Source organism: Euprymna scolopes, chromosome 15, assembly GCF_053919585.1.
Source record: "Euprymna scolopes isolate OS-2025 chromosome 15, ASM5391958v1, whole genome shotgun sequence".
Taxonomy (NCBI): Eukaryota; Metazoa; Mollusca; class Cephalopoda; order Sepiida; family Sepiolidae; genus Euprymna; species Euprymna scolopes.
In genome coordinates this window covers 5,809,080-5,953,258 of record NC_136496.1, presented here as the reverse complement: position 1 = coordinate 5,953,258, position 144,179 = coordinate 5,809,080, and the positions used below count along the sequence as shown (strand labels likewise).

At 35.1% G+C, this 144,179-nt stretch overlaps 2 protein-coding genes across 8 annotated transcripts in view; both read right to left on the bottom strand.

Moving 5' to 3' along the window:
• Positions 1-20,130, bottom strand: part of LOC145293712 (1-deoxyxylulose-5-phosphate synthase YajO-like) — a 62,288-nt gene extending 42,158 nt beyond the window's left edge. Inside the window, exons 1-4 of one of the 5 annotated variants that reach the window (XM_080140147.1) lie at positions 19,979-20,128; positions 18,327-18,376; positions 12,246-12,398; positions 6,531-6,679 (exon numbers count right to left, since the gene is read on the bottom strand). In XM_080140147.1, the coding sequence (XP_079996273.1) occupies positions 6,531-6,679; positions 12,246-12,368 (272 nt within the window). In that variant the 5' untranslated portion in view covers positions 12,369-12,398; positions 18,327-18,376; positions 19,979-20,128. Of the gene's footprint in view, positions 1-6,530; positions 6,680-12,245; positions 12,497-18,326; positions 18,377-19,978 lie in introns of those variants that run through there. The other 4 variants (XM_080140149.1, XM_080140148.1, XM_080140150.1 and 1 more) reach the window with 4 other exon arrangements.
• Positions 20,131-49,891: 29,761 nt separating this feature from the next.
• On the bottom strand, positions 49,892-133,202 carry LOC145293711 (1-deoxyxylulose-5-phosphate synthase YajO-like). Of its 3 annotated transcripts, none has more exons than XM_080140142.1 (9): positions 132,944-133,202; positions 91,357-91,505; positions 88,633-88,647; positions 86,109-86,271; positions 82,397-82,570; positions 79,774-79,871; positions 60,461-60,639; positions 56,626-56,765; positions 49,892-50,770 (listed from the first exon to the last, which is right to left on the bottom strand). In XM_080140142.1, exons 1-9 carry the CDS (start codon positions 133,064-133,066, stop codon positions 50,690-50,692), a joined length of 1,122 nt encoding a protein of 373 aa, XP_079996268.1. In that variant the 5' UTR covers positions 133,067-133,202; the 3' UTR covers positions 49,892-50,689. The 3 variants fall into 3 exon arrangements, with proteins under 3 accessions (XP_079996268.1, XP_079996270.1, XP_079996269.1); XM_080140144.1 differs by lacking the exon at positions 132,944-133,202 and adding an exon at positions 101,519-101,667; XM_080140143.1 differs by lacking the exon at positions 88,633-88,647 and having other exon boundaries at positions 132,944-133,199.
• Positions 133,203-144,179: the final 10,977 nt, after the last annotated feature.

Here is a 144,179-nt window from a genome sequence, read left to right as displayed (position 1 = left end):
AAAGGAAAGGTTCATAATTTTTTCAGAGTCTCTAAAAAAAAACAAAGGGCCAGACTGTTGTATCATTCTCTATTTACGACATGTTTAACAAATACCAGATAAACCAACCTGGCGTGTGTGGCAGAAACCCAATGTAATAATATTCAGACATGTACGTTGAGGGGGTACAAGAGCTATGAGTTCATCAGAGCACAGTCTATTAAAGTACTTGTAAAACAGACACAGTGATGCGACATTACAGTGATGGGGCAGAGATTTGAGCCTGGCTGGTAGTGTGGGACCTAATAGATTTGATGCTCTTTCTTGAATTCTGTCTAAGAGTAAGAGACCAGATGTGGCAACAGTATTCCATGCATGGGCAAATTGTGATTTTGGGTACTCTTGCATAATTTGACCTGAATTCTCGTGAATTCCCGTCAATCATGGATCGGGTGAGTCCGGTGCAATCATCAGTATCAGCTGAGCGTTGTTCAAATGTTGAAACGCTAACTCGACTTTTTATTTTATTTAATTTTTTTTTTTGTTATGTTTTTAGTAATTTTTAAAGTGATATTAAGGGGGCGGGGGTGACTTTTTATTTTTCTGATTAGTTACTTATTTATTTTTTATTTATTATTTTTTTTAATTGAATTTTTGGGAGTTTGATTAGCCAAAGAAAAAGCGCTTGAATTTGAATTTCTTTTTTTTTTAATACAGCATTCACCCTAGAACCAACTTTCTTTGATTGAGGAAATTTCTAAGGAATATCAAATTCACAAGCCATCCCCAGTCGCATATATATCTCAGTCAAGGGAGATGTTAACGTTAGGTTTTTGCAGTTCTTACAGGGAGGTGTGGAAGCCCTCCTACATACAGCGCCTGGTATTCTCAAATGGTCACTTATCTGGTACTGACCAGACTCAACGTTGTTTAACTTAGCAAGAAGATTATTCTGCCGTATGTGAGAGGAGTAGCTTCAACAAAAGGATTACTTAAATATGTTCATTACATTCAATTTTCACATGCAGAGCTAGAAAAGGCGTTCAAAGGACAGGTTCATAATTTTTTCAGAGTCTCTAAAAAAAAAAGCAAAGGGCCAGACTGTTGTATCATTCTCTATTTACGACATGCTTAACAAAAACCGGATAAACCAACTTGACGTGTGTGGCAGAAACCCAATGTAATAATATTTAGACATGGGTGTGTAAAAATGAATTGGAATCATAAATTTTCCACATGTTTAAAATTAAGTAAAACAATGAAAAATTCCACAATGGCAACAATATTCCATGCATGGGCGAATTGTGATTTTGTATTATAGTTTTTTTTGTTTTTTTGAAGAAATACAAATATTTTCTAAACTAAATATGCAAATACATTAGCTTTACAAACTTCTATATTCCTTTTACTATAAGACTTGTTTTGGACAAATATATCTTAGTATCACACGCATAAAAGGGTAATTCGAAACACCAACGAATTTTGTAGAGAAAGAAAAATGAATGAGGTGGGGGGGGGGGACATTGGGTTAAAGAAGCCACACATTTTTTTTAAGAAATACAAATATTTTCCAAAATACAAATTCTTTAGCTTTACAAGACTCATGATAGTACTTGCCGTGTTGTCGTTGTTGTTGTTGACGACAATGACACAGATAGGTCTGTACCTCTGACGATGACTTACCTAAGGTGTCACCGCTACCATGTAGTTGCCCATGAGGAAGTTTCTTGTCACACAGAGTAGCGTACTTTTGAGAGGCACAGGCCTATAAGACATTCCTCTGAAAAGGGCACTTTTAAAACGGGAGTAAAAGGGGCAGGTGCTACCTCCGCACATCCCTGGATAGATACACCAGCCTTGATGTGGCAACAATACTCCATGCATGGACGAATTGTGGTTTTGTATTATAGTTGGACTTTAAAAAAATCTTTGTAATTATTGTTTAATTTAAAACATATTTTATTCTTTATCTCTGCTTTGTACGTCTTTTATTTGCCTTCTTTTCAGCATTTTTCTAACTTTAGTAATAAACAACTGAACCAGTCCTTTTCCAAATTTCTTTAAGTTATTGATAGAAATTTTAATATAAAGATGTTACACACACATTTTCACCTCTTCTATTTTTTATAACCCCCGGGTAACGCTTGGTAACCTTGCTTATAGAAAATTTATCAGCATTAGTAGTCAGATCTCTCTTGGTACGTTTATATTTTTATGTAATAATTGGTTTCTATCTTTAACCTACATTTACTGCTGAAAGAAGAGATTTGTTTCCCTGAAGAAAAAATTCCTAGCAGGATAAGTTATATTTGCAAAGAAATTAAATCTAATTAAAAGCTAGAGTTTATAATAACATGTATTAACATTAAGCAAAAGAAAAATGGCTTGGCTAGATAGAATTAAAGATTTGTTTCCCTGGGGAAAAAAATCCGAGCAAAATAAGGTATATTTGCAAAGAAATCAATATAATTAAAATTTATTGTTTATAATAACATGTACCAACATTCAATGAAAGAAAAATGGCTAGGTAGAATTAAATATCGATGTTTTAAAAGCAGTGCTTATTTAGGTTTGTCATAGAAAAGTCACTTCGTTTTATTTACTAGAAGATATGAATTTTGATTAACACTATTTCTGAATTTTTGAGATGAGGATTGATAATTTGGATTATTTGGATTTTTCGAACTACTGTTTTCATCTTGATTGCTATTCTTATAACATTTCGGCCGATACAACCTCCAACCTTCTTCAGGTGCAGGTGTGTCTTGTCAAACTCAGGGATCTTTCTGTCAAACTCAGGAATCTCTAGACCCATGGCGTAATGGATAAAGTACTAGGTGAAAATTCAGTTCTAAGTGAGACTGTTCTGGAGATTAAACGTTCAATACTCAATGCACGTAATATTAAGAATACAATTTGCGAATTACTTAAGACTTCTATCTGATCATGGCTGATGGAATTGTTACAAGAACAAGTCCCCTGTTCTTGTAAGTGAGTAAATACGAGATAGGATAGCCGAGGATTTGAACTTGCGAAGCTAGATTTGGAATTGAGTATTCTGATCAAAAATTTAAAATAATACAGAATGTTATTGAAAATGGAATGTAGAATTACCATTGTTTAGTTCACATAAAATAGTTAGATATCTGTTTATTGAAAAAGGAATTTAATGATGAATTTTGTTTCTGTTGAAGAAATGAAATTAAAATAAGGAATTTAAAAACGGACAATGGAAAATGTTATTTGTAAAGTGGGTTATAAAATTAGTTTAGAGAAATCAGGTTGAAACATGTGAGTAACAATGCATGCTTAAACATGGAAGCATGTCAGGCCATGTGTCTGATAAGAATGTGTTGGTCATGCAATGACGTCATGAGTTTTCAATATAGTTGGAGCTTGGCAAAGGGTAAGTCAGTCAGTCAGTCAGTCAGGGGAGAAGAGAGGAGTCAGAGACAGAGCTGACATGCAACCTTGGAAGCGAAGGGGAGAAGAAAGAATCATGTAAAGGCTTGAATTCCTTGATGCAAAGCCATTGACCGGTCGAAATGGAATAAACGAACAACTTCATCTTTTTATATCTGCATCTTCGTGTTATGTTATTCTACAGAAAGGTATTGTGAATTTATATTATAAGAACTTTGTGAAAATCATCATCTCAAAAATAGGTAAAGAAATATATGTGCCAATGTTATAGAAACACTCCCATTCACAGAACTGTCAAAAGTATAAATGTCAAACTCTCGGCCTATCTATCTATATATCAAATCTCCTCTCATTGTGTATTACATGCCGTTGGCTATTATATATATAAGAACTGTCATCTCTCTTAATATATACCTGTCTATATCTCACCAATGTCTCCATCTCCAAACAATATGAACACTCCTAAGACTGTCTCTAGATCTCTTCAATGTCAAACTCTCGGTCTATCTATCTATATATCAAAGCTCCTCTCATTGTGTATTACAAGCTGTCGGTTTTCCTGTATTATATGTACCCTGTCGTAATATATAAGAACTGTCTCTCTCTTTATATATACCCTGTTTATGTCCCCCAATATCACAACAAACATGAACATCTTAAGACATGTGAACATTCAACAACACATGAACACTCCTAACACTAATCTCTCGCTAAGACTCTTCCTAAGACGAACAACAACAACAACCACACCAACAACAACAACAGCAACAACAACAACAACACAGATTATACGTCATCTTAATACCACCAGTATATAACAGTATTACTGATGAGACAATTCCAATATTTTTCTCAATTCCAATGCAGTTACTGATTCTGTTCAAAATTACTTGTTTCGGATAAAATTATCGATTCCAAATCAAAAAATGCATAAAAATGAAGAATTATTTGGAGAGGGAGAGAGAGAGAGAGAGAGAGAGAGAGGGGGGGCATCAAAAGTATAAATGTCAAACTCTCGTTCTATCTATCAAATCTCCTCTCATTGTGTATTACATGCCGTTGGCTCTCTTGTAGTAACATGTACACTGTCTATTATATATATACAAAACTGTCTCTCTCACACACAATATGATCTCTCACTCATATGAACACACAACGAATATATACCACATCCCTTCTAAAATAACACCCAGTATGCAACAGAATGAGAGCATGCTACCCCTGTGGATGAAATAAAGGGTTCCGTTCAAAAGCTCATAGAGATTAAGCAGAAATATTCCCAAGTTCGACTAGATATGCTTGATGAAAGCTGGAGGTTACATTGGCCGAAACGTTGTGCAAATAACACTCAAGATAGGAACAGTAGTCCGAATAATCCAAATAAATCAAATTCAAAATGGTAGTTGGATTTCTGAAACCCATGATTGAATATTCTTGGAAATCAAATCTCGATTGGTAATCTTATCTTGTGATGAATGACTTGCAATCGTTGAATATTTATTTTTATTCAGAACATGACTTGCACACGACATTGTTTCTGCCCTTCTTTTCTAGCACATGTAATATATACCTACAGAAATTCTTATGTAGATTTTTAACATTCAAATTCAGTGGAGGATGACCTTTTCCCTTCTATAAAGTTACTTTCCCACAGAAGAAATGTTGCTCTCTCTCTCTCTCTCTCTCTCTCTCTCTCTCTCTCTCTCACTCTTTCTCCTATTGTTATTTTCATGATAGACACTCGATTAATTTCCAATCTATGTTCCCCCGCCCCTTATAAAATATGACTAAAAAAAATTCCACAATTATTATTTCTGTAGAACTTTTTTTTTTATTTATTTCTAATTTTTATTCATTTCCATCCCAAACAAGTCATATTGACACTTGGAACATAATGGACTACTATTCGAAATCGTGTCTAAAGGGACTCAAGGGAGTTGAGCAGCGAGATCTTTGTTTACTTTACATTTAAAAGTCTATAGATTAGTACAGACATGGAAGAAAGAAAAGGAGAAAATTCGAAAATCTAGCAGTCCGAGGGGGAAAAAATATTAGAGTAGAGATGTTGCTAGTCTCTCTCTCTGGTATTTTTATTTTCAAGGTAGATGCTCGACTGAGCTCCAACCTATATTCCTCAACTCCTTATAAAATATGACTCCAAAAAATTCCACGATTATTATTTCTTTATGTGTTTTTGTACATCTAATATTTGACACATTTTTCAACTATCCACGTGGATTAAATAATAGGTTCCGCTCGAAATTCTGTGCAGATCCCTGAATTTGACATAAAGATTCCCGATTCTGAATTTTTGAGATGAGAGTTGATTATTCATATTATTTGGATTCTTCGGACTATTGTTCTCATCTTGAGTGACATTTTCACGTTTTGATCGATGTAACCTCCGACCTTCTTAAGGTGTATCTTGTCGAACTCAGGAATTTGGACGGAATTTCAAATGGAACCCTTTATTTACTTCATGGGGGTTTGTGCTAGAACTGTCTGCAAGGATCCGTATCGTACTGGTTAGAATACTTGGAAAAATCAATTGTAAATGTGATATTCTCCTGAAGGTTGAAGGTTCAATCCTCAGTGTGGGCGATCAAAAAATACAATTGCGAATTACTTAGAATTTCTATACAGTCATGGCTGATGGAACAAGAACATGCTACCCCCGTGAAGTAAATAAAGAGTCCTGTTCGAAATTCTGTCCAGATTCCCGAGTTTGACAGAAACATTCCAGAATTCAACAAGATACACCTGAAGAAGGTCGGAGGTTACATCAATCGAAACGTTGTGAAACTGACACTCAAGATGAGAGTATGAAGAATCCAAATAAAAGTGAATAAAGATTCCCGAGGTTGACAGACAGATTCCCAAGTTCGACAAAATACATCTGAAGAAGGTCGAAGATTGCATCGACCAAAACGTTGTGCAAATGATACTTAAAACAAGAACTGTAGTTCGAAGAATCCAAACAAAACGAATTCAAGATTAAATATTTTAATTTTAAAGCATTCCAATGTACCCCCTCCCCATTTACATAAAAGGGTTAAACGTATACTTACTTTGCTAACCAAGTAACTAATGTATCCCCCTTCATATAAAAGATTTAAACGTGAACTTACTTTGCCAACCAAGTACCAATTATCTTTTCTGATGCTCCATTGCCGTAAACATCTGCCGTGTCAAAGAAATTCCCTCCAGCCTCCGCAAAAACATCCAACATTTCATGTGAATCTTCCTCATTTGTGCAACCAGGAAACTTGAACTGATTCTGCATGGCAAGGAAAATAATAAAAATATATTAAAAAAAAACAAAAAAACTAAGACTCAGCTTCCAGAATATTCATCATCTATTTTTTTTTTTTTTACAAATGATTCAGCAAAGATCACTAGAGGGGATTTGTAATGATGGTTGTAACTAGTAAAGATATTTATTAATCAAGATGATGGCTCAACAAGAATTTGTTTACATTAGACTTGAAAATGATAATATCAGCCAGAAAGCAGCCTCATGGCAAGAAACTTTGCTAATGGAAGTTTCGTTTAGTTCTTTTTTTTTTCTTTGGGAGTCATCACTTATCAAAGTCCAAAGGCTACTCGAGGATAAGAGTTAAAGAATGTAAGGTGGTAGTTTAGTAATCGTTAATTGTATAAATTTGGCAGAATTTGATTATTAATGGGGACAGCTCAACAAGAACTTGTTTACATTGGATTTGAAAGCTACCATGTTGTATTAAACCAGAAAGCAGACCAGTGGAATAGTGTTCCACAAGCAGGCAGTTCTGGGAAAGAAGCTCTGTTCATGAAATCTATATTTAGATTTAGGCACAGATAGAGAGTGGGGGAAATCGTTTATAGTGGTTGTAGCTAGTCGAGTGTTTTTTGTGAAAGTTTGGCTGGGGGGACTATAGATTGGAGCTCACAACATCTCTTCTGTTGGAAAAAGATTGCAGGGAAGAGAAAAAAAAACATCATTTACTAGGTTTCGAAGCCAGTTTTGAACTCTATCAAGGCAGGACAGGGCACGTCAAGCAGCTCCTGCTCAGATGTGGAAACAGTACTCCATTTCATAGAGGACTCGGCCCTGTCAGTGGGGCATTAGAATACGCCGACTGCCCCCTTGCAGAGGGTAAAAGTCCCTCAATGGGGGTCCTGGATATGACCTTAAACTATATCCAGTGGTGAGGCCCCAGCTTGTGGGCTTTGGGGAGTGTGGAGCCACCCTTTAATTACCATTGTTCCCAGGTCCACTCTGACCCAGAGTGGTAGTACCTGTTAGGGTCCCAACTATGGGTTGAATAGAAACCAACGTGAAAACAACAAATATATTCTATTAAAAAAATCTTTGGATTCGGCATTAAATAACCCGAAAAGGGTTGATATGCCGTAAAACAAAAACAACCAATCAACCAACCATTCTCAATAGACAGAAGGATGCAACGTTTCGTCGATGGGACAGAGGCTGAAGCTTAGATGACAGTTCAGGGCCTATCAGATTGGTGACTCTCTTTTGAACCTTGTCTAGGAGAGAGAGACTAGCAGCAGATGCTACAGCCCAAACATGACAGCAATACTCCATATATGGGCGAATGGTGGCCAACCTTCTTCACAGCGGCCCTCACAATGTTTTCAATGTAATTGTTCCAACTCATGTTTCCTGTGAACGTTAGGCCAAGCAGTTTGAAAGATGTACCCTCAGACAGGGAATCACTGGCCATTGCTATTGGTGGCAGAGAAGGTTTCTTGTAATTATTGAAGGAAACCAGTTTAGTCTTGGCAGCATTGAATGTGACCATCCATTTTTGTCCTTATTCCACTACAGATTGGAGGTCATCCTCTAGTGTTTTTGCCATTTCTTTAGATATGTGTTCATTTGTTTTCTTGTCATGCCTGTTATAGAGTGTAGTGTCATCAGCATATATACCCATCTCAGAGGCAGTTTTGTCGGGGAGGTCATTAATAAATATTAGGAACAATAGAGGTCCAAGGATAGACCCCCCCTGAGGCACTCCCGCATGTATATCATATTGTTTAGATGTACGACTATTAAGGACAACCTGGATTTTTCTCTTATCTAAGGAGGATTTAATTATGTTAAGTATTCTACCAGTGATACCGTGAGATTTAATTTTCCTGAGGAGATGCTCATGCCATACCCTGTCAAAAGCCTTATATATATCTAGAACTACCTCCCCCGCTTTGTCCAGTGAATAGTATATACGTTCAGAGATTACAGTGAGGATGTCTACTGTGGAATGGGCTTGTCTAAATCCATATTGTTTGTGAGTCAGAAGTTTAGCATCTGTAAGGTGACGGACTAGAGCATGGTTAATTGTGGTCTCAAATATTTTGGCGAAAAATGGGAGGAGGCTAATTGGGCGATAATTTGATGGGTCAGTTCTTTCGCCAGAATTCTTGAATACTGGTACCACAGAAGCAGTTTTCCAACAACCCGGAAAGCATAATTTATTAAGGCATTTGTTGCAGAGTTTGGAGAGAACTGGAGCTACTTCGGCTGAGCACTTTTTTAATAGCACAGCTGGGATGAGATCAGGTCCACATGCTTTTGAAGTGTCAAGGTTTTTTATGATAGCATGCACCTGAGCAGGGGTGATTTTCAGATCATCTAGCGTGGCGTCTGTCCGCAAAGGAAAGTCAGGTAGGGGGTGGTTGGAAGGGTCCAGTGTGGAGTTTGAGGCAAACCGGCTGGCAAGCATATTAGCCTTGTCGGTTGCTGAGCAAACAACCTCGTGGTTGCTGGTTAGTGGGGGAATTGTTGACTGCCCATTATTCACTACACTGTTGTAGATTTTCCAGAAGTCACGAGTTCCTAATTTTTGTGCTTCGATGCGTTTTTTAGTGGTTTCAGTAAATTCTCTCTTAGCTGTCGCTATTTCTTTCTTAACGTTACTTCTAGCTTCTATATACTTCTGTCTGTTTGAACTGGACTTATGTCAGTTAAATCTGCGGTATGCATGCTGCCTTTGAGCAATGGCAGTTGCGCAAGTAGAGTTAACCATTGGGGCGAGTGGGGCTTGCTATAAAATTTCCGCATGGGAACATGTGCTTCAATTGCTGTTTTGAACCATTCAGTGGTCTCATTTGCGCACTGTTCAGCAGGAAGAGAAAAAATATTTCCCCATGGGGCATCTCTGATAAGATCTCTAATGGCTTCCCAGTCAGTCTTTTTATAATATCTCATTGTTTTGGGCACTGGCTCTTCAGTTTTGGCACTAGAGTTTAGGGCGATTTCGACCATTATCACTGCATGATCAGCGTTCCCGAGTGGGCTGTCAGCATTTGTTATACAATCCTCGGAACTGTGGTCAGAAACAGATCTAGAAGTGATGTGTGTTGTTCTTGCTGGTCAGGGAAACGGGTTGGAAATGTAACTATTTGTGATAGGGAGTGAGATATAGTGAAGCTATGTGTTGTGCTGCCCGCTGCATCTATGTGAGTAGAGAATCCAAGCCAGTTTTTGTGGTGAACATTAAAGTCACCAAATACATGTACTTGTGCGCTAGTGTCGAGGGAGAGTGCTGTGTCTATGCTGTCAGAGACTTTGTTTATTATGGTGCAGACCTGGGTCAAGGGAGAGCGGTAGAGAAAATAAAAGTAGCTAATGTTATGTTGTATGTTTTGTCTAAAGCACATAAAGGCTTGATTGTCCGTTTCTAGGTTTTTTTCTCTAGTCAGGGGAAGGGTGTTACGAATGTAGACTCAAGTCCGTGCATATGTCTGTCAGAGTCCTTACGGCAGAGTGGGAGATAGCCAGGCATATTAAAGTAGTTAGGGGGGATGGAGGAGTGTAGGTTAGTCTTGCTTAGTGCTAAGATATCCAGGGTATTTGTTAGGAGAAATGCTTCAACATCAGCTAAATTAGTTCTAAGCCCACGGATGTTAGTGAATGCAAGCATCAAGGGATTTGTTTGTCCCTAGGCCTGGTTTAAGCTTATTTTTTTATTGTACTGTCATCATGTTTTTAAAGAGTTTCAGTTAGGTAAGGGGGGAGCTGAACAAGAGGTTATGCAGAGTATCAGACATGCAACACAAGTAGACCATTAGCTGACCTTTCTTCAACTAGAACTGGGGCCTCAGGAAAGCCCATCAGGGATGAGTGCAAGGTCCCTTTCCATGCGCGACATGGCACTACAAACATTCCGATATTATACAACTGTTGATGGAGCAGCCGCTCTAAGCGCTACCAAAGAGTTAGGGCACCTGTACTACCAGTCGGAAACAGCAGCCAGGAACTGTCAATCCGGTACCGTCAACTCATCAGAAGAAGGTGACCCCAATCTAATTGCACAGGCATGTGTGGTACTCAAGCACTCCCAAGTGCCCAGTTTTGAGGGATGGGATGTGTCGGGAGTGAGGAAACGGCATTTATTGCCCTAGACAAAAAACAAGATCTACCACTAAGTGTTTTGTCGATTCACTGTGATAGTGTCTCTGCGCTTGACTAATAGGCAAAGAAGGAGTATGGAAGCCGGGCGATAGACAGAGCCTATCTACTCCTTAAGCAATTTAGGTTTGCAGGCCGGTAATTTGTTTGAGTTACCAGCTCTAGGAAGGGCGTCATCCAAGACTAGAGAGGCCTCCCTCCACTTTAGTTTAGTTTCAGAGCTTTCCTTCTCCTAGACGGGTGATCTGGGAAAATCTACTGGGTCCATCAGCCCTGAGAGGGTTTGCTCCGTGCCTGGGTCCTAATCCAGGTATTTCTGCGACCCCACATGGTTAGTTAATGTTACAGGGTTAGTTTGTTGAGGTTATATATCTAATGAATAGTTACACTCCTCAAAGTGATTTAGGGACATGCAGTTATGTGAGCAGGCTTGTTAGAAAGGCGTTAGTGTGGATTAAGAATTTTACCTTTAGATTTTTCCATTTGTATCATTTTTCCATGTTGTATCAGTGATCGCCTTACACTTATTAACCCTTATTCTCGAATGGCCTTTGGGCCTTGATAAGTCGTGACTCCCTTGTGAAAAAAGGTCACCTCCTCATTTTTACATGAACCTGGCAGTGGAAGTAGGAAAAAGGTGCTGTTTGTAAACTCACCACTGCCATTTCTAACATTACAGTGTAATAAAAATTACTATTTTAAATTGCAGTTAGATTATTTTAAATTGTAGCTAAAACCCCATCTTAGACGTTGGAAATGAACAGTGAGATGTTATATATTTTGAGGGGAAACAATATCGTATAAACATATTCAAAAAGAAAATATATTTGCCTTCATCTTTTAAAATTAATTTAAGTGATTTAAAAATAATAAACAAAAAGTAATGAAAAAACACTCTAGAGGAAAACCGGGTTGGGACATCTAGTTATATATTTGGAGGGAGAAAAATACTGTACAAATTGACATGAAATTAAAATTATTTGTGTTCATTTTTTTTTTTAAATAAAATATTTAAAACAAATATTTAAAACAAATATTTAACAAATATTTAAAACAAATATTTAACAAATATTTAAAACAAATAATAAACAAATTTATAGAAACAAATTTTCAATCAATCAATTAAAAGATAAAATGACATTTTTAGGTATAATTTTCAACATTTAGTAAGACGTTAGAATGACTTACCATTACTGGATTTATTTCTTATGTGCAATGCAAAGTAATAGTTAATTAAAAACACTCCTAGGAAACGGCAGGTTGGGGTAGCTAATTATATATTTTCAAGGAGAAAAATGGTGTACAAATTTACATAAAACAAAATTAAATATCTGTCTTCATTTAAAAAAAAAATAATTAATAAAAAGAAATAAACAAACTTATATAAAAAATATTTCAATCAATCAAAATAAAAAATAATAAACAAGCTTACGTCACCAAAAATCATGGTTCCAAGACAAATATTTGAGACCTTGAGTCCCGAATTTCCCAGGTTTTTGTAACGTAGCGTTTCTTTTTTCTCGTTTGATTCATTATCTTCAGATTCGTGTGACATGTTTCAAAGTTGCTTCTCGTTGGACCTCAACTGGGAAAATAAAAATCTTTTCAGTTTAGTGTTATGCCACCACGACCGTAGTTATGTTCGTTTGTCCACTGCACAGTAATAAAACCCACCGATGCATGCGAGGGTAGATAAAAAAAAAACAATCGTATCATGTATCTTGCTTGTCTACATGATATGCAATCTGATTAAATGTAAGAAATTTATAGAATTTTACAAAATCATCATCATCATCATCATCATCATCATCATTTTTTAAACATCTATTTCATGAAAATGTCTCTAGACAACGCATGAAGCCACTTGCTGTAAGGAGCAAACAAGAACAAAATGTGATTATTGCAAAGACATAAGGATATAAATAGGAGGAAAAAAGTCAGCAGGAAAACTGTTCCATAACCTTGTAGGGTACTTGCGCAGTTTAATCAAGACATTAAAAAACAAAAATATAAAAAAAAAGGATTATATTGTACGTATCCATTATGGAATGAAGTTCTCCGGAAAAACATTTCACTTAATTTGATCAAGTAGTTTGTAGCAGCCAACACCTGCTACATCACAAGCAGGAGCTACTTCTCTCGATGAGATTTGAACTCCATTTTCTCCTGGCTTGTCCAATCATAAGCCAGCTCTTTATTACGTGAGAGAGTATATAAAAGGCAAAATCTGAAACCATTTACCCTTTTTGATCCTGACCCTGCCTGGAAGTACAACAAGCTAGCTATGACTTTCTTCAAACTCACCTACTCACCTGTATTTCCATGTGCTGTACTCACACAAACTTTATTCATCATTCTACAGGACTACCCTCGTCAATACAACTCACATTCATCACAACAACACGTCAACACACTGAAGACTTTGCTCTTTCTTTCCCTGCCCCGGCAACTACTAGCTATAAACATGGTGAACTGAACTATTTTCGCTTTCAACCAGCCGGCATGATATTAATTCTATCTCTACACAAGAACACTTCAACCTACTAACCCGTTTCTCTCTTGTAACTCTACTAACGAGGATAGCAAAGTTGTTTATTAATATAGAATGAAACTCCATTTCATTGTTTTTCATTTCTATATTTGGTGACCCCGACGTGATATGAACACGCAACCCCATTCCGTTTTCTATACGATATTTGCTGACCCCAGAACATGTAACTTTATGATGGCTTTATTTGTCATTTTCGTTAGTGGCGTTGGTAGAAGAGTACAAAAAGAGAAACAGGTTTGTAGGTTGAAATGTTCTTGTGTAGAGATAGAATTAATATCATGCTGGCTGGTTGAAGGAGAAATTAGTTTTTAGGCGAACATTTTTATATTAAACAATTATGAAAACAACTTAAATAAAAACAGACTCAGAAATATATATATATAATATATATATATATATATATATATATATATATATATATATATATGTATTTGTATATATGTTATGTTTATTTTGTTGTTTGTTTTGTTATTATGTGTAAGTCATTAAACATTTAGAGTTACTTCCTTTGTTTATAGTTTCCTTTTGATTTATTTTATAAAAACAAGATGGCTGCAATTTTTCATCTGCTAACACGATTAAAATTGCTTTTTTTAATAATTCAGTAATATTCATGTAATTTCGCCTGCATAATTTTTAAGCTAACATTGTAATTTATTAGAATTGACAAAAATATCAGTAGAAACCATTGTTTTTATCTGAAAACTCCATTTATCGACTACAATATTTTGTTCTGATAGTGTAGAAGCGCTCAATAAGGTGTCAAAACAAATCATCATCATCGTTGTCGTCATCATCATCACCATCGTCATCATCATCATCATCATCATGGTAGTCGTTATTGCCGTCATCATCATTATCATCATCATCACCATCATCATTATCATCATCAGCAGCAACAACAGTTTAACGTCTGTAGTTTAACAAGTCAGCTTTGTTTGGCAAGTTTTAGATATTGTTTTATAAGGTGGGCTCTCTCTACCATGCTAGAAAATTACTTACACCTGAAAGTATCCTGTACCTCTATAAGGCAACCATTTGCCCATGTATGGAGTACTGTTGTCACATTTGGGCTAGTGCATCTGCTGCTTGTCTCTCGCTCCTGGACAGGGTTCAAAAGAGAGTCGCCAACCTGATAGGTCCTGAACTGTCATCTAAGCTTCAGCCTCTGTCCCATCCACGAGATGTTGCATCCTCTTCCTTTTCTACAAATACTTTAATGGTGAATGCTCTGACGAACTGCAAGCACTTGTACCTCCTCGACGTTATTACCCACGACAAACCCGACAATCAACTAAGTCCCACCCCTTTACAGTAGCGATCCCTAGGTGTAAGAAAGCCTTTTACTCCAATAGTTTCTTCCTCAGAACTGCAAGTCTTTAGAACTCCCTTCCGGGATTCTGCTTTCCCAACTATACTGATATGCAGAAGTTCAAGTGTAATGTGAACAAACATCTTCCTACTCATCTCCCTTCATAATGTCCCTGCAACTTATGTCCCTGATAGTAGCCCCTACTTCAAAGTGGAACTGTGCCTTGTTTGGGGTGAAAATTGAATAAAAAAAAAATATTGCTAAGACTGCTGCGAGAGGATCCTCTATCATTCATCCATGCATGGAGTATTGTTGCCACATCTGGGCTGGTGCATCTACCACTAGTCTCTCCCTCTTTGAGAATGAGTCTCAAATGTAATAGGCCCTGCACTATCGACCAAGATCCCCCCTTGTCTCATCGCTTCAATGTTGCATCTCTGTTTTATAAGTATTTTAATACTTTATTTTAAAACTTTTATTCAAAACATTAATTCAGGTAACTTGATTCTGTCACAGAACTGACATCTATTCAATGTAACCACCTTCAGCCTCAATCACCGCCTTGCCATAGGTCTGAAACTGGGAGTATGCCTTTTCTACAAGTGCCGACAGAAGCTCACCAGATTGCAGATAGTGGTGATTGAACTGGCTTTGGTGTTGTGGAAGGTCATGTTGGTGATGTTCTTGATGTATAATCAAACGAAATATTCCAGTGGTTTCAGGTTGGGGGAGGAGGAGAAATGCCAGTGAGAGAAGGGTACTAAGTTGAAGCAGTGGCCACAGTCATTGCATCAAGGAATCACTCTTCAGCACATTCAGGTACACCTTGGTGTTGACTTTAAAGCTGACTTTGAGGATGTGAGGTGGCATGATTTGGCCCTCACTTGAAACCACACCAAAGACAATAATCGTGACCGGAAACTTTATTTTCATCATATTGGATACATCTCTGTTATTCGTGGCAATCTAGTGATGCATTTTGAGGGTGCTGGCAATCATCCTGTTGTTATAACTTTGATCGGTAGAGAGCATGAGTTGTACAACGGCACATCTCTGGTCTCGTTCACTTGTGTCACTTTCAGGCATGATAGAAAGCTCCTATTGCTACTGAGATTTGTACACAACCGGCCAAGTAGTCTGTACAGAGGTCTGCAACAAAAAAGAAAACCGGTTTTCATCAAATGGAAATGGAATCATGTTTTCTTTTCTAAGGCGACAATTTTATTGTTCTACCTGTAGAATGTGTTTTGATGAACTCCTAGCATTTGACTAATACAACAAGCAGCAAAATCTCACCCCTTCACTGCTGAGGTCTCTTGATACCAAAATCCTTTTACTGTAATAGGTTTCACTCGGACTGCTAGACTTCGGAATTCAGTCTCTGCTTCTTGCCTCCCTGACTGTACTAATCTGCAGAATTTAAATGTAATGTGAACAGACATCTTGCTGCTCAACTCCCTACATAGTCCCTGTTGACATTATTCCAGTTATTAGCTGCTCATGCATAAGTAGCAATTAGTAAAAAGAAATAAACAAGCTTATATGAAAAATATTTCAATGAATTACATTAAAGAATAATAAACAAACCTCACCAAAAGTTAGCGTTCCGAGACAAATATTTGACACCTTGAGTCCCAATTTTCCAGTTTTTGTAGCTCACCGGGGGGGGGGATAAAGGTCTTTTCAGTTTTGGGTTATACTCGTTTGTCCACTACGCAGTAATAAATTAACTGATGCATGCAAGGGAAGACTAAAAAAAGACATATCGTATATCTCGTTTATGCGATCTGCATGAATGTAAGGAATTTATATAATTTTACAAGTCACCATTACAATCATCATCATCACCATCATCATCACCGTCGTCATTATCAGCAGCAGCATCATTGTTGTTGGTATCATGATCATCACTGTCATTGTCATCATTGTCATTATCATCATCATAATCATTGACCGGCATCATCATCATCATCATTGTCTTTATCATGATAATTATCAGCATTGTCATCATCATCATTATCATCACTTGTAAAAACTCCCGCTGCAGGTTAGCAGATGTGGACTCTGATCTCGTCAAAACTGCAATGACCATGATCGTCCTCTCCGGGAGTTCTTTACAAGATTCTTTCGTGTCGCAGGCATCGTCGTCAGCTACCGATGGCGGCGTCTGCTGAAAATTAATTAGCTTCTCATGCAGATCAAAAGAAAACAAACACAGAGGTTTCTAGTCTACAAAAAGTTAATTCACAAATTTACAGGTGTTTTACATATATGCAATTGTTCAGTTCGATTACACCAGAAAACAGTTCGAAATCTTATTCTTTGTTCTCCACGATGGCGATGATGGCGGAAGGAGGTGAGTGGTGTTCTCTTGAGTGAGTGTTCTTGCCTCGAGATTGGCTCCAATCTGCTGTCCTCTGGCCCGGGCATTTGCTTATATTGGAAGGTGACAGGGTAGAGTAAGCTGTTCCCCAGACCAATCAGAACTCAACACATTATTCGAGGAAGTCCCGAATCCTTGCATGTGTGCAAACCTGCAAACCTGCAAACCTTCATAGGCTTGCGAATCTGGGATCAGAACTCAAATTCATTCACATGCCTCAAAAGGTTGACATTTTAATCTCACGTACTCAGAAAGCCAGACATCCGCGAGCCGGGGTTGGTCAGGCCAAGAACGAAATCATATTTCGTTCTAACTTTCCAAATGATATCTCTTGTCATTTTTTTTCTCAAACAATAAAATTATGTCTGCTTTACAAAAACACAATAAATCCAATAATGTTTAACAGACAATATCAGCATAATTATCTGGCCTTACTTAGTGTTTAGGGGGTCTCAATCTCCCCCAATGGGGAGCGGTCCGCTCCCTGAGGTGGTCATGCCACATCTCTGCCCCCCCCCTTACACGCATTGGTTTCCATGCAAACGAATGAATCTAAGTCATGTGCCACTCTCCCTCATTCCTGCTGTTTCTCATTTCTGTTGTTGGTTTACCTGTTAGGAAAGATAGCATATACATAGTCTGACAACATTCCTACAGATGAGGGTTCTCCACCCCAGCTTGTCACGCGAGCTATTCTCCTTTTTAGTTACACAAAAGTTGAAAAAGTCAAAAATAAAAAAATTCAAAGTTAAAAGTCCCAAGAAAGTTCAAAATTGACAGTCCTTCCCTCACAATTATTCAAAATCATTAAAAAAAAACAGTTTTTGTTTAATGCACTATTTTTGCTTTTACAATTTACAATAACTTAAGAATTTTCCCAATCAAAATATCACTCAGTTTTTTTTTCAGTTCGCGAAGGTTACCCAAAAATTATTAATTACAATTCACAAGAGTTATTAAAAAAATTTTTTTTCTCAATTAAAATTTCTAAAGATTACTCAAAATTTTTTCACAAGGTTACTCGGATTTTTTTTTTTTTTCAATCAAAAGCTCACAAAAGTTGTCCCCCTTTTTTCCCAATATTTTTCACAGAATTATCCTTTTTTTCCCAAAACATTTTTTTTTCAATTCAACAGTTCACAAAGTTACTCAGATTTCTCCTTTATTTTTCCTAATTAACAAGTACAGCTTCACAATAGAAGGTGTACAGCCCTAATCTGGGTAACTGAGTACCCGCTTTTTATTGAACTAATCGAGTTCCTCTCACCTTGATTGGTTACGGCTGGGATTTTCCTTGGTAATTCACAGATCAGCACCCTGCAAGAATTTCAATAAAACAGAAAGAAAAAGAAAAGAGAAAAAAACAAACAAAAGAACATTTTAAATCGTTCTTAGTGCATTTTTGGAATTGGAAAGAATCTTAACATTGACCCAATAATTAATTAAAAACACTCCCGGAAAACGCCAGGTTGGAGCAGGCAATTATATATTTGGAGAGAGAAAAATGGTGCATTAATTTACATAAAACAAAACTAAATATCTGTCTTCATTTAAAAAAAAAATGAATAAATAAAAAGAAATAAACAAGCTTATATAAAAAGTATTTCAATCAAATTAAAAAGGGTTTGTTTTACAATTCACAGAGGTACAAAAAGTTATCAAAAAACATATGTATAACAAATAATTACAATCGAGGGCATTGCCAGGGCCGCTGCGAGGAAGGTGGCTCCCTCTACCGTGCTAGAAAACTACTAACACCCGCAAGTATCCTGTACCTCTATAAGGCCACCATTCGCCCATGTATGGAGTATTGCTGTCATATTTGGGCTGGTGCATCGACTACTAGTCTCTCGCTCCTTGACAGGGTTCAAAAGAGAGTCGCAAATCTGATAGGCCCTAAACTGGCATCTAAGCTTCAGCCTCTGTCCCATCGACGAAACGTTGCATCCCTCTGCCTGTTCTACAAGTATTTTAATGGTGAATGCTCTGATGAACTGCAAGCATTGTGCCCCCACGACGTGAACACCCTCGACAGACCCGACAAGCTGCGAAATCCTACCCCTACACTGTAGAGATCCCTAGATGTAAAAGATCTTTCTACTCCAGTAGTTTCTTCCCCAGAACTGCTAGACTTTGGAATTCCATTCCAGGTCATTGCTTCCCCAACTGTACTGACATGCATAAGTTCAAGTGCAACGTGAACCAACATCTTGCTGCCCAAATCCCTACATAGTACCCCAGTAGATGTTTCCCCTGATAGTAGCCCCCTACACCAAAGTGGCAATGTGCCTTGTTTGGGGTGAAAATGTAATAAAAAATAAATAAATAAATAAAAAAATAAATGTTATCAAAGGCATACAAACATATATATAACAAATAAATGTTATCAAAGGCAAGATAAGTTACTTTTTTACCCAACTGAATTAGTTTTAGTGTTTTTATTTAATGAAAAATGTTTATTTGGTTTGAAAAGCAAGTAACATTGAACGCTACCAAAAAACAAGAAAAAATGACCGTGATGTCTTTGAATTCTCGACAAAAGCTTCAGAACAAGAAATAAAACCAAATGGTGGTCGAAACCGATCCAATAAATGTTGCCATGACATTTATTGGGTTGATTTCTACCGCCATTTTGTTTTATTTCCTATTTTGTAGTGATTATCGAGACTTCAAAGATGTAAAGAAACATTTTTTTTTCTTCGGTAACGTTCAATGTTACTTGTTTTTCAAACCGAATAAACATTTAACATTAAATAAAAAATAATTTAGTTAGGTAGAAAAGTAACATATCTTGCCTTTGAAAACATTTATTTGTTATATATTTGTTTTTGTTTTTTTTGGGGGGGGGGGCAATTTTTTTTGTACCTCAGTGGATTGTAATACAACAATCAAATTAAAAAAATAAATAAACAAGCTTACCTCACCAAAAGTTAGAGTTCCAAGACAAATATTTGACACCTTGAGTCCCGATTTTCCCAGGTTTTTGTCGCAAAACGTTTCTTTTTTTTCTCGTTTGATTCAGATTCGAGTGACATATTTCAAAGTTATTTCTCGTTGGAGCTCAACTGGGAAAATAAAAATCTGTTCAGTTTTGTTAAGATAAATAAAAAAAGCAAAACTTGATTGACCACGTGGTATGCGATCTGAGTGAATGTAAGGAATTTATAGAATTTTACAAATCATCATCATCGTCATCTGTTAGATATTTATCTGCTTTTTACTCCAAGACATATTTTACAAATCATCATCATCGTCATCTGTTAGATATTTATCTGCTTTTTACTCCAAGACATATTTTACAAATCATCATCATCGTCATCTGTTAGATATTTATCTGCTTTTTACTCCAAGACATATTTTACAAATCATCATCATCGTAATCTGTTAGATATTTATCTGCTTTTTACTCCAAGACATATTTTACAAATCATCATCATCGTCATCTGTTAGATATTTATCTGCTTTTTACTCCAAGACATATTTTACAAATCATCATCATCGTAATCTGTTAGATATTTATCTGCTTTTTACTCCAAGACATATTTTACAAATCATCATCATCGTCATCTGTTAGATATTTATCTGCTTTTTACTCCAAGACATATTTTACAAATCATCATCATCGTCATCTGTTAGATATTTATCTGCTTTTTACTCCAAGACATATTTTACAAATCATCATCATCGTCATCTGTTAGATATTTATCTGCTTTTTACTCCAAGACATATTTTACAAATCATCATCATCGTCATCTGTTAGATATTTATCTGCTTTTTACTCCAAGACATATTTTACAAATCATCATCATCGTCATCTGTTAGATATTTATCTGCTTTTTACTCCAAGACATATTTTACAAATCATCATCATCGTCATCTGTTAGATATTTATCTGCTTTTTACTCCAAGACATATTTTACAAATCATCATCATCGTAATCTGTTAGATATTTATCTGCTTTTTACTTCAAGACATATTTTACAAATCATCATCATCGTAATCTGTTAGATATTTATCTGCTTTTTACTCCAAGACATATTTTACAAATCATCATCATCGTCATCTGTTAGATATTTATCTGCTTTTTACTCCAAGACATATTTTACAAATCATCATCATCGTAATCTGTTAGATATTTATCTGCTTTTTACTCCAAGACATATTTTACAAATCATCATCATCGTCATCTGTTAGATATTTATCTGCTTTTTACTCCAAGACATATTTTACAAATCATCATCATCGTCATCTGTTAGATATTTATCTGCTTTTTACTCCAAGACATATTTTACAAATCATCATCATCGTCATCTGTTAGATATTTATCTGCTTTTTACTCCAAGACATATTTTACAAATCATCATCATCGTCATCTGTTAGATATTTATCTGCTTTTTACTCCAAGACATATTTTACAAATCATCATCATCGTCATCTGTTAGATATTTATCTGCTTTTTACTCCAAGACATATTTTACAAATCATCATCATCGTAATCTGTTAGATATTTATCTGCTTTTTACTTCAAGACATATTTTACAAATCATCATCATCGTAATCTGTTAGATATTTATCTGCTTTTTACTCCAAGACATATTTTACAAATCATCATCATCGTCATCTGTTAGATATTTATCTGCTTTTTACTCCAAGACATATTTTACAAATCATCATCATCGTAATCTGTTAGATATTTATCTGCTTTTTACTCCAAGACATATTTTACAAATCATCATCATCGTCATCTGTTAGATATTTATCTGCTTTTTACTCCAAGACATATTTTACAAATCATCATCATCGTCATCTGTTAGATATTTATCTGCTTTTTACTCCAAGACATATTTTACAAATCATCATCATCGTCATCTGTTAGATATTTATCTGCTTTTTACTCCAAGACATATTTTACAAATCATCATCATCGTAATCTGTTAGATATTTATCTGCTTTTTACTCCAAGACATATTTTACAAATCATCATCATCGTCATCTGTTAGATATTTATCTGCTTTTTACTCCAAGACATATTTTACAAATCATCATCATCGTCATCTGTTAGATATTTATCTGCTTTTTACTCCAAGACATATTTTACAAATCATCATCATCGTCATCTGTTAGATATTTATCTGCTTTTTACTCCAAGACATATTTTACAAATCATCATCATCGTCATCTGTTAGATATTTATCTGCTTTTTACTCCAAGACATATTTTACAAATCATCATCATCGTCATCTGTTAGATATTTATCTGCTTTTTACTCCAAGACATATTTTACAAATCATCATCATCGTCATCTGTTAGATATTTATCTGCTTTTTACTCCAAGACATATTTTACAAATCATCATCATCGTCATCTGTTAGATATTTATCTGCTTTTTACTCCAAGACATATTTTACAAATCATCATCATCGTCATCTGTTAGATATTTATCTGCTTTTTACTCCAAGACATATTTTACAAATCATCATCATCGTCATCTGTTAGATATTTATCTGCTTTTTACTCCAAGACATATTTTACAAATCATCATCATCGTCATCTGTTAGATATTTATCTGCTTTTTACTCCAAGACATATTTTACAAATCATCATCATCGTCATCTGTTAGATATTTATCTGCTTTTTACTCCAAGACATATTTTACAAATCATCATCATCGTCATCTGTTAGATATTTATCTGCTTTTTACTCCAAGACATATTTTACAAATCATCATCATCGTCATCTGTTAGATATTTATCTGCTTTTTACTCCAAGACATATTTTACAAATCATCATCATCGTCATCTGTTAGATATTTATCTGCTTTTTACTCCAAGACATATTTTACAAATCATCATCATCGTCATCTGTTAGATATTTATCTGCTTTTTACTCCAAGACATATTTTACAAATCATCATCATTGTCATCTGTTAGATATTTATCTGCTTTTTACTCCAAGACATATTTTACAAATCATCATCATCGTCATCTGTTAGATATTTATCTGCTTTTTACTCCAAGACATATTTTACAAATCATCATCATCGTAATCTGTTAGATATTTATCTGCTTTTTACTCCAAGACATATTTTACAAATCATCATCATTGTCATCTGTTAGATATTTATCTGCTTTTTACTCCAAGACATATTTTACAAATCATCATCATCGTCATCTGTTAGATATTTATCTGCTTTTTACTCCAAGACATATTTTACAAATCATCATCATCGTCATCTGTTAGATATTTATCTGCTTTTTACTCCAAGACATATTTTACAAATCATCATCATCGTCATCTGTTAGATATTTATCTGCTTTTTACTCCAAGACATATTTTACAAATCATCATCATCGTAATCTGTTAGATATTTATCTGCTTTTTACTCCAAGACATATTTTACAAATCATCATCATCGTCATCTGTTAGATATTTATCTGCTTTTTACTCCAAGACATATTTTACAAATCATCATCATCGTCATCTGTTAGATATTTATCTGCTTTTTACTCCAAGACATATTTTACAAATCATCATCATCGTCATCTGTTAGATATTTATCTGCTTTTTACTCCAAGACATATTTTACAAATCATCATCATCGTCATCTGTTAGATATTTATCTGCTTTTTACTCCAAGACATATTTTACAAATCATCATCATCGTCATCTGTTAGATATTTATCTGCTTTTTACTCCAAGACATATTTTACAAATCATCATCATCGTCATCTGTTAGATATTTATCTGCTTTTTACTCCAAGACATATTTTACAAATCATCATCATCGTCATCTGTTAGATATTTATCTGCTTTTTACTCCAAGACATATTTTACAAATCATCATCATCGTCATCTGTTAGATATTTATCTGCTTTTTACTCCAAGACATATTTTACAAATCATCATCATCGTCATCTGTTAGATATTTATCTGCTTTTTACTCCAAGACATATTTTACAAATCATCATCATCGTCATCTGTTAGATATTTATCTGCTTTTTACTCCAAGACATATTTTACAAATCATCATCATCGTCATCTGTTAGATATTTATCTGCTTTTTACTCCAAGACATATTTTACAAATCATCATCATCGTCATCTGTTAGATATTTATCTGCTTTTTACTCCAAGACATATTTTACAAATCATCATCATCGTCATCTGTTAGATATTTATCTGCTTTTTACTCCAAGACATATTTTACAAATCATCATCATCGTCATCTGTTAGATATTTATCTGCTTTTTACTCCAAGACATATTTTACAAATCATCATCATCGTCATCTGTTAGATATTTATCTGCTTTTTACTCCAAGACATATTTTACAAATCATCATCATCGTCATCTGTTATATATTTATCTGCTTTTTACTCCAAGACATATTTTACAAATCATCATCATCGTAATCTGTTAGATATTTATCTGCTTTTTACTCCAAGACATATTTTACAAATCATCATCATCGTCATCTGTTAGATATTTATCTGCTTTTTACTCCAAGACATATTTTACAAATCATCATCATCGTCATCTGTTAGATATTTATCTGCTTTTTACTCCAAGACATATTTTACAAATCATCATCATCGTCATCTGTTAGATATTTATCTGCTTTTTACTCCAAGACATATTTTACAAATCATCATCATCGTCATCTGTTAGATATTTATCTGCTTTTTACTCCAAGACATATTTTACAAATCATCATCATCGTCATCTGTTAGATATTTATCTGCATTTTACTCCAAGACATAGTTTACAAATCATCATCATCGTCATCTGTTAGATATTTATCTGCTTTTTACTCCAAGACATATTTTACAAATCATCACCATCGTCATCTGTTAGATATTTATCTGCTTTTTACTCCAAGACATATTTTACAAATCACCATCATCGTAATCTGTTAGATATTTATCTGCTTTTTACTCCAAGACATATTTTACAAATCATCATCATCGTCATCTGTTAGATATTTATCTGCTTTTTACTCCAAGACATATTTTACAAATCATCATCATCGTCATCTGTTAGATATTTATCTGCTTTTTACTCCAAGACATATTTTACAAATCATCATCATTGTCATCTGTTAGATATTTATCTGCTTTTTACTCCAAGACATATTTTACAAATCATCATCATCGTCATCTGTTAGATATTTATCTGCATTTTACTCCAAGACATAGTTTACAAATCATCATCATCGTCATCTGTTAGATATTTATCTGCTTTTTACTCCAAGACATATTTTACAAATCATCATCATCGTCATCTGTTAGATATTTATCTGCTTTTTACTCCAAGACATATTTTACAAATCATCATCATCGTCATCTGTTAGATATTTATCTGCTTTTTACTCCAAGACATATTTTACAAATCATCATCATTGTCATCTGTTAGATATTTATCTGCTTTTTACTCCAAGACATATTTTACAAATCATCATCATCGTCATCTGTTAGATATTTATCTGCTTTTTACTCCAAGACATATTTTACAAATCATCATCATCGTCATCTGTTAGATATTTATCTGCTTTTTACTCCAAGACATATTTACAAATCACCATCATCGTCATCTGTTAGATATTTATCTGCTTTTTACTCCACGACATATTTTACAAATCATCATCATCGTCATCTGTTAGATATTTATCTGCTTTTTACTCCAAGACATATTTTACAAATCATCATCATCGTCATCTGTTAGATATTTATCTGCTTTTTACTCCACGACATATTTTACAAATCATCATCATCGTCATCTGTTAGATATTTATCTGCTTTTTACTCCAAGACATATTTTACAAATCATCATCATCGTCATCTGTTAGATATTTATCTGCTTTTTACTCCAAGACATATTTTACAAATCATCATCATCGTCATCTGTTAGATATTTATCTGCTTTTTACTCCAAGACATATTTTACAAATCATCATCATCGTCATCTGTTAGATATTTATCTGCTTTTTACTCCAAGACATATTTACAAATCACCATCATCGTCATCTGTTAGATATTTATCTGCTTTTTACTCCAAGACATATTTTACAAATCATCATCATCGTCATCTGTTAGATATTTATCTGCTTTTTCCTCCAAGACATATTTTACAAATCATCATCATCGTCATCTGTTAGATATTTATCTGCTTTTTACTCCAAGACATATTTTATAAATCATCATCATCGTCATCTGTTAGATATTTATCTGCTTTTTACTCCAAGACATATTTTACAAATCATCATCATCGTCATCTGTTAGATATTTATCTGCTTTTTACTCCAAGACATATTTTATAAATCATCATCATCGTCATCTGTTAGATATTTATCTGCTTTTTACTCCAAGACATATTTTACAAATCATCATCATCGTCATCTGTTAGATATTTATCTGCTTTTTACTCCAAGACATATTTTACAAATCATCATCATCGTCATCTGTTAGATATTTATCTGCTTTTTACTCCAAGACATATTTTACAAATCATCATCATCGTCATCTGTTAGATATTTATCTGCTTTTTACTCCAAGACATATTTTACAAATCATCATCATCGTCATCTGTTAGATATTTATCTGCTTTTTACTCCAAGACATATTTTACAAATCATCATCATCGTCATCTGTTAGATATTTATCTGCTTTTTACTCCAAGACATATTTACAAATCACCATCATCGTCATCTGTTAGATATTTATCTGCTTTTTACTCCAAGACATATTTTACAAATCATCATCATCGTCATCTGTTAGATATTTATCTGCTTTTTACTCCAAGACATATTTTACAAATCATCATCATCGTCATCTGTTAGATATTTATCTGCTTTTTACTCCAAGACATATTTTACAAATCATCATCATCGTCATCTGTTAGATATTTATCTGCTTTTTACTCCAAGACATATTTTACAAATCATCATCATCGTCATCTGTTAGATATTTATCTGCTTTTTACTCCAAGACATATTTTACAAATCATCATCATCGTCATCTGTTAGATATTTATCTGCTTTTTACTCCAAGACATAGTTTACAAATCATCATCATCGTCATCTGTTAGATATTTATCTGCTTTTTCCTCCAAGACATATTTTACAAATCATCATCATCGTCATCTGTTAGATATTTATCTGCTTTTTACTCCAAGACATATTTTACAAATCATCATCATCGTCATCTGTTAGATATTTATCTGCTTTTTACTCCAAGACATATTTTACAAATCATCATCATCGTCATCTGTTAGATATTAATCTGCTTTTTACTCCAAGACATATTTTACAAATCATCATCATCGTCATCTGTTAGATATTTATCTGCTTTTTCCTCCAAGACATAGTTTACAAATCATCATCATCGTCATCTGTTAGATATTTATCTGCTTTTTACTCCAAGACATATTTTACAAATCATCATCATCGTCATCTGTTAGATATTTATCTGCTTTTTACTCCAAGACATATTTTATAAATCATCATCATCGTCATCTGTTAGATATTTATCTGCTTTTTACTCCAAGACATATTTTACAAATCATCATCATCGTCATCTGTTAGATATTTATCTGCTTTTTACTCCACGACATATTTTACAAATCATCATCATCGTCATCTGTTAGATATTTATCTGCTTTTTACTCCAAGACATATTTTACAAATCATCATCATCGTCATCTGTTAGATATTTATCTGCTTTTTCCTCCAAGACATATTTTACAAATCATCATCATCGTCATCTGTTAGATATTTATCTGCTTTTTACTCCAAGACATTATTTACAAATCATCATCATCGTCATCTGTTAGATATTTATCTGCTTTTTACTCCAAGACATATTTTACAAATCATCATCATCGTAATCTGTTAGATATTTATCTGCTTTTTACTCCAAGACATATTTTACAAATCATCATCATCGTCATCTGTTAGATATTTATCTGCTTTTTACTCCAAGACATATTTTACAAATCATCATCATCGTAATCTGTTAGATATTTATCTGCTTTTTACTCCAAGACATATTTTACAAATCATCATAATCGTCATCTGTTAGATATTTATCTGCTTTTTACTCCAAGACATATTTTACAAATCATCATCATCGTCATCTGTTAGATATTTATCTGCTTTTTACTCCAAGACATATTTTACAAATCATCATCATCGTCATCTGTTAGATATTTATCTGCTTTTTACTCCAAGACATATTTTACAAATCATCATCATCGTCATCTGTTAGATATTTATCTGCTTTTTACTCCAAGACATATTTACAAATCACCATCATCGTCATCTGTTAGATATTTATCTGCTTTTTACTCCAAGACATATTTTACAAATCATCATCATCGTCATCTGTTAGATATTTATCTGCTTTTTCCTCCAAGACATATTTTACAAATCATCATCATCGTCATCTGTTAGATATTTATCTGCTTTTTACTCCAAGACATATTTTATAAATCATCATCATCGTCATCTGTTAGATATTTATCTGCTTTTTACTCCAAGACATATTTTACAAATCATCATCATCGTCATCTGTTAGATATTTATCTGCTTTTTACTCCAAGAAATATTTTACAAATCATCATCATCGTCATCTGTTAGATATTTATCTGCTTTTTACTCCAAGACATATTTTACAAATCATCATCATCGTCATCTGTTAGATATTTATCTGCTTTTTCCTCCAAGACATATTTTACAAATCATCATCATCGTCATCTGTTAGATATTTATCTGCTTTTTACTCCAAGACATATTTTACAAATCATCATCATCGTCATCTGTTAGATATTTATCTGCTTTTTACTCCAAGACATATTTTACAAATCATCATCATCGTCATCTGTTAGATATTTATCTGCTTTTTACTCCAAGACATAGTTTACAAATCATCATCATCGTCATCTGTTAGATATTTATCTGCTTTTTACTCCAAGACATATTTTACAAATCATCATCATCGTCATCTGTTAGATATTTATCTGCTTTTTCCTCCAAGACATATTTTACAAATCATCATCATCGTCATCTGTTAGATATTTATCTGCTTTTTACTCCAAGACATAGTTTACAAATCATCATCATCGTCATCTGTTAGATATTTATCTGCTTTTTACTCCAAGACATATTTTACAAATCATCATCATCGTCATCTGTTAGATATTTATCTGCTTTTTACTCCAAGACATATTTTACAAATCATCATCATCGTCATCTGTTAGATATTTATCTGCTTTTTACTCCAAGACATATTTTACAAATCATCATCATCGTCATCTGTTAGATATTTATCTGCTTTTTACTCCAAGACATAGTTTACAAATCATCATCATCGTCATCTGTTAGATATTTATCTGCTTTTTCCTCCAAGACATATTTTACAAATCATCATCATCGTCATCTGTTAGATATTTATCTGCTTTTTACTCCAAGACATATTTTACAAATCATCATCATCGTCATCTGTTAGATATTTATCTGCTTTTTACTCCAAGACATATTTTACAAATCATCATCATCGTCATCTGTTAGATATTAATCTGCTTTTTACTCCAAGACATATTTTACAAATCATCATCATCGTCATCTGTTAGATATTTATCTGCTTTTTCCTCCAAGACATAGTTTACAAATCATCATCATCGTCATCTGTTAGATATTTATCTGCTTTTTACTCCAAGACATATTTTACAAATCATCATCATCGTCATCTGTTAGATATTTATCTGCTTTTTACTCCAAGACATATTTTACAAATCATCATCATCGTCATCTGTTAGATATTTATCTGCTTTTTCCTCCAAGACATATTTTACAAATCATCATCATCGTCATCTGTTAGATATTTATCTGCTTTTTACTCCACGACATATTTTACAAATCATCATCATCGTCATCTGTTAGATATTTATCTGCTTTTTACTCCAAGACATATTTTACAAATCATCATCATCGTCATCTGTTAGATATTTATCTGCTTTTTCCTCCAAGACATATTTTACAAATCATCATCATCGTCATCTGTTAGATATTTATCTGCTTTTTACTCCAAGACATATTTTACAAATCATCATCATCGTCATCTGTTAGATATTTATCTGCTTTTTACTCCACGACATATTTTACAAATCATCATCATCGTCATCTGTTAGATATTTATCTGCTTTTTCCTCCAAGACATATTTTACAAATCATCATCATCGTCATCTGTTAGATATTTATCTGCTTTTTCCTCCAAGACATATTTTACAAATCATCATCATCGTCATCTGTTAGATATTTATCTGCTTTTTCCTCCAAGACATATTTTACAAATCATCATCATCGTCATCTGTTAGATATTTATCTGCTTTTTACTCCAAGACATATTTTACAAATCATCATCATCGTCATCTGTTAGATATTTATCTGCTTTTTACTCCACGACATATTTTACAAATCATCATCATCGTCATCTGTTAGATATTTATCTGCTTTTTACTCCAAGACATATTTTACAAATCATCATCATCGTCATCTGTTAGATATTTATCTGCTTTTTACTCCAAGACATATTTTACAAATCATCATCATCGTCATCTGTTAGATATTTATCTGCTTTTTACTCCAAGACATATTTTACAAATCATCATCATCGTCATCTGTTAGATATTTATCTGCTTTTTACTCCACGACATATTTTACAAATCATCATCATCGTCATCTGTTAGATATTTATCTGCTTTTTACTCCAAGACATATTTTACAAATCATCATCATCGTCATCTGTTAGATATTTATCTGCTTTTTACTCCACGACATATTTTACAAATCATCATCATCGTCATCTGTTAGATATTTATCTGCTTTTTACTCCAAGACATATTTTACAAATCATCATCATCGTCATCTGTTAGATATTTATCTGCTTTTTACTCCAAGACATATTTTACAAATCATCATCATCGTCATCTGTTAGATATTTATCTGCTTTTTCCTCCAAGACATAGTTTACAAATCATCATCATCGTCATCTGTTAGATATTTATCTGCTTTTTACTCCAAGACATATTTTACAAATCATCATCATCGTCATCTGTTAGATATTTATCTGCTTTTTACTCCAAGACATATTTTACAAATCATCATCATCGTCATCTGTTAGATATTTATCTGCTTTTTACTCCAAGACATATTTTACAAATCATCATCATCGTCATCTGTTAGATATTTATCTGCTTTTTACTCCAAGACATATTTTACAAATCATCATCATCGTCATCTGTTAGATATTTATCTGCTTTTTACTCCAAGACATATTTTACAAATCATCATCATCGTCATCTGTTAGATATTTATCTGCTTTTTACTCCAAGACATATTTTACAAATCATCATCATCGTAATCTGTTAGATATTTATCTGCTTTTTACTCCAAGACATATTTTACAAATCATCATCATCGTCATCTGTTAGATATTTATCTGCTTTTTACTCCAAGACATATTTTACAAATCATCATCATCGTCATCTGTTAGATATTTATCTGCTTTTTACTCCAAGACATATTTTACAAATCATCATCATCGTCATCTGTTAGATATTTATCTGCTTTTTACTCCAAGACATATTTTACAAATCATCATCATCGTAATCTGTTAGATATTTATCTGCTTTTTACTCCAAGACATATTTTACAAATCATCATCATCGTAATCTGTTAGATATTTATCTGCTTTTTACTCCAAGACATATTTTACAAATCATCATCATCGTCATCTGTTAGATATTTATCTGCTTTTTACTCCAAGACATATTTTACAAATCATCATCATCGTCATCTGTTAGATATTTATCTGCTTTTTACTCCAAGACATATTTTACAAATCATCATCATCGTCATCTGTTAGATATTTATCTGCTTTTTACTCCAAGACATATTTTACAAATCATCATCATCGTCATCTGTTAGATATTTATCTGCTTTTTACTCCAAGACATATTTTACAAATCATCATCATCGTCATCTGTTAGATATTTATCTGCTTTTTACTCCAAGACATATTTTACAAATCATCATCATCGTAATCTGTTAGATATTTATCTGCTTTTTACTCCAAGACATATTTTACAAATCATCATCATCGTCATCTGTTAGATATTTATCTGCTTTTTACTCCAAGACATATTTTACAAATCATCATCATCGTCATCTGTTAGATATTTATCTGCTTTTTACTCCAAGACATATTTTACAAATCATCATCATCGTCATCTGTTAGATATTTATCTGCTTTTTACTCCAAGACATATTTTACAAATCATCATCATCGTAATCTGTTAGATATTTATCTGCTTTTTACTCCAAGACATATTTTACAAATCATCATCATCGTCATCTGTTAGATATTTATCTGCTTTTTACTCCAAGACATATTTTACAAATCATCATCATCGTCATCTGTTAGATATTTATCTGCTTTTTACTCCAAGACATATTTTACAAATCATCATCATCGTCATCTGTTAGATATTTATCTGCTTTTTACTCCAAGACATATTTTACAAATCATCATCATCGTCATCTGTTAGATATTTATCTGCTTTTTACTCCAAGACATATTTTACAAATCATCATCATCGTCATCTGTTAGATATTTATCTGCTTTTTACTCCAAGACATATTTTACAAATCATCATCATCGTCATCTGTTAGATATTTATCTGCTTTTTACTCCAAGACATATTTTACAAATCATCATCATCGTCATCTGTTAGATATTTATCTGCTTTTTACTCCAAGACATATTTTACAAATCATCATCATCGTCATCTGTTAGATATTTATCTGCTTTTTACTCCAAGACATATTTTACAAATCATCATCATCGTCATCTGTTAGATATTTATCTGCTTTTTACTCCAAGACATATGTTACAAATCATCATCATCGTCATCTGTTAGATATTTATCTTCTTTTTACTCCAAGACATATTTTACAAATCATCATCATCGTCATCTGTTAGATATTTATCTGCTTTTTACTCCAAGACATATTTTACAAATCATCATCATCGTCATCTGTTAGATATTTATCTGCTTTTTACTCCAAGACATATTTTACAAATCATCATCATCGTAATCTGTTAGATATTTATCTGCTTTTTACTCCAAGACATATTTTACAAATCATCATCATCGTAATCTGTTAGATATTTATCTGCTTTTTACTCCAAGACATATTTTACAAATCATCATCATCGTCATCTGTTAGATATTTATCTGCTTTTTACTCCAAGACATATTTTACAAATCATCATCATCGTCATCTGTTAGATATTTATCTGCTTTTTACTCCAAGACATATTTTACAAATCATCATCATCGTCATCTGTTATATATTTATCTGCTTTTTACTCCAAGACATATTTTACAAATCATCATCATCGTCATCTGTTAGATATTTATCTGCTTTTTACTCCAAGACATATTTTACAAATCATCATCATCGTCATCTGTTAGATATTTATCTGCTTTTTACTCCAAGACATATTTTACAAATCATCATCATCGTCATCTGTTAGATATTTATCTGCTTTTTACTCCAAGACATAGTTTACAAATCATCATCATCGTCATCTGTTAGATATTTATCTGCTTTTTACTCCAAGACATATTTTACAAATCATCATCATCGTCATCTGTTAGATATTTATCTGCTTTTTACTCCAAGACATATTTTACAAATCATCATCATCGTCATCTGTTAGATATTTATCTGCTTTTTACTCCAAGACATATTTTACAAATCATCATCATCGTCATCTGTTAGATATTTATCTGCTTTTTACTCCAAGACATATTTTACAAATCATCATCATCGTCATCTGTTAGATATTTATCTGCTTTTTCCTCCAAGACATATTTTACAAATCATCATCATCGTCATCTGTTAGATATTTATCTGCTTTTTACTCCAAGACATATTTTACAAATCATCATCATCGTCATCTGTTAGATATTTATCTGCTTTTTACTCCAAGACATATTTTACAAATCATCATCATCGTCATCTGTTAGATATTTATCTGCTTTTTACTCCAAGACATATTTTACAAATCATCATCATCGTCATCTGTTAGATATTTATCTGCTTTTTACTCCAAGACATATTTTACAAATCATCATCATCGTCATCTGTTAGATATTTATCTGCTTTTTACTCCAAGACATATTTTACAAATCATCACCATCGTCATCTGTTAGATATTTATCTGCTTTTTACTCCAAGACATATTTTACAAATCACCATCATCGTAATCTGTTAGATATTTATCTGCTTTTTACTCCAAGACATATTTTACAAATCATCATCATCGTCATCTGTTAGATATTTATCTGCTTTTTACTCCAAGACATATTTTACAAATCATCATCATCGTCATCTGTTAGATATTTATCTGCTTTTTACTCCAAGACATATTTTACAAATCATCATCATTGTCATCTGTTAGATATTTATCTGCTTTTTACTCCAAGACATATTTTACAAATCATCATCATCGTCATCTGTTAGATATTTATCTGCATTTTACTCCAAGACATAGTTTACAAATCATCATCATCGTCATCTGTTAGATATTTATCTGCTTTTTACTCCAAGACATATTTTACAAATCATCATCATCGTCATCTGTTAGATATTTATCTGCTTTTTACTCCAAGACATATTTTACAAATCATCATCATCGTCATCTGTTAGATATTTATCTGCTTTTTACTCCAAGACATATTTTACAAATCATCATCATTGTCATCTGTTAGATATTTATCTGCTTTTTACTCCAAGACATATTTTACAAATCATCATCATCGTCATCTGTTAGATATTTATCTGCTTTTTACTCCAAGACATATTTTACAAATCATCATCATCGTCATCTGTTAGATATTTATCTGCTTTTTACTCCAAGACATATTTACAAATCACCATCATCGTCATCTGTTAGATATTTATCTGCTTTTTACTCCACGACATATTTTACAAATCATCATCATCGTCATCTGTTAGATATTTATCTGCTTTTTACTCCAAGACATATTTTACAAATCATCATCATCGTCATCTGTTAGATATTTATCTGCTTTTTACTCCACGACATATTTTACAAATCATCATCATCGTCATCTGTTAGATATTTATCTGCTTTTTACTCCAAGACATATTTTACAAATCATCATCATCGTCATCTGTTAGATATTTATCTGCTTTTTACTCCAAGACATATTTTACAAATCATCATCATCGTCATCTGTTAGATATTTATCTGCTTTTTACTCCAAGACATATTTTACAAATCATCATCATCGTCATCTGTTAGATATTTATCTGCTTTTTACTCCAAGACATATTTACAAATCACCATCATCGTCATCTGTTAGATATTTATCTGCTTTTTACTCCAAGACATATTTTACAAATCATCATCATCGTCATCTGTTAGATATTTATCTGCTTTTTCCTCCAAGACATATTTTACAAATCATCATCATCGTCATCTGTTAGATATTTATCTGCTTTTTACTCCAAGACATATTTTATAAATCATCATCATCGTCATCTGTTAGATATTTATCTGCTTTTTACTCCAAGACATATTTTACAAATCATCATCATCGTCATCTGTTAGATATTTATCTGCTTTTTACTCCAAGACATATTTTATAAATCATCATCATCGTCATCTGTTAGATATTTATCTGCTTTTTACTCCAAGACATATTTTACAAATCATCATCATCGTCATCTGTTAGATATTTATCTGCTTTTTACTCCAAGACATATTTTACAAATCATCATCATCGTCATCTGTTAGATATTTATCTGCTTTTTACTCCAAGACATATTTTACAAATCATCATCATCGTCATCTGTTAGATATTTATCTGCTTTTTACTCCAAGACATATTTTACAAATCATCATCATCGTCATCTGTTAGATATTTATCTGCTTTTTACTCCAAGACATATTTTACAAATCATCATCATCGTCATCTGTTAGATATTTATCTGCTTTTTACTCCAAGACATATTTACAAATCACCATCATCGTCATCTGTTAGATATTTATCTGCTTTTTACTCCAAGACATATTTTACAAATCATCATCATCGTCATCTGTTAGATATTTATCTGCTTTTTACTCCAAGACATATTTTACAAATCATCATCATCGTCATCTGTTAGATATTTATCTGCTTTTTACTCCAAGACATATTTTACAAATCATCATCATCGTCATCTGTTAGATATTTATCTGCTTTTTACTCCAAGACATATTTTACAAATCATCATCATCGTCATCTGTTAGATATTTATCTGCTTTTTACTCCAAGACATATTTTACAAATCATCATCATCGTCATCTGTTAGATATTTATCTGCTTTTTACTCCAAGACATAGTTTACAAATCATCATCATCGTCATCTGTTAGATATTTATCTGCTTTTTCCTCCAAGACATATTTTACAAATCATCATCATCGTCATCTGTTAGATATTTATCTGCTTTTTACTCCAAGACATATTTTACAAATCATCATCATCGTCATCTGTTAGATATTTATCTGCTTTTTACTCCAAGACATATTTTACAAATCATCATCATCGTCATCTGTTAGATATTAATCTGCTTTTTACTCCAAGACATATTTTACAAATCATCATCATCGTCATCTGTTAGATATTTATCTGCTTTTTCCTCCAAGACATAGTTTACAAATCATCATCATCGTCATCTGTTAGATATTTATCTGCTTTTTACTCCAAGACATATTTTACAAATCATCATCATCGTCATCTGTTAGATATTTATCTGCTTTTTACTCCAAGACATATTTTACAAATCATCATCATCGTCATCTGTTAGATATTTATCTGCTTTTTACTCCAAGACATATTTTACAAATCATCATCATCGTCATCTGTTAGATATTTATCTGCTTTTTACTCCACGACATATTTTACAAATCATCATCATCGTCATCTGTTAGATATTTATCTGCTTTTTACTCCAAGACATATTTTACAAATCATCATCATCGTCATCTGTTAGATATTTATCTGCTTTTTCCTCCAAGACATATTTTACAAATCATCATCATCGTCATCTGTTAGATATTTATCTGCTTTTTACTCCAAGACATATTTTACAAATCATCATCATCGTCATCTGTTAGATATTTATCTGCTTTTTACTCCAAGACATATTTTACAAATCATCATCATCGTCATCTGTTAGATATTTATCTGCTTTTTACTCCAAGACATATTTTACAAATCATCATCATCGTCATCTGTTAGATATTTATCTGCTTTTTACTCCAAGACATATTTTACAAATCATCATCATCGTCATCTGTTAGATATTTATCTGCTTTTTACTCCAAGACATATTTTACAAATCATCATAATCGTCATCTGTTAGATATTTATCTGCTTTTTACTCCAAGACATATTTTACAAATCATCATCATCGTCATCTGTTAGATATTTATCTGCTTTTTACTCCAAGACATATTTTACAAATCATCATCATCGTCATCTGTTAGATATTTATCTGCTTTTTACTCCAAGACATATTTTACAAATCATCATCATCGTCATCTGTTAGATATTTATCTGCTTTTTACTCCAAGACATATTTACAAATCACCATCATCGTCATCTGTTAGATATTTATCTGCTTTTTACTCCAAGACATATTTTACAAATCATCATCATCGTCATCTGTTAGATATTTATCTGCTTTTTCCTCCAAGACATATTTTACAAATCATCATCATCGTCATCTGTTAGATATTTATCTGCTTTTTACTCCAAGACATAGTTTACAAATCATCATCATCGTCATCTGTTAGATATTTATCTGCTTTTTACTCCAAGACATATTTTACAAATCATCATCATCGTCATCTGTTAGATATTTATCTGCTTTTTCCTCCAAGACATATTTTACAAATCATCATCATCGTCATCTGTTAGATATTTATCTGCTTTTTACTCCAAGACATAGTTTACAAATCATCATCATCGTCATCTGTTAGATATTTATCTGCTTTTTACTCCAAGACATATTTTACAAATCATCATCATCGTCATCTGTTAGATATTTATCTGCTTTTTACTCCAAGACATATTTTACAAATCATCATCATCGTCATCTGTTAGATATTTATCTGCTTTTTACTCCAAGACATATTTTACAAATCATCATCATCGTCATCTGTTAGATATTTATCTGCTTTTTACTCCAAGACATATTTTACAAATCATCATCATCGTCATCTGTTAGATATTTATCTGCTTTTTCCTCCAAGACATATTTTACAAATCATCATCATCGTCATCTGTTAGATATTTATCTGCTTTTTACTCCAAGACATATTTTACAAATCATCATCATCGTCATCTGTTAGATATTTATCTGCTTTTTACTCCAAGACATATTTTACAAATCATCATCATCGTCATCTGTTAGATATTAATCTGCTTTTTACTCCAAGACATATTTTACAAATCATCATCATCGTCATCTGTTAGATATTTATCTGCTTTTTCCTCCAAGACATAGTTTACAAATCATCATCATCGTCATCTGTTAGATATTTATCTGCTTTTTACTCCAAGACATATTTTACAAATCATCATCATCGTCATCTGTTAGATATTTATCTGCTTTTTACTCCAAGACATATTTTACAAATCATCATCATCGTCATCTGTTAGATATTTATCTGCTTTTTCCTCCAAGACATATTTTACAAATCATCATCATCGTCATCTGTTAGATATTTATCTGCTTTTTACTCCACGACATATTTTACAAATCATCATCATCGTCATCTGTTAGATATTTATCTGCTTTTTACTCCAAGACATATTTTACAAATCATCATCATCGTCATCTGTTAGATATTTATCTGCTTTTTCCTCCAAGACATATTTTACAAATCATCATCATCGTCATCTGTTAGATATTTATCTGCTTTTTACTCCAAGACATATTTTACAAATCATCATCATCGTCATCTGTTAGATATTTATCTGCTTTTTACTCCACGACATATTTTACAAATCATCATCATCGTCATCTGTTAGATATTTATCTGCTTTTTCCTCCAAGACATATTTTACAAATCATCATCATCGTCATCTGTTAGATATTTATCTGCTTTTTCCTCCAAGACATATTTTACAAATCATCATCATCGTCATCTGTTAGATATTTATCTGCTTTTTCCTCCAAGACATATTTTACAAATCATCATCATCGTCATCTGTTAGATATTTATCTGCTTTTTACTCCAAGACATATTTTACAAATCATCATCATCGTCATCTGTTAGATATTTATCTGCTTTTTACTCCACGACATATTTTACAAATCATCATCATCGTCATCTGTTAGATATTTATCTGCTTTTTACTCCAAGACATATTTTACAAATCATCATCATCGTCATCTGTTAGATATTTATCTGCTTTTTACTCCAAGACATATTTTACAAATCATCATCATCGTCATCTGTTAGATATTTATCTGCTTTTTACTCCAAGACATATTTTACAAATCATCATCATCGTCATCTGTTAGATATTTATCTGCTTTTTACTCCACGACATATTTTACAAATCATCATCATCGTCATCTGTTAGATATTTATCTGCTTTTTACTCCAAGACATATTTTACAAATCATCATCATCGTCATCTGTTAGATATTTATCTGCTTTTTACTCCACGACATATTTTACAAATCATCATCATCGTCATCTGTTAGATATTTATCTGCTTTTTACTCCAAGACATATTTTACAAATCATCATCATCGTCATCTGTTAGATATTTATCTGCTTTTTACTCCAAGACATATTTTACAAATCATCATCATCGTCATCTGTTAGATATTTATCTGCTTTTTCCTCCAAGACATAGTTTACAAATCATCATCATCGTCATCTGTTAGATATTTATCTGCTTTTTACTCCAAGACATATTTTACAAATCATCATCATCGTCATCTGTTAGATATTTATCTGCTTTTTACTCCAAGACATATTTTACAAATCATCATCATCGTCATCTGTTAGATATTTATCTGCTTTTTACTCCAAGACAGTGGCAAAAAACAAAGACAAACACAACAAAGGCTAATCTTAAAATTCAATACAAATTTTATTTGATCTTCGGTTGCATAAAAGGAATTTTTGCCTCTGTAAACAGAGTTGTTAGCAACCTCGAAAGGTGATAATCTTTGAATCTTTAACAGGAACTAGTTGCTGGTTCATCTGTCTTCGAAGATATGTTTGCAGCCATTGAAGGGGTCGATATGATGCCTTCTGATGTAAAGAGATTCAGTCCTCAGACAGAGAAGATAGTGCAGACGTTCATGATAAATGTTCATGTCAGGTCGGCAATTCAGACCAAAAAGAAAGACTCTAACGGACTTAAATAATAATGTGCCTAATTATTAAGGCTTGAAATAAAATGTCTCAAAGAGACGAAAGTTGGAGGCTCCATAATTATGTGGAGGGTTTCAACCATTCTTCTTGTACGGCTTGCTTGAATGAAACTGAAAACAAAAACCTGCAAAATGCGAAACACTATGCAGTAAATATAATCGACCGATTTGATTGGTCCAAACAAATACAATGGGAGACATGATGTAATTGTCAAATTTCTAACACATCATTGTCATCATCCTCACTATCATCATAACCATCATCATCAGCATCATCATTGTCAGGGGTGGCATCATCATCACCACCGTCATCATTACATTATTGTTGTCATTGTGATCATCCTCATCATCACCGTCGTCATCATTATAATCGTCGTCATCATCATCATTATCACCGTCGTCATCATAATTGTCGGGGGCATAATCATCATCATCATCATCATTATCCAAAGTTTAACGTCTATAGCTGTTTGACAAGAAATAGAAATTGACTTATATTGAGGATATTGCCAAGGCTGCTGTGAGAGCATTATATATATCTCTACAAAGCCACCATTCGCCCATGCATGGAGTATTGTGGCTACATCTTGGCTGGTGCACCTACCATTAGCTTTCCTCTTTGACAAGGTCTAAAAAAGGGTCTCAAATTTAATAGTCCCGTATTATCGACCAAGATCCAACCCGTCGTATCACTGCAGTATTGCATCCTTCTGTTTGTTTTACAATGTGTGGTGGAATGTCTGCTGATGAACTCAAACTATTTGTGCCCTATATGGAATCATAAAATTTTCTCCCTATTCTTTTTTTTTGCTGCAAACCATCTACGTTGGCCAGTGGTGTACAAATCCCAAGAGTGATAGGAACCCTTCTATCATGTCTGAAAGTGACACAATATCCAACGAGCGAGATCAGAAATTCACTACTGTACAACTCATGGTCTCTACCGATCCAAGTTATGATAAGAGATCCATTGCCAACATCCTCAAAATGCATCGGTGGATTGCCACGAATAACAGGAACAAGGCCAGGATGATGAAAACAAAATTTCCGGCCACATCATGCCACCTCACATCTTCAAAGTCGACATGAAAGTCAACACCAAAGTGTATCTGGATGTGCTGAAGAGTGTGGCGATCCCCTGGTGCAATCAGGTGGCCACTGCCAGACCCTGGGTGTGGCAGTAGGACTCAGCACCAGCCCACAAGTCTAAAGAGACCCAGGTTTAGCTTCAGAAATGCTACAACTTTGGACCCTTCTCTCACTGCCCCCTCCTCCTTGTTTGGTCATATGTTGAGAACATCACCACTAGAAGGAATTCAGTTGATTACAACCCTTTCTGCGTGTTCTTTACATTACAATAGTACAACCTTGAATCTGATGGTGCAATACTACATTGTTCAATACTGTAAAACTGAAACAAAGCTGTTCTGCTTGAAAAGGGCGCCATTTTCTTCTTATTCATATTAATATCAATTCTTTGCTTTAAAAAACTAAAGTAATTACGAGTTTACTTTTTTAATATCCCATTTTGCTGTTTCGGATTATTTTACTAAAGTAAGTAAAGCTTCATTATTTTTTAAAACTGCTTTTGTTTCTTTGTTTTTCGATATTTCGTCGATATTATTTAATAAGAGTGTTTAGCAGAAAAGCCAACAAATGACTACCCGAAAAAATAAATATACAAGAAATAAATGTCACCATAGTTAATAAAAGTTCAGTTCATGTTTTTTTTTTTTTGTTTTGAAATAGTTTTTAATGCTCTTTACTTGAAATAATTTCAGCAAACTGAAATTAAAACGAAATTTGAGGCGATAACTACTTAAATGAATTTTTATATAAACTACACATGCCATAATCGAATATTCCTCAAGCAAAAATAACGGAAAACATTAAAATATGTTCATAAATATTCCTTACGTTGACGGAAGTCTCTTAAATTGTTAACATAGAATGCTCAGGTGCCTCTCCTTCAAATTGAAAATGGGGCTCCCATTTCAAAGTCGCTGCCATTTTGATTTTTTTTAAACTGGTTCATGAATTAAAAAAAAAAATTTTTTTTACAAACTACTTCAAAATACAAACAAATGAACTTTTCTACCATAAAAGTAACTTTTATTGACTATGGTAACATTTATTTCTTGTATATTTATATTATTATATATATAACATTTTCTCTTCGTAAGGAAACATCATTTTGTTGGTCACTCTTGGCTGCGAATGGAAACAAAGTTGATATAAAAAAATATATTTTCACGAAAATTATCTTTACTTTCATCATATTTTGCTTAGAGTAAAATTTTTTAGTATCAAAACCTATCTCTTTACAACCCCCTCCTTTTCATAACCTAACATACTTTCATCAATTACAGTCCATTTTCTGTAGGCTGTTTTTGAACCCAGTCAATGACGGGTACTTCTGCTAGTATATATATATGGGAGAGAGAGAATAAATGACAAAAAGTTATATTCCAAAATTCGTGATGTTGACCATCTTATAATTTATTCCTTTAATTCAGTTGACTTATACAATTCTTGACAGTATCTGTTTCGTAGCGCAAAATCAATCAATTAATTATTATATCAATCAGGGAATCTGTTATGCACTTAACTTATCAGTCCGTCAAAAGGAAATGAAGTGTGAAAATCCGAAAATTGGAAGAGAAGCTGAAAATATCTTTGTATTTTCCCATTATGCCATATTGAATTTTTATCAAAGTCATTAAAAACCTAACTGCTCGTACTAACAATATACACTATTTTATGAATCTTCTACAAAATTAGTAAATTTATTAATTCTAATTTGTGTATACATACTTAGGAAAATAATATCAATAAATTGTAAACTATTATACATGTTTGTATATACAAAACTAAACTAAGCTAAAAAAAACAAAAACGATTAATCATTTCGGTTACCATAACTAATCAATTGATTTTAATTGAAAACCATACATAATTCAGTTCTGTTAGCTATTATAATCAAGCTTATCAATCCTTACAATTATAATTTTTAAAATCATACAATTCAAAAACTATACTTACGTTTTGTTAAGTTTAAAAATAAACCGAAAACTCCTTTTTATCGTAATTGTAAATAATTAAATTTACTTAATCAAAGTGAGGCAGAGTTACCTCCCTTGGAACAAATCTAACGAAATATTAACTTTACTTATATTTATTTATTTTATTCAACATTCATATTATAAACACTCACATCCATATTCAACTAATAAGTAATTTTAATATAGCTTTAATGTCTTTCACTTAACATTATTTAAAAAAATTAAATCGATTTATATCATAAATTAATTCACTAATATTTCCCATATAAAATGTTAGTATTACAGATTATTTCAATCGATAATCATAAGTTAATAAGTTATACTCCATATCAGCTAATGTTGAATTGTAAATCAATTGGTTACTTCCATTCTTTTTAATTTTTATTTATTTATATATTTATTCATATTATTATCAATATCATCACCATCATTATTATTTATATTGAAAATAATATTTTTAATTTTTACATTTCACAAACTTTACTCAATTCTACATATGACAATCTAGTTTTAATAAACATTTTACGAACTTGTTTCTAATTTAAGTATAATTTTTGTTTATCCTAATTCTCTAATAAGTATGTTTCAGAGTTTCTTATCTACAGCAGAAGTGTGTGCCTTATAAACAAATAAAGTCCAAAACATCATCAACATTCTGATCCACATCTGGCATCAATTGAAATGAATGGCTCTCGTCTTCAGGAGGCCTCAAGTTTTGACAAGCTTCTGGGCTTGACCTTTACTCCTGATCTTAAATGGAACACGTACATCAAATCTGTCGCCAAGGCTGCTGGAAAAATGGTGGGATCTTTCTATCGATCCGGTAAATATCTCACTGCTGATGCTATTCTCTATCTGTATAAGAGCCAGGTACGTCCAAGGATGGAATACTGTTGCCACATCTGGGCAGGAGCTGCTAGAAAGGACTTGTCCTGCCTTGATAGAGTTCAAAATAGACTTCGTAGCCTCGTAGGAGATGTCCTTTTCTCTTCCTTGCAACCTCTATCTCACAAAAGAGATGTTGCGAGTTTGTCTCTGATGTATTGTTATTTTCATGGAAAGTGTTCGACTGAGCTTCAATCTATGGTCCCCCCTCACCAAACTTTCACAAGAAACACTCGTCTAGCTGTACACACTATCAATAATTCCCCCCACCCTTTATCTGTGCCTAAACCTAAACGTAGATTCCATGAACAAAGCTTCTTTCTTAGAACTGCACGCCTGTGGAACTGTCTTCCGTTTTCCTGCTTTCCGGCTGACTACAATATGGTTGTGTTCAAGTCTAACGTAAATAAGTTCTTGATGAGCCGTTCCATATAAGTTATCAAATTTACCAAATTTTCATTACTAATGATTACTATATTGTCCAATTTCTGCTGTACACTCTTTAACCCTTATCCTTGAGTGGCCTCTTGGTCTTGATAATGTGGTGATGCCTATGTAAAAAAAAAAAAAAAAAAAAAAAGTCCAGGCGTTTCAAATACTGATCAGTTAGATTGTTGTTTTCATCTGATTCACATTACATTCATTTATTTGTAAAATAATGTGTGAAATTTGTCATCATCATTATCTACAGCAGAAGTGTGTGTCTTATAAACAAACATTTTATTTAAAAAACAAAAAGTTCAGGCGTTTTTAATACTGATCAGTTCGATTTTGTTTTTGTCTGATTCCTATGTCCATTTATTTGTAAAATAATGTGTGAAATTTGCCATCATCATCATTATCTACAGCAGAAGTGTGAATCTTATAAACAAACATTTTATTTAAAAAAAAAGAAGTCCAGCCACTTTAAACGCTGATCGTTTGGATTTTGTTTTCGTCTGATTCCTACGTCCATTCATTTGTAAAGTTGCACAAACACTTCAACGAGTGACTGTCTCTTCTACAAATTGTTTGTATTGGAGTGTTTTTCTTTTTTTATTCATGTCAATCTCATTTAATTTTACCCACCACCATTATCGTTGTCCTGATCATTGAGGATTTATGACTTTTGGAATGCTCCTTCATGTGTATTTTACATGTATGTGTGTGTGCGTTCATGTGGATATGCATATGCATGTACATGCGTATATGTGTGCCTCTATGTGTGTATACATGTATATGTATGTTTGCATGCATCCGTATGTATGCATGTATGCGTGCATGCATATATTTATTTCCATGTGTATGTGGGGTGGAGAGGGCTCGCGTAAGCCGTGGTGAAGGCAACCTCTCTAGGAGAAGAAAATCTTTAAAAAACCATAAAGCAGGAGACCAGTACCCGTATTAAGCTGGTCTACAGTTTGACTTGTTGCTGGCTATCTTGCTCTTGCTTGTTGCTGGATCTCAACATTTTGAACCGAGACAGAGATTTAGCTGCCGTACAAAGCTAAAACTCTGCGAAGTGGTTGGCCCTATGCCAGTTTTGCTTAGAAAGAATATATCCGGTTTTGTCTCCTGTAATTGGGTTTCAACCTCTGGAAGGTTGGAACATAGACCCCTGATGTTGGAGCAGGAGACATGGTAGTAGGGGTCTACATTGGAGGATAGGGTTCTAGGGTTATTTGCGTTTTTTTTTTTTTTTTGAGATATTTCATGTTGAGGTTTTGGGATTTGTGGAACAGGTCGACAGACTTGGTTAGAGCAGTACAGAGAGGAAAAGTAAGAGAGAAAAAGACAGTATTTTTTTTTTTTTTGTAGCCATGATAGGTAAAGCCGTAACAATTACTCACTAGTATGGCATCGAGAGGCCTCACCAGAAACTACTGCATGGTCCAGAATCCATTCACCAAATGGCAATACAGCAGCCCCAGTACTTTGCACCTGCTGATAGGACAGCCTCCTTAGTGGTTAATCCAAGGTTCGGGTCCCTAACTATCAGGCAGATAACATCAGCCCAGATGAAACATTTACCTCCAGCACCGTTACTGTAAAAGAATCACAAACACTTACCTGGATTTCTTTTGAAGATATAAGATCAGTGATTGCAAAATTGTCATGGCCACAAGGATAGACATAGAAACAGAAAATTTTCCGACATCTCAGGCTACTGTTCATGAAGTACTACCGACCTAGAAAGCAGCTTTTTCTTCTTGTCGTCATGACAACTGAAAGGTGTGTTGTCTACCATCATCTTAAACGAACATTGTATAACCCCCCTCAAAGTATTGTCTATCCCCTCCTCCATCATCAACAAAAGTATCTCCCTTCTATATGTGGTAACAAGAACTGTTGCATAAATGTCTCAGCACCGTATTAATCATCATATGAAGCACCGTATTAATCGTCATATGAAATTCCCAGGAATCGTCATGATGTAAACAGTTATAAATGTCATTATCATCTTTGTCCCCGTTATATGTGTGTCCAATACGTACCCCCCACTACACAAGACACATTCCATTATACTAGTAAAACAGGCACAGAGATGCAACATTGTGGCGATGGGACAGATAGAGCTTCGTGCATCACGAAAGACTGTAAAAGAATCACAAACACTTACCTGGATTTCTTTTGAAGATATAAGATCAGTGAGTGCCAAATTAGTACGCCTAAAAGTAAGTTTTCCACAATTATGGATTGAACTGGAGAATAAGTTTACAATTTAACAAATGGAAATTCAATAATTCAAGATGAAATTTCTCCTGGCTGTGTTGGTTTGTTTTTACAAATGTTGAGAACATGGTAAATAACATTGCAGTTCAACAACTGGAATTCAATAATTTAAATTCATATAATTACTTTATTACTTTGTTTGATTATATGTCTAGAACATCACCAACTTGATCTCCCGCAATATCAAAGCACGCCTGATCGCCACCATCCGCCGAGTCTTTGCTGAGCTGCCGTCGGCGCTTGTGGAAAGGGTATGCTCCCAGTTCTGGATCCATATTGAAGCGGTGATTGAGACTGAAGGCGGCTACATTGAATAGATGTCAGCTCTACTACATAATCAAGTTATCTTAATTGAGTGAGGTCGGCGATGCGCCACTATACATCTCATACTCTCTACAAATCCAAGTTATGACAACAGGACCATTGCCAGCACCCTCAAAATGCAAATCCAGACGGCACAGCTCAATGAAGTTTCTGACCAAAGACACCCTGATCGCTAAGCTCCTGCCAGTGCTTGTGAAAAAGGCATCCTCCCAGTTCCAGACCAATACCAAGGCGGTGATTGAGATTGAAGGCAGCTACATTGAATAAATGTCAGCTCTACTACATAATCAAGTTATCTGAATTGATTTTTTTCAATAAAATCGTGATGTTTTCTTTAGGGCGACAAATTTATTGGTCCACCCTGTATATGCCAAGTTATATGCAAGAGAGAAAACTCATGAATTTAACGAGTTTATTAAGAGTGCTCAATAAAAGAAGAGCAAGATATATTTTTTATTGACATAGACAAATTTACAAGGTTGCGACACTGGACATGCTAATATATATTAGTGTAGTAGAATTCTCCGAGTTTCAACTATCAAGTTTTCTCAGTTGGTCACTCATTACTTTTCAAAAGGTAGCCATTATAATATTGTTTCGTATTTATGACTAACAAGTCTACAAAAATTATGTTTTTGCTGCATATTTAGTCACGTACTCATCAGATGTTTACTTTAAAAAACTTATAAAAATATCATTTTGGACATATGCTCCTAGTCCCGGACTTGTATTAAGGCATTGATTGAGGCTGAAGGCGGCTACATTGAATAGATGGCAGCTCTACTACATAATCAAGTTACCTGAATGGATTTTTTCAATAAATGTTTTAAAATAAAATAAAGCTGTAGTGTTGTTTTTTTTGGGCGACAATTGTAATGCAAAAAGATACTCAACTCCTTGCATAGTGCCTCTCTAGAAATGGCCCCACCTAGTAGAGCCTTACATCTAAGCCGGAGTATGTTTTTTGTTTGAAGTGACAAAAAAAAATATATATATATATATATATATATATATATATATATATATATATATATATAGATGTGTTCAAAAGTCAAAACTAATGAAGACAACGAGGTTGTTAAATAGTGCTCAATAAAAAGAGCAGAATATTTCTTTCATTAGGGGTAAACAGTTACATATGGTCGCTACAAATAGCCATCTGTTTCAGTCAAAGAGACTTCATCAGGCGATCTGGAACCTCACGATGCATAAGAAAAAACAGAAAAGATTTTTTCTTTTGCGTCGTGAGGTTTCAGGTCGCCTGATGAAGTCTCTTTGACTGAAACAGATGGCTATTTGTAGCGACCATTTTTTCTTTTGCGTCGTGAGGTTCCAGGTCGCCTGATGAAGTCTCTTTGACTGAAACAGATGGCTATTTGTAGCGACCATATGTAACTGTTTACCCCTAATAAAGGAAATATATATATATATATATATATATATATATATATATGCTAGCTAACTGACTACCAATGTAGGGATTCTATTATACGCAACGATAAAAGTGTCGCCCTACAGAAAAGAACAATATTATGAAAGGCCTTTTTGACATATGTTCAACTTCCTGTCCAAGTATGGTATTGTCATATGAGACTGCATTTCTTTCTTTGGTTATCTGCAACGCATGTACAATTTATTTGCTGTGTCAATGAAGCGATGGGTTATTCTGAAGAAGCACCTGATCCACCTTAAACTTAAAAGTCTTCCAAAAACAAGATGAAGAAGCAAAGGTGGAAGCTGTAAAGTCAACGCATTTTCAGACAACAGAGATTTTGGAAGTGATTGGAGAATTAGAACGAGTGCCTCTCGATAGTTGATATGGAGTTATCAGCACAGAATCTCCACACTAATGTACTGTACTTGCAATAACCCTTATCCCTGAGTGGCTTCCGGGTCGTGATAAGTGGTGACCACCGTGTAAAAAAAAAAAAAATGTTGAACTTGAATCAGGAGCTGGTGTTTCCTTGATGTTTGATTACCTGTTTTCCATAAAAATTATAAGTAAAGCGTTATAGAGCCCTTCAATATGAATCGATGGCCAGATTTCTTAAGTGAAGGCTGAAAGTATGTTATTTTGTTTAAAATACCTTTTATTATGGGTTAAGTATGCTGGGGGGGGGTAAGTTGCATTCTGCGGCGGGGACGTGATATTGCTAAGCACGTCATGGGTTAAAATTAAGTGGCTTCATGCTTTGTCTTGAGCAATTTTCATTTTTTAAAAATGACAAAATTCATCATTTTCAATGACAAATTTTATTGTAAAGGATTTACGATTATAAATGAGTGACATACAACTATATTAGCAGCGGATAAGATAAAATCAAGATAAAAACTTTTTATTCATACATCTCCAGTGAATCGACGCCATATTAAAGTAGTGAATTTTATTATTTGAAAAAAATAAATAAGTAAAACAAAATTCAGACAACAAAATAGTAAGTTACATTAGTTTTCCCCAGTTACCGTATTACCATATTATTTTTGTTTTTCTTATTAACATTATTAGTAGTAAGCTCTTCTTTCTTTTCCTTCTTTTATCTCTCTTTTCTCTCTTCTTTCTTTTCCCTCTCTCTCTTTTCCCCTCTTCTCTCTCTCTTCTCTTACTCTTTTCTCTCTTGTCTCTCTCTTTTCTTTCTCTCTTTCTCTTTTCTCTTCTCTTACTTCTCTCTCTCTCCTCTCTATCTACTCTCGCCTCTCTCTCTCTACTCTCTCTTTAGTTAAGTTTTATTATCAAAAAAAAAAAAAAAAAAACAAGCACAAAAGCAAAACAATAAATTGATAATGTTCATTAGTTTTTCCAGTCACCATAACTTATTAATGTTCTTATTAACATTATTAATAATAATAATGTTCAATACTTACATGTTATGGCATGGAATTCCTTGATTTATTCTAATTTCCCGTGCAACGCCAGAGCACGAGTAGGCTAGTACTTATATAATTTCGATTCAAACAATGTTTAATAAAATGAAAAACAGCTTCAATAAAAATCAATTATTTTAGTTAAACAAAGGGTAAAATGATTCCGAGTAAACAGACGAAAGATTTCTTTGAATTTCTGTAGCCAAAACGTCTACAATAACCAGCTTCAAACTACAAATGACACGGATGCTAGTTTTCATATTTTTTTAAAAGCATCAATAAAACCATAAGGGTATTTGATGGGTTTAAATTTCGATGCAGCATCCAGCCTGCTCATCTGAAATAGAAAAAGAGAAATTTTATAAAACAAGCCGACAAAATCAGATTATATTATGCGAGTCATTTACAACCTCTCTCTCTCTCTCTCTCTATATATATATATATATATATATATATATATATATATATATATATATTGTGTGTGTGTGTGTGGATTGAACGGCACTGGTCAGTACTCAATGTCCATGTGAAAGTACCTTATGCCATAAAAACCAAAAGATGGGATAGATGAACTTAAAAAAAAAAATGAATATAAAAAAAGGGAAATAAAAAAGATGTTTATTATCTTCAAAGACCTCACTTGTCCTCTCCCCGCTCATAACCCCCACCCATGTTACATTCTAACTTTGTAAACGAAATAAGAAAATGTTTTCGTTTGAAATATCAGTTCTCCACGATAATTCTTGGCCTGAAGACATAATCCCCCAACACGGGTGATTACAGAAACATGTATGCACATATGTAGCCATCAATGTTTGTATAAATAAATTTCATATACCTGCTCTGTTTACTCATTGAGCACTCTTTGGTAAACACATGTTGTTTCATTGGATGTACTTCTAGGAAACTAAACTCTACTGGCTAACTATATATATACATATATATATATATATATATATATATATAATTAGTTAGTTAGTCTTTCCGTCTGTCTATCGTTTCTATTTTTTCTCGCAAACTACTGGGCTAATCTGGCTAAAATTTTCTATAGAACTATGGAAGGTGCAGTGAACTGTGGTATCCGTTTGATGCACAGTTAGAAATTAATAGGGATTGATATAGATTAGTCACCAGAATACCACATTTACTCAAGAAGTTTGTCATAAAAGCACTCATTTTAAGTCAATGTGCTGTATTAGATTATAAATTGGCTAAAAGTCTAGTCTGTATGATATTTCTCTTTCTAAGGTGAAGCCAACTAAGTATTGTGGTATTTGTTCGATCCGCAATTAAGAATCAATACGGATTAGACACCACAATAGCACATTTACTTTAGAAATTTTCTCAGAAACTACTGGGCCGATCTGACTGAAAGTTTGTTTGGACGGTTGTTATAATAACGTGCAATTAGCTAAGTATTGGGGTATCCATTTAATACACAGGGATTAATAGGAATTAATATGGATTAGTATTTGATGTAAAAATGAGCACAAATTTAACCATATTCAATCATCAATTTGTCATGAAACAATCATTTTAAGTCAACGGACCATAACTTTTGCCAGTTTTTAATGGAAAAAAATGTTTAGTTTTTAGATATTCGACGAGAAGACCAAATAATATATAAATTGGTTAATTGAGAATTACAAGGAATGAAAGTTCGGTTTGGGTTGTTCCAAAAGTTAGGCCCCCTAGTTTTTAACTAAAAAAAACTAAAGCATTGAAGAACTACAAAGATGGGAGTAGCACCATTAACACGAGCGAATTACAAGAAATAAAAGTCAACTTGCTGAACCAGACGTTATGATTTCTAGGCTGTTATAGAAACGAATACATAAACGGCCACCTTGCATCAATTTTAAAATAAATGAGTTTTGTGTGAGGGCAGCATTCGGTGCCATATATCATAACGTTCATGACATAGCTGCTATACACAGGGTGGAACAATGAAATTGTTGCCATAGAAAAGACGACAGATTTCCATTTCTGTTTGAACATTCAACTAGTTGACCAGTTGTGTACAAATCCCAAGAGTGATAGGAGCCTTCTATCATGTCGGAAAGTGACACAATGTTCAACAAACGAGATCGGAGATGTACTGCTGTACAACTTTTGCTCTCTACCGATCCAAGTTATGACAACAGGTCCATTGCCAGCACCCTCAAAATGCATCGCTGGATTGCCACGAGCAACAGGGAAGTACCCAGGGTGATGAAAACAAAGTTTCCAGCCGGTCTTTGGTGTGGTTTCAAGTGAGGGCTACATCATGCTACCTGACATCTTCAAAGTCAGCTTGAAAGTCAACACCAAAGTGTACCTGGATGTTTTGAAGAGTGTGGTGATCGCCTGGTGCAATGAAGTGGCTGTTGGCAGACCCTGGATGTGGCAGCAAGACTTAGTGCTGGTCCACAAGTCCAAAGAACCCAGGTCATATGTCGAGAACATCACCAGCATGACCTCCCACAACAACAAAACCAGCCTGATCGCTGCCATCCACCAAGTATTTGCCGAGCTCCTGATGGCACTTGTGGAAAAGGCATGCTCCCAGTTCCAGACCCATATCGAGGTGGTTATTGAGGTTGAAGGCGGCTACATTGAATAGATGTCAGTTCTACTACAAAATCAAGCTACAGGAACTGTTTTTTTTGATAAAAGTTTTAAAATAAACCAGTAGTTTTGTTTTCTTTAGGGCGACACTTTTATCGTTCCACCCTGTACACATATATAAATAATAAATATGCATAAAGGTTGTTCCAAAAGTTAATAACTAAAAACTTAAGCATTGAAGAGCTATGAAGACAGGAATGGTACCATTAAAACGAGCGACATCTTGTGCTTCAGAATTTATTTTTCTACATAGTTACCACCATTCTCAATGCACTTTTGCAAGCCTCTTTTGATGCCTTGGTCGTCAAAGTCCAAAACGTGTTTTTTTTTGTTTTTTTTTTTACATAGGCATCACCACATTATCAAGGCCAAGAGGCCACTCAAGGATAAGGGTTAAAGAGTGTACAGTAGAAATTGGACAATATAGTAATCATTAGTAATGAAAATTTGGTAAATTTAACAACTTATATGGAACGGCTCATCAAGAACTTATTTACGTTAGACTTGAACACAACCATATTGTAGTCAGCCGGAAAGCAGGAAAACGGAAGACAATTCCACAGGCGTGCAGTTCTAAGAAAGAAGCTTTGTTCATGGAATCTACGTTTAGGTTTAGGCACAGATAAAGAGTGGGGGGAATTATTGATAGTGTTTACAGCTAGACGAGTGTTTCTTGTGAAAGTTTGGCGAGGGGGGATCATATATTGAAGCTCAGTCGAACACTTTCCATGAAAATAACGATACATCAGAGACAAACTCGCAACATCTCTTCTGTGAGATAGAGGTTGCAAGGAGCAGAAAAGGACATCTCCTACGAGGCTACGAAGTCTATTTTGAACTCTATCAAGGCAGGACAAGTCCTTTCTAGCAGCTCCTGCCCAGATGTGGCAACAGTATTCCATCCTTGGACGTACCTGGCTCTTATATAGATAGAGAATAGCATCAGCAGTGAGATATTTACCGGATCGATAGAAAGATCCCACCATTTTTCCAGCGGCCTTGGCAACAGATTTGATGTACGTGTTCCATTTAAGATCAGGAGTAATGGTCAAGCCCAGTTCGTCACTCACATGTCTCTTGCCACTCCAAAATCGATGAACCTGTCTCCTAACTGTGCTGACATCAACAGATGTCGATGAATGTTGATCGCTTCAAATGTTTTCTGTATAGAGGAATTCAATGATGCATTTCTGCTTCTGATGCATGTTCATGACAGAGGTTGCTTTCTTAGAGTCTCACACTGTCAATGTCTGCAACAGGGAGATGAAACTTTCAAGTTGTGGATACATAAAATAGGTCATTATAACAATGCAATTTGTAATCCCTTCTGATCCATTTGTGCAGAAAAAATAAGAGGCATTCCTTTTTTACTTTAAAGTCTCAGAAAAATGAGAACTAAAATATTTTGTTATTGCAATAATTGAATGTGTGATGTAGCTACGACGAACGCTGGTAGTTTCTTTTCAGCCAGAAAACAACTCGCAACACAAAATTCGTTTGTTAGAAAATATTAAAATATTATTTTATTTCTTGCACTCCCAAGATGTAGACAGAGTGTGTGTGTGGGGGGGGGGGAGACAGATTCAACAGCAGGCTCGTCTAATGTGCTTTCCTCCTTGTATATATATATATGACCTGTTTCCTGGCACTTGTGGGCGTCAATCACTTGGCCGACAGCTTCACCCCCATCGCTCAGTGCATTTTGGCTACCGACTGTCATACATGTGAGTGCACAGTCTCAACACGAGATAAATGTAATATTTCTGAAAAGTTTAAATATCTCTATTTCCTTTTATTAAATTTTTTTTTCTTACAAAGTCCTTTGCAAATCCAAGAAAAAAACTCTCCAACCATTTCCTGGGGAATATATTTTTGTCCTAATAATTGTTTAGTGGGCTTCCGCTATTCAACAAAATATATGAAAGACATACTTGATATATATATGTATAACCATAACAAGTTTTTAAAAGGGATGCATTGCAATACTTTGCTGCATGTACATCGTAAATCTATTCATCAAAAATGTAATTTTTTATAGAAATCGCTCCAGGCAAAGCATAAAGCCATTTGATGTAAGGAGCTAAAAAATATCACTTCAACGTAAAAAAAAAATAATCAACAATAAGTGTTAAATGGATAGATTCTGACGCACAAAACAGCAATTTTTTCCCCCATGTCATAAATATATGAGGTTGCTGAGCATAAACTAAATGAGAGATTGTGTTTGTGAGGTCATTATAGTTGCTGAGTTCAACAGAAAAATTCCCAAGTTAAAAAATGCATCCAAAAATGGTTGGAAGTTACATTGGCTAAAACGTGAAAAACATCATGCCAAAAATTAGAAAAGAAGTCTAAATAATACAAATTTTTTGGTACTTATCCAGAACCTGACCCAAGGTCATGTCTGCATTTTACAGCAGTCAGTGGCAAGCTGCCAGAAAAACAACCAGAAAAAAACGATGTTATTAGCCAATCAGTAACCAGCTATCACAAGACAAGGCTTTTGTTGATAGGAAAAAAAATCACTTATCTGATACCATTATTAAAATAGGGATTGTTTTCAACCATAGTTGTTTCCATGAAAAAATGTTTTCAATCGTAGCTGTTTCCATGAAAAAATTGTTTTCAATCATAGCTGTTTCCATGAAAAAATTGTTTTCAATCGAAGCTGTTTCCATGAAAAAATTTTGTTTTCAATGGTATTGTTTCCATGAAAAAAAATTCATTTTCAGTTATAGTTGTTTCTATATAATATTGTATTCAATCAAAGTTTTTTATATGAAAAAAATTGTTTTCAATTGTATTTTTCCCATGAAAGAATGTTGTGTTCTATCATAGTTATCTCCATGAAAACATTGGTTTTGATTATATTTGTTTCATGTAAAAAAAATTATTTTCAAACATAGTCGTTTCCATAAAAGAATTGTTTTCAATCATCATAGTATCCAACAAAATAATTATTTTGGATCATAATTGTTTCCATGAAAATCGTTTTCAATTATAGTTTTTTATGATTGAAAATATTGTTTCCAATCATAGTAATTTCTATGAAAAACATTCTTTTCAATCATCGTTGTTTACATGAAAAAATTTGTTTTCAATCATAGCTGTTTACATGAAAAAAATTATTTTCGATTGTAGTTGTTTCGATGAAAAAAAATAATTTTTAATCATGGTTGTTTTGATAAAAAAAAAATGTTTTTGATCATGGTTTTTCCATGAAAAAAATTGTTTTCCATGATAATTGTTCTTATGGAAAATATTGTTAAATATTTTATTGAAATTTTTACTTAAAAAAGCAAAAGAAAATGTTTAATATATTTTCTTGGCAATAATAAAATATTTCTTTTAATATAATTAAACTTACTGTAAATCTTATCTTTTTATGTTAAAGTTTTGTTTTTAGCTTTTGAATTTATTATCTGGCAGTGTTTGTGTCAGCTTTTTTTCAGCAAATTTTCCAGCACTTTACCATAAACTGTTGGAAGACGCCAGTCTTAAACAGATTCTAGATCAGTAACTAATCTTGAACTGCATTCTTTGTTTTTGTTTACCATTAAAAGATGCAGAAGAGACAGAACTTACTTCTTCATCAGAGAGTTCCCATCCATTTGCAGCGCCAATATTATCTTTCATTTGATGAAGATTTCTTGCCCCAATAATTACTGAAGTCACAACATCTTTCTGCAGTAACCACCTCAGGGAAACCTGGGAAACGGTTTTACCTAATCAATATAAATCAAATCAATATTTAGTAATTTATAAAACAGGGCCAGTTGGTGTTGCCTAGGGGCATATTGCACAAACTATAAGAGTTTTAAAAAATGTATAAACTGTGTCAATCGCTTTATTGCAGATTAGTAAAATATCAATATTTCACAAAATATATGTCACACAAAAATGAAAATTGTATCATCAAATGACTCTTTCAAGATTATTTCCCAAAATTTTATTCAAATCCATGCGATATTCACGAAGTTATAATATTTTATTCATTATCAAGGAATTTCCACTATCCATTGTTTTATTGCAGGTCTTTTAAAATGCCAAAAAAAAGGGTTGATTAAAGGTTATCGGAAAGGAAAAGATTGTTGCTGTACTCGCAGAAGGATTGTTCATCAAAGATTCAGCTATGAAGCAGGAAAAGGATCCAAGAACTTTGGTTTCATTTGTGAACAACTCCAACACCAAATCCAGAAAGGATAAGGGCACCAAGAGAAACCTTTCACATCGTGGTATTCGGAAAATTCGTAAGGAAGTCAACCAAAACCCAAACACCACCAGTGCTTCCATTTTGGCAAGAGCTGGAATCGCTCCAAGATCCAGACAGGCTCGATGTAATGTGTTGAATGAGATGGTAAGGAACATCAAAACTATTCCAATGCCTCTATTCAGCAAACAACATAGGGAAAAACGAAAGGCTTGGGCACAGAATTACATTTACAGACCCGTGCTACTCTTGATGGTCAGATGGATTGGCCAAAGTTTGGAACTCGAACGGAACTCCAACCCCTTACAGAGTTCATCGCCAATGAGGAGGTGGAGTCATCATGTTTTGAGCGGGAATCATTAGGGATAAGTTGGTTGGACCATTCCGAGTTCCAGAAAATATAAATCTTACCAGCAATGCGTACACAGCCTTTTTGGATAAACATTTGTCACCATGGCTAGATAACCTACCATTGTCACGTCGCTTTCAGATGAATTTTATGCATGACAATGCACCATTCCATTCTGGTAGGGCGACTGCAGCCTTCCTTGAATCTATGGGCTTCTTTGGAGAAACCCTCATGAGCTGGCCACCATGTTCTCCGCATCTTAACCCCATTGAACATCTATGGTCAATATTGAAAGGAGGTGTTTATGAGGGAGGAGAGCAATTTACTTCAAAGGATGCCTTGTGGAGGAAAGTAGTTGATGTCGCCAGAACCATAACTCCTTTTCAGATCAAACAATTGACTTACTCGACGGATAAAAGGTTGTTTAAAGTTATTTAAAAAAAAAAATTATAGATATGGCGATAAATAATTTATTTATTTGAGGCTTAGCAACTAGGATGTGCTTTTGTTTATTAATCTTTAACATAAAATTATAATAAAAAATAAAGTTTCCATGATTAGACATTGTGTTTTTGCTCTAATACAACATTTTAAGAGACCCGCAATAAAGCGATGGTCAGTGGAAATTCCTTGATAAAGAATAAAATGTCATAACTTTGTGAATATCGCATGAATTTGAATAAAATTTTTGGAAATAACTAACCTTAAAGCAGTCATTTGCTTATACAATTTTCATTTTGTTGAGACGTATATTTAGTGAAATATTGATATTTTATTACTCTGCAATAAAGCGACTGACGCAGTTTAATGTATTTCTTTTGGAATCTCTTTTTTCTGTTTCTAGTAACGGGTTTGATATAATATAATAGAAAGGAAACAAGGAAAGAAAAAGATAGCTGATTGACTGAATGTTTGGCCTAGTTTCAGTGTTGTTCTTGAAACAATTATTAGTAAGAACGAAAGAAAGTCATTTTTTGTGTTGTTGCCCATTAAACACTTATTACGTCTTGTCGCTCCAGGAAAGGAGTATTACAGTATTATTTTACCATAAGTAGGGTAATATTGAATTCAATAATTTATGGTTTGGAAATGTATCTTATGTAGTGTCTGATTTTGGGCTGGACACACATATACGCCCAGAATTATGACTTTCCTTTATTACACACACACACACACACACACACACACATGTAAAGAGAGTCAACATGATAAGGGTTGCTATGTTCAATGATTAAACATCTGGTTATTTTAAGCCATAAAACGAGTGTTAACATGACAAGGCTGTCTTCCTGGATAATTGTTCATGCCAATTAAAACGTTATAAGGATGAGTAAGCTATGTTGAAAGTCTAAGGAATACAGTTTCTTCACCTAAAAAACACTAAATTTAATTATTCAAATATGAAGAAAGTAGTATTGGCTAATGTAGACAACAAGAGACGAACAATTTTTAACTGGAAAAATTTCCTTTTGACTATTAGAATTTAATTAATCAATTAATTGAAATATCGAATAACAGCAAGGGAGATTACTCAACAAACGTATTACGAAAGATTAGAACTCTTATATCTCAATACAAGGGAGATAATTTAACAAGATCCACTTACCATGAGCTTTAGCAATATTTTCAAGTTCTCCTATTAGTTTCCAGAAATTTTCATCTTTCTCATGAATCAATTAATTGAAATATTGAATAACATTTTTTCTTTCAGTACAGGGTGTTGTATGAATCCGAATTTTTCGGGATTAAAATCTCATTGTCCAGGGTGACAGTAGAAAAAGATAAGTTTGGTCTTATATTTTTTTTCCCTCTAGTCGGTCGTTATTGGAATGAAAGTAGATGACGCCAAATCAATTTCGACTTAAATTTTTTTTGTCCAACTTTTTACCGCATGCATGTACATATAAGTATTTTTTATTCATTTGTTATTTTCTTTATTAAATATTTATTTGCTAGTTATTATTTATTTACTATATTTTTATTTTCTATCTTAAAAATAATTATTAATATGACAATCTCACTTTTCCTGAGTACGTTGGAAATAAAAATTGGTTGACGTTTTGATAAAAAAGTTAATGCTATTTATCACTGAAGGTAGTCGTCTCAGAAAAATCTGCCAAGGGGTTGGGGAGTCTGATCTTAGGAGGAGATTTACCCAAACCACTATCTGCGGGAATTCATGAAGAAAGTAATAAAACTTCCAACTGGATGTTAACTCGTCGGCTAGCGTCATTGCACATAAGACAAAAATAATAAAAATTGATTAGCCAATGGGAGCAAGATGCTCTAAAAATAATATTTAGCAACCAAAATGTCTGTGGAAGCTATCAAGGAGAAATATAACCCAGGATTTTTGTAAACGAGTAGAGAGAAGGAAACAAAGCACCAAGGATAGGTCACAGGTACAGTCAAGCGAGAAGTTACCCCGCTTTTGCAGTAAAAGCTGAAAACACTCCTCTCTGGGACCACTACTCGAGTAACAAAAAGAAACAAGGAATAAGTACTCTTTATGAACATTCTCCCTTTTTTTGTTTCCGTTTATTCCAACATCTTTGTATTATTTTGAAAGGTGATGACACATAAAAATAAACCTTTTTGAACATGCACATTCAGTCTAGTCTTTCTTGTTGATAAAAGTTGCTCAAAACCTTAAATATTCATAGTTTGTCTCGTGTTAAATGGAATTTCTGTTTCATACCTTTTTATGTTGTAATACACAAAACAAGCTATACATCTTTGTCTTCACAACCAAATAACCAACAGCAGCAACAAGCAAGGGAGATTACTCAACAAACGTATTACAAAAGATTAGAACTCTTATATCTGAATACAAGGGAGATAATTTAACAAGATCCACTTACCATGAGCTTTAGCAATATTTTCAAGTTCTCCCATTAGTTTCCAGAAATTTTCATCTTTCTCATGAAAATCCCAATTTACTCCCAAATCACCAAAGGCAGTTTTTTTATCATTATAATATTTCAGGCGTGTGTCTTCAGTTAGGGGTACACCGGCTTTGTATTTTCCAGTCAGCATTCCTCTACAAAAAATGTGGAAGAAAAAGGAAAGAAAACAGATTTTAAGTATAAGTTTACAAGAAAGAAAAGTCAAACGAAAGATTCTTCTAATTATCTCCCCTTCATTAGAACTCTTGAATGTACTTCAAACTATCTCTATTTATATAAACTTATATTTAACTAGCAGGGGTATTCGGCGATGCCCGGGTGTTTGGAGGTGTGTGTGATGTTAAATAAAAAAGAACCCCGGGGAGGGGGGGGGTCCCCTGTAAGAAAAAACTATATACGTTAAATGTACTACGGTATCAATATATAGATACTATAAAGAAAAACATCTTTTTCTTCCGCAAAAAACAATTGTCTGGAAAACAGAAATAAATAAAACAAAAATGTTTCTTTTATATTTATTGAAGACTAGCGGGGGGTACCCGGCGATGCCCGGGTGTTTGGAGGTGTGTGTGGTGTTAAATAAAAAAGAACTGGGGTGGGGGGGGGTCGAACCCGAAGCCCTGAGGCGAAGTTTGAAAATAAAATCGGCCAGCCAGAATGAGTTAGTGAAAGATGTTTGAATTTATTTAAGAACCAAATTGACAGGTGCACGGCCGGAATTCGTTGAGCATTACGACGACGACGTAGGTTTGTTTGTTATAAGCGAAGTAAAAAAAGAAAACAATGTTAACACTAAGCGAAAAAAAAACCACAAAAAAAACTAACGTAAGGCAAATGAACGATGAAAACAGAAAAACGAACGCGTGAAAAATGGCTTAAATAAGCCTGTTTCGATATTAAAATTTAAAAAATCGAAAAAAAAAAAATTTGAACCCAAAACATCTAGATAATGAACCAACGCCTTAACTAACTGAGCTAAGGCGACGTTCATGGAATTTGTTCGGTTTTTCAACTATTTAAAGTAAATCAGGTCACGACGTCATCTAACGCATGCATAGGATCGGTTATTGTCACGAGAGGACCGTTTTTATTGACCACCCCCCTGTCGAAAATTGTCGATTTTGGGGTGAAAAAGTTAACGTTTTTGGCCAATTTTTCGATATTTTTCGAGCAAAGGATGGAGCTTCGATGTGATACCGAGTTTGTGAATTTTCGTCGCGTCTATCGAAAGTTTTTAGCAGACATCCAAACATACACACAAACATATATACATACATTTTAGCTTTTATATATATAGATTTATTTCTGTCTGTACCAGTTAGGAATACATCCTCAATACTATTAGTCCATCACTGGCTTTGTAGTAACAAATAGGCGGAAGTATGGTCCTCTTCAATCTCAAGAGGCTAGAGTTTATCTTCTTTTGGAAAAGAGATTTGTTTATCACTAATCAACTGAAGCACCTGTAACAGGTAATGCTGACTGGGCTGCTCAGGCATTTTTTGCAGGTCAGAGTGCTAGTGCACTGAATTTTTCAAAACTTAACACATGGCCTTGTGTCTAACCTCCTAGACGGATAAATAATAAGTAATTTCTATTTATACATAGGCATGTTTTGATATATTAATATACTAGCTAGCCACCCGGCATTGTCCGGTCATATAATGCACTTTAACATGAGATTTTAATTTATGCTGATTGTGTATAAATTATTAGAGAATCAATCCTCTTTTGATTATTATATATTACCAGGAATTATTTGTCTGATGGACTAATTTACAAAAGACATTGCAAAGGCTGCTGCAAGGAAGGTAGGTTCCCTCTATCGAGCTAGAAAACTACTCACAACTGAGAGTATCCTGTACCCTTACCAGATCACCATTCGCCCATGCATGGAGTATTGTTGCCACATCTGGGCTGGTGCATCTACCACTAGTCTCTCTCTCTTGGATAGGTTACAAAAAAGAGTCGTCAATCTAATCGATCCCACTTTATCAACTAAGCTCCAGCCCCTGTCCCATCGCCGCAATGTTGCATCACTGTGCCTGTTTTACAAATATTTTAATGGAATGTGTTCTGATGAGCTTGTTTCACTTGTACCCCCCTCGACGTACATATCCCCGACAAACCCGCTTAGCAATAAAATCTCACCCCTTCACTGTTGTTGTCCTTAAATACCAGACAGCTTTTTATTCTAATAGTTTCTTCCCTCGAACAGCTAGACTTTGGAATTCCCTCCCTGCTGCCTACTTCCCTGGCTGCACTGGCATGCAGAAGTGTAAATGTAACAAAAACAAATATCTTGTTAATCTTTCCTAGACCTGGTCCCATATAGTAGCCCCTTACGTCCAAGTGGCGATATACTTTGTAAGGGCTGAACATAAGTAAAAAAAAAAGAAAAGAAAAATATTAAAATAAAAAAAAATAATAATGATAATGTCGTTCATTAAATTCCGTCTGCATTTGTTTACAATATCACGTCAGCTGATTTTTGGGCTTGACGATGAATGCCTTGGAAAAGTCACTTTGGTTTTAAAATATGCAAACAAAGAAATGGTTTGTGGCAATTTTAAATAGTAGCTCTTTTATCGTAAATTGAACTAAATTGAAATAAGAAAAAAAAAAAAAAAAAATGGTGAGGTACACTCGGGCTTAAATAGGGGGTCCTTTGATCTGTAGTTGAGATGGGAATAAATCTGTTTTTTTTTTTCAAGAAGAAATAATTTGCTGAGATTTTATTACTGATTATATTGTTAAATAAACGAATATAATAACAAATGATAAAGATCAAAATATTATATTAAGTAATAAGAAAATATGATAAATAATTAAATTGAATAATGTGGTTATACATGAGTTCTTCCCCTTTGACTCATTGAATGGCTTGACTTGATTCTGAATGTTATTAAAATGACGATGCTTTGATTACGATATGAGAAGGCGGAAAACTATAGATTTATCATATCATTTAAATACATAATCAGTTAAGGATAAGGAGTTAAATATAATTTTAAAAGGATTTGAATAATCCTTTTTGTTACAGTGATTTTAAAAAAATAATAAGGAAATAGAAAATAATTGGTACTTAACTTTACAGGAAACGTGGACCCTGCGTAAATGGGTTTTAATTTAATGATTACTCCCTAATTTAATCATGATAACTTTTTGGAAGGTATTCTTTGAGGCAAAAAAAAAAGGGCCAAAAGCATTATTTGAATATGTATGAAAAAATAAATGTAACAAAAATTAAAAAATATTTAGTGTGGAAAATATAATAAAAATAAATTAAAATATAAATAAATTATAATAAAAATAAATTAAAATAAAAATAAATTATAATAAAAATAAATTAAAATAAATTATAATAAAAATAAATTAAAATAAAAATAAATTATAATAAAAATAAATTAAAATAAATTATAATAAAAATAAATTAAAATGAAATAAATTAAAATAAAAATAAATTAAAATAAAAATAAATTATAATAGAAATAAATTAAAATAAAAATAAATTAAAATGAAATGAAAATAAAATAAAAACAAGCACGAAATAAAATATGAATAAAATTTAATTAAAGAAATAAAAAAAAAAAATAAATAAATACATGCTCGATTACAAAAAAGTGTATGAGATATATACGAAGAAAAGTGAAAGAAAATCTCAGGGAGCAGCCATTAAATTAAAACCCGTTTATGCTACGTTAATGCCAAATAATCAATGTGGTTATCGGTAGATTTAAATAAAGAAATAGACAAAACTAAAGCTAATTGAGAAGGTATTAATTAAATATATGTAGAGATATAACTATGAAAGTTTAGTAGATTTTATATTAAATTATAAAAAAAAATAAATCAATAAACTAAATAATGATGATTTAAATTATTAAATAAATACAAAATGACAAAGATTAAATAACAATTATCTAATAATTAAAATAAGCAATATGAAAGTAAATTGCCTACGCAATTCAAAATTAATCGATAAAATGAAGATTGTTTCAGGACTATGAGTATCAATGTTTGTCCCGCAAACTCCAAAAAATAAAAATAAAGAAAATGTGTAAAATGGAGTTGAAAAATCAAAACAAAGATGGCCGAGGCGGAGAATAAATTTTATACAAAATTTATTTTCTCAAACTCGTAAATAAGTGAAAAGAGAAGACCAGAAAGTTTCTCCTTAATTGAGTCTCTTCCTGCAACTGAGGTTATTAAATGTTCTTTTTTTTTTTTTTTTACACAGTGATCACCACTTATCAAGGCCCGGAAGCCACTCAGGGATAAGGGTTATTGCAAGTACATTACGTTAGTGTGGAGATTTGATAGAGTGTTTACTTAAGGGGGCGGTTCATTAGGAATTTGTTAACATTAGACTTGAAGACATCCAAGTTGTAGTCCGGAGGGAAGCAGGCAGATGGAACAGAGTTCCACAGGCGTGCAGTTCTAAGAAAGAAGCCTTGTTTCATGGAATCCGCGTTTTGATTTAGGCACAGATATAGAGTGGGGGAAATTTTTCACACTGGATTCAGCTAGACGGGTGTTTTTCGTGAAAGATTGGCGAGGGGGGACCAGGGATTGGAGTTCAGACGAGCACCTGCCATGAAAATAACGATAAAACAAGGATAGGCTCGCAACGTCTCTTCTGTGAGAGAGGGGTTGCAGGGTAGAGAAAAGGGGATCCCCCACTAAGCCACGAAGTCTATTTTGTACTCTGTCAAGGCATGATAGGCTGTTTTTGGCAGCTCCTGCCCAGATATGGCAACAGTATTCCATCCTTGGACGTACTTGGCTTTTATATAGATAGAGAGAATTGCATCAGTAGTGAGATATCTTCTGGAGCGGTAGAAGGATCCCACCATCTTTCCAGCGACCTTGACAACAGACTTGATGTACGTGTTCCATTTCAGATCAGGAGTAAAGGTCAAGCCCAGAAGCTTGTCAAAACACGGGGCCTCACCCAGACGAGAGCCATCCATCACAATTGATGCCAGCTGGGGATCAGAGCGTTGATGATGTAAGGATAGGAGTTTGGTTTTGGATGCATTAAAGGTAACTAGCCACATCTTCCCCCACTGAACCACGCGCTCGAGATCAGAGGAGAGAGAATCAGAGAGAACTTTGTCATTTACAGCCTTTGATGTGTTGCTGTAGATGGTCGTGTCATCAGCATAGATGTCAACGAATGATTTAAGTATGTGTTTAGGGAGGTCATTGATGTAGATCAGGAAGAGAGTTGGGCCCAGGATTGACCCCTGAGGGACCCCAGCATTTATATTGCAGGCCTCCGATTTTTGTCCATCTACCACTACTCTTATAAGCCTATCGGAGAGAAATGATGTTTGTGTAATGAAGTAGAAAAGTTCCTGCGACTGAGGTAATAAAATGTTCTTTATGATATGAAGTAGAAAGAGTCTAAGTTCTAGGTTAAAAATAACCAGTCCTTTTTTAGAAGTACTTAAACAACATAAAAGTCCATTGCTTACTTCCGCGAAGAATCAGAAAAGGGTAAAAAGTCCATTTCCACGTGGAGAATCAGGTGCGCGCGTTGTTTGTTTACCACATGCTGGTTCGACTGACTGGTTTTTGCGCAAAATGCCCTTTTTATAGATTTCAAACCGGCTCCACAAAAACTGTCGGAAAAAAATATTTTAGAAATTTGCTTTTTTCATAATCCAATTGGATGAAAAAAAAACCCATCTTTGTGACATAAGATGCTTTGGAATACATCCGCGTGAAAAGGCAGAGATTTAGATTTATGCCCACAGAACTTGCGTGGATGTAGAAAGGAATTGTGCACGTAGCTGAAACGATCTTTACACAGCCATGCGTGCAACTGGGTTTTACAGTTGGAGAGCACACACGTGCTGCACGCCATTATTCTGCCGCCGTTTGCCGTGATGACGGTGAGGCTATGATAAGGTAGAGGAGGTCAGTTCACTGCTTGTATTAGTAAAAGAAGAGATTGTATATATTTTTATATATATATACTAGCATGGGTAGCTGGTGTTGCCTGGGTTGACATGAAGTTCCGTTTGGAACACGCCTGCTTTGCTAATCATTTTCATCATGGGTAATGTAGATACCCCCACAACAATTTCAAAAATAAATGTTGTCTCTCAAATAATTTACGCCGCTAAACTACAGATTTGCCAAATAATTAAATTTATTTTATATTTCAAATATAATTCGCCCCCCCCCCCACCAGAAGAAAACAAAGTGTATTTGTCACATCCCCCCCTCAATCGCCAAACTTGAAAAAATGTCTTGTTGAATGCTTGGTGGCCAAAAAGTGGGTGCTCATTTTACGTTTTATTTTATATAGAAAAGTGATCCCCCACTATAAGATGTGATCTTTTTTTTCAAAATTTCTTCTCTCATAATATTTATAAAGGCTGTTTAAACGTATTAGGCAAAAAAACATAGATCTGTAATTTTCTTTTTTTAGGGATTAAATGATGCTGGGTCACGTCGTATAAAATTACCTTTTTTAATTAGAAAGTTAAGTTCGTAATCGATGAGATTAACGTGAAAAAAGAAAAAAACGTGTAAATTGTGGAATTTAGAAGGGGAGGGCTGCAGTAGATCTTCATTTTTTTTAAGGGTTAAACAACGCTGGTTCACATCGTAAAAATTTACCAATTTCTGTATAGTCGTTAAAAAATAATAAGAACAAACAAATGAAATCTTTTTAGTTTTTTTCGTAAGTGTTTTTTGTTTGTTTCTTTTTTCTTTCTTAATATTTAAAAAAAAAACAATAAAAGCCAAATATTTTTCTATCTACACGGAATTATTTTTCCAGCTAAAAGTTATTGAAATTAGCATATTATTTTATTTGGTGCACGTTTATTCTTTTATGCTTAGGATCTAGGGGCAAATAACTCTAAAAAATGTTTTAAAAAAGGTCGCTGTTAGAAATAATAATTCCAAATAAATTAAATATATTATCAATATAATTGTTGTTTAAAATTTATTAAATACTAATTTTAAATAGCATACCTAAAACAATTCTCTCGCTAAAAACATTAACTAAGATACCGGTATTTAGTAAAATCGATTTTTCGTTAATGTCATATGCAAATAAGGTGATCTCTTAATCAAATTGTGATCAATGAAAGAAACAAACAAACAGACAGAAATACGAATTTATATATAGAGATTATATTAGTACCAACAAAAAAAAGCTCAATACAAACACGATAGGGAGTACAGCTTGTCATAAGAAATGAAAAAATGTTAAATTTTACAAATAAATGTTTTGTTTTGCAGAATGCTTCAAAAACAATTTTCAAAAAATAAAACAAACAAATGAAATCTTTTCAGTTTTTTTCGAAAGTGTTTTTTTTTAATATTTAAAAAAAAAAACAATAAAGGCAAACATTTTTCTATTTACACGGAATTATTTTTCCAGCTAGAAACTTAATGAAATTACCAAATGATAATTGGTGAACGTCTGTTTTTTTTATGGATAGCATCTAGGGGCAAAAAAAGATTAAAAAAAAAAAGATCGCTCTGTTGGAAATATTAATTCCAAATAAATTAAATTAAATATATTATCAATACAATTGTTGTTTAAAATTTATTAAATAACAATTTTAAATAGAGTACTTAAAATAATTCTCTCGCTAAAAACATTAACTAAGATACCGGTATTTAGTAAAATCGATTTTTCGTTAATGTCATATGCAAATAAGGTGATCTCTTAATTGTATATTTTTGCAAGAATCGTACTATATATAGAAATAAATGAAAGATTAAAGTAAGACGAGTTTTGTATATATTAATCAAAACGTGAACAAACAGACAGACAGGAATACAAATTTATATATACATAGATAGATTACAATTGTGTTTGTGTCTCATGACTGGCCATTTTGGTATCTCTTTTAATGAAATAATGTTTAAGCTTGTCAAAATAGGCAAGAAATGATTGTAACACTGAAGAAATACATTTTATATTAAACCTGTTATAATATATTGTTGCTTTGTTATTGTGAAATTATATATTATATTATATTATATAATACTGATAATCGTTGAACTTAATAATCTTTGGTTTAATTGGTATATGAACATTACCGGAATTTAATAAGTAAATTTGAGTTAAAAATATTATATATATATATATATATATATATATATATATTATTATTATTATTTGAGGGTAAACAGTTACATATGGTTGCTACAAATAGCCATCTGTTTCAGTCAAAGAGACTTCCTCAGGCGACCTAGAACCTCTCAATGCCAAAAAGCTAAAGAAGTCCCTGACTGAAGCAGATGGTTATTTGTAGCGACCATATGTAACTGTTTACCCTCAAATAATAAAAAAAATATTCTGCTCTTTTTATTGAGCACTATTTAACAACCTCGTTGTCTTCATTAGTCCCAACTTTTATTTTGAACCCCTAAAACCTATATCCGTGTGCTAGAACTTTATCATCCTAAATTCTAGACAATTATGTACAATGTAGAAACTATGTATAAAAAGAATTAAGCATCATAGTCAAATGAAACCAATAATACAATAAGAAATGATAAAAAATGAATAACTAATTAATGGACACTCATTTTTCCAAAGCAACATACAAATATACAAATTAATTAATCTTCATAAAGTTGTTCGCATATCCATGACTGAGTATATTAAGAAGTTCATTTTAATAATTTTTAAATAGAAAAAGTAGATCTGGACTTTGGGCCAAGTTCACAGTGTGGACTCTGAAAGACTTGACAGAAACTTCCAAGGAGGAGAAACCACAGCCTCTAAACACCTCTCAAGCTGAGCAGACTACCCCGTCTCCTACCAACACCCACTAAAACTCTTTGCACACTCCATCCTGCGATAAGTCTCCGGACAAAAAGTTAGCTCACACTCCATCCTGTGATACGCCTCTGACTAACAAGCCAGAGCTGGAGACGCCTAAACTCACCCCTCTAGTCTGAACACAACGTGCCAAAAAATTACCATTGCTGAGAGACCAAATCTGTGAAACCAACCCTCTGCAAGCCTACCCAGATTTAAAAGGCAAGCAGAAGGCGCTCTATAACAAACTTTAAAATTTTGTGTATGTCCAGGGGGACAATGTCACAAACCCCACGAAGTTCAAGGATGCTCCAATGCTGACCACCTTTGTGAAAAGACAGAGGAACAACTGGACCAGAGCCCTTTGGAGCATGATGGAGGAGGTCAAGAAGGCATTCCCAGACCAGAAGCTGGTGGATGAAGGACACCCATCCCTCAAGCAGCTGGCAGTGAGATGCAAAGGTAGAGTCCCTCTTTATACTCACCCTTCTTTTTACAGGATATTAAAGCTAATGTTTTCCTTGGACGTGGGAAGCGCAGTACGAGACTGACAAATTACGTCTGAACTGCTCTCAGAAAGTCTTGGTCAGACCTGCCTCACTCCCAAGGACTTCAGTTCTGTGTATGACACTGCTTAAATGCTGACATCATGTTTTTGCTCCCTATCAGCATCGGTAAATGTTGTTCATGCAGATGGGGATGGGCAGGCGTTCATAGACAATGCTGCCGTTGATAGCAGTGTGTTTCAGTTTGTTGCGGTTCATGCGCCAAATTCTGCAGTTGAGAGAGCTTCCTTTTTTTGGCGGTTGGAGGTGTTCCTTGAGGATCTAGAGTGCTAATAGGTGATTGGAATCGTGGCCTTCGTTATAAAGATGGCCGGCCAGCTGAAAAAATGACGTCATCGCCGAGGTCCCAACAAGCAAGATATGTGGAACTCTTAGACTGTCAATAATGAACAGTAATTTTTACAGACAGCGTTACAAAACTTCAAAATTGGATTGAAATAAAGAAAGAACACGATGATTTATACTGAAACTCATCTAATATTAATAATAAAAAAAATAATAAAAAAATAATAAAACACAAGTTGTTTGTTTAAGTATTATAAGCAATTGAATATTTCGTTGTATTATAGATTTTAAAGATTAGAATGCGTTCTTTAATTACTTATAAATTACATTTTTAAAAAGTGAAGGAACACGATTTGATTTGTAGTAAACTTGAAGTTTATTTAATATAATTAAATGAAAATTATGCATATTTATGAATATTTGAAGCAGAACACAAGCAAAACATTTGAAATATTAAAATTAAACTATTTTTTTAATCAAATGAACAATATTTTTTAAATCAAAATGAATTTTTTTTAATCAAAAGGAATATTTTTTAATCAAAGTGAACAATATTTTTTTTTAAATCAAAATGAATCACAATATTTTTAAATGCAAATGAACCACAATATTTTTAATAAATTCATGAAATATTGCACAGTAAAAAAATAATTAACCTAAAGAAAAAATCATGTTTCTTATTTAAGATTATTTCACCACATAACAAAAATAACATGCAAAATCATTTTTTTATATCCATATTTTCAGTTTGTTAAAATACGTGGGTTTGTATTACTGTAAACATAGATTCGAAAAAGTTGTCAAAAAACAAATAAATGTTATCAAAGGCAAGATAAGTTACTTTTCTACCAAACTGGATATATTTTTCGTGTTTTTATTCAATGTAACATGTTTATTCAGTTCGAAAACCATACAGTGTTTACCGATGTATTGGAAAATTGGGTTTGTATTACTGTACACATAGATTCAAAAAAGTTGTCAAAAAACAAATATATAACAAATAAATGTTATCAAAGGCAAGATAAATTACTTTTCTACCAAACTGGATATAATTCTCGTGTTTTTATTCAATTTAACATGTTTATTCAGCTCAAAAAGCATACAGTGTTTACCGATGTATTGGAAAATTTAAAATGGCGGCCGACTCTCTCTTTAACACGGTAAGTTCGGGAAACGGTGTTATAAATAATAAACTAGACAAAATACTATTAAAAACCCACCGAATATATATCAAGTTATGTCACGGTAACTTATATTGAGCAAATTTCTAAGAGTATTTTGTCTAGTTTATTATTGTACAGTAATACAAACCCGGAAAATTCAAGATGGCGTCTGACTCCCTCTTTAACACGGTAAGTTTGGGAAAAGGTGTTATAAATAAAAAAACTGGTTAAAATACTGTTAAAAACCCGCTCAATATATGTTACCATGACATAGCTTGACATATATTTTTTCTAGTTTTTTTATTTATAACACCTTGTTTTTCGAGCTGAATAAACATGTTACATTGAATAAAAACACGAAAAATATATCTAGTTTGGTAGAAAAGTAACTTATCTTGCCTTTGGTAACATTTGTCATATATTTGTTTTTTGACAACTTTTTCGAATCTATGTGTACAGTAATACAAACCCGAAATGAACGCACGTTTTTTTTTTTTTTTTTTTTTTTTTTTTTTACTTTTAAGTTTCATATATATATATATATATATATATATATATATATATATATAAATAAGTATTTTTAAATTTTATCTTTCTAGCTTTAAAAAAAAGTTTAAAAATGTTATCAGCCGGCATAATTTATTTTTAAATATTGAAAATTTCAGGAAAATTAATTTTTGCTAAATTTTTAAAACATGTGTCAACAGCTTAAAAAATCGTCTCTTCAAAAGAGTCGATGTTGTCTCGCATTTTCATTAGTTTTGTATGCTGTAAAAAAAATTTTTTTTTATATTAGCAATTTATTTGAAGCTTCTTCTTTTGAATGGTAAAAAACTTAGGATGATAATATTGAATTAAATTATAGTTACATCGTGTTAAATACAGGGGGGAGCACGTTAAAACTTACTTTGCTGAATGGAGATATCCACGAGTGGCTACCGGTGTTTACCGGTGTCAAGCAACTAATGGACTATCCGTGATGACGTCAGCAGATTAAATTATTTTTGCCCACCGGCCATCTTGTCTTTTAAGACGGTCTTGTTGGAATGCCATCCTTGATCCCAAGATAGATAAGGTCAGGGGGAATAGCGGGTTGAATTGCTGTGATAGCAGTCTGTCAGACCTGATGGCTTTGTGTGACATTGTTGACAAATTTCGTCTGGATCACCTAGGGTGGGAGATGTGGACGTGGTATGAAAGTGTGCCTTTCCATCCAAGTACATACTTGAATCAGATGTTAGTTAGGAGAGGCGATGTAGATTTTCTATCTTGCCCCACGTTCCACTCTTTAGGACATTCAGACCATAAATTGGTTATGGCCCATCTGAACTTAAGCACTAGGCCTGAACTAACCAGATACTGGAAGTTTAACAGCACCTTATTTGAAGACTTCCGATAGAAGTTTATAGAGATAATTCAGTGAGGGCAGTAACAGTAAGTGGTGGGTTAGCACTAAGGCTAAGATTAGATGCTTCTGTGTCCAGTAACGCCAACGCCTCGCTGAAGAAATCATGCAGATGATAGGCTGACCCAGGAGGTAGCTGGGAGGGGGGTTGTTGCCTAGAAATAGCACTAGCTAAGGATAATCTCAACTGCTTGGCTAGCGAGCGGTACAAAAGTCAAGTAGTTAGAGCTAGATTAATGAAAGTTTCCAATGAAGCTGTGAATGTTGACGCTGTTGAGCATAAGGCTGCTCTACGTTGCAGTTCGGATGGGTACATTAGGAAAGTAAACGACCTAAAAGGACATGCCCTTATATCGATGCAGGGAGATCTGCGAGGGATTTTGGGAGTATTTATTGAAGCACTTCATCCAACTACCCAGACTCAGGGTCGAGGAGTTTGTCAGCTATTTGGCCGACTCACACCATCTCATGGTGGCTTGAGCGGCTAGCTGTGATGATCTGGTCATGGAGCGTGAGATTATTACTACATCATTGAAGCAGGTCAGCTGCAACAAGTCTCCAGGACATAAATGGTTTTCCCTACAAATTCTACTTGAGGCTGTCGCCCATGTTGGTCCCTATTCTGAAGGATGTGTTCAACCATTGATTTGCTTAGGGCTCCAGTCCCAAGCAGATGACCAAGGGAGTGATCACATTGCTGAAGAAAGGTCAACAGCATGGTGTGGATGAAAATTTAGATGATTATAGGCCTTTGACTTTCCTCAACACAGAATTGAAGATTTTGGCAAAGATGCTTGCGAATTGCTTGCAGGTTGTCATCACTGACTTGATCGAATCGGTCCAGAGCTGAACTATGAAGGGAAGATCGATTCAAAACAATCTGCATTTAATCCGCACAATCATAGAGGGTATAGAAGACGACACTGAAGCCACGCTGATCAATTTAGATTAGTCCAAGACTTTTGAGATCTATCTTAGAGGCCGTTGGTTTTAATCCGGACTTCCACAAGTGGCTCTCTGTTTTGTAACCTAGGCTGACAGTAGCAATGCAGATCAACGGTAGTCTTTCAAAGTCTTTCGTTGTCTCTCAGTCGATGCGTCAGGGCTGCCCGCTGTCACTTCAGTTATATGTCCTGGCATTAGAACTCCACCTTTGCAAGTTAAGAGACAAGGTGGCTACACCAGTCCTGTGCAGAATAGCTCTCCCTCATCGTACATGAGCCAGGGTTTCCACGTTTGCCAATGACATCACCATGTGTGCTTGACAAGCCACAGAGATATCAGAATGATGACCAAGGCGCTTGCTCACTAGGAAGAAGTAACAAAGGCTGTCTTCAACCACAGCAAGCCTGTCGGCCTGTGGTGGGGTACCTGGAGCAGAGAATCTGTGCTTCTGGGTATATTTAGCTGGACCGATGGCCTGGTCTGAGTTCTCAGTGTCTGGTTTGAACGAGGTCTACAGCTGGATAAAAACTGGTTGGAAGTACAGACAAAGGTTAAATCGTTGGTGGAGACTTGGATTCGATGTAGATTGTCCTTGAAGGGTGGAGCAGAGGCATGCGCTACTTACGTCTTCCCGCTCATCCTTTACCTGTTATCTGTACTACCCCTTCCTGCAAAACGCCTCCAAGCTTTAACAGAGCTCCTCTTCTCACTTTTGTGGGAGAAGGGAAAGCATTATGTTCGCAGGGAAGTCTGTACACAAAGTCTGACTGAGGGAGACCTGGGACTGCCTGCTCTCACATGCCACAGACATGCCGAGAGGTTGGCTATCCTAGATAGTTTGCTAGAGGAAGATATTCTATGGGTCTCAGCGGTTGGAAGCACTTTTCCCAACCTTTAACCCGACCCCTTGGTCGTCATAGGCAGAAGGGGGAATCAAAGTTCTTTGCTAAATGCCGAGCTGCATTTAGAACTGTGCCGGGAACCAGCATCCTCTTACAGCCTAGGAAGAAACTTTATCAGGCACTAGTGGTGAGTACTGCTTCGGATACCCTTAGGGAGTGGCTGGGATGGTCGGAGGAGGAGATCTGCTCACAGTGGAATTGAGCACCAGGATGGGACTTTCTGAATAATTCTGAGTTTCTCCTTACCTGGTGACTGGCCCAGAATGCATTGCCCCTCTTCGCCAAACTTCATAAAGTAGACAGGGATATCGCTCCCTATTGTCTGTGCTGCAATGATCATGAAATTGAAATGGCCAAGCATGTCTTTTTCTACTGCAGCCAACTTTGGGGACTCATGGAGTATGTCAAAGAGATAATGGCTTGCATCGACTTCGAGTACCTGCTTTTCCTTGACGCCACATACATCATAGACAACATTCATCCACCATTATCCAGGGAGAAAATAATGTTTTTCTCTGGCTATCTTAGCATTAGCGAGAATGCTGATTTGGATCACTCGCCTCAACAAAGTCTACAAGGGGACATCTATTCCAGATCGTGATCTAATTGTTTATTTTAAATTTTGTTTATTTTAAACATTGGTTATTTTAAATTTTGTTTATTTTAAATTTGTTTATTTTAAATCTATTATTTATTTTAAATCTATTTCAGATCGTGATCTAATTGTTTATTTTAACTAATTTCTTTTAACTAATTTATTTTAACTAATCGTTCATTTTAAACATCTGCTTAAAGTGAAAATCCTATGCGATAAGAGGTGGGTGCATAACTCTAGTTTATGCACCCATAGAGGAGCGAGGTTTGACTTCGTGCTTCTTCCGTGAAGCATGGCACATGCGGTTCTGGGTACTTTGTAACCCATCCCGTAGAATTGCATAGTTCTTAAAAAAAACTTTCGGCTGGTGCTACAAATGAGATCCTGTTCCTGCTTTGTTTCTTGATATTATAGAACCTCCGAGTTTGCCCAAACCATGCATCCCTTCCTTTTGTCCCCTCCCCCAATCTTCCCCCATTCGATAGTCACCTTCCACCCCAACTTTTCCACCTTAATATTTTCTCCCCACATCCTCTAATAAATGACACCTATTTCAACTGTCCTGCTTATTTTCAAGAACCAAAAACAGTGGAAGATCCAATACTTAGATTAGGCTCGAGAGGGATTATACTAACACACCCCAATAGGCATTTTATTTGGTTCAATTTTTTCTTTTTGGGTTTTTTCCAGCTTTTTCCCACTCTCCACCACAAACTTTTTACAACACTGAACTTTTTACAATATTGAACTTTTTACAATATCAAACTTTTTACAATATTGAACTTTTTACAATATTGAACTTTTTACAATATTGAACTTTTTATAGTATCAAACTTTTTACAATATTGAACTTTTTACAATATCAAACTTTTTACAACATCAAACTTTTTACAATATTGAACTTTTTACAACATCAAACTTTTTACAACATCAAACTTTTTACAACATTGAACTTTTTACAACATCGAACTTTTTACAACATCGAACTTTTTACAATATTGAACTTTTTACAATATCGAACTTTTTACAATATTGAACTTTTTACAATATTGAACTTTTTACAACATCAAACTTTTTACAATATTGAACTTTTTACAATATCGAACTTTTTACAACATCAAACTTTTTACAATATTTAACTTTTTACAATATTAAACTTTTTACAATATCGAACTTTTTACAATATTGAACTTTTTACAATATTGAACTTTTTACAATATCGAACTTTTTACAATATCGAACTTTTTACAATATTGAACTTTTTACAATATTGAACTTTTTATAGTATCAAACTTTTTACAACATCAAACTTTTTACAATATTGAACTTTTTACAATATCAAACTTTTTACAACATCAAACTTTTTACAATATTGAACTTTTTACAATATCAAACTTTTTACAACATCAAACGTTTTACAATATTGAACTTTTTATAGTATCAAACTTTTTACAACATCAAACTTTTTACAATATTGAACTTTTTACAACATCAAACTTTTTACAACATCAAATTTTTTACAATATCAAACTTTTTACAATATCAAATTCAATGACTTCTTCCAGTGAACTTTTTTCTGTTTTTGTATTTTACACACACGCGCTCATGCATGTACACAATTTTTATAAAAACGCTTAGGGAATTTATTAACTAGGTTTAATTCCACAGTGTAAATGCGGTATTATGGTGAATGGTGCCAGCCAAGAGTACTCTTCAAGGTTCTACAGATTTTTTAGAAAAAGCTTGCACCCTCCCCCCTTCCCCAAATTCTAACACAATCTTTTACACTTTTCAATCCTCTCCCACCATCTTTCCTCTTTTGATACAGCCTTGCTACGCTTCCACGTGCAAACAAACGATGGCGACTCGAACGTGAGATGAACACACATTTCCTTTTCCTTCTATACTACAAGTCCCTCAACAAACAATGGTAACACCCGCGTGGACATGAACACATGTTACACCTAAAACATTCATTCTTCAACAGTAAATAAACCACACATTTATTTTATACAGCAATTGAGTTTTGTTTCCTTCATTCCATTCGTTTCATTATTTTCTTTTGTAACGGGATTAGGATATATATATCCGAGTCCTCGTCCTCTACAGTTCCTTTTGCAGGATCTTTCTTAATCAGTGTTGTTCTTCCCCTCACAAGCCAATCAGGGACATCTCCCGACTCTACAACCCTTTGCAGAGCAGCAGCTATAGGTGGATAAAGGCATGGGAACTGTTTAAACCAGAAGCCAATCACTCCATCTGGACCAGGTGTCTTCCAGTTTGTCATCCTTCGTATGCCAGCTTTAACGTCATCGATGGTTATCTCAACGTTCTTCATCTGCTGCATTTCTGATAGCCTTTCTCTGACCTCTCCCAACCAGCTAGCCTTCTCATTATATTGCCCTTCGACAGACCAAATCCCACTCCAGAACTTCCTTGCATCTTTTGCATTTGGAGTGTTGTTATTTTCCACCTGTTTACTGCCATTTAATTCTTTATACAGCTGAGACTGATTGTTCCGAAAAAGGTTGTTCTTCCGAAATGCAACACTTTTTCCAACAAAGTTCCTAATTTTTATACCACCAGTGTGGACCTTCTCTTTCAACATTGTTAGAATGCTCATGGTTCCCTTTTCCAGCAATCTATACCTCCTTTCAAGCTCGTCCTTAGCTTTCTGTCCTAGTTTAACTCATTTTCTTATTTCTTCGATTCTACCAATGTCTTCCCGCCACCGTTTAATACTTTCTCCAAGCTGCCTCTGTCAGTGTGGCCTTCTATCCTTCATTTTTCCCTTTTTCTTCTGTAATAAGCCAATTAAATTAGTATTTAAAAATTGAATTCACGGTTAAACGAGGAATTGTCGTTCACATATTTAGATGTTTTATGTTTCTGTTTTGTGTACATTTTTCTGACCAAAAGCAACATCGGCAGAGGAATTAAAAAACAAAAAAAACAAAAAAAAAACAAACAAAGTAAGCTTTTCTAACTGAAATGATTATCATTATTATTATTATTATTATTATTATTATTGTTCTTCTACTTATTATTATTATTTTTATTTTTTTATTATCATTATCATTATTATTATCATTATTATAATTATCATTATCATTGTTATTATTATTTAAAAAAAAACAAACAAATTCACTTTATTGGTTATTACTATTACCACTAATATTATTACTAGTAGTAGTGGTGGTGGTGGTTGTAATGGTGGTATGTTTTTATTATTACTGTAGCTGTAATGGTAGTTTTTTTTTTTCTGTCATTGCTATTGTTGTTTTTGCTGTTAATATTATTGCTACCGATATTAGTGTTGCTATTATCATTGTAGATTTTATTTCTATTGTTGTTGGTGGTGGTAATGGGAATAGTGGTGGTGATGGAGGAAAAAGGTCGGAAGGGGATCTTTGACCTTGGTGGGGAACCCTCCTAGAGATAATGTCTCGATAAAACTATCGGTGGTGGTGTAATCTTAAATTCACTAACCCCATTTATGGGAGAATATCAAATCAAAATATTGAAAATAACGATGTAAATGAGGCTAGAACATCTTGTGATGGTCTCACGTCAGGTAGATGTCCCACTGGTCAACAGGGTGGGTCCTGCCGTCATCATACAACTGTTCGAAATTCTGAGGATGTGGCTGGATATAGGGGGAGTGAGAATTGCCAGAGAGGGTACCAAGACACGAAGGGAGTTGGAACAGGAAATGTAAAAAAAAACATGGACGGATGAGGAAAGAAGAGTACTGTGGGAATGCTTTGTAAGAAGTGGAAGTACCAAATCTGGTGGATATATCCGAAAAATGAAAGAAGAATGGGAATCGAGAGGGGGGGGGCCTAGAAGTGCCGCGAGTTTGGTATCCCAGTTAAAACAAATTAAAAATAACAATCTACTTTCAGTGATTACAAGAGAAGAGATTGAATGGATGGTTAGGAATGAAATGAATAACGAAAGTAAAATTGATGAAACTAGTTCTGATGAAAGAACTGAGAAAGTGGAAGTGCAGAAGGGAAATGTAAACGATGATGGGAGGCGGACAACTGAGGAGGTATGGAATCCTATGGTTAGGGGAAGTAATGAGAAAGAGTTTGAAGGATCTAAGGCAGATGAGATCATTGACTCTGAGACAATGGAGACAGTGAAAGGAGCAGATGTATGGAGAAGTGGTGATGAAATTCGAACTTTGACTTCTGTAGAAAAAGAAGTACTTCAGAAGTTAAGAGAGGTTCTTCTTAGAGACGATATCATAGAGATTCCAAGTATGAAGAGTAGTGATAGGCAGAAGGTGAAAAACGAGGTAAAAATAATTCAAGGAGTAATTCACAACATCATAAGAAAGAAAATATCGATTACGGAACTTAACAAGCTTCTATATGCAGCGTCATACGTTATTGCGAATAATCATAATAGTAATAATAATAATCATAATCATAATAATAATAATCATCATCATCATCATAATAATAATCATAATAATAATACTAATAATCATAATAATAATGATAATAATAATAATAATAATAATAATAATAATAATAATAATAAATCTGAGTCATGCTCAGTCATTTGTTATTTTCCCCAAGAAATTGCAAATTACTTACGATTTTAATGCTCCCCATGGTAATACGCCAACATTTTCGTTTTTACAGACGTCAAACACTTCTATCTCTGACTCACGGCATAACAGATTATATTGTTGCTGAAAAAACATAAACATTCACTTTTTATCTATTTATGATGATTCATACATAAAAATAACATCCCCCCCCCCGAACATGTATCCACCATTTTGTGTGTTGCATTCTCATCGAATTTACAATAATATAAATTTACATAAAAATATTACAAAAGAATATAACCACGTAAAGAGAGAATAACCAATATTATCCATCCTTAAGTCTAGAAACTGTTAGGTGTATCAGAATTTGGGGGGAATTTTTTGACATCCTAACACAAACTTGTGAATAAAATATAAAAAACTCGTAATTTCTCTTTTTAAAGTGGGTTGTTTATTTTCTTTATGGAATATACTTCCAAAATAAACTATTAAAGTTGTTTGAAAAACAATAGAAATATTATTTTTTATTTTTTAAAAAAACAGTATTTACAAAGTGCCTGCGCGCGTTCATGCAGCCATTTTTTTTTTACGTAATGAAATCAATTGAATTTTACGAGTTAAATTTTAAAAAAATTTTAAACTTTATATACATATATATATATAAACTAACATTTGATGGCAGATGGTAGTTTTTTTGAGTTTTTTACAAAGGAGTCATCACTCGAAGATAAGGATTAATGTGTATACATTAGTGCAGACATTATATATTTCATATTTTACACAGTATTTAGGTACAGCTATTATATCTAATTATCTGTTCATTTTTTTACTTTCAAATTTGTTCTCTTGATTTTTTTTACTTTAAATTCACCTCTTATCAAGGCCGAGAGACCAGTCAAGGATAAGGGTTGATGATCAGTAATGTTTTTTTTTAAAAGGAGGGGACAATAAAAATTTATTTACATAGGATTTGAAAAGGACCAACTTATATCCCCTAATTTAATTTTCTTTGGAATATTCAAAAGGCTTTTAGCAGGGCATAATATGGAGGTCACCTTCGATTTGAAAATTCAAATATTTCAGATTTGCATTAAATTTGATCTGTCATCGTTAAACAGTGATAAAACAAGATTTCCTTTGGAGCATTAAATGGTTTTTAAAGAATTTAAAGAAGATGATTATCACAAACACAAGAGGTACCTATTGATCTTAGTCTTGAAAAAACCAAGGCTATAGGTAGAAGGAAAACAGTGAGCAGGAAGAGAGTTCCACGACCTTGCCGTCCTTGGAAAGAAGTTAATGGAATAGGAAACTGTATTACAATGAGGTATTAAAAACAGCGAAATGATGGAGACCAATAGACCAACGAGTCAAACAAGCTGGAATAAAGGAAGCAGAAAATAGATCAGATAATTTTGAAGAACACATGCCTGACGATATTTATAGAAAAGACTGAGACCAGCAACATCACGTCTGTAAGAATTCAATAAATTTCCAGGTTTATTTTGTACAAGAATTTAAAATTGTCGTAGACTCTTTAGAATTCAGTATGTTATTGCTATACATCTTATGAGATGACTGACCAATTTTTATGATTTCAGGTTCAAATGAACAGCTACAGTAGGAATTGGAATACACCCTACTAAAGCCTGATTGTTACAGTTGATGAATTTTTAAAAAATGCAATCTGGACGTGAGGACACTTTAGAAGAACGATATGCAATAAAATTCTGTTTTAAACTTGGGAAAAATGTTATAGAAACGTGTAGAATGCTTCAGATTGTTTTTGGACCATCTTGCATGAATCGAGCATCAGTTTTAGAGTGGCATAAGAGATTCGAGAAAGACAATGAATCTGTGAGAGGTGTGGGAGGAGTAAGGAAGTCAGAACACCAGCGTTGATTGGCCAAATAAAGATTCCATGAATAAGGACCATCATGTGTCTATAGAGACAATGAGTGCACAGTTTGATGTCAGTGTGGGAACTGTACACACAATTATTTGCAAGGAACTGAAGATGCAGAAGATTTGTGCAAATATTTCAGTTCAGAACTCCATCCTTGTCACAGACTATTTCACCAAGATAAGCATCAAGACAGTTCCTCATCCTCCTGATAGCCACCTGTTACTTTTGATTATTCCCTAAGCTCATAAGTTCCTCACATAGTCCAGACTTTGCTCCATGTGACTGTTGCTTATTCCCAAAGCTCAAGGATAACTTTAAAGGCTGTCTTTACGAGATCATTGAGGAGATGACAGAGGCTGTGACGAGAGCTCACACGAGAACTTCCACGGGGCCATCAAGAAGTTATTGGAATGGTACAAGTGCATTACAGCCGGAGGAGATTACTTCAAAGGGGACTAGATTTTCATGTGTGTACTATCAATAAAAGTGTCCATACAAAAAATGGCTGGAAACTTATTGAAGGCACCTCGTATGTACTTCAATATTTGCGAGATCATCTCAGTAAATGGTCAGGATTCTTTTAGAATGAGTGGTTTCAAACTCTCAGTAGTGCCCTCCTCCTCCAAAGTCCAACCCTTCCTCATCATGGTAGGAGTAGAAAGACAATTTCAAATGTCCGTACAAAAACAAGTCTGGAAACTTATTGGAGGTACCTCGTAATCCAACTGCAAATGATAAACACGCTGCTTCTTTGTTTTACCTGAAGGCTGAGCACGGGACTGAATCCCATGTACTTGCAAGTATCGACAATTTTCTGTAGCATCCATCCTTTCATATTGCTCAGACCGAAATGTAGAATTTTTCCACTGCGGACAAGATCGTTGAAGGCCAACAGTGTCTCTTCAATAGGAACATTGTAATCCCAAGTATGCAGCTGAAAAAAAAAAAAAAAAGCAGAATAAAATATCAAATAAAACTGACGGACGGTCATTTTCATTTGATATGTGGGTTTAGAGTTAAGTTAGGGTTAAGGTAAGGGTTAAGGTTAGGGTTAGCACTACTGTAGTAGCAGTGTCAGTTGATAGGGGAAAGACGAAAGAAAAGGGAGGAAGTGATAAGTAAGACAACAGCATATTCTTTTTATTGTTTTGACTCTCGAGTGTGTATCCGTTGATATCTTATATGCTTTTATATAGAGTGATGTGGTTCTCAGTTGATAAACTGTGTCGAATATATACTAGAGAGTCAAAACAATGAAAAGGATATGCTGTTGTCATAGCCCTAGTGATAAGATAGATTTAGAGAAAAACATAAATAAAATATATTTTCTAAATATGCAAATACATTAGCTTTACAAACTTCTATATATATTCCTTATACTGTAAGACATTTTTGGGCAAATATATCTTAGTATCACATGCAAAAAAGGGTAATTTGAAACACAAATGAATTTTGTAAAGAAATTCATTTTGGGCCAGTTTGCTGCATTCACTTACTATATGGTTTAATTATTATTATTATTATTATTATTATTATTATTATTATTATTATTATTATTATTGTTGTTATTATTATTATTATTATTATTATTATTGTTATTATTATTATATAAACAGTGGGTCACGGGGGGGGGGGCCCAAATGGAGTCGTGATGTCAATGCCATGGAGTTGCCAATTGATTTTGAGTTGAATGTGAAATGCCTCAAATAAGTTATCCTCTTTATTTCTCTGGTTTGGCTCGATACTCTCTCTCTTTTTTTCCCTATTAAAAGTTAGTTTTCATAGGAACGTGTTAACTCAAGATATTGTCAATCACTGTAAATTGTTTCAAACCCCAAAAGTAGCAAGTCTGTGTTAAAGTTTGAAGCTGACACAGCAATTAAAACTAGAAAATAAACAAAAGCTAGAAAAAGACTTCACCAATCCTCTGCACAGAAGGACCTAACAACGTATGCTGAAGACCCTTCCCCACCCCATGCCTTTAGCCGAAGGAGGTAAGGTGGAAACGAATCTTCAATGACTCACATACGCATCTCTAAGCCTTGTAACTACTTACCCAACATTCTTTATCAAATACGATTTTGCATAAAGGAACACTTACTGATCTTTTCTCAGACTTTCCAAACCTAATTTAATTTGTTTTTACTAGTTTTTATTGTAAGCTAAGTAAATATTCTAGAGGTCACTTGCCTATTCAATATCACAGATTTTAAAAAGCTCTTCGCAACTATTTGATAAATTGCCATATGGTATCTATTAGAGACTTGGGACTTTAATATCAAAGATTTAACATGCTTGGAATTTTTTTTCTGGTGCTGGTTTGGTGCCTGGAAAACTCGTTCTTTTTTGCTAGGTAGGAAAACTGGTTATCTTTTCTAATAAGAGCAATGGAATACTAATCCTCTTCTGCCTCAACAGGGTGCAAGACCAACTTTGAAAAATATATACATACGCAGTCTTCGTGAATACTGTAGGACTAGTTCTGTTTACCACGACGTCTCACAACTCGCACAAAATAAACGCATCAATTTACTATTAATATCATGGGCTTTGCCGCCATTGTTATTGCTCTCTCCTATGCATGCACAGAAAAACAATGGGTGTACATTGAATGTATATATAAGTTTAGAATCTAACAAAGCATTTTATTGTACAAATTTTTTTCGTCCAAAATGGGGAATCACGTTCATACAAGCATTTGTGTTATTACATTTGTAGTGACTGAATTATGATGTGATTCAGATGAATGCTAAAAAGCAAATGGCTTGAATTGCTACCTCTTTTCTTCTCCGCTCCATTGGCATTCATTTTCTTCATCACTTCAAAAGCAAGTAAGTTTTCATAGGAGCGTGTTACCTGAAAATGTTTTCAACCAATAAAAATCGTTTCAAACTCAAAAAGATTAACAAGCTGTGCGAATGTAGACACTTTAAAACAGTGGATGGTGCATTGAAATCAATGCACTTCAACTCCGCCCATCCTAAAAAACTGGAATACCTCTAAGCCTACTGCCATGTCTCTAGTGAACCCAGTCATCAAGAAGGTAAAATCACACACACACACACACACACACACACACACACACACACACACACACACACACACACACACACACTGGAACTCAGAAACAAACTTTCTATATTTCCTGTGAACTCCGCATACCAAAAGTACACGCGTGTACACACACACACACACACACAATGAAACTTTGAAACAAACTTTCTGATGCTTTCTTTACTTCTTATTCAAGAACTTTAAAACTTCTTAACAAACTTTGGTGTCTCAAAATCTATTTTTACATTTGTGTAAAATTGTTCATATAAATATATTTTGTTCATTGATTAATGTTTTCTTGTTTCCATTATAAAATTCCTGTTGTTGCATTAACTCTTGCTAACTGGTGACCCATGTTTTTATCCATTTTTTCATACACCAATTTAATTACATTTATATTAACTAGCGGGACCTGTGGAAATTCCACAGGGGATTCATTCATATGTAATATATTAATGTTGGAATTCTGTAGATGTTCAGTGTAAATGGAGACGTTCTAATATTATTGTAGCTCTTTTGTTAAAACTGCAAAAGTATTTATCTAAGCTAGCACGAATGCCTGGTCGTAAATTACGCTTAAATATGATAATTTTAATTCCTGCCAATTTCACATATATTATAATAGAGTTAATGTTCTATCGATTTTTATATGTTATAAAGTAATGATTTCAAAAATAAAAATATATATCCATATGACTTGGATGCATTAGCTTGAATCGAAACCGAAATAAAAACTTACGACAAAATATATGCATGTATATATAACTCAAGTTCCTTCAGCCATAATCGAAACTGAAACCGAAACTTATGGAGAATTCTTGATAAAATTATTTATTAAAAAAATGGATGATTTAAGTGGCAGAATTATTTATGACAAGAAATAGAAGAACGTAACAATTAAACAACCCGGATGTAAGCGTGACACACAAAAGAACACGGCCCTGTCGGTGAGGCATTAGAATACGTCGACTGCCCCCCTGCAGAGGGTAAAAGTCCCTCAATGGGGGTCCTGGATATAACCTTAAACTATATCCAGTGGTGAGGCCCCAGCTTGCGGGCTTTGGGGAGTGTGGAGCCACCCTTTAATTACCATTGCTCCCAGGTCCACTCTGACCCGGAGTGGTAGTACCTGTTAGGGTCCCAACTATGGGTTGAATAGAAACCAACGTGAAAACAACAAATATATTCTATTAAAAATATTTTCTTCAAAATCTTTGGATTCGGCATTAAATAACCCAAAAAGGGTTGATATGCTGTAAAACAAAAACAACCAACCAACAAAAGAACACACACACTATCGTATTAATATATAGATTATTAGTGCTGCTTTTGGAACTTTCCAAAAATGTTACTATTGCCAAAATACTAATTGTAGGCATTCAAATAAATGTTGTTTAAACAAAAAAGCAAAAGAATACCTGATACAAATCGATGTAATGGGTTCGCAGATTTTGAAGACTTTTCTCCACAGAATGAAAGATGTGCTTTCTACCCAAGCCAGAACAGTTAGGGTAACCTGGTGTGAAAATGGTTGAAGAAAACCTACACTTGGTTGCGACCACATATCGCTCCCGTTGATTTCTAGAAAGAAACAAAACAGAAAATTTTTGTTATAAAAATTTAGTTCACTAACAGATTTCGCCAAAGGAATCTTTTTGAATTTGAATCTTATTTTTTTTTTTTTTTTAATACAGCATTCACCCTATGCGGGTGGAACCAACTTTCTTTGATGGAGGAAGTTTCTAGGGAATATCAAATTCACAAGCATTCCCCAGTCGCATATATATCTCACTCAAAGGAGATGATAACGTTAGGTTTTTGCAGTTCTTACAGGGAGGTTTCAAAGTCCTCCTACATACAGCGCCTGGTATTCCCAGATGGTCACTTATCTGGTACTGACCAGACTCAACGTTGTTTAACTTAGCAAGAAGATTATTATGCCGTATGTGAGAGGAGTAGCTTCAACAAAAGGATTACTTAAATATGTTCATTACATTCAGTTTTCACATGCAGAGTTGGAAAAGACGTTCAAAGGAAAGGTTCATAATTTTTTCAGAGTCTCTAAAAAAAAAAGCAAAGGGCCAGACTGTTGTATCATTCTCTATTTACGACATGCTTAACAAATACCGGATAAACCAACCTGGCGTGTGTGGCAAAAACCCAATGTAATAATATTTAGACATGTACGTTGAGGGGGTACAAGAGCTATGAGTTCATCAGAGCACAGTCTATTAAAGTACTTGTAAAACAGACACAGGGATGCGACATTACAGTGATGGGGCAAAGATTTGAGCCTGGCTGGTAGTGTGGGACCTAATAGATTTGATGCTCTTTCTTGAATTCTGTCTAAGAGTAAGAGACCAGATGTGGCAACAGTATTCCAGGCAAATTGTGATTTTGGGTACTCTTGCATAATTTGACCTGAATTCTCATGAATTCCCGTCAATCATGGATCGGGTGAGACCGGTGCAATCATCAGTATCAGCCGAGCGTTGTTCAAATGTTGAAACGCTAACTCGACTTTTTATTTTATTTAATTTTTTTTTCTGTTATGTTTTTAGTAATTTTTAAGGTGATATTAAGGGGGCGGGGGTGACTTTTTATTTTTCTGATTAGTTACTTATTTATTTTTTATTTATTATTTTTTTTAATTGAATTTTTGGGAGTTTGATTAGCCAAAGAAAAAGCGCTATCTAAATGAAAGCAGACGACATTCGATTTGGGAGAAAGTGGCTAAACCAACAACAAAAAAAGAAAAAGCTGACAAACAAATATATTTTCAAACTCGCCAAACAGAAAAATGACAGGCAAGAAAATAAATCTATGCATGTTAGAAAAAGAAATGAAAACATCGATGCAGACAATCTCATATTTTTTCATTTTTTTTTTTTTTTTATTAGTCTGCATCTGTAACGACGCTCGACTGATACCGATAATTGCCGGTCTCACCCGATCCATGCTTGGGTCAAATTATGCAAGAGTACCTGATTTTGTATTATAGTTATTTTTAAAGAAATACAAATATTTTCCAAATATGCAAATACATTAGCTTTACAAACTTCTATATATATTCCTTATACTGTAAGACATTTTTGGGCAAATATATCTTAGTATCACACGCAAAAAAGGGTAATTTGAAACACAAATGAATTTTGTAAAGAAATTCATTTTGGGCCAGTTTGCTGCATTCACTTACTATATGGTTTAATTATTATTATTATTATTATTATTATTATTATTATTGTTATTATTATTATTATTAATATTATTATTATTATTATTATTATTTTGTTGTTATTGACACAAATAGATCTGTACCACTGACGATGGCTTAATTAGGGCATTACTGCTACCATGTATTTGCCCATGAGGAAGTTCCTTGTCACATGGAGTAACGTGTCTCTGTGGGGCACAGGCCTAGAAGACATTCCTTTGAAAAGGGCACTTTTAAAACAGGAGTAAAAGGGGCAGGTGCTTGAGCACCACTAGCACCCTTTCTCCGCACCTCCCTGGGTAGATGCACCAGCCCTGATGTGGTAACAATACTCCAGGCATGGGCGAATTGTGATTTTATATTATAGTTGGACTTTTTAAAACCACAAATACGATTGTAAAAATCTTTTAAAAATTATTGTTTAATTCCAAACATATTTTATTCTTTATCTGTTTTGTGTGTCTTTTATTTGTCTTCTTTTCAGCATTTTTCCAACTTTAGCAATAAACAACTGAACCGGTCCTTTGCAAAATTTCTTTAAATTAGAGATAGGAATTTAAATATAAAAATGTTACAAACGCATTTTCACCTTTTCTATTTCTTGTAACACCGGGTAACTCCAGGTAACCTTGCTTATGAATAAATTGTCAGCATCAGTAGTTAGATCTCTCTTGGTACGTGTTATATCGTGGAATGCGTTAGGATCAACATAACATAAAATATCTTACCGCATGTTGTCCAGCCTTCTCGTGGGTATGTTTGCAGCACATGGTGAAAGAATGGAACAATTATGAACAAATAAGAAATCACTTGCTGTTACATAACGATATATGTTTATTATGGAGACACACACACGTAACGACAATTCAAACATAATAGATGAAAGGTTAGAAGTCCAAGTATGATAACACGAACAAACGGGAATGCTGCTATTTTTTTCATTTTGAAAGTCACTCTGTTTTCCCTCCACTCTGTACTTCCAGTCGTTGATCTCGCGATAAGTCGCGAGAATTTAAAGTTTAGGATTAAAGTTTAGGAAAGGGAAGGCAACTTTTCCCAGGGAAGTAAAAAATTACTCACCTTGCATTATACTTTTGTATCATCCTAACAGTACATTTATATTTTTGCGTAATAATTGGTTTCTATCTTTAACCTACATTTTCTGCTGAAAGAAGAGATGTTTCCCTGAAGAAAAAATTCAGAGCAAAATAAGGTATATTTGCAAAGAAATCAATATAATTAAAATTTATTGTTTATAATAACATGTACCAACATTCAACGAAAGAAAATGGCTAGGTAGAATTAAATATCGATGTTATAAAAGCAGTGCTTATTTAGGTTTGTCGTAGAAAAGTCACTTCGTTTTATATACTAGAAGATATGAATTTTGATTAACACTACTTCTGAATTTTTGAGATGAGGATTAATAATTTGGATTATTTGGATTTTTCAAACTACTGTTTCATCTTGAGTGCTATTCTTATAACATTTCGGCCGATACAACCTCCAACCTTCTTCAGGTGTGTCTTATCAAACTTAGGAATCTTTCGGTCAAACTCAGGAATTTCTAAACCCATGGCGTAATGGATAAAGTACTAGGTGAAAATTCAGTTCTAAGTGAGACTGTTCTGGAGATTGAATGTTCAATACTCAATGCACGTAATGTTAAGAATACAATTTGCGAATTACTTAAGACTTCTATCTGATCATGGCTGATGGAACCAGAGCATGCTACCCTTGTGGATGAAATAAAGGGTTCCGTTCAAACTCGCATACAGATTCTGAAATTCAACAGAAAGATTCCCAAGTTCGACAAGATATGCTTGAAGAAAGCTGGAGGTTACATTGGCCGAAACGTTGTGCAAATAACACTCAACATAGGAACAGTAATCCGAATAATCCAAATAAGTCAAATTAGTTGGGTTTCTGAAATCTGTAATTGAATATTCATTGAAATCAAATCTCGATTGGTAATCTTATCTTGTGGAGCATGACTTGCAATTCTTGAATATTTATTTCTTATCATTCAGAACATGACTTAAACACGACATTGTTTCTGGCCTTCTTTTCTAGAATATGTAATATATACCTACAGAAATTCACTCACTCACTCTCTTTTACTTACACACTCATTATGTTCCAAGTGGCAATATGACTTGTTTGGGATGGAAATGAATAAAAAATAAAAATAGTTCTACAGAAATAATAATTGTGGAATTTTTTTTAGTCATATTTTGTAAGGGGTGGGGGGAACATAGATTGGAAGTTAATCGAGTGTCTATCATGAAAATAACAATAGAAGAGGAAGTGAGTGAGAGAGAAAGAGTGAGTGAGAGAGAGAAAGAGTGAGTGAGAGAGAGAAAGAGTGAGTGAGAGAGAGAAAGTTAATGAGCGTGAGTAAGTAAAAGTGAGAGAGAGAGAAAGTGAGAGAGAGAAAGAGTGAGAGAGAGTGAGAGAGAAAGAGTGAAAGAGAGAGAAAGAGAGAGTGAGAGAGAGAGAGAAAGAGAAAGAAAGAGAGAGAGAGAGAGAGCAACCTTTCTTCTGAGAGAAATTAACTTTATAGAAGGGAAAAGGTCATCCTCCACTGAATTTCCAAGTTAAAAATCTATATAAGAATTTCTGTAGGTATATATTACATGTGCTAGAAAAGAAGGGCAGAAACAATGTCGTGTGCAAATCATGTTAGATTCCTCAGACTATTGTTCTCATCTTGAGTGACATTTTCACAACGTTTTGATCGATGTAACCTCCGACCTTCTTCAGGTGTATCTTGTCGAACTCAGGAATTTGGACAGAATTTCAAATGGAACCCTTTATTTACTTCATGGGGGTTTGTGCTAGAACTGTTTGCAAGGATCCGTATCGTACAGGTTAGAATACTTGGAAAAATCAATTGTAAAAGTGATATTCGCCTGAAGGTTGAAGGTTCAATTCTCAGTGTGGACGACTTCTATACAGTCATGGCTAATGGAACAAGAGCTTGCTACCCCCGTGAAGTAAATAAATTCTGTTTGAAATGTTCAACATTCTGTCCAGATTCCCGAGTTTGACAGAAACATTCCAGAATTCAACAAGATACACCTGAAGAAGGTCGGAGGTTACATCAATCGAGACGTTGTGAAACTGACACTCAAGATGAGAACAGTATGAAGAATCCAAATAAAAATGAATAAGGATTCCCGAGGTTGACAGAAAGATTCCCAAGTTCGACAAAATACATCTGAAGAAGGTCGAAGATTGCATCGACCAAAACGTTGTGCAAATGACACTTAAAACAAGAACTGTAGTTCGAAGAATGCAAACAAAACGAATTCAAGATTAAATATTTTAATTTTAAAGCATTCCAATGTACCCCTTCCCCATTCACATAAAAGGGTTAAACGTATACTTACTTTGCTAACCAAGTAACTAATGTATCCCCCTTCATATAAAAGATTTAAACGTGAACTTACTTTGCCAACCAAGTACCAATTATCTTTTCTGATGTTCCATTGCCGTAAACATCTGCCGTGTCAAAGAAATTCCCTCCAGACTCCGCAAAAACATCCAACATTTCATGTGAATCTTCCTCATTTGTGCAACCAGGAAACTTTAACTGATTCTGCATGGCAAGGAAAAATAATAAAAATATATTAAATAAAAAAAAAAACAAAAAAAAAAATGAGACTCAGCTTCCAGAATATTCATCACCTTTTTTTTACAAATGATTCAGCAAAGATCACTAGAGGGGATTTGTAATGATGGTTGTAACTAGTAAGAGGATGGCTCAGCAAGAATTTGTTTACATTGGACTTGAAAATGATAATGTCAGCCAGGAAGCAGCCTCATGGCAAGAAACTTTGCTGATGGAAGTTTCGTTTAGTTCTTTTTTTTTTCTTTGGGAGTCATCACTTATCAAAGTCCAAAGGCCACTCGAGGATAAGGGTTAAAGAATGTAAGGTGGTAGTTTAGTAATCGTTAATTGTATAAATTTGTTAGAATTTGATTATTTATAGGAACGCCTGAACAAGAACTTGATTTGAAGACTACCATATTGTATTCAACCAGAAAGCAGACCAGTGGAATAGTGTTTCACAGACAGGCAGTTCTGGGAAAGAAGCTCTATTCATGAAATCTGCATTTAGATTTAGGCACAGATAGAGAGTGGGGGAAATCGTTTATAGTGGTTGTAGCTAGTCGAGTGTTTTTTTTTGTGAAAGTTTGGGCAGGGGGGACTATAGATTGGAGTTCAGTCGAGCACTTGCCATGAAATTAATGACAGAGCTGAGACATTTTTTCTGTGGGAAAGAGGTTGTAGGGAAGAGAAGATTGCATGGGAGTAGTACTTGGTATTTTTAAGTAGATGCTCTGACAAATTACAAACACTTATACTCCTCGATGTAAATACCCCAACAAAGGCGGCAAGCAGCAAAATCCCGCCTCTACCCCCCCCCTCCCGCCCCCAATGTAAACAGTAAAATCTCTGAAAAATGTTAAATGGTGTTCTAATCGGTAAATGTCAGTCCGTTACTTATGGAAAAACGGTTAATTAAATTGCACGAGCACTTTTTTCTGTTTATATTGAGGGAGGAGGCTGGGGTGGTGCTGCCTAAATTACCCCTAAAAAAAAACAAATTAGAGTGGGTAGTGTTCTGTTGTTACATATCTGAATATTTACCGATTTTCAACCTCACTGGATAATTTTTAATGTTTTTATTTCATGTAAAATGTATATTCAGCTCGAAAAGCATACAGTGTTTACCAATGTATTTGAAAATTACTGTTGAACAAGGTAAGTTTGGGAAAAGGAGTTAAAAATAAAAAATATATACAAAATACTGTTAGAAACTCGCTCAATGTATGTTACCGTGACATAAGCTGACATATATTCGGTGGGTTTTTAAAACTATATCTACCTCAGTATTTTCTTTAATTTTCTATTTTTTAGCGATTATCAAGACCCCTAAGATGTGATCCTCTCATGTAGGACATTATTTTTTGTTCTCACGTAACACTCGACGCTACTTTTTTTTTCTCAATAAACGCTTCAAAATAAATTAAACCACTAACAACTTAGCCAGCTATGTAGAAAAATCGATTTTGCCCTTTTAAAAACAACAGTAAATAAGTATAAATATTTTTAAAAATATTATGTGATCTGCAGTCTCGTTTTTGAACAGAATAAACGCTTTAAAAAAGTGAAACCACTTACAACTTAGCCAGTTAAGTAGAAAATGTCCACTTAGAAAATCGATTTTATTTTTTTTTTAAATAACAGTAAACAAGTAAAAATATTTTTTTTAAATATTATGGGGGTATAGTCTCTTTTAAAAACAATACCTCCTTCAAGAACGGCCATAAAATGTGTTTTCAATCAATATTTATTCAATAAGAGACCAGTTTTCCTACCTAATAAAAGAGGACAAGTTTTCCGGGTACCAGTTTTCCGGATACCAGTTTTCTGGGGACGAGTTTTTCTAAATTCACAGGTTTTGTCTGATCACTGCATCCTTTGAAATATTTTGTTTCCTTATATTTTGTTTGGTTTTGGCACAAGTGCAAATATAAATGAAAATCTCACAAAAACCTTGGAAAGGCAAACATTGAGAAGTTTTTTAACTTAAAAAAAACAAAAAACTTTCATTTACATTTAAAATACCCTTAACATGAGATTCTACTTTTTTAGGCGATTACGCACACTGAAACGTCATTTTTAAATTTAGAATGGGGGTTCAGCTGTGCATATAAATATAATGTAAATGATCCCATTTCAATGCATTATAACTTTTTAAGCAATTAAGTAAATTTCACCACTAATTCTAAGGCCGATCAGCAAAATCATAAAATCACATGTAATTGATATATTTTTTCGCATTGCCACTCGGACTTAGGGTTAGTAGTAGGAAAGGAGCGTGTTTTTAATAACTTTTAACAATACTATATATTAATACAATAGCGTGTGTGTTATTTATTTTGTGTGTCACGATTACATTCGAGTGACTGTTGTTTGATTATGGATTCCCATTTCTTATAATAAATAATTTTATCAAGAATTTTCATAAATTTTAGTTTCGGTTTCGATTATAGCTGAAGGAACTCAAGCTGATGAATCCCAAGTCATATGGATATATTTTTTTTATTTTTGAAATCACAACTTTATAATATACTAGCGGGGGGGGGGAGGGTACCTGACGTTGCCCGGGTATTTAGAGGTGTGTGTGCTCGGGCAAGGAGGGGGGGTGGGGTGTAAACAAAACATAAGAATAAGCGAAGTAAATATTTTTTAATATCAAATATTAAATTATTAAATATTTTATATAAAAAAATGTTCAAACTTAAAAAAATCGAAAAAAAGCACAAAAAAAAATAACGTAAGGCAAACGAACGATGTTAAATGTAAAGATCAAAAAAACAAAAACAAAAAAGAAAATGCGAATGTGATGGAAAAACCCCCCAGAAAAACCAACGTTAAAACTTCTTTAAAAAATCTGAAAAATAAAAACGAAAAAAAAACATAGAACGTGAAAAATGGCTTAAATAACCCTGTTTCAATATTAAACCTTTAAAAATCAAAAAAAAAAGAAGACATCTCACACAACGATTCGAACCCAAAACCTTTAGATAATGAAGCAGCGCTTTAACGAACTGAGCTAAGACGATGTTGACAAAATTAGGTCGTTTTTTTTTTTAATATTTAAACTAAATCATGTTCCGACATCATTTGCGCATGCGTAGAAGCGAACTTGTCATGAGAGGACGGTTTTTACTGACCCTTCCCTGTAGAAAACTGATGATTTTAGGGTGAAGGAATTAATGTTTTTGGCCAATTTTTCGGTATTTGTTGGGCGAAGGATCGGGCTTTAAAATGATACCAATCTCGTGAAAATCCGTGACCCGTGTCAAAAGTTTTTGCGAGACATACATATATACATACACACATTTTCGCTTTTATATATATAGATAAAAATCGATAAAACATTAACTCTATAATAATATATACAAAATCTGCAAGAATATGTAATATAATATTAAAGCATACTTTATGACCTGGCTGCGCCGGACATCCTTGCTAACTTAGATAAATACTTTTGCAGTTTTAACAAGAATTACAATAATATCAGAGCATCTCTATTTACGCCATGAATACCAACATCAATATATTACATATGAATGAGTTCCCTGTGGAATTTCTACAGATCCCGCTAGTTGTTATTATTTCCATTTCGTTTTTGTTTTGTTTCTTACAGCAAAGCAAATCAATTTAATAAACCACCAAATTTATATAATTAAAATAAAATTTAAACATTCATAGAAGGAAGGCACATAATAGTTAACGAAGCCCAAGTCCTTTCCATGTTAAAAATGGTTTTCCAATTAGTAAGATGATTATTTAGAAATTCGTTCGTAACAATTGGGGGAGTTGTTAATATTTTGTTCTTACATCGTTTTCTCATTTTACCTATCAATCGTCGACTATTTTCAACTGTTTATGAAAACTTTCAAGTAGCATGTTGTATACTAACGATGAACTGATACAATTTAACTTTGTTTAAAATCAAAATAAACCTTTTGTTGTCTTTCAATTTGCAATACATTAAAAGGAAAACATTTGAGAAAAAATATACCCGGAAATTACTCAGGAATTTATGTAATAATTTGGAAATTTACAGGGGAGGGGGGGGGGAAACAACACAAAAAAAAAACCAAGTCTCTAATTTAATATTTATAAATATTAAAAGAATCGGAATCGGCAATCGAATCGGAATCCAAAATTTAGAAAGGAATCGGTAATTGGATCAGAATAGGGAAAAATTTTGGAATCGTCCCACCACTAGTTCCTATGTATTAATTGGTTCCCTCATATTTCCAATGTTTGTATTGATTGGATTAAAATCAAGTTCCACTATGTTTAAATTTTTCGTCAGTTGATCGTTGTGCTTAACCACTGGATATCCTTTCATTTGCTTTTTTTTCCATTTTTCATTTTTCTTTTCTGCATTTGTGACTAGTTATTATATAAGGCAGTTTCAATTTATGCCAGTACTAACAAATCTATAGCTATGCTATAATAATTATTTGCTTATATATTTCCTCTGATGAAAAGAACACAATTCTTTGAAACTTGGTCATTATTAGATGGGTGACTACTCGGAAATATAAAATGCTTTATGTAGATCACCAAAGTTAAGCAACAATTAGCTTGGTCATTATTAGATGGGCGACTACTTGGGAACAACATATGCTTTATGTAGATCACCAAAGTTAAGTAACATGAGGCTGGTCATTATCAGATGGGTAACTACTTGATCACAAAAGTTAAGCAACAATGAGCTTGGTCATTATTAGACGGGTGACTACTTTAGAATACAAAATGCTTTTTGTAGATCATAAAAGTGAAGCAACATAGGGCCTGGTCATTATCAGATGGGTAACTACTTGGGAACATCAAATGCTTTATGTAGATCACCAAAGTTAAGCAACAATGAGCTTGGTCATTATTAGATGGGTGAATACTTTAGAATACAACATGTTTTATGTAGATCACCAAAGTAAAGCAACAATGAGCTTGGTCATTATTAGATGGGTAACTACTTGGGAATACCAAATGCTTTATGTAGATCACCAAAGTTAAGCAACAATGAGCTTGGTTATTATCAGATGGGTGAATACTTTAGAATACAACATGTTTTATGTAGATCACCAAAGTTAAGCAACAATGAACTTGGTCATTATTAGATGGGTGAATACTTTAGAATACAACATGTTTTATGTAGATCACCAAAGTAAAGCAACAATGAACTTGGTCATTATTAGATGGGTGAATACTTTAGAATACAAAATGCTTTATGTAGATCACCAAAGTAAAGCAACAATGAACTTGGTCATTATTAGACGGGTGACTACTTTAGAATACAAAATGCTTTATGTAGATCACCAAAGTAAAGCAACAATGAACTTGGTCATTATTAGATGGGTGACTACTTTAGAATACAAAATGCTTTATGTAGATCACCAAAGTAAAGCAACAATGAGCTTGGTCATTATTAGATGGGTAACTACTTGGGAATACCAAATGCTTTTTGTAGATCACCAAAGTTAAGCAACATAGGGCCTGGTCATTATCAGATGGGTAACTACTTGGGAACATCAAATGCTTTATGTAGATCACCAAAGTTAAGCAACAATGAGCTTGGTCATTATTAGATGGGTGAATACTTTAGAATACAACATGTTTTATGTAGATCACCAAAGTAAAGCAACAATGAGCTTGGTCATTATTAGATGGGTAACTACTTGGGAATACCAAATGCTTTATGTAGATCACCAAAGTTAAGCAACAATGAGCTTGGTTATTATCAGATGGGTGAATACTTTAGAATACAACATGTTTTATGTAGATCACCAAAGTTAAGAACATTGTTTGGTCATTCTCAGATGGGTGACTACTTGAGAATACCAAATGATTTATGTAGATCACCAAAGTTAAGCAACATTATTTGGGCATTATCAGATGGGTGACTACTTGGGAATACCAAATGCTTTATGTAGATCACCAAAGTAAAGCAACAATGAGCTTGGTTATTATCAGATGGGTGACTACTTGAAAATACCAAATGATTTATATAGATCACCTAAGTTAAGAACATTGTTTGGTCATTCTCAGATTGGTGACTACTTGGGAATACCAAATGATTTATGTAGATCACCAAAGTTAAACAAGAATGAACTTGGTCATTATCAGATGAGTAACTACTTGGGAATATTTCATGTATATGTTTAACAGTGGAGTGGTGGATATGAAGACAGCCCCGGAAATGGCAGAAACCGTTTACAAATTAACATTACTATTGATTGGTATGTTTGTAATGAAATAAACAGCCTAAACAATGCTTCTAAGTTATTATTTTAGTAAGTCAGGACGTATTCAGAGACCACCAAAAAAATTTGAAGACTATGTTTGTGATCCGGAGTAAGACTGAAGGGATGTAATATATTGGACAGGGTTATCTCCCTTACACTCCAATGAAACTATTGATGCCATTTATCACTAGAGGTGGTAACAGTCTTTTACGGGGCATTTGTAAATAAAGCATGCGTGAACGGCCATTTTGTTTTGGCACGTGCTAACAGCTCATTCATCTATAATGTTAATTTTGTCTTGTGCTAATGAAATTCTCTACCTATATGATAGCCAGGTACGTCCAAGGATGGATTACTGTTGCCATATATGGGCAGAAGCTGCTAGAAAGATCTTATCTTGCCTTGACAGAGTTCTAAATAGACTTCCCTTCAACCTCTTTCTCACAGAAGAGATGTGACGAGCCTGCCTCTGCTTTATCATTGTTTTCATGGCAAGTGCTCGTCTGAGCTCCAATGTATAGTCCCACCTCACCAAACTCATGAAAAACACTTGTCTAGCTGAAACCATTGTCAATAATTTCCCCCACTCTTTATCTGTGCTTAAACCTAAACATAAATTCCATGAACAAAGCTTCTTTCTTAGAACTGCATGCCTGTGGAACCCTCTTCCATTTGCCTGCCTTCTAGCTGACTATAATTTGATCGTCTTCAAATTCAACGTAAAATAATTTTTGATAAGCCGTCAATAATCCAATTTACCAAATTTCCACTACTAACGATTACTATGATATTGTCCCATTGACACTCATTAACCCTTATCCTCGAGTGGCTTCCAGGCCTTGATAAATAGTGACTCGTTTGTAAAACAAAAAAAAAAAAAAAAGGAAAAAAAGAAAAAGAAGATTAACGTTTGGCAACCAGAAAAATCGCAGACATTTTTGAGATTTTCAAATTGTGTGTGGAAAATGAATTGCATTAATATCAACTTAAATCAAAGGAAAAGAAAACATTTTAGCCAACCAAATTTTATGAGGATCTAAAAAGAATGAATGCCTATTGACCTTAGTCTTGAAAAGACCAAAGTTATAAGTAGGAGGAAAACAGCCAGTAGTAAGAGAGTTCCACAAATTTGCAGTGACTGGAAATAAGCTATTGGTAAGTATTATAAGACATTAATTGATGAAGACCACCAGACCAATAACTAAAAAAAAATAAAAGTGAAAAAATAAAACAAGTAGGGAATAAATAAGACAATTCTGAAGAACACATGCCATAACGGTACTTATAGAAAAGACTGAGACTAGCAACATCGTATTTGTGAGAAAGATGATGCAAAGAAGAAGAAAAGGCGACACCAACCAAATTATATGCTTCTGGATTTTATCACAAAACCTTAAATGAGAGTCAAATATTGGAAAAAATAAAGAAAAAAACAAACACAAAATCATGATTTAATTTTTATTTATCAAGATTAAAGTATTCCAAAACTTTTAAACCTATTTTTAACATCACAGCATTTGACCACATCTCTTCCGGCCCAGGGCTCTATGGTCAAATTTATCTTTAGTTGACCTTTGACAACTAAATATTTTTGTTTACTAGTCAAATAGAAAAGTTACTAGCCAAACCTATATGATTTTTGGAATATGACATCTTCGTTTCATGACGAATATGTACATTATAAAGATTTTTCTGTAGTTTTTTTTTTTTTTATATATATGTAATTCTAAATATACAACAAATTTTATGTTGATACTTGAACGTGTAAACTTTCTGATTTCTTCAGATATTTTTTTAAACAGTCTTCGTAAAAAAAAAAAAAAAGCAAAACGAAAAAAAAAGCAAAACGAAAAAAAAAGCAAAACGAAAAAAAAAGCAAAACGAAAAAAAAACGAGTATATTGTTCTATTAAACTTTTATTGTTTAAATAATTTAACTTTGTTCATTTTATTAAAAAAAAAAGTTGAAAAGATTTTTTTACTTGGTGAGCTTTGGAAGATTGTCAGTGAAAGAAACACAATCGCCAAAAGATAAGCGTTTCATTATTTCTAATCACCACTTTGAAAAATCACTCGCAAATGCGACGGTTTCACTCGCAATGTAGAGCCCTGCGGATGCTTTTTTTTTTTCCATTACTTACTCTGTTCCTTATTCCGATAACAAGGCTCAAGCAATGAATGGAACGCTTCGTCCATTGTAACGAAAAATTTCCTGAGAACGGAGTCTGTACCAAAGGCATCAGCGATGTGCCCTTGGGGGTTTGTCCGCTGATGGCTATCATGGAAAATGTTATTTAAAAACGTTCCACAACAGATCAAATGAGGGCTTATGGCTACGAACGGTTTTAAAAGTAGAGAATTCAAAGAATCGGCATAGCGAAGAAGGGAGCTTTGAAATTGGCTAAAACTATGAATGATCGCAATGTCAATTTTTTTCTTGTAATCTGTTGAAGGAAGGCCACACATTTTAATCAAGTTTTTCCCAACCAAATCCAAATCTTTCTTTTCACAATCCAACATCAATTTAACAAGACTCAATGGATTCATCACAGTTTCCTGCAAAGAGGCCTTTTGCTGGGGGCTATACTCGCAAATTTCTTTAGCCTATGAATACAGGATGCATACAACGAGACAAGACACCATCAACTTTTGTATTTCAGGAGTAGAATTTTTCACCCAGTAGACAATGGTTGCAGCTACAAGTTTTAATTCAGTAGGAAATTTTTCCAAAAACTGCGTTGAAACACCTAATGCTGATAGTAAAACTTGCTTGCGGATATCGAAAGACACTGTGAAAATATCGTTAAGAGCTGGAAGGGGGTTGCAATTGTCCAGTTCAAAAATTGGTTTCACTACACGTTTCTCAATATCGATTCCATTTCAATTATATTCTTCAACAGACTGTTCGGATGCTGGCAATCTGTCCACATTGTGTAAGATGAGGATGCCATAGATCACCTGTCTGATATGACGAGAACATGCATGACTTGATTCCCATTCAAGGTTTTCAACTTGGTTATAAAGAAGCAATGATTGGCGATTCAATACAGTGTTATAAAGAAGCAACGATTGGCGATTCAATACAGCGTTATAAAGAAGCAACGATTGGCGATTCAATACAGCGTTATAAAGAAGCAACGATTGGCGATTCAATACAGTGTTATAAAGAAGCAACGATTGGCGATTCAATACAGCGTTATAAAGAAGCAACGATTGGCGATTCAATACAGCGTTATAAAGAAGCAACGATTGGCGATTCAATACAGCGTGACAAAACTTGGAAACATTTCCACTCTTGAATGATTTCAAGAACCACTGGGGAAGAGGATTTCCATTCTCCGTCAGTATATTGGTTGCATTCACTGAGAATTCAAACTGACCTGTCTCAAAATATTTTTTCATATTGAATGAGGATTCTGATTCCTTATAGTAGTTCACAGCATTCTGCATCATTTTGATAGCACTATCACAATCTTCGTTTGCAATGAATTCAGTCACATTTCCAATTGCTTCAGAAACACTGCTCTGATTTTTCAGCCAATATAATAAAGATAACATTTTGGAATATTTCTTTCTATCAATAATTTGTATACCAAAATTCCTCGGTGCTTGTTTCAGGCTGCCAAGGAAATTTGCGAAAAGCCTTTGTTCACTATTATCACCCCACCTACTGACACCGTTCAACAAGGGTAACATGTTTATGTCAAGTTCTGGAATACTTTTGTAAAATACTTGAAATTATAAAAATTGCAATATAAAGAAGTAATCGACTTACTAGTATGTTCATTTTGTATAGTTTTCATTGGGAAATCCAGCTGCTCTAAAAGTACAAAACCACCTTCGATATAGAACGTGAAGAAATCACTGTTACCACTCAAAACAGGACATTTCCATTCATTAGCCAACATTGCGATACTTTTCAGAACTTTAAAGTCACCCACCACAAACGGAATTCCAATTTCAACAATGATATGCTTAAATGTTTCAAAACCAAGTTCTGGTTTAAGATTTTCATTTTCTCCTTCGGTAATTTTCTGAACAGCATGTATATCTCTATTAGTAATACACACGGACGAAAAAACGCTTTGGATAATCACAGATTTCAAGGTAGTTCTACTAAAATAGCCATATTTTTTAAACCAAAGCACTTCAAGTCTTCAAATTACTACTGTTTTGTTCGGAAATGAATATACTTTCAAATGAATTAATAAATATGAATGTACATTATATATTTTAAGAGTTTTAAGCAAATAAAGTCTTGTGTTTTAACAAAGATATGACATTTTTACTGAAAAAGTAGTGTAAAAAATGTGACGAAACGCATATGGTCTTAAAGAGGGAAAAATATCCAAACGTGTGAGGCACAAAAATAGCCATAACTTCCTTAATTTTAATCAGATTTTAAAAATTTAAAAAGATTCTTTCTTAGCTCATCAAGCTCTTTCTATGCATACCAATATTGAAATATTTTAAGCTATTTCAATTTTTTCATGTGTATTGCTATCTCTATGAGCTTCTTGAATTTCCCAAGGGTCAAGTTCTCTGCAACCATAGAATACAAGGTAAGGAGAAATGCCACATTTTCTTAACAATCCCAAAAAACTTTTTACTTTATCAGCAAACACATGGTAATCACCACCATATTCATTAGAGATGCCAAATTCCAACTGAATAAAATAGTACAAGTTACTAGCGTCGATCACTAGCTTCGTGTCATGAAGATAATATTTTTTTTATTAATGCACGCTGTGATGTCATGAATCTCCACAAACCTCGGACACACATTATTTTTTGATTAATTTGTTTTTGTAGTTTTCTTTTATGACAGCTTCGACAGGTATATTTTTCTGCAAAGAAAAAAAAAAAAGAGAAATCAATATTAAAATTTCTTGTTCGCACACCTTCACACTAATTAGAAGACTAGGATTTGTAAAGTGATTTTGTATTATTTGGACTATTGCTCTAATCTTAGATGTTATTCTCACAATATTTTAGCTGATACGATTGATGGTTCTCCCTCTCCACCTCCAACTGTTAGGAATTTAAAAAAAAAAAGAAAACAATATGACAAAAAAAAAGTAATAAGTTTATCAGCAACAGAACAAATAATATAGGAAGTTGTTCACCAAGGTACACAAAGGGAACTAAAATAGGATTGTTAATCAAGGCGTGTCAGTAACAGGAACAAAGGATCGAACAATAAAGGTCAGTATCTTCAGAGTTTACAGGCAGTTGAGAAAAGTTGAATGGCTTGAAGCAGATGGAGATGAGCTGACATCAATCGACAACAAAGAGGCCTCACTAGACTATGTAAATGTGGACGTTAACATTCACAGAGTTCATGGTGTCACACACACACACGCAAACACCCCAAAGTTTATGTTTTTTTGTGTGTTTTGTTTTATTTTATTTTTTATACTTGTGACACCATGTACACTCCCCACAGCAGCCGCCAATGTGAGAGACGACGACATAGCCAGAAGAAATGATAAAAAAGACCATGGAAACAGTGCTATCATTGAGGTGCTCTCATCCTCACCTTCATTTACACAGCAAGATGATGATACCTTATCTTCCTCCTGATATGAAAAACTTTTAGTGAGAAGATGATCTTCGTGCAGAGGAATTAGCTGATGTCTGTGACATATGCCACATACAGTTCTTCTGCAGCATTCTCTAAAATGGTGTCTCTTTCCCCAGGCAGCTAAAGTACAGCTTACTGTTTATGATGAATCTTTTAATCTCTTTCAAAGAATCTTCTGTTAGTTTGGGACAGTCATATAGGGAATAGGCATCACCACAACGTATGCATTTGTTAGGCAACGATGCGTTCTTCCTTCTGAAGCTTCTTGACACTGTCTGGCCTCTCTCGGACTCATTGCCTGTGTTTACAATGTTAGAGTCATTGATATCAGTGTTAAATGTATCTGCCTTAAGATACCTGGTGCGTGTACTTCCCTCGGCAGGATCAAGGCAAGTAATGAGCAGATTGGATTGCAGGCTATGCATGCTTCTTTTGCAACGAAGGAAGTAAATTAATTGGACGAGTATTTTCTGTAATAAGGCTATGCATGCTTCTTTTGCAACGAAGGAAGTAAATTAATTGGACGAGTATTTTCTGTAATAAACTGCATTTTTGACAATATATTAATTCAAAGTTTGATATAACACATGTCAGAAACAATTTTTGACTCGTTTGAAAAGCTTATATTTAATCTCTTGCTTCAAAGTTCAAATGCAACTATTTTATCACTGAGGCGCTTGTTTTCAAGTGAAGTCTTTTAAAAATGAAAACGAACCTTAATCCTTGATCTGTTTTAAAGATTATTTGAACTTTAAAATTGACTTAAATTGAAGTTTTGGCACCCGTGGCAAATGAACAGTTGAAAAGAAATTATTTGAACGTAAGCCGGTGTTGCTTCTCGAAAGCTGCCTTTTAAGTTAATTCAGTTTAAGAACTTTAATAAAAAAAGGATGTGTTTGTTGCCTCAAAAGAAAACCTGCAGTTGAAACTGCTAATTAAGCTCTATTTCGAAACACGCCTGTCAAAGATTTAAAAAAAGAAAAGCAAAAATAAATGTCCTTTCGCATTAAAACATTCAAGTTTAGTTGTTGAATTATTGCAATTAGTGGAGATGCTAGGGTTCATACCGTCCTAATCCATGGCAGAACATCCCGATTCGGAAACTATTCTCTGTATTCTCGTCTAGCTGTTTTGTTACATATCGGTTCCACCTTGAAGTAATCAATCAAGAAGCTTCCTCAACATCCTTTGGTTTTCTTTGCAGTCATTTAGTATCTGTAAACCCTTGATGTCGGGCATGGCATTGTCACAGCTTTGTAGGAAGTCACTGTACTCCCTAAGTTTAATGTATTCGTGTAAGCCAATTCTCAGCCACCTGTTAAGTTTTTCCCGGAACGAACGGTGTATGATGAAAAGACGAACATATCAAGCGTTCAACTTGTCCCATGCTTGTTGATAGGCCTCGTTCTCTTTCCTGTAGAAACTGTCTTCCAAGGTGGATTTTGCCTCCCCATCAATATACCTCTGGAGATAAAATAATTTGTCTGCAGGATTAGAGCACCATCTCTCTATAAGCGCTCTAAAGCTTGCACTTTATTCGACAAACTTGAGAGGGTCGCCGAAAAATACTGTGGATTCTGAAGTTGAAAATCAAGTGAGAGCTAGTGCTTCCTGCAAAGTTCGTACCAAGGATGCTTCTTCCTTAACAGTTTGACCCTCCTTGTTCTCAATCAAGATCCTCTCTTTATATGGAGGAGTATGCCTCACATTCCTTTCTCGTGCCTCTTCTTCGGAATTGGCCTTAAGTCTTCTTTTCTTTTTTTACAAAGGCATCACCACATTATCAAGGCCCAGAGGCCACTCAAGGATAAGGGTTAAAGAGTGTACAGTAGAAGTTGGTCAATATAGTAATCATTAGTAATGAAAATTTGGTAAATTTAATAACTTATATGGAACGGCTCATCAAGAACTTATTTACTTTAGACTTGAACAAAACCATATTGTAGTCAGCCGGAAAGCAGGAAAACGGAAGACAATTCCACAGGCGTGCAGTTCTAAGAAAGAAGCTTTGTTCATGGAATCTACGTTTAGGTTTAGGCACAGATAAAGAGTGGGGGAAATTATTGATAGTGTTTACAGCTAGACGAGTGTTTCTTGTGAAAGTTTGGCGAGGGGGGACCATAGATTGAAGCTCAGTTGAACACTTTCCATGAAAATAACGATACATCAGAGACAAACTCGCAACATCTCTTCTGTGAGATAGAGGTTGCAAGGAGGAGAAAAGGACATCTCCTACGAGGCTACGAAGTCTATTTTGAACTCTATCAAGGCAGGACAAGTTCTTTCTAGCAGCTCCTGCCCAGATGTGGCAACAGTATTCCATCCTTGGACGTACCTGGCTCTTATATAGATAGAGAATAGCATCAGCAGTGAGATATCTACTGGATCGATAGAAAGATCCCACCATTTTTCCAGCGGCCTTGGCAACAGATTTGATATACGTGTTCCATTTAAGATCAGGAGTAATGGTCAAGCCCAGAAGCTTGTCAAAACTTGAGGCCTCCTGAAGACGAGAGCCATTCATTTCAATTGATGACAAATGTGGATTAGAATGTTGATGATGTAAAGAGAGAAGCTTGGTTTTAGATTGCCTCTATAATCTCCACTTCCTTCTGATTTTCCAGTCTCTTAACTTCCTGATGATGAGCCTAAATAACAGTTTCTATATTAATTTCGCGGCTGCCTCTGCTCTTTTAGATGAGATGCTTGATGATTCCAAGAGGTGGCTGGAGTGGCTGCTATATGCGGTTGTGTGGATCCATAGATGGATCTGCCATAGTCTCTGTGGAGTAGTAGACATAACCTTGACTTCTCTAGATTGGCATCAAATTCATCTTCATCCTCAGCAAGCCGCGTCCTCATCACTCACAACAAGTCTGCTGTAACTGCAACGCAAGCATCTACCCTCCTTTGGGTTGGTCAGGTGTTTTTTCTATGTCATTACACGACTTTTTACATGAGATTTTAATTCCTCAAGTGCTCATCATGTCGTGCAACTCCTCCTCGGAACATTCATTTTTCAACCTCGTCCTAATGCTTCTAGCTTCTGTCTTCCATCTGCCATACATCACACTGAGTTTTTCTCTCTTTGAGACAACTCCTGTTCCTTTAACTCCTTCATTTTGGCTGTTAATTGTCTTGGGAGGACATCCTGGTTTCCTCCAATTTTGGTCCAGCTACAGCACCTTATGCATCTTCTCCATTTGCTCTGATGGCACCTGCACTCAGAGCTTCTTGGGTGCACAACAAACTGTCTATATGCTCGGCCGACTCTCTGTCCTAAAATAAAAGCTTGTTTCTGATGGACATTTTTAGAAATTAAAAATATAAGAGGAAAAAATGTGACCTAAGCCAAAATAGCGAATTAGAGGTTGAACAAATCGTGTACGATGGTTAATGACAACAATGAACCTTGGTGATTACGGGGGAGAGGAGGCAAACATCAGTATAAAATAGTTTCTAGAGGTATATGAAATAGATTATATCGTTACTTCCCTTTTGTCTGTATTTTTAGGTTACTCCTTTATTTTTATAATTTTATTTATGTTTTATTTTTTATATTTGTATAAAAAAAAAAATTAAAAGGAAAACTCTTTTGCTGTAGTTAAAACACCGTCTGAACTGGGATGAAAATATGGCGCCTGCCGCATGTGATTAAAAGCCTTCACTATAGACGCTGTGTCTTCATAGCCTCTACTGGAGGCTTATGTTTTCACTGAAACTGTACCCGGCCGTTGGAATGACAAGGCTTTCATGAATTTTTATTTTACAGTTTGACATCATTATTACACCGTGAAAACTGCATGGTACTTGTACATAATTGGAACCAGACATAACTCAGCATCCGATCGGCTTTACTTGAAACATGACGTCATGCGCTCGGGTTTGACTGTGATCTAATGTAAGGCGTTGATCACCCAACCAATAGCAGTGTCAAAAGTCGCCATTAAAAATGCGTGGTAAAAACTTGAATAATTAGCCTTACTATCTTTCAAAGCTTATAACTACTTGAAAAATGTAATTTAAACCCTAATTTTTTTTTTCAATAAAAGGAGCAAGAACCAAATTTTAAAATAATACAGGTTTAATAGCAAAATATGCAATATTTGTTTTTAAAATCGGTTTTCTTTAAAAAAGATTTCACGAAAATCAACAAATTTTAACTTACTTCAAATATAATAAATATATATAAATTCCCCAAAAAATTACTTACCTATAAAAATACTAATCAATGGGTACTTCCATTCTTCATTGTAAAGAATTTATCCATATTTATATTTTATATTCCATGTACTTTTTAAATAAAGGATTTTTTAAGCAAGGATTAAAAAATACTGCGATTTTTAAATTGTTATATCAGATGGTCACAGAGCGTGTGTGTCTCCCTTTCTTTGAGTTGAGAACTACAGTGGCCTAAAAGCGCCATAATTAAGCTCCCCTTTCTATTTCTGACATGTATTTGTTGTCAACAAAAGTTAGTCAATATGGGTCACCGTACTTGAAAAATGATCACATTCACTCATAAGTAAAGTTACTTTTATAAACAAACCCCTTGACAAATTTTCCATTAATTTTTATTCTCTTAAAGAAATACATGAGTTTTTGATTTAAAATATTTTATTTCTTCTTTATGGAATGAATTTTTTTTAAATATCTAAAATAAAACAACATTGAATGAAACAGAAAAAATTGTTGTAGGTGTTCAATTTTTACAGGACAATATTTTAAAAATGTGAGGTTTCACTTAAAAAAATCAATGTAGTTTTTAAAAAAAGTTTTAAACTTTTGACTTTACAGGTAAATTTTCACAAAACTATTCTTTTTTTTGTTTTATTTATTGATCTTTTATCTTAAATTTGTATTATGTAAATCTGAGGTGAGAAAATTAATTATTTTTATTTTAATAGACATTTCAAAATGGAGGTGAATTTTTAAAAAAATGTTTTTCTAGAATATTATATTCTATTTATTGGAAACAGCTTAAAATTTCACATTAAATCTGCAAATATGGTAAAAGTGGAACCCACAGAATAATTTTGATAGATTTTTAAAGTGAAAAAAATGGAAAAAAATTTAACTCATAAAATTCAATTCATTTCATTACGTAGAAAAAATGGTTGCATGAGTGCGCGCATGCACTTTGTAAACACTTTTTTTTTTAAATAAAAAATCATATTCCTATTATTTTTTTTAAAAACTTTAATAGTTTATTTTGGAAATATATTCCATAAAGAAATCAAACAACACACTTCAAAAAGAGAAATTACGAGTTTTTTTTATATTTTATTCGCAGTTTTGTGTTAAGGGTGACAAAAATTCCCCGAAAATTCTGGCACACCTAGCCAACCAATCCGCTGCAAGGTAGCAGACGAACTGTTCAAAATAAAAATTGGAAGGAAATAAAAATCATTCAATCTATACTCCTATAAATTCGCTTTTCTTTTGTGTGTATTGATATTCATATTAAAACCCCTCTTTTCTATTTATTGAAAAATAAAATACAATTTCTTATATATGGGTTTTGGAATTGCATTCACTAATTTCCATATTCCTTTAAACATTCCTATTAGTTGCTTCGGGTTTTTAATGGGATAATCATCTTTAGTTAACTATTACGTGTAATTATATTCATGCAGATATTCTACATAATAATTGCATAATATCTGCGTAAAAAGTTTATAGTAAACACAAAATTGTTTCCATATACGAGGGGCATGCAATAAGTAATGCCTCTGACCCACTTCCAGTTGTCTGATCTAGCTGAAATTTTGCATATGCAATGATTTATATCTCTACGGGTTATGTGACAAATTACAGTTCTGAACTAATTGTGGTTTCTGTTTTACAGGTGTTTGAACTGAGTCAAGTGTGAAATGGAGCCTGTTGAATGTCAAGCAGTGATCTGGTTTTTGTATTTGAAAGGACGCACACCACAGGAGACTTTTGATGAAATGAAAGAAACTTATGGTGATAATGCCCCATCATATGACCTTGTAAAACGCTGGCATCGTGAATTCAAACATGGCCGGAAGTCTGTGGAAACAGTTCCCAGACCTGCCCTGCCTCTTCTGCCATTGATGAGGCATCTGTCCGTCAAGTTGAGGCTGACATTTTGGAAGATCGGCGCATTACTATTCGCCAAATAGCCCAAGATGTCAAGATTAGTACAGGGTCTGTGAAAACTATCATTCATGACCATTTGCATATGCATAAGGTGTCTGCCAGATCGATTCCCAGGTTGCTTACACTATTCCAGAAGTGAGAACGCGTCGAGTGCTCAAGGATGAATTTGGAGATGTGCCAAGAAGATGAGTCAAAGTTTTTCAAAAGACTGATTACACAGGATGAAACCTGGGTCCATCACTATGATCTAGAGACCAAAGCCCAGTCAATGCAGTGGAAACACTTGGACTCACCACCTCCAAAGAAGGCAAGGGTGCAGTCCTCCACTGACAAGGTCATGCTCACAGTCTTCTGGGACTAGGACTGAGTAGTGATGACAGATTTCCTGGCAAAGGGTACCACAACTACAGGAGCCTATTATGCTTCACTTTTGAGAAAATTAAGAGAAACTATCAAAATCAAGAGGTGGGGCAAGATCAGCAAAGTTACCCTCCTCCTGCAGGACAAAACTCTGGTCCACAACACGCATGTCGCTAGATCAGAAGCATGGGCGTATGGTTATGAAATCCTACCCCATCCTCCCTACTCTCCTGACCTTGCACCCTCTGACTTTCACCTCTTCCCAGCCATGAAGTTGTTTTTGAAAGGAAAGCATTTCCCAGATGATGCAGCCTTGATTTCTGAAATCACGTCGTGGTTGGAGGACCAACCTGGGGTGTTGTACAAAAACGGTTTCCAGAGCTGCATCAAACGATGGAAGAAATGCATAACTCTGGGTGGTTCCTATGTAGAGAAAGACTAATAACTGTGCCAAGTTTCATTGCTCTACTGCTATGGAAAGTGGGTAAGGGGCATTACTTATTGCACACCCTTTGTATATTTATGTATAGGTATATATTTTTGTTTAACAAATTTTTCCTACCAAACTCCTCCTAGAGGTTTTGGTCTACAGACATGAAACTTCATATATAAGGTATTTGAATCCATGCTAAACTTTATATTTGGGTTTTAGCCTGGAAAAAAATCGGTGCAAAAGTGTGAAAATTAAAAAAAAAAAATGCATTACGAATGCATAATGTAGTAGCTATTTGTTCATGTTTTAATTTTTAGCCTTTCAGTAAACGTTTTCATAGCCCAGTCATTTACGGCAGAGGCAAAATTAATCGTGAGCTGAATGTTTTGGTTTCAATTCTCGGTGGTGGCGCATGAGTCTTTTTTTTTGCTTTTTAAATCATTACTATATCTATCTATCTATTTATATATATATATATATATATATATATATATATATATATATATATATAAGTGAAAATGTCTGTCTGTGTTTTATCTATGGTAGTTAAGAAAGACTATTATACAGAAAGGCATTACTTTACATATTCACACTTTTTAATATATACATATGCACATAACCTTATGAACAGTACATAGGGCCCAAGCAAAGCCAGGCGGCACCGCTAGTATATATAAAAGTGAATGTGTGTGTGTGTGTGTGTGTCTGTATACATTTTCCTACACAATAACTCTGTCAATTTTCAGTCTACAGACTCACATGGTTCTGAGATTTGGGAAAATCTTTCTAATTCATTTTCGGCCAGAAATTTCACTGTTAAAGGATCAAAGTTCAACGATTTGACCTTTGAGGACTGTACCAAATTCCTCTGACAATTTTGGGTCTAAACACTTGAAATTTTAGATATAAGCTCCTTAGACATGGATCTAACTTACTAACTTGATTTGAGACCAAAACAATAAATGTTAAGGGATCATAATAGAGGTCAAAGTTAAAAAAATTGACCGCTTTTTTTTTTTTTTTGCTCAACATACACCTCCAAACACCCGGGCAATGCTAGGCTGAAATGCTATATATATAAAAGTGAACGTGTCTGTGCGTGTGTCTGTGTGTGTGTCTGTGTGTGTACATTTCCCTATGCAATAACTGTCAATTTTCAGTCTACAGACTCGAAATTTGATATACAGGGTACTGAGATTTGGGAAAATCTTTGTGATAGGTTTTCAGCCAGAAATTTGGCTGTTAAGGAGTCAAAGTGCAACGATTTGACCTTTGAGGACTCTACCAAACTCCTCCGACAATTTTGGGTGTAAACACCTGAAATTTTAGATATAGGCTCCTTGTACATGGATCTAACTTACTAACTTGATTTGAGCCCAAAACAATAAATGTTAAGGGTCATAATAGGGTCAAAGTAAAAAAAAAAAATGACTGCTTTTTTTTTTTTTTGCTCAACATACACCTCCAAACACCCGGGCAACGCCGGGCTGAAATGCTAGTTCACTAAGCAGCAAACACTTGAAACAGCCCTTATCTTAGGTATGTGCAAAATGAATACTGATGCTCAAAATGTATAAACATTTTGATACATCCCTTTACTTAAAAATTCACCAAAAATCATGAAATTAACCAATTTTAATGAAATTTTCAGTATTTATCAAATAATGATCACGGAATGTAATGAACGTATTTTATTTAACTCTTAGTGGAAATGTATTATTTTGTTTAAACAAAAAATACCTTTACTGAAGTTATGGTTTTCAGTAGTAAAAAAAAAATGCATAAATTTATTTTTACTTTTTTTATACAAATAAAGCATCATAAAATATAACCATAAAACAAGATATTTAATTTTTACAAGAACATTATGAAAAAAGTCCCTAAAGTCTGTATTAATGAATTTGATATAACTCGAAGAAAAATGAATTTCCTGCACTACCGATATTATCATTAAATTAAGCATTGTTTATTTAATATTTTCACATAAAAATGATTATAATTGCAACAAAAAATTCTAGTTTTTTTTTTAATTACAGGTTTTGCATAATTTTTATATTTAAGATTTAGGTACAGGCAAAAATGGCCGAGATAGAGGGACATAGTTTTGAAAGCTGATTTATCATAATTTTTTGTAGGTTTCCGACTACTTTTTGATTGTATTTGAAAGATTAGAGACCAAAGGTAATTTCCCAAAAGGAAACAAATATTTGTACACGTGAAAAAAAAAAGTTATGAAGAATGTTTTCACAGTGAGCTAATCAATTCAGCTAAATTTTGAAAGTTAAATAAATTCATTGTAAAAATTCTGGGTCTATTTCAAAGATAACAAGCCATGCATGCATAGTCCCTTTCTTGTGCTGCACGTGAGATGACGCCACAAAAAATAGTAAAGAAATGATGAATGTGAGAAGTGTGAAGGGCCAACGTTGCCTTCACATTTTAGAAAAGTCTAATGGATGGGGCAAAAGTTATGGGGTAAAAAGTGTAATTTTTTGCAATTTTGGGGCATTTGTGATCCCTTTTCAGCTCCTGAGAATGCTGAATCCCAGTGAAAATGGACAAATGATGCAGTTAAGACATGTATATTTTAATTCAGCACCCTGGAAAACTACTATATAGACATACATAAGTTCTTGAGCAATATGAAAAAAAAAGCACCAAAAAGTCCCAGAGGGATGCGAACCAGAATTTTGCCAGGGTAATGCACACAGAATTTATATTAAGAACAATGGCCAAGTTTCAGGAAGATCTAATGGATGGATCAAACACTATGGGGCAAAAAGTGTAATTTTTTGGCCATTTTGGAGCATTTTTGACCTCTTTTGAGCCCTTGGGGATGCCGAATCTAAGTGTAAATGGATAACGGTGCAGTTTCAGGCCTTAACACATGTATATTTGAGTTGACCACCGTGAAAAACCACTTTATAGTCATAAATATCAAGTTTTTGTTGAGAAATATGAAAAAAGAGCCACAAAAGGGGCATTTTTAGCACTGAAAGTCCCCGGGGACGCGAACCAGAATTTTGCCAGGTCACCCATACTGGATTTATATTAAGAACAATGGGCTCCATATTTTGGCCAAGTTTTAAAAAAATCTACTGAATGGATCAAAAGTTATGGGGTAAAATGTGTAATTTTTGGCCATTTGGGGTCATTTTTTTTTACCTTTTTTGAGGCCCTGGGGGTGCAACAGGAATTTTTGTAAAAACATTTGTTTTACTGTGCACATCTATTTAATGAAATACAATTTGTGGCAAAATTTCAGGAAAAACTAATGGATGATTATCTGGCAATAGTCCGGACTAATGGACACACGGAAGCATGGACGCCACTAAAAACATAGGTCCCTCTCCGATAAATCAGGGGACCAATTAGTAAATAAAGTCCTAAGATAGTGAATTAAATAAAAACCAAACACCTTGTTTATACAAAAAAATAGCTTAATTAGCCCTCAAAATCAAGGAATTCTACCCTTCGCAAAATTGCAGCAAACAGAATTTTGTAAATATCGATTATACAGAAGCCCCACATCACAGACAGTCAAAAGGCTGTCTGAAAATAACTATCAATTTTCGGTCTACAGACTAGAAATTTGACATAAAGAGTATTGAGATTTGGGAAGATCTTTTTGATTGGTTTTCAGCCAGAAATTTGGCTGTTAAGGGGTCAAAGTTCAACGATTTGACCATTGAAAACTCTATCAAACTCCTCCGCCAATTTTGGGTCTAAACACTTGAAATTTTAGATATAAATTACTTGGACATGGATCTAACTTTATAATTTAGTTTGAGCTCAAAACAATAAATGTTAAGGATCATAATTGGGGTCAAAGTTTTTAAAAAATTACCTCTGCTGTCTCTAGCAAATTACTCAGCCAATTTTTGGTCAAAACTTTTGAAATTTTACATAAAGGGTATTCAGACATAGGGCAGGCTTTTTAATCATTTTTTGGCTGAAAATTTGGCTGCCAAAGGGTCAAAGTTTAAAAGATTTTACCTTTGCGGTCTCTAGCAAACTATTAAGCCAATTTTTTGTCTAAAGATTTGAAATTTTACATAAAGGGTATTTAGACATGCAGCAAGCTTTTTAATCAGTTATGGGGCAAGAATTTGGCTGGCAAGAGGTAAAAGTTTACAGAGTTGACCTTTGCAGACTCTACCAAACTCCTCTGCCAATTTTGGGTCTAAACACTTGAAATTTTAAATGTAGGTTACTGGGACATGGGTCAAACATTTTAATTTAATTTGAGCCCAAAACAATTTGAGGTCAAAGTTTAAAAAAATTTGACCTCTGTGATCTCTACCAACTTTTCTCTATGGTAGTTAGGGAAACCTATTATATAGAAAGGCATTAGTGTACATATTCACACCTTTTTAATATATACATAGGCACATAAAGTTATGAACAGAACATAGGGCCCGAGCAAAGCTGGGCTGAACTGCTAGTAATCTTGAAAAATACAAAAAATAAAAATTTACTTTAAAAACAAGAACATAGAAAAATAATCAAATTAAAAAATGGTAAAAATGATACAAATGTTCAGGATAGGAATATACGGATACACGTCTGGGAGAAAAAAAGAAAACCAGCACTCCCTACCTTCTTTTAATTACATGGTGTAATTTTCAGACAGCCTTTTGACTGACTCAGATTTTGGCCTTCTGTAGAATCGATGTTTACAAAACTCCTATTTTTTGCGATTTTGCAAAGGGCAGAATTCCTTGATTTTGAGGGCTAATTAAGCTATTTTTTGTATAAACAAGGTGTTTAGTTTTTATTCAATTCAATATCTTAGGGCTTTACTTTACTAATTATCTTTGAATTTGACCCAGAAAACTTATATTTATCTTTCAAAGAATTTTTACAATGAATTTATTTAACTTCAAAATTTAGCTGAATTGGTTAGCTTGCCATAAAAACATTTTTCATAACCTTTTTTTTTCACGTGTACAAATATTTTTCCTTTTGGAAATTAACTTTAGTCTTTTATCTTTCAAATACAATCAAAAAGTAGTCAGCAACCTACAAAAAATTTATGATAAATCGGCTTTCAAAACTGGGTCTCTCTATCTTTATTCAGCCATTTTTGCCCGTACCTACCTTTATCTGAAAACTGTGTAAAAAAAAAAAAAAAAAAAAAAATGAATATCTCCAGTTTAGAAAAATATTTGATGACATTGGAAGAGGTGGTCTCATGTTGTCAAGAGAAAAAATTAATTGCTGAAAAAAAAAAAAAAAGAAAAGGTAAATGTTTAGTTTACCGACCCATCGGCATTCACCTTTAATTTGTTGACTTATATAGGTTTTCGGCTACATTGAGAACGAATATCACATTTATTTTTTGTGCAAACAAGCAGTTATCCGTATTTGAAGACATTCAGTATCCAACGTAATCCCTATCATTTTTAATGGCGGCCATCTTGTTTTCTAATAACGAAAAAACGGCAAAAAAAGCTAAATATGCCACATGTAACTGGAATCCCCCCCCTCTCCACCACCGGCGTTTTTTAAATTTTTAATGAATGATTTTTCTGACAAAGGGAGAAGAAAAAGCTGTATTCTAGGTTGACAGTATTTTGCACGAACAGTTGGCAGAGGTGGTAGAAATTTTCTGTTTCTATGTCTATCCTTGTAGACATGTCACTAGTAAGGGTGCTGGAGGTAACCGTTTTATCTGAGCTGACGTTATCAAGGACCCGAACCTTGGATTAATCACTAAGAAGGCTGTCCTATAAGCAGGCGCAAAGTACTGGGGCTGCTGTATTGCCATTTGGTGAATGGATTCCGGATCATGCAGTAGCTTCTGGTGAGGCCTCTTGATGCCATATTAGTGGGTAATTATTACGACTTTACCTTATCATGTTCTACAAAAAAAAAAAAATTTCTTCGTTTCTTTTTCTCTCTTAGTTTCCCCTCTCTGTCCTGCTCTAAGCCTGACAACCTAGTCCACAAATTCCAAAATGACAAGTTTCAAGAAAAAATATACGATTAAACCCGGATCTCCAACTTCCAACATAGACCCCCACTACCATATCTCCTTCACCAACATCAGAGGTTTACGTTCTAACCTTCCAAAGGTTGAAACCCAATTACAGGAGACTAAACCTGACCTTTTATTTTTAAATGAAACTGGCATTGGACAGACTATTTCCCTAGATGAGTTCGTAATTAAAGGATACTCTAACTTAACTTCTAAATCTGACCCCCAAGATCGCCATGGGCATGGAATATGTGGCTATATTAAAGATGGCTTTCCATGTGGTAGGGACATCTCCAGAGAAGATCCTAACTTACCCTATATATGCTTTCGGGTTGCACTTGCTCACACTACTGCATTTATATTTACTCTCCATCCTCCCCACAACAGCGGAGTTACTATCTTTAAAAGCATATCTGAGAAAGTTGACAGTCCTGCCTGCTTATCCTTCAGCTAACATTCACGTATGTGGAGACTTCAATGTTCACAACGTCAAATGGTTGACCCACTCAAACAAGACCGATGATGAGGGGAGGTTCTGTCATGATTTCTCCATTGCTTATGACCTCACTCAGATTGTTCACGAACCCACCCGTGTGCCCGACAATGACAGCCAGTATGCGAGTCTACTAAAGCTTTTTCTCACAACTTGCCCTGAATTATGTTCAGTTTCTGTTCTGTCTCCTCTTGGATCTTCCGACCACTCTGTTGTATCAATTAAGATAAAAATGAAATATAATAAGTCCCCAGACGTACCTCTCCATCGTACAGTATATTGATGCACTATGACTGACTGGGATAGCTTCTGTATATTTATATCGGATCCACCTCTGCGTTCCATGTTTAAAAAGGATGTGTCCTCTATAGTTTCAGACCTGACGGAATGGTTAATTGTAGGTATAGACCGCTTCATATCCTCAAAAAAGTTCCAGCAAAAACCTAACAGCCAGCCATGGTTCTCTCCAGAATGTGCTGCTGCCATTGTGCACAGAAATCACTTTTTCCACTGCTTTCAACGTAATAGATGTATGGAAACTAAAGCCGCTTTCAGGACTGACGGTAATCATTGTAAGAAAGTAATAAAGAACGCAAGAGAGTTGTATGCTCAGTCCGTCAAGTCCAAAGTAGCTGAGCAGCAGCTTGGTTCACACCAGTTTTGGCAAATAGCAAACAGAATCCTGAACAGAAGCATGTGCTCTATCCCAACTATCATCAATGGACCTGAGTTAATCTCGTCAGCATCTGACGAAGCCAAACTCTTTTCTAAGAACTTTGCAGCTAATTCTACCTTTGCGACCAAGGCCGCCAACCCCCAATATTTCCTCCTGTATCAGAAAACACGCTATGTGATATACATATATCTGTACATGATGTTGCCAAGCTAATCAAAAACCTTGATTTCAGTAAAGCAACCGGCCCTGACAGTATTCCAATTATAGTACTCAAAAAACTTCAACCAGAACTAGCGCCTATACTTACAAAACTGCTTAAACATTGTCTTAAGGAGAATTGCTTCCCATCACCCTGGAAAATCTCATCAGTATGCCCTGTATTTAAGAATTCAGGTGATCGCTCATCCCCCTCTCAGTACAGGCCGATAAGTCTCCTGTGCATCATAAGTTGCTTGAATCTGTGTTAAATAGAGAAGTAATCAACCATCTCAGCAAAAATAACCTTCTTAGTGACACACAATATGGTTTCCGTTCTGCTAGATCTATAGCAGATGTGCTTACAGTTATATCTCATAGGATTAGCGAATCTCTCGACGGAGGCAACCTTTCTAGGGCAATTGCTCTTGACATATCAAAGGCCTTTGATAGGGTATGGCATAAAGGTTTACTTCACAAGATCTCTAGCTATGGTATAGCTGGAAATGTTTTCTCAATTATTAAATCATTTCTATCTGACAGGTTCATAAGAGTAGTAGTTGATGGGCAAAAATCAGAAGCTCACAGTATTAATGCTGGAGTCCCTCAGGTCAGGGGTCCATCCTGGGCCCAACTCTTTTCCTGATCTACATTGATAATCTTCAAAATCACATCCTTACATCATTTGTAGACATTTATGCTGACGACACTACCATTTATGGTAGCACATCTAAGACAGTAAACAACCAAGTTCTCTCCGATTCTCTCTCCACTGATCTTGAGCACGTGGTACAATGGGGAAAGGAGTGGCTGGTTACTTTTAATGCATCTAAAACCTAGCTTTTATCCTCACATCATCAACGTTCTGATCCCCATCTGGCATCAATTGAAATGAATGGCTCTCGTCTTGAGAACGCCTCAAGTTTTGACAAGCTTCTGGGCTTGACCTTTACTCCTGATCTTAAATGGAACAGGTACATCAAATCTCTTGCCAAGGCCGCTGGAAAAATGGTAAGATCCTTCTATCAATCCAGTAGCTATCTCACTGCTGATGCAATTCTCTATCTATATAAGAGCCAGATACGTCCAAGGATGGAATACTGTTGCCACATATGGGCAGGAGCTGCTAGAAAAGACTTGTCCTGCCTTGATAGGGTTAAAATAGACTTCGTAGCCTCGTAGGAGATATCCTTTTCTCTTCCCTGCAACCTCTATCTCACAGAAGAGATGTTGCGAGTTTGTTTCTGATGCATCGTTATTTTCATGGGAAGTGTTTGACTGAGGTTCAGTCTATGGTCCCCCCTCGCCAAACTTTCACAAGAAACACTCGTCTAGCTGTAAACACTATCAATAATCACCTCACTTGTTATCTGTGCCTAAACCTAAACGTAGATTCCATGAACAAAGCTTCTTTCTTAGAACTGCATGCCTGTGGAATTGTCTTCCATTTTCCTGCTTTCCAGCTGACTACAATATGGTTGTCTTCAAGACTAACGTAAACAAGTTCTTGATGAGCTGTTCCACTTGTTAGAAAATTTACCGAATTTCCATTGCTATAATGTCCAATTTTTACTGTACACTCTTTAACCCTTATCCTCGAGTGGCCTCTTAGCCTTGATAAGTGGCGATGCCTATGTAAAAAAAAAAAAGAAAAAAAAAGAAAATGTTTAGTAACTTTTTTCTTTTAATATTCATAAAGAGTAAAACTTTTTTTTTCAAAATAAATAAATAAATGTTTGCAAATGTGACAAATAATCATTTAGCTACTACGGCAACGTCAGTAAATAAAAAATGTTACGTGCTTGGAGGTTAAGGGAGCCACCATCATTTTTTTCTGCTGGTCGCCATGGAACTCAACTCAGCTTAAACCCAACGGATGTACGGAACGACCCTGCCTTGTTTTTCGCACAGCTGGATTTATATTTTAGGCAGAAGGCGATATCCGGGCAGGATAAGTTTTGCCACTTGGCGGCTATTTATGTTATCATCGAGAGAGTTAATTATATCTCCTCCCAAAGAGAAACCATATGAAATCCTCCGGGAAAGAGTGACAGTATTTTTTTAGATTAGGTCCACCTCCACAATTTTCTTTTAAATGACACCTTTTATAGGTTTTCGACTATGCTGAATACGAAAATCGTATTGTAATTTTGCAGAAATAAATACTTATCGAGATATAAAAAGTTATATTATGCATTGTATTCATTGGCGGCCATCTTTTTTACGCGCATGCGCGCGCCATAAACAAATCTACTCACCTATAACTAACACTCTGCCCTTCGGGTCAAGATGAAAGTGTAGTATCTGTTCTTCAGATGCTGCACTTCAATTTCTTGTTCTCTGTCAGTCGAGGAGAAATCCTTCACGACTGAGACAATTTTTATTTTTGTTCCTGTTCTCCACTTTAAAAAATGACCCTGGCGTCCAACTCTTTCCCGTGGGGAGGCATTGTAAATAGAAACTGACACTGCACGCGCATAAAAAAGATGGCCGCCAAAGAATACAATGCATAATACAACTTTTTATATCTCGATAACTAATTATTTCTGCAAAATTTCAATGCGATTTTCATATTCAGCATAGTTCAAAACCTACACAAGTTGTCATTTAAAAGAAAATTGTGGAGGTAGACCTTATCTGAAAATTTACTGATAGCACGCCATCACAGTTTCTAAAACGCCTGCAGAAATTGGCTGAGTGGACGGTGGACAAAAACATTGTCAAACACATCTTCCTGCAGCACATACCAACCGAATATAAGGTGGTAATAGCTGCACAAGATAAGTCTACACCAGTTGAACGATTGGCTGAGATAGCTGACCATATAGCCGACATAATGTTGACACGATTTTTTTTGTTTTGTATGAACCTTAACACTTACCACACGAGCGTGTGTGTGAGTGAGTGACAGCACATATTTCATTATAAAAGTTCTATTTTTTTTTGATAAAAAGAATAAAACAGTTCATAAACATATTATTCAGGAAAAAACAGATCATAAATATAAAAAAAAAAACCAGCCCATTAAGTTCAAATAAAGACTGTTTGAATAAAACTTCTAAAAAAACAGGTACATTTAATACAGTTTTGGTCATCCATAGCTAAAAATTTGTCAGATGTCACTTCCGCCAGATGGCTTTGTAAACATAGGGAGGCGGATTGGTGCCTATATCCTACTTGTTTGCACAAAAAAAACAAACGCGATATTCGTTCTCAGCGTACCTGAAAACCGCCAAAATTCGGCAAATTAAAGGTGAAAGTCGGTAATGTTGGAATTTTTTCTTGTACCAATAATAGCGCATCCCCCCCCCCTGTTTATATTTATTATTTTTTATCTGCTTCTTGTATTTGATTCTTTGTATTTCATATCTTTTTTGATTCTTAGTTTCGTACATTTTGGGTTTGTACGAAACTCACTTTAATTTGGAGAAAAGGGAAATGCTAGCTCCGTGATGATGTCACGAGCCGAGCGCAAGATTCGCTCTCTTTTGAAATTCCGGCGATGAGGATATTGGACATTCGTTTCATTGCCCGGTGCTGAAAATGGAATTTTGATGAGCCTCCTTCAAAGAAGAAAACCCGGCAAGAATACCCCGGGCATGTGACGAGGCATGCTTCTGAAAAATATCTATGTGGCTACGGTTTTGCACGTATTTTTGAAGGAGTGTAATTATTTTTAAAAAGACCTTATTTTACGTGACAAGGAATTTTGGAACCTTCTACAAAGAAGAAGACCCGCCAAGAATACCCCGGACATGTGATGCGGCATGCTTCTGAAATCTATCTGTGTGTCTACGGTTTGCACGCAAATATGGAAGGAGAGAAATTCCTAAAAGGACTTTAAACAAAAAAAAAAAAAAAAGGCACATGCCTGACTGGCTTTCAATTTGTGAGTACGCTCCTAAAATTTACTACATATGAGAGTGTGATTAGGAAATACTATGTTGCATCATATTATTGTATTCGTTCATGGATATGACATCTTCATTATAAGAACCAGTGTTATTTTTTTCATTATATGTTACCGTGACGTTTTTTTAAATTTAATGCCCGCAAAGGGAAAAATTTGCAACTAATTTTATTGTGAATAAAATCTCTTCTTCGTTTCAAAGCAAGACCTTTATATTTTATTCTTTACCCCCTCCCCTTTTATTCTATGCTTTTATTTTTTTTCAGGTTAGTTACTTTAGCGTCGAATTTATCTGGAAACAAGATAAATTTCCAACAGTAAACTAAAAAAATACCAATGTCTGTATGTTGTTCATTAGGTACCTCCATGGCGATGTGTAAAACATCAGTAATACACACATTAATAGTGACGTCATCATTTCGTGTGTTTGTGTTTATTTCTATGGATAAGCGTTCATGTTATAATTGTTAATGGAGTAACGTCTTTTTTTTTGCCATGGATAAAAAATAATATAATACTTACCTTTTGTAAAACAAATACATTTGTATTAACGAACTACATACTAGAGTTAATAAAATAAAATAAATTTTAACCTGTTCTGTTGATACATGTATCTACAAATGCTTGTCCTTACAGGCTTCCGTATATTTTTGAAAAAAAAAAGCGCACATTTTAATTTCAACCTCTGTCATTTTAAATAATCAAATTGAAACATATTTTTTTTAGTCGATTTTTCTTTTGCAATTTTTATTATCTCAAGAGTCATATATTATATTATATTATATGAATATATTTTTTGGTAAATGTTTAGTTTTAACTACAACAGAAAACCGACCCATAAAATGTATTTCTTTATAGGTTTTCGGGGGCCGCTGACAACGAATCTGATATTCAAACCCGTCGCAAATTTATGGTATTAACCCCTGAACCCTCGCACTATTTTGTGCCAACAAACCGCCATCGTTTATGCTATTCTTACGTGATGAGTTTGCGCATGGACGCGCGTAGTAAAGTGACTTGTCACATTGCGGAAGAATTTTTTAGCAGACATTTAAAATAACAAGAAAGTTTTCAAAAACAAAAAAATGTGATTCATTTTTTTGTGTTACGTAGTTTTTGATGCTTTTTAATTGATCTAAAAAATAAAGTTTTCCCGAGCGGTTTACAAAAGACACCACCCGTCCCCTCTGCCCCTGCCCCTCCACCGCCCTACTACCCAATGTAAACAGAATTTTTGTGAAAAACTAAACAGTTCTGCTCGGTGTATGTCGGCGCGTTACTTACGGTAAATTAAACTGCAGAAGCACCTGTTAAATGTTGTACAAGTTTTATAATTGAATACCCCCCTCCAAACCCCCCCCCCCAAAAAAAAACGAAAAATAAAAATGCTTTTGTAAACCGCTCGTGAAAACTTAATTTTTTTAGATCAATAAAAAAGCATCAAAAACTACATAACACAAAAAATAGTGCGAGGGTTCAGGAGTTAATACCATGCAAACGGTAAATTTGCGACGGGTTTGAATATCAGATTCGTTGTCAGCGACCCCGAAAAACCTTTAAAAAAAAACAAATTGTATTAGTCGGTGTTCTGTTGTACCTATTTACTATGCCTCCCCACGGGACAAAGTTAGACACCAAGGTCGTTTTTTAACGTGGAGAAAAGGTACAAAAATAAAAAATTGTCTCAGTCGTGAAGGACTGATCCTCCACCGAAAGAGAACAAAAAATGGAAGTGCAGCATAGTTAAAGTAAACATTTACCAAATTATTTTGCAGTTTATTTCTTGCAGTTTATTTCTTGCAGGATATTAAATTCTTAATTTCTTTACCACACCTGTTTTGTAGTGCAGAAACTATCGTATAATTATCATGTCGATTTTTAAATATTGTCCATCAGAAGAATAAGAACTCATTAACTTTAAAACCAAAATAAAAAAAAAAAAATTTTCAAAAAATTGATATAATAATAATCAGACGATCGTTTCTCCACTTCAAAACAGGTTGAACATTTTAACATGCTGAAAGAAATAAACGAAAAGATGGAAAGCATCTTAGAATTTGGAATGTAGACTTTTTGTCATATCGAGCTTCATAAAAAGAAGGATTCGTATAAATAAAAAGTGAAAAAGTGAGGAAGAAATTCTTGAGGGTAAAAAACAAACATAAAAAAAGTTGAAAGTTAAGTTTAATACTTACAATTTTTTGTCCAATTTTGAATCGATAGATAATCGTTCGTCTCCGGTGATTCTTTGATCGCAAATGTGGAAGGAAATAAGAACAGACGAATCAGTTGAATAAACTAATTTGGCGTCGTAGGATTGCAATTCTTAATAAATGTGCCTTTCTGAGAATTATACTGCGATTTTCAATTTCAGTTTTTCTCGGGCTTCTTGGAGGTATACTAACACCGGAAAAATAAATAATGGGGCTCTAAGATTCATTCATACCAACTAGTTAAGGGACTGATCCACCATGATGGGATTTTCTTGTTTGTTCTTATAATCGGCGTGTGCCATGCCTAGGCAGGGAACACGTACTCGAGCCTGTTTCATGTGAACGCGCACAAACTAGCGGTGTGTATCCACCTACGACTAAATACAGAGCGGGATAGCCTCCTCCTATCACATCTGATTTTGATTTTAAGTTGGTGTTTAAAATGCGAAATAAGATAGTAATGAGAGATTGGACCCCCCCCCCTCGCTCTATCTCTATGCGTGATGTCCACACAACTAATCTAGCTACGCCTGAGATTGCTAGGAACACCATTCCTTCCTCTCTAGGCCACAGCGGATCTGCGTTGTAGACCACAGATGCTAAATCCAGGCACATCACCTGGTCGGGAACGATGCGAGCCGTGACCTCGCTGACATACGCCCAGTATTCTCGTAGCTTGGAGCACTGGAAAAAGCGTGTACGACGGTTTCCTGTGCTCCTCCTCGCACCGAGGACAATTTGGGTTTATCTCATCGTTGTAACTGTGACACCTGCCATTAAGGACAAGCGTGTTCCTAACCAGTCGCCACGTCAGGGAAAACTCGGAGTTGTTGAGGTAACACCGGCCTGGTGTCCAATTCCACAGAGAGCGCACCTCCCCGTCCTACAGTTGCAGCCGTTCCCTAGTGGGTCTGACGTGGTCCCTTCCACTAACTCCCTGTAAAATGCCCTTCTAGCCCGGGCAAGGTCACTGGACCCCGACAACGCTGAGCGCCTCTCGGCATTCGTCATAGAACCGCGGCTGCTTTCTCGGCTTGCGTCTACTTTCGACCGAGTGATCGGGGATGAGGTCAGGAAAAGCTCTACTGACAACAGGGCCCCACGCAGATTCTTCTACCAGAGTTCTACCCAGGAACGCCAGTCTCTCGGCACGTTTGTGGCTCATCAAATCTGGCATCTCCAAGCCCCCATAAATCGGACGTTGAGTACAGACCTGTCTACGGACCAGCGGCTGCCGCCCATTCCACAAAAGGGAAAAGAGCAACTGGGTCAAAGCCACAAGACAATTCGCAGGGAGGGGAAGTACAGCCACCTTGTAAAGGATGAGCAGAAAGACGTATGTAGCACACGCCTCCACTCTACCTTTGAGGGACAACCCCTCCGAAGCCAAGTCCTCACCGATGCTCCAACCATTGCATGTACCTCCGACCAGTTTTTGTCGAGCTGGAGGCCTGGTCCAAACCAAACTCCAAGTATGCAAACCGGGTCGTCTGTCCAGCCAAAAGAGCCCGGCAGTGCTAAAGAGCCCTGCTATGCAGTCAACCTCAGGCCGACGGACTTGCTAAGATTGACAACTACTCCTGTGACTTTCTCATACCGCTTGAGTGCCTTAATCACCGCAAAAATGTCATGATGGGTCGACATGCACACTGTGACATCATCAGCAAACGTGGATACCGTGGCCCAGGCACTCTCAGGCAATTCAATACCAAGTAGGGCCAGTCCAGTCTCCCCTGTCCTCAGCTTGCGCAGGAAAGGTTCTAACGCGAGGACATATAATAGGGGAGACAACGGGCACCCCTGGTGCACTGACCGGGAAACAGCGAATGGCGCTGACTGCACCCCGTTTACCTGCATGACTGACGTCGGCCGAGCATACAGAATGGAGATCCATCTGCGGAAGTCAGGCCCCAAACTGCCAGCCTCCAATACAGATCCCAAGAAGCGATGGTCCACCCTGTCCAACGCCTTGGACGGATCCAAATTGATCAACGCGGCTTCAGTGTCGTCTCCTAAGTTTTCTATGATCGTGCGAATCAAGTGCAGATTGTTTTGAATCGATCTCCCCTTCACAGCGTAATTCTGATCCGGTTCGACCAAGTCGGTGATAATAACCTGCAGACGATTCGCAAGAACTCTAGCCAAAATTTTGACATCCGCATTTAAGAGCATGATGGGCCTATAGTCATCTAGCCCCCCAACACACCCGTCCTTCTTCTGAAGAAGTGTGACCACTCCCTTGGTAACCTGACTCGGGATGGATCCTGTGTCAAACGAGTGGTTAAACACGTTCGTCAGAATGGGAACGAATATGTGCGACAGCCTCAAGTACAATTCATAGGGCAGACCATCGAGTCCGGGTGATTTGTCGTATCCAACCTGCCTCAACACAGCAACGACCTCACGCTCTGCAACCCGACCATCACAACTAGCCGCTCGGGCCGCCTCCAGGCGGGGCGAGCCAGCTAAATAGTTGTCAAACTCCTGGACGTCGAGCCTGGACAGCTGTGTGAAACGATCCTCGAAGTGCACCTGAAACCGCTCGCAAATCTCCCGAGACGACACTAATAAGCGCCCTTCCGGGCCCTGGATTTCTCGGATGTAATCCACCGATTTGCGCCCGAGTGAAGCTCTATGCTCTGAAGCGTCTACATTCACGGCTTCGTTGGATACTTTACATAACCTAGCCCTAGTTACCTGGCCCTGATACTGCTCGCTAGCCGAACAGTTCAGGTCCCCCTTAGCTAGTTCTATCTCTAGGGGGTCCCACCCTGCCACCGTCCGGGCCAGCCTATCCTCTAGATGCTTCTCTGCCTTGCCCTTATTTAGTGCGAGGCGCTGGCCGTACTTGACAGAGAAGTCCCTAATGTTAGCTTTAGCACTAATCCACTACTTATTCCCGGTTACCGCCCCCACTAGCTCCTTCTTGATATGTTCAACCAGCTTTTCCTGGAAGTCGGCCAACCTCAGTAAGGAGGTGTTCAACTTCCAGTACCCAGCCAGTTTGTGCTTCCTATCTAAGTTGATCCGAGCCACAAGTAGTCTGTGGTCGGAGTGACCTAACCAGTGGAAGTGGGACAGGTAGTATAATCGAGGGTGCCTCTTCTAACTAACAACCGATCCAGGTAGGTACCTAGACTGGAGGGCCTATTAGAGAGTCACGTCCACGTCTCCCGCCCCGGATGATCCACCTGGAATCTATTGACCAGATTGCACGAAGCCATCAGATCTGACAGACTGGTGTCACACCCATCCGTCCTGTTAGTCCCGCCCACCTTATCTACCCTCGGATCAAAGATGGCATTCCAATCACCCACTAGGACTAACCGTTCCGAACCCCCAAGAAACATCTCTAACCACCGAAAACAGGAAACCCGCTTTCGTGTGGGATTAGGCGCATAAACAGCAACGACTCGAAACGATCTATTTTCAACGGCAACATCGGCCACCACAAGGCTGCCATCAGTATCCGCGTGCACAACACTAACCGCTGCTGAAAGAGTGCGTCTAACTAGCAAGGCCACCCCCCTACTATGATGGTCACCAAATGCTGAAAAGACAACGTAATGCCCCATCAGCACCCGTTGATCATCAACTGAAATGAAGTGAGTTTCTTGCAGTACGGCCACATCTATGTTCATGGACATGAGGTCCCTCAGTACCCTAGCGGCTTTACTTTGGTACCTCATGCCCCCCACGTTCATACTAGCTAGGCTCAAATACGTAGCCATTATGCCTATTCAGTGTCAACCACCGGCTTGAATCTTTTGCAGTCAGGATGCCGCAGGATTGAGCAAGGTTACCCAAAAGCAACTCAGATGTGACTCGTCCGTCTCGCGCAATTCCCTTGACATCCAGCGGCAAAGTTAACTTTATGGCCCTATAGAACGAAGGGTGGACGTATAGTGGGACCCTCCCCTCACACATATTCACCAACTGTTTGAGGGAGTCGTGCCCCTCCTCCACCAACTTTGTGACTTTGATTGATGTTTTCACAGACTCTATCATGTTCCACATGGCCTTGGTGCGTCATGAGTAGAGGAGTGTTTTTGAAACGAGTAGGATCCGTGGTCGATAGGCCACCCACTGTCTCCAGCTTCTGGAGTGGCTTCAGGAGTCCCCTCTGCCTGGGAGTTATCTTATTGGCTACATGGTGAGGATCAACCTCACACATCCGGTCTCCGGGTAGGAAGGGGAGCTTCCTGGTCTTTTCTCTCCTTACGGGAGAGGCCGATGCCGCTCTGCAGCTAGTTGGTGTTGCTGGCCTCTCTCTTGACAAAGAACGGGCGGCAGCTGGGGGTGTATCGAATAGGGGTGGGGATTACGGTTCAACAGAGGGAGTCTGGGATTCGGGGGCCTGAACCGTAGAGACAGTCTCCTCTAGATGCATAGGGGATGGGGAACGGGACCCAGCATCCTTGGCCTTCTTGGCCTTTTTCAGGTCTTGTTTTCATCATTCCACAACGACTGCTGGACTGCAGCTGACGACTTGCTCCCCTTCAGAATCTGATGAGGAGACCGTATTCTTCCTTTTCAAGGACGACGACTGCAGATCCTTTTTCATGTTCGGAGATTGCGGCTCTGTGCTCTTGGTGGAGGAGCCACGTGATGACCCTGAGGGAGCCTGCTTACGTTGTTCTTGCGGGGACTGCTCTTTTGGTTTAGAGGGGGTTTTTGCTGATCTTCTGGATACTACTTTGCTCGCTACTGGCTTTCTTCTGTGCCCCCTCCGGCTGGCTTTTCAGTGGCCGCTGGTGCCACTGCCTCAGTTGTTCTGGTTGTTTCAGTGGCAGCGGGTTTCAGTGGCAGCGGGGGGGGGGACGTAGGAAATCTTTTGGGGCATTCCTTCATCATATGCCCCTGCTTCAAGCAATGCCAACAGCTTGGCTGCCGACCTTCAACAATGACGCTCATTGTCCAGGTCTTGCATCTGAGTACAGCGGGGATTTTATCGAAGCTGTCGCGGTCCACTCTCATTTTTAGTTTGTAGTCCCCCAATAACAGATTAGGGGGACCACGCACTGGCACTACGGCTTCGACGTCCCCATACTGGCTCATCGCAGCCCCAAGCTGCTTTGAGTCGATGTAACAGGGGACGCTAAGAATGGAGACGTTGGTGTGTTTCTTACTCAGATACTCCGGCTTGAGGCGCAAATGACCCCACCCCAAGTCGGTCCTGGACAATCTCACTGTGTCTTCCTCTGTGGGCAAAAGAAGATCCCACATCCCGTAGGCTCTTCTACAGATGTACATAGCTGGGATACTAAGCTCCCTCAGCATATGAGCTATTACTTCCCTCGAGACCCGAGTCAACGATTTCTTTTTAATGTCAATAGTGACTAGAGATACTATCCTTCTCTCTAGTCTGGCTACTGTAGTTGGTAACGACTTGATGATGTTGCCTACCGTCAGCTCCTTATATTTGTGTAGTATAACTGCTGGTAGTCCTCAGGTGCCAACTGAGACTGGGGCCCCCAGGTCCTCTCTTGAGTTGCCGGTCGCACTGGCGTGTTTGAGTGTGTCCTACTAGACGGTGGCGGCGTTCATTGTCCGGGAGGAATCGTGCTATCCAGGGACTCCTGGGTGACCGGAAGCGCCGGCCAATCAGAAGGCTTCTCGGCTGGTGACGTCACAGTGGCACCAACTGCCCCATTCTTATGTTCAGGGTGAGCGGTTCCCGCCTTCCTTTTCTTGGAGCGCGATCGTCTAACTCCCGCCTGGGCCGATTTCCTGCTCCTAATATCGTTGTCGCAACTGTCATAGTTGCTGCTGCTGCTGAGCTCCATATCCCTCTTCAGGGTCTGCGACAGCTCTATGTCAAGGCTGATGATGTTGTTGACAGCCTGCTCCCGGTCGTTGCGCATCGCATTCTTGATTGCATGATCCGGGTCGGTGGTTCTCAAATGTGAGCGTACCCGAATGTTTCAATCCCAGCCCCGGGAGTACGCTCCTCCTCTGGGTCGGGGAGCTGACAGTTGAAGCCCTGGGTCTCTCCCACCGATCCGGATTACCTCTCCCAGCTGGCCTAGTTCTACTGCTGCTGGGGACAGCAACATCGAAAGTATCAGAGTAGCCTAAGGCTCTAAACTCTGCTTCTAGAGTGCGGGGGCAGCACACGTACTGGCCTTAGGGGTATGGCTCTTTATGGGGCCTGTTCCGATGACAGGGACACAGGCGGCAGAACCCGGGCTAGGTAGAGTAGCAGAGCCCGGACCGCAGGGAGTGGGTGGAACAGTTGTGGACCCGGTCCAGCACTCAGATTTGACCGCGAAGGCCCCCTCTGAGAACCGGACCCCAGGCTAGGCATTGCTGCGCTGGAGCCTGGACCAGCTACCCTTCTCTTCCTCTTCCCGGAGCTAGACCCACCGATTTGAGTTAGAGGGTGATTCCGTTGGGCTTGACCCGCAACAACACCCTACGTAGCTCGGCCAGCTGCTTAAGTAAGCCCGAAAAGAGAACACTAAAACCTGTAAAAAAATCAAAAAAAGAGACAGTTAGTGGCCCCCAAAAAGGGAGGAAAGCAGACCAAGGAAGCAAGACAGATGCTTCCTTGAAGGAAACCCAAACCAACTAACGCCGGACACGATAGTCTAGTGGGGGAGAAATACTTGGCTAAAATGAACTGTATTCATTTTACCGGCGTAATATTAGTGAGGTTGGTCCCAATGAAAACAAACAAACGACTCTAATTAATTCTAGAACAAAATTTATGTAATCAAAAGTAGATTGGAAGTTTCTTGATTCCATCTAAATTAATTGCCTGTTTTGTTGGTGTTTCGTTGATATATGTTCATGCGTTTCACTCGTGCTTAGCCGCATGTTTCACTCGTGTTTGATGAATGACTCGTGTTTGGCAAACGTTTCACTCATGTTTGGCGAATGTTTCACTCGTGTTTAGCCGGTAAGAGAAGGAGCGGGGGGGCGAAGAAAGAAAGAGGGGGGGGGGGGGAATGAAGACTATGATTTTTGAAACCGCGACATTTAACATTATAGGTTTATAAAAATTACTATTTTAAATTGTAGCTAAAACCCCATCTTAGACGTTGGAAATGAACAGTGAGATGTTATATATTTTGAGGGTAAACAATATCGTATAAACATATTCAAAAAGAAAATATATTTGCCTTCATCTTTTAAAATTAATTTAAGTGATTTAAAAATAATGGTGCTAATGTACTTACTGATCCGCGCTATTTTTTTAAATCGTATTTCCAAGTTTAATTAAAGCTTTATGCTATGCTTTTTTATTCAATTGAAACGTTAAAGTACAGAATAGGTACAAAACACCCTCCCCATGTTAAGAATGGCTTTTTAAATAATATTATTTCAGCACGAATCAATAAGTGCATGAGTACCAAAATAATAAACCAAAAGTAATGAAAAAACACTCTAGAGGAAAACTGGGTTGGGACAGCTAGTTATATATTTGGAGGAAGAAAAATACTTTACAAATTGACATGAAACCAAAATTATTTGTGTTCATTTTTTTTTTTAATAAAATATTTAAATTGATAAAAAAATAAGGTATCATTATACAAACACCGTGACAGCGAATTAGTAAAATCTTTTACGTAGTATTCTGTTACGTTTCGGTGTGCTGAACACGAATCTGAAAACTGGGTTAGGGTTAGGGTTAGGGTTAGGGTACATTTTTTTCTACTAATTCGCTGTCACGGTATTTGTATAAATTTACAATAAATAATAAACAAATTAAAAAAAAAAAAAGGTACTTGTACAGTTTAGTCAAGACATTAAAAAATGAAAATAACGGAAAAAGGTTATATTGTACGTATCTGTTTTGGACTGAAGATCTCTGAAAAAAAAATTCATTTAATTTGACTGAGTACTCTTTATGGTCTGAAGTTCTCTGAAAAAAAATTTCACTTAATTTCATCAAGTAGTTTTTATTTTACAGCAGAAAAACACGTTTTTATGAGAGCGCGTTGAAGTCAGCCATTACGAAATTTGTTGAACTCGCTAAAGGGAGATAACTCCAGTTAAAGCGCCGACACTCCCTCCTCATCTTTAATACTAGCTTTTCTTCCTAAAAATCGAACCTTTTGCTCGGTATCATAACAAATTGTTTTTTCACTGTAAAAAAAAAAAAAAAACTACTTGATGAAATTAAGTGATTTTTTTTTTTTTTTCGGAGAACTTCAGACCATAACAAGTACGTACAATATAACTTTTTTTTTCAATATTTTCATTTTTTTAATGTCTTGACTAAACTGTATAAGCGCCAAAAAAAAAAAATCAATCAATTAAAAGATAAAATGACATTTTTAGGTATAATTTTCAACATTTAGTAAGACGTTAGAATGACTTACCATTACTGGATTTATTTCTTATGCATAATGCAAAGCAATAGTTAATTAAACGCCTGGTCGGGGCAGCTAATTATATATTTAGAAGGAGAAAAATGCTGCATAAATTTACATAAAACAAAATTAAATATTTACCAATATCTATCGTAAAAAAATATAATTAATAAAAAGAAATAAAGGTGCTAATGCAGAGATTGATCCGCGCTATTTTTTTTAAATCGTAATTCCACGTTTAATTAAAGTTTTTGATGTTTTTTTTTATTCAATTGTAAAGTTAAAGTATAGAATAGGCACAAAACACCCTCCCCTCCCCATGTTAAGAATGGCTTTTTAAATAATAACGTTATTATTTCAGCACGGATCAATAAGTGCATGAGTACCAAAATAAACAAGCCTATATAAAAAATATTTCGGTACTTGATGAGGAGTGTGGACCCTACGCAAACGTTTGGGTTACCGACCCCTGGGCATTCACCTTTAATTTGTCGACTTTTAAAGGTATTCGGGTACGTTGAGAACGAATATCTCATTCATTTTTTGCACAAACAAGTAGTTATCTATATTTGAAGACATTCAGTATCCAACGTAATCACTATTCTGGCTCTTTTGGGCGTTTTTTCCTAAATGGGAAACAAAATGGCCGCCAGCAAAATCAATAGTGAATACGTTGGATACTGAATGTCTTCAAATATGGATTACTTCTTATTTGCGCAAAAAATGAATGCGATATTCGTTCTCATTGTATCCGAAAACCTAAAAAAAAGTCGACAAATAAAAGGTGAATACCGAGGGGTCAGTAAACTAAAAAACAAAAAATTACCAAAACGTTTGCGTAGGGGGGTCCGTCCCACTCCTCATCAAGTACCAATATTTCAATCAATCAAAAAATAAAATAAAAAACAAACTTACTTCACCAAAAGTTAGAGTTCCAAGACAAATATTTGAGACCTTGAGTCCTGATTTTCCCAAGTTTTTGTAACAAAAAGTTTCTTTTTTCTCGTTTGATTCATTATCTTTCGATTCGTGTGACATGTTTCAAAGTTGCTTCTCGGGAAAATAAAATTTTTTTTCAGTTTTAGGCTATGCTACCACGGTCGTAGTTATGCTCGTTTGTTCACTGCACAAGTGCACAATAATAAAAACCACCGATACGCATGACGATACATGCGAGGGTAGATAAAAATAAAATAAAACAAAATAAGTAAATAAAAATAAATAAATAAATAAATTAAAACCGTATCATATATCTTGTTTGCCTGTATGATATGCAATCTGACTCAATGTAAGGAATTTATAGAATTTTACAAAATCATCATCATCATCATCATCATCATCATCTTTTAAACTTCTATTGCATGAAAATCGTTCTAGACAACGCAGGAAACCACTTGCTGCAAGGAGCAAACAAGAGCAAAAGTTGATTATTGCAAAGACAACAGATACCTATTGACCTTAGTCTTGAAACGACTAATAAATAAGCTACTGGAAATAGGAGGCTGTATTACAATAAGGGACGCTTCTACACTATTAGGATGAAATTTCGGAAATCGTAAAACTGAATTTTACACGAAAACAATGGTATCTACGTATTCCTCGTATTTTTAAGATGATTATATCCAAAAATTTGAAAATCGATAAAGTAGAAAATTATTTCTTAAAGAAAATAGAATTTGAAGAAGAAAACGATCGTATTTCCTTAGGTAAGACACAGGAGAGTTCAAAAATTGGGTACTTGTACAGTTTAGTCACGACATTAAAAAATGAAAATATCGAAAAAAGGTTATATTGCACGTATCCGTTATGGAACGAAGTTCTCCGAAAAAAAAGTTCACTTAATTTCATCAAGTAGTTTTTATTTTACAGCACAGCGAAAAAACAATTTGTGATACCGAGCAAAAGGTTCGATTTTTAGGAAGAAAAGCTAGAATTAAAGATGGGGAGAGAGTATCGGCGCTTTACATGGAGTTATCTCCCCGTGGCGTGTTCAGCAAATTTCAAAATGGCTGATTTCAACACGTTCTCATAAAAACGTATTTTTCCGCTGTAAAAAAAAAAAAAATACTCGATCAAATTAAATTCAATCGTATTCATTTGTAACTTAAGAAAATTTAAAACTCACATAATCAGTATCGCACATGATATTGTCCTCCTGGAAACGATTCAGAGATGTGCCACTAAGCAAATACTCTTCATCAGACATCTTACATACTCTAAATGTCTTGCTTTCATGAGCTTAGATTTATTAAAGTACAAACGTCTAGCAACTGACTTTGTAAACATCGACAAAATTATTAACTATCTTACCAACAACATTACGACACACTTGCTTTTTCTCACCTTAGCGATGACACACTATATGCACCAGTTAACAGCATTTCCTCTATACAAATAGAACACCGCATCAATACAGCCTGGACCAACATTTGCAACAAAAGGAGCATCCCTAGCAAATATAGACACAACTTCACCACAAGAAACGGTAGACTTCCCACATTCTACCACCTCATTAAGACCCATAAAACAGGCCCCACCTCCAAAATAAGACCCATAGTATCCAGCAAAGAAGGACCACTCTACAAAATTTCCTGGCTTCTTTCCCACCTCTTAAAACCACTTCTTCCAACCTTCCCGGGACACATCAGCAGCTCTAATGAAGTCATATCTAGGTTACGTTCACTTACATCAGAACAACTCAAGCACAACAGATACGCCTTCAGCCTAGACGTCGTCGCCCTCTACACATCTGTCCTTGCATACCCGGCAATTGACATAATTACCGACTGCATTTCGTCCTGTAACCTCTATTGCTTTGGCCTCACTGGAACTGATATACATGACGTCCTAGAAATAATAATAGATAACACTTACTTCACATACAAACAAAGCACATATAAACAAATCACAGGATTGCCTATGGGGTCCAGCCTGTCAGGACTACTCGCTATCGCATTCATGGACAAACTCGAACGCCACACCCTCAACTCTTGCTACTCCTACACCTTCTTCACGCGATACGTTGATGATATCCTACTCCTAACCTTCCCGGGGGGACGCAAACTCAATTTTTAACATGTTTAACAACACCGACCCACACATTGAGTTCACCATCGAGCACCCCGACAGCTCTCGATCCCTGGCACTTTTAGACTTCAGCCTTAAGATGTCCGAATACGGTAATATATCCACCAAATTCTACAAGAAACCCGCCTGTAGAGATCTCTTCGTACACTATAAATCTGCCCTCCTCTCGTAAAGCTAAAATAAGCTATGCAAGGAATGAAATAGTGCGCATCCGCAACAAATGCAGCAACAAAACGGATAAAAATACCTGCACAAATAAATTCAACCAAGTGCTAGAAACCAATGGATACCCAAAACCAACCATTGAAAACCTCAATAAATCTAGAAGACGCACGCAACATACTTCTTCTAACACCTGCTTTCTAAAACTGCCCCATTTCAACGACATGATCACGACAGCCATCCGCAAAGCTATACACAGAGAGGGTCTAGACATACAACTTATACACACTGGGCCATCACTACGACAACATTTGTCAAAACGCAAAACCCACCTAAGTAACGTACCCTGCACCCTAACTCATTGCCCGATGAACTCCACTAACATGTGCCACCGTACATACACAGTATATCGCATACAGTGCACCAAATGTGACCAATCATACGTCGGTAGCTCAGTGAGACACCTGCACATTAGAGTAAAAGAACACATACAAACACAAGCCTCTTCTGTTCGCAAACACCTTCACACATGCGGCAACACTAACAAATCCATCAGAGTAGATATTTTAGCCACCGAACAACTTTCGAACATCTATTCAAGATTACTACACATTAATAATAATACCAATATTTAACAATTAAATAGCAAGCCTAAGATATATGAATTAGATGGTGCAAGCATGTGGGCTACACGGCTACATGTATATGACTCGTGCAAATTTATAAGTTTATATGCCCCAATATAACCCAATTGATTTCTTCGAGTAAATCTAACAATATTGATCGCAAATAACAATCAGCATAATACACCAAAAACAGAAATCCAAGTTAACTCAAATAAATAAATACATTATAAAAAAAAATAAAACAAAAAATAAAAAAATTACCAAAACTCTCGAAATAACTTCTAACCACGTTGTCATAACACATTGCATATATAAATAAATAATTATAGTTACTATATAATTGAATTAAAGATACAAGAATCTATAAATGAGTATATATACACTACATAACGAATTAAATAAAACACCCCCAGAATGAGAATAATATCACTAAAATAAAATAAATAAGCAAACAAATAAATACATAAAAAAGTAATGCAACGTTATACATCTAACTGAGAAGAAATATCGGTAACGATTATCTCCCTTAGAACAACTCATCAAGTAGTCTCCCTTGACCAACCGATTTATTCTAAGTCTACGCTCCCACCACCTCAAACAGAACGCAGAAACACGAACAACAAATAAATTAGTTAATTAAATCTCCTAAATATAAACATAAACTACTATAAAAAAAAACAAATAAATAAAATAAATAAATTAGAAATAAAAATAAGTAAAAGAAAAACAAACAAACTCAATCATATTAAATTAAAAAGCCACCAACAAGGTCCGGACAATTATTTAGCCCGATACTGTTACTGTTTACTGTTTACAACAACACGTTTGAACCAAAGATTATAAAAAAAACCCAAAAAAACCAAATGAATAAAATAAAATATGATAAAAAATAAATAATTTAGAAATATAAAATAAGAATTGAGAAAAAAAAAACCCTAACCATATACTACCCACAAGTACCGAGCTATGATTTGCTGCGGTATAGTTACTGCTTACAACAGCACGTTTATCAAAGTCAAGTAAATATCTGAGGAAGAGATCTTTCTTGAAATATTATATTACACGGACATACCACCAGACCGACTTTCCCAGGTGACCACTGTGCAAATATAAATATACTGCGTATATGAAATATGAATATGTACACATGTATTTATAAGTTGTATTAATAAATTTCTCACCTGCTTCAGCTTGTGTCTTTCCGTTACTTCTGCATTGTACGGCCTTCTACAATTCTATTTAACTACATACTATACAATGCTTCAAGCAAACTACACCCACCTCTTATAATTTAAAAAGTTAATTTCAACAATTATAATCCTACACTCAGAAAATCAGTCTGATTTCCCAAGTTTAGAGTGGCCTCGAATTCATGTTCTCATATGAAATATACCTGTAATAACTTCTGAATAATTATTTGTTACTAAAAAAGACTGCCTTTGTGATTCTTTATTGTTTGCCTGTAGTTGTGAGATGAATTCTTCCCCAGATCGATGTTCAAGTTGGCACGTCTTTCTGGACAAGGAAGGTATTCCAGCCTTGTCAAATCAAATATAGCAGCACTGTTGCTGGCCGGCTGATTTATAAGTTGATAGCAAATTTTTCTAACATCACGAGCAGAAACTGATTTCTTGTGTTTTTTTTCCTTCCTTGGTTTGATGTTTGGATTTTCAACGAATGAAGACCATTTTCTTTGATCTCTTCCAAGCTCCTTGGCTAGATATACGAGAGATAAACCTTCTGCAAGGCATGCAACAACACGTTCCTTTTCACTAGCTGTCAATCGACCCTTTATAGGCATTTTGGGAGATCTGCAATAAAGTGATACACTGTTCAAATTACCAGAAAATAGAAAAATTAGCATAACCTAAAAGATATTCGTTCAAATTCCACAAAAATCAGGGAAATAAGGCACCTTGTTATGCTCTTCCAGTGTTATACCAAATTTCACTTCTCTGCATTTCATAGCAATTTCAAAATTAACAAAATATCGACCTGCAATAAAGCGATACACAGGGTTTAGTTGTGACAGACACATCTAAGAAAAATCTTTGTTTGGAGACAAAATCAATAAATGAATATTGATGTGACTCGATAAAAATATCTCTTTTCTCAACCCAGTATTGCTGCATTTTTTTTACTTATAAGTCACCACTTATCAAGTCCTGAAGGCCACTCAAGGATAAGGGTTAATGAATGTGAGGTAGTAGTGTAGTAATCGTTAATGGTGTAAATTGGGTAGAATTTGATTATTTATGGGGACGGCTCAACGAATTTGTTTACATTGGATTTGAAGGCTACTGTGAAGCAGGGCAACGGAAAAGTATTCTACAGACGGGCAGTTCTGAGAAAGAAGCTTTGTTCATAGAATCTGCATTTAGATTTAGGCACAGATAGAGAGCGGAGGAAAGTGTATATAGTGGTTGTAACTAGTTGAGTGTTTTTTGTGAAAGTTTGGCAAGAGAGGGACCATAGATTAAAGCTCAGTCGAGCACTTGCCATGAAAATAATGATAGAGCAGAGACAAGCTCGCAACGTTTCTTCTATGGGAAAGAGAAAAGGTTTCAAAGCCGATTTTGAACTCTATCAAGGCTGGATAGGACGCTTTGAGCAGCTCTTGACCAGATGTGGCAACAGTACTCCATTGTAGGGCATACCTGGTTCTTACACAGTTAGAGTCAGGATTACTTTTTTTTTATTATCATAAGAAAAGTATGTCTCAAAGAAAAGAAGAACAAATGAATAAACACATCAAAGGTTACTGATAAATGTTTCAGAGTCGCTGACACGATTGATACCAGATACTTATGGTCTAGACGAATACAAAACAGAATCATTGACCAATTAAGCTCATTAAAATTTAAGAACATTTTCTTCCGTTTCTCTGCAAATATTTATTTAAATTTTTCTACGTCAAGACACGTTTTTAGAATTAGCATTGAATCTGCACTCGTCGACTATTTTTAGCAAAGTTTAATTAGAAAGAAATATTTATGACTCCGGTTCTTTCGAATAAAACTGGGCATGAAGAATTTATGGGTTGCCATCAAAGAGACTTTATAAATAATTCCGCTAATTATCATGAAAATATTTAAACCGCATGTTGAGTTCAACAAATGCAACTCAAAACATGAATACCATTCATTCAGGCCAAGATCACAGTGTAGTATCTGTTCCTACTACATTTTTCTTAGCTATCATCCGAATTGTTTTGGCAACACATTTTCATGCCCAAAACACTCTGATAGCTCTTTCTCTTTTTTGGGTTAACGCCCTATCCATGGCCCCCATTTTGTCTATCTTTCTGTGCTCTCCCCTCACGAGGTGGGATCTGAGCTGATAACTAAGACCTACCAACAAGTGAGGCTCAGACACACTTTCTCTTTTCCCTCTAATTAACTCCCACTTCCTCTCTCTGTTCTGTCTTCCACTCTTGCCGCTTTTGGCGCCACTTATTTTTGGTGCCAAAGTTGGCTCCCCATTATGTGCGCCGTCTCCACGTCATTTGTTTTGGAATCTTTCGTCAAACGTGGAACTGGAGATGGGGCATATTCATCTGGACTGATGTGTCTGGTTTGAACCGGGTCTACAGCTGGAAAAAAATTGGTCGGAAGTACAGACAAAGGTCGAATTGTCGGTGAAGACTTGGATTCGGAGATTGCCCTTTAAGGGTCGAGCAGAGGCGTGCGCTACTTACATCTTCCCACTCATCCTTTACCAGTTGTCTGTACTTCCCCTTCCTGTGGAACGCCTCCAAGCTTTCTCAGAGCTCCTCTCCTCACTTCCACAGGGAGGTCTGTACTCAAAGTCCTAGCGAGGGAGGCCTGAGACTGCCTGATCTCAAATGTTATAGACATACCAAGAAGTTGCAAACCTAAGTCATTCACTAGAGGAAGACGTTCCATGAGTCCCTGTGGTTGGAAGTGCTTTTCCTAACTTTACACCCGACCCTTGGTCAAAGACCGTCGTAAGCTAAGGGGGGAATCAAAGTTCTTTGCCAAATGCCAAGCTGCAGTTAGAGCTGTGCCGGGGACTAATATTCTTTCACAGCCTAAAAAGAAACTTTATCAGGCACTAGTGGTGGGTACTGCTTCAGATCCCCTTAGGGAGTGGCTGGGATGGTCAGAGGAGGAGATCCAATCATAGCAGAATTGAGTGCAGGGACAGTACTTTCTGAATAATTCTGAGTTTTCCCCTTATCTGGCTACTGGTCCAGAACACACCGCCCCTTTTTGCTAAACTTTGCAAAGTAGACAGGGATATCACTTCCTGGTGTCTGTGCTGCAATGACCATGAAATTGAAATGGCTGAGCAAGCCTTTTTTCTATTGCAGCCGACTTCAGGGACACATGGAGTATGTCAAAGAGGTACCGGCTTGCATCGACACTAACATTGATCCGCTGCTGTCTGGGGAGAAAAGAATGGTTTTTCTGGCCATCCTAGCAGTAGTGAGAATGGTGATTTGGATCACCCACTTCAAAGTGGTCTACAAGGAGACATCTGTTCCAGATCGTGATCTAATTGTTTACTTTAAACATCTACTTAAAGTGAAAATCAAATGCGATTGGAGGAGGTTGCTTCGAGTGGATTTCAATAAGAGGTGGGTGCATAACACTAGTTTATGCACATGTCGAGGAGCTAGGTTTGAATTCATGCTCCCTCCGTAAAGCATGGCACATGCAGTCCTGTGTACTTTGGAACCCATCCCGTAGAATAGCATAGTCCTTAAAAAGACTGTTGGCTGGTGGTACAAATGAGATCCTATTTTTGGTACTAGAGAACCTCTGAGTTTACCCAACCCATGCATCCCTTTCCCCGCCCTCGGTCTTTCTCCACTCGGAGATCACCTTCCAACCCCATTTTCCCACCCTATTATTTGTTCCGAGAAAACAGTGGGCGATCTAACATTTAGATTAGGGTTGGGAGGGACCATCATACTACACCCCCCCCCCATAGGCATTTTATTTGGTTCAATCTTTTCTTTTGGGGGTTTTCTTAGCTTTTTCCCACTCCCCACCACGAACTTTTTACAATATTGAACTTTTTACAATATCAAATTCAATGATTTCTTCCAATTAACTGTTTTTCTGTTTTTGTTAAAAAAAAAAATCGTATATACTCACACGCACGCATGTATATAATTTTTATAAAAACGCTTGGGGAATTTATTAAGTAGGTTTAAGTCCACGGTGTGAATGCGATATTATGATGAATTGCGCCAGCCAAGAGTATTCTTCCAAGTTCTACATATATATATATATATATATATATATATATATATATATAGGCTTATGGCATATAGACCGCATAAGCCTGAAGAGTCCTAGAGTGGATGAAACGCAGAATATTCAGTGTAGCTTAATCGCCATATATATTTTATAACTTACTAACTAGCTCTACCTACGTATTGAGCACTTTTGAAGTAAATACTTAAATTGTACGCATAAATTTATACTTTCGTATATTAATTTTATGTGAGTAAATGAAGTAGTTATATATATATATATATATATATATATATATATATATATATATATATATATAGAGAGAGAGAGAGAGAGAGAGAGAGAGAGAGATTATGAAAAGGAAATATCAGCATTATAAAGTCCCTTTTTGCTTAATAATCGGTGAAAATTTCGTACTGATTGGATAATTACTTGGTTTTTGGAAGATTTTTAAAGACTCCGAACAAAATGTCTTACTCCTTCCTTCCATTTTGGCCGTGCATACTGTAGTATATATCCATTGATATCCTGTGTTTTTATATAGAGTGATGTGGTTCTCGGTTGATTAACTGTGTTAGATATATACTCGAGAGTCAAAACAATAAGAATTTTTTTTTTTTTCATGGGGGTCACCACTTATCAAGGCCCGGAGGCCACTCTGTTGTCCTAGCCCTTGTCATAAAAAAAAAAAGCAACAAAACCTCCTACTAATACCCTTTTTTTTTTTTTCAACACTAAGGTCATTTGATGCATCCTGTTTTCAATAATTTGGTACTTGTGTAGATTTTGAACTGAACGCATCTAAGCGTCCATTCGGCTAAGCCCGAAATATGACGTTGTTGCGGACCAGGATATAAAATACCCTAACTCGCTACAAGAAAAAATAATGAAACGAATTGAATGAAGGAAACAAAGAACTCAAATGCTGGAATAAAATAAACATGTCGTTTATTTTCTGTTGAGAAATGAAAGTCTTCGGTGTACACGTGTTCATTCAGCCGTTGACGACTACGTGCGTGGAAGGAAAGGGGGAATGCAATAGAGAAACGCGATGTGGCAAGCCGGCCTGTAGAAAGAGAGGGTTAAGCTCAGTAGAGCGTCGCACACAGGTCTGTTTTGACGGACCAGAGGCAAAGAGGAGATAGAGTGACGTTAGAGCACACGGTCGGTTCGTCGACTAAGCAGTTCGAATGCTGATCCGGATGAAAAAAGGGAAGTTAACAGGTTTTGTTGACTTTTATACTGGAGTTAGTGTTCTGGGTGCGCATGTCTGGTTTTCACTTAAAAGGAAGTGACGTCACAGCTCAGGTGTGTGTATGCGCATGAATGTGAGTGTGTGTATGATGCTGTGTATATGCGTGCGTGTGTGTGTGCGTACATGCGTGCGTACATGTGGGTGTGTATATGTAAGGGAAAACATGTTCGAACAACGTCAACCGCAACCGCTGAATTAGGTAGGCCGAGTGTCGCCGAGGATCAAATCTTAACAACCGTACGAAACAGAAATTTGGAAATTGTAAAATTAATAAATAAATAAGAATAAAAAAAAATAAAAAAAACACCTACCGTAATTTTGTTTTAGTATTCATTTAATTTTTTATGAAAAACCATTTTTTATGCGAGGGTGACTAAAATCAGTTTTTTGGAATTTTTGGTTTACTTTTTGAAAGATAATGTTTAGCAAACAAAAGATTTTTCAAAATAAATTATGCATCTTTTTTTACTTTCAAGTTTTTTGGGTTTTTTTTTTTTTTTTTTTTTTTGCTTTTTTTCCCCCAAAGTTTTCTTTTCAAAAAAATTGTATAAAAAGGTTTTAAAAAGATTCAATTGTTATTCTTTTTTTACTTTATCTAGTGTTTGTTTATTTGTTTGTTTGTTTGTTTTTTCTCTTCCAATATTTATCTAAACGTCGTCTGTTAGTTGCTCGGCGTCTTACGTCAGATTACAGACAAACTTGAGCAATTGACATCATGTTCCGGCAAAGCCGAGCGGACACTTAGATTCATCCAGTTCAAAATGTGCACAAATACCGATAAGTTTGACTTATCATTCAAACGATCTATTCATAAAAACCAATTAATTCCTCAATTGTATAATGGACTGAGAGCCATTCCTTCATCATAGTTATTCTCGTGTAAAAATTAAATGTTCTCTTTCCATGTAGACAAGTGCGGATAATAAAATGAATAGACGATCTCTTCTCGGTTCAATTTTTATTTAATGATCTCTTAGCTTCATTAGCCTAACAGGTTAATTTACGAAAGATTTGAAGATGATATCACATATAAGCTACAATAATTAACTTCGAAAAATCATATTTCGTTCATGTTAGCTCATTACATCAAATGGCTTTATGCCTTGTCTGAAGCGATTTCTATATATAAAAAATATACCCTGGATTTTTCTACTGGCTTTGCTTAGTGAATAGTGACAACCTATTTGAAGTTATGTCTCTGAATTTTTTAGATGAGGATTGACTGTTCGTATTATTTGGATTCTTTGGACTACTGTTCTCATATTGAATGTTATTTTCACAACATTTCGATCAATGTAAGCTCCGAACGTATCTTGTTGAACTCGGGAATCTTTCTGTTAAACTCGAGAATCTTTTTCAAACTCTGGTATCTGCATGGAATTTCGACTGGAACCCTTTCTTTAATCAATGAGGGTAGCATGCTCTCATTCCGTCAGCCATGGATAGGTAGAAGACTTAAGTAATACACAGTTGTACTTTCGAGTGTCGCCCGCACTGAAGATTGAACCTTCAACCTCCAGAAAGATGTAACTTTACAAAGGAATTTTAGCAAGTACTTTTATGGCTGTTACCATAATGTAATTCTTGTTGGGTAGGTCACCATTTCAGCGGGTCCCCCTTTTGGGGAGTCGTCGAAATTAATAAGACAGGAGTAGAAACCGACCTGGGAATAATAATCAAGAAAACAAAGGAATTTCCAAACGAAACGGTTTATATACATTTCAGCGTACAAGTGGTATCGGGTTATAGAAAGTTCGTGATTTTCATTTTTGTCCCCTGACTCTGGAACCACTCGC

What these genes read in the sequence shown, in the direction of transcription:
- LOC145293711 (XM_080140142.1), bottom strand. Translation starts at nt 133,066, where the DNA reads ATGTCACACGAATCGAAAGATAATGAATCAAACGAGAAAAAAGAAACT. An exon ending in AAATATTGCTAAAGCTCATG is followed by an intron (nt 56,766 to 60,460) that starts GTAAGTGGATCT and finishes TATATTGATTAG; the next exon opens with GTAAAACCGTTTCCCAGGTT. An exon ending in GGGAACTCTCTGATGAAGAA is followed by an intron (nt 50,771 to 56,625) that starts GTAAGTTCTGTC and finishes TTTCTATTTCAG; the next exon opens with ATGAGCAGGCTGGATGCTGC.